At 41.2% G+C, this 144,179-nt stretch overlaps 5 protein-coding genes and 1 non-coding gene across 7 annotated transcripts; 1 reads left to right on the forward strand and 5 right to left on the reverse strand.

Annotated features, from left to right (window-relative positions):
- Positions 1–21,246: 21,246 nt before the first annotated feature.
- LOC111597545 (myeloblastin-like) lies at positions 21,247–22,952 on the reverse strand. 2 transcript variants are annotated; one of them, XM_023312336.2, is made up of 2 exons: positions 21,926–22,952; positions 21,247–21,868 (listed from the first exon to the last, which is right to left on the reverse strand). In XM_023312336.2, exons 1-2 carry the CDS (start codon positions 22,162–22,164, stop codon positions 21,256–21,258), a joined length of 852 nt encoding a protein of 283 aa, XP_023168104.2. In that variant the 5' UTR covers positions 22,165–22,952; the 3' UTR covers positions 21,247–21,255. The 2 variants fall into 2 exon arrangements, with proteins under 2 accessions (XP_023168104.2, XP_023168103.2); XM_023312335.2 differs by having other exon boundaries at positions 21,247–21,871; positions 21,926–22,949.
- A 12,662-nt stretch (positions 22,953–35,614) lies between these two features.
- Positions 35,615–37,112, reverse strand: LOC111597571. The gene is made up of 3 exons (XM_030225951.1): positions 37,042–37,112; positions 36,468–36,635; positions 35,615–36,013 (listed from the first exon to the last, which is right to left on the reverse strand). The coding sequence occupies exons 1-3, from the start codon at positions 37,110–37,112 to the stop codon at positions 35,704–35,706; spliced, it is 549 nt and encodes a 182-aa protein (XP_030081811.1). The 3' UTR covers positions 35,615–35,703.
- A 17,962-nt stretch (positions 37,113–55,074) lies between these two features.
- LOC111597548 (diphosphoinositol polyphosphate phosphohydrolase 1) lies at positions 55,075–57,403 on the forward strand. The gene is made up of 4 exons (XM_023312344.2): positions 55,075–56,175; positions 56,484–56,582; positions 56,704–56,859; positions 56,920–57,403. Exons 2-4 carry the CDS (start codon positions 56,484–56,486, stop codon positions 57,205–57,207), a joined length of 543 nt encoding a protein of 180 aa, XP_023168112.1. The 5' UTR covers positions 55,075–56,175; the 3' UTR covers positions 57,208–57,403.
- Positions 57,404–58,443: 1,040 nt separating this feature from the next.
- LOC111597547 (divergent protein kinase domain 1C) lies at positions 58,444–60,325 on the reverse strand. Its single transcript, XM_023312343.2, has 5 exons — positions 59,907–60,325; positions 59,699–59,851; positions 59,494–59,631; positions 59,232–59,440; positions 58,444–59,171 (listed from the first exon to the last, which is right to left on the reverse strand). The coding sequence occupies exons 1-5, from the start codon at positions 60,054–60,056 to the stop codon at positions 58,583–58,585; spliced, it is 1,239 nt and encodes a 412-aa protein (XP_023168111.1). The 5' UTR covers positions 60,057–60,325; the 3' UTR covers positions 58,444–58,582.
- Positions 60,326–62,779: 2,454 nt separating this feature from the next.
- On the reverse strand, positions 62,780–98,521 carry LOC111597605 (glucose transporter type 1). The gene is given in 17 exon segments (XM_023312406.2): positions 62,780–66,388; positions 67,273–67,530; positions 69,340–69,443; positions 71,411–71,550; positions 71,608–71,811; positions 73,700–73,822; positions 73,890–74,167; positions 74,228–74,506; positions 74,570–74,694; positions 74,768–75,024; positions 75,746–75,913; positions 76,005–76,170; positions 82,009–82,171; positions 82,240–82,359; positions 83,692–83,850; positions 88,761–89,289; positions 98,343–98,521. Coding segments are annotated over 16 exon segments (5,163 nt in total). The 5' UTR covers positions 88,771–89,289; positions 98,343–98,521; the 3' UTR covers positions 62,780–63,779.
- A 42,097-nt stretch (positions 98,522–140,618) lies between these two features.
- On the reverse strand, positions 140,619–140,733 carry LOC111597632. The gene has a single exon (XR_002751340.2). It is a non-coding gene; the product is annotated as a U5 spliceosomal RNA (small nuclear RNA).
- Positions 140,734–144,179: the final 3,446 nt, after the last annotated feature.

Raw genomic sequence — 144,179 nt, forward strand, 5'->3', positions numbered from 1 at the left:
GTTGGCTGAGGGCTGCCTCTTTTGTATAGATATCTGCAGTTCGCATCTATTTATGTAAAACAAGCTGAAAAATGCTTGGCACTTTGGCTCGTGTGTTGTTCGTTATGTTTTATTTCGTATTATTTTGATGGTAGTGTTTCGACTTTTTCAGATTTATAGCGCCAAAACATTTGAAAATCAATTAGGCGGCTGGCGGTCTACGCCTCAATGGACGACACCTGCTGATAAATAAGTGACAAAATGAAAAAAGAAATAAGTTTACCGTGAAAGAGCCCAGAAAAATGTTAAAAGGCTGATCAAAAGCCCAGCTCATTGGCGGTTGCTATGTCTATCAGAAAGATAAATTTGCATTGTTAGCGGACAGCGGCAGCCTACTAGGAGGTGGAAGCCCAATGAAAAATGCTTAAATTATGTTCATATTTTGTTAATGCATTGCAGCTGCTCTTTTCTCATATTGCTTACTTTTACAACTTCAGATTTTTGTTCTGTTCTATTGAACATTCACTTAAAGCATCTCTCTCTGAACCTTTCACTTGTGCTGCGTCTCATATTAAAATTACTTTCTACTTTTTGTGCTCGTGTGTGATTTTTTGAGTTTTAGCAGCCCTTCTAGTCACGCCTCTGCAACGATTATTGGTATATATAGTATAGTATGTTACGCTCTTTTGGGGCTATCTCGTTGTGCATATCAAATTTCATTCATTTCGACCCGTTAGCCGAATTTCTGGCTGCTTATGTATAACGATCGTGAAATGCGCGCCTGGGAAGTCGCGAGTATTTAAATAGAAATTAATTAATGATCAGAGAAATGCTGACACTCCTCCCGCATAATGAGCCACAAATATGTCTACATCTCAGATAGGCCTATATCGAGGCTCAAAGCTATATACACATATTTAAATCGTGTGTTTCTTTTCATTTTGTATTTACGACAGCAGGTAAGCTGCGAGTTTATGGCTGTGTTCCCAGGCTTGTTTTAGAGGCTTTTGTTAATAATATTAAATTAAATTAAAATATGTGTATATATATTTTTTTGTTGTATTCAGCCTTGTGACTACCGTTAGGGCTAAATGAATTTTCAGACACATCGAAAACCAAGATACGGCGACTGGCCAAAAACCAATCAAACCGTGATGAACAATTTATATGCTTTTATGCAAATTCGCCCATATAGTTTACGTGTGTGTATATTCGTGTGCCTTCTTCGTCTTTAGAAATTGTAATTTATTAAATAAAATAAATGTTTATGAGCTTTTAATAAAACGCGCCACAATAAAATACTTAAAGTTTATATAAGCTGTCTAACAGTCCCAAACGTAGCCGCTTGCCAGACATTTTGGCAACAACTCGGGCTCGGCTTGGCTCGGGGACTCACGTTGACACGATCCGTATCCAATTCCACAGATATTTTTAGCACAGCTCTCACTGTGAAGGAAGTGCTTTAAGTTGGCCAAAGGCAAAAGCCGGCGGAAATTCACTGTCAGTCGATCAAGTCGCTGTTGCTGCTGCTGTTGGAGTTGCAAGCCGAATTGCACTTGCCACGCAATTCTATAGGCGACACTGGACCACGTTGGTTCGACGTTGTCAGGTGTCAGCAACAATGCGACGATTCCATCGAAGATGCGACGTTGCTTTGGCATGCAAATGCCCAAATAGGCGTGTGTGTGTATGTGAGTGTGTGTGTGAGTGTGTGACGATCTCTCAATCTTCCAATACCAATACCAATTCCATTCCCTGTCCCAATCCCAATCGCACTCGCAATCGCAATATGCCAATCTGATGGCCTTGATACCGACGCCTAATTAAAATAATAAGCCTACTCAGATCACAATTCAATTCAAGTTGTTCTTGCGTCATACATTCACATTGCTCGCTCTCTTGGCATTTGTCTGTTGCAAAGTAAGAGAACGAAATAGAGAGAGAGGGAGGGAGCTATGAAGAGCGAGAAAAATATGCAAGCATAAGTTGCAACAACTTTCGCAGCCGATTTCACTATTTACGTGGTCGCGCCTCATATTCGACCTGCCACATTAATTATGAAAAATTATGTACGAGCGCTGGCCTGGTTGGGGGATGTGTGTGCCAGCCAAGTTAATTACAAGTTGCGCCCACTATAAACGCCACACGGCTGCGAGAGAAGGGTGAGCACCAGTAAGATCGAACCCAATCAAGCAACGCACAATGGACTTTTCATTTTTGCCCGCGACAAAACGTTGCTACATTGTGTGACAGGCTTGGAGATACCCTGTACTAACCATAATATTCTTTTGACATATGACCCTGTAACCTGTATTGACAGCTTCATGCTACCCTAATCCAACTATGGAATTTTTGAATTAAAATAAAAATGTAATACGCGTCTTACATACCCCATTACAGCCTACAGATTGCAGGGCATGACGCATTTTGTTGTCTGAGTCAAGCAGCGTCTCCGATTAACTTACAAATTGCGATTAGCGGGACACCAAGGTAGCAGCAGATGAGTCCGATTCCCACTCCGACGCCAACTGCGTCACGGATGGTACATGAGACCCTGTTGGGGACCTTGGAGCCGCCGTCTCACAGCATTGGCACAATTAAAAGCGCGTTCTACGCATTCATTTTTCATAATTTAACACGCTGCCCCCGCAACGATGGGGCAACAAAGGGTTAAACATAAAGAGTATTGAGCGTGTAGAGCAGACTCATTAGATTTTCCATATCTAATTATGTTTGAAATATTTGATTAATTATAGGCGGCTTGATTGATTGAGCGCGTTGGACAAAACACCTTGCAGCCACAGGCTCTGAAGTGGCCCAGAGCCACCGAGCCACTGAGCCGTTGGACCGTTGAGCCGCTGAGCCGCTGAGCCATTGAGAATGCTGGGTCTCCCGCCTGGCAATGAAAAATGCAATGGCAAACAGAATACAATAACAACAATAACAACGGCAACAACAACAATGGTTGCATGTGTTGTTGGCGGCATTGTGTTGTTGTCAGTCCGAGACGCCACAGCTTGCGGTGGCAGCAACTGTTGCTGCTGCCGCCTGGAAGTTGCTGCATGTCAAAGTTGTGTTGTTGCTATTGTTGATGTTATTGTTGCTGTTTCCATTGCTGTTGCCGTTGCCGTTGCCGTTGCTGCTGCGCAGCTGTTTGATTGATTGCCAATTGAATATTTGTGCCTTGCGTGATGTACGCTGTGCTGTCTAACAAAAGCTTCGCATGTCTTTGAGACATGGTCAAGTCCATTGATAAAAAGTAGGAGAAAGAAGATTTAAAATGAAAACCAAAGCCATATGTTTTCGGCTAATCAATGCTGGACAGATTTGCACCGCTAAATGCAACAATTTCCTGCCAGCAGTAGCAGCAGCAGCAGCAGCAGCAGCAGCAGTAGAAGCAGCAAATTCGTTTGACAGTTTTGCATTGCCGCCGCACACACATAAATAAATAAATAAATACGCAAAATGTGTAGCGCCTGACAGGCGGGGCACTAAATTTATGGCGGCACAAGGACACAGACGTCACACAGCGGAAGAACCAGCCAGCCAGACCATGGGGATGAGGAAAAAAGCATTGCTGACATGTTAAACGACTGTAGCTAAACGGAAAGAGAGAGACCAACAGAGCGGGCGAGACTGATAGAGATTAAGGGGAGCGAGAGAGACAGGGAAATAGAGAGCAAGAGAGGGAAGTATGGCAAATCGAAGGCATTCGATTTAGCCAAAAGATACGAATTAATTAAGCAGCATGCAGCAGATACGCTAACTTAATCCATTCGCGCTATAAATCAAATTGCCAGGCAGCAAGTGCTGTTTTGGTTGCTCTTGCTGGGCTGCCAGGAAGGTGGTTGGTTGGCCAATTGCAATTGGGGCTCAAAGGTGCCGGCCACAATTTGCCCAACGCCCGAACCACTTGAAATGTTGCTGGTGTGGCGAGGTCTTGTTTGGTTTAGGAATCGCATAAGAAATCCATTAATTATCAACGAGCTGGATAAATACACATATTATTTAGAGCAGCGGACGAACATGTTGCGGCTCCATCATCATCATCATCATCATCATCATCCTCATCCTCATCATTACATCGTCGTCGTCATCGTCATTATCATTACAACATGACCCACTCTTAGGATGGTCTACGCAACATCACAGTGTCAGTCAGCTGGCAACATGTTGCTGCCGCAGCAGTCTTTGGTGTCTGGCAGCAACACTTAGCGTTTGTTTATCGCACCAGCACGAAATGCTGTTGCCAGGCGCTGTTACTGACGCTGCTGTTGCTGTTGCTGTTGCTGTTGCACAGCCGCCGCCCACTTTGTCAGACCGAAAACCGTTAGTTTTGCCACCGCCGCCACGCATGTTGGCCACTTCACGCGTTATTTACAGTTGGTCGGGTGTGCGCGGGAGTTGCAGCCGTTAGATGCCTATTGCAGCAGCTGCTGCTGCTGCTGCTGATGCTGATGCTGCCGCAGTTGCATGTTGTCGCTGTTCTCCATCACATGAATCACGACGCACTCGCCTGGCAGCCAACAACATTGAAATTGAGGCAATTTGTTTGCTGTTGTCGCGCATCCTGCGGGTAATTAAAAAAGGCGCAAGAACAGCAACAGCAACGCAACGGCAGCAACAGCAGCGAGAGCAGCAAGATCAACTACGAAGCCATAGACATGACATGGCCAATGGCTGTGGCAAAAACTGGTCACTGCAGTGGCAATTTGTGGCAATTACATGCGGAGCCATTTACATTTAGATTGAAGGGTATTTATCTTAGCCAAGTTGCACGTTGCACGTTGCACGGTGCACGTTTACCAGTGGCACGTCAAAAAAACACAAGTTGTGCCGAACTTAGCAAACATTATCAAAATGTTGGACTGCTCAGCTGTGGTTGTGACGCCCGTTAATGAAGTGCAGCTCACTTTTTCGAAATGTTACAAAATGCTAACAAGTTGTTATTATAAATCGACATGGAAATTAGTTTACACTTGAAGCCGCTTGCCGTTTGATTTATTGCCGCCTGTCGCCTGACTGCCAGCTGTCTACTACCAACCCAGCCGAGCCGACGCAAGCACCGGCGAAGACAACGACAACGACAACGACACCGATACTAACGCTCAAGCTCCGACACCCGACACCCGACACCAGTTAAAGCTGGCGCTGGGTAGACGCCGCGTGGATCCTAGGCGAGCGTCGCTCTGGTTCGGTCCGCTCGGGCGCCCCATAGGTCGCGCTGCCTGTCCGCCCAATGCCGCTACAAATAATTCATTGCGGTCGCGGCAGACACACTCCAAAATAAATTAAAACCTAATAACAAATAAGTCGTCGAGTGGTTTCTTGCTTGTGGCTTGTGCCTGGTTTCAATTTCAAGTCGCCTCGCCTACGCATAGGCAGCTCTTTTTTAATGGATAAGAACCAAACAAAAGAACATAATGATTAACATATTGAACTGCTGAAACAAAGCAAAAACTGACTTCATATTAACAACCTAATGAAACATAATCAGGTAATAAAACAATTGACTGCAGCAGTTTAAGATGCGATGCGTGTTGTGCTTGACAACTTTAAATAAAAGGAAAGAATTTCTTTAAGCTACAGTTGCTCTGAATGGCAATTGAGCGGAATAACCTACCTGCAGCTCAAATTTGTTGCCATTTGCACTTCGGGCAGCAACAGCGCTTTTAAGCTGTCAATTTTCGGCCACTCTGCGTCTGTTAAATGCCTGCTTAACTGCCACGCCCATCGCCAGCTGTCTGTAAATATGCGCTTAATTACATGTCATTACACAGAACAATGCAATGCAACGGCAACGGCAACAGCAATGGTAACGAGGCAGCGGCAACAACAATAGCAATAACAACCTCATAAGTAATAAAGCACGCCATGCAACCGCAGACCGGAATTGGCATCCGATTCCGACTTTTCACAAGTCGCAGAATCGACTGCGCCCCGCACTCCGGTTATGTCACACTTAGCGCTCAAACTATGAATCAATTTACGGGCGAGCATTGGGCGTTTATCAAACATAATGAGGAAACAACTTTTTGACTTATCAACTGGCGCTGGACAACGTATGCTAGGTGCTAGGTGGTGGAGCTGCTGCCTACCTGACAGTAACGCCTGCTGGCGAACCAAAAGTGTTGGTTAAAGTGTCAGAAATTTTCATTATCGCACACACACACACAAACACACACAGAAACAGCGCGAAAAATGTCGTGCGGCATGCAATGCAAAGGCACTGCAAGAGAAGGAGCTGAACGAGGTGACAGAGAGGGAGCTGTTACGCCCGTGTCTGCATCGTTTATGCGAAAAAAGCAATGAGATATGCAATACAAAATTAAAATAAAACAAAATAAAACTTATCAAAAAAATAAAAGAGTTATATGCAGTGCAGCAGAATGAGAGTATTGGATTTGAGGTAGGCTGGTCTGTCTGCCCCGTAACAGCAACAGCCACAGCAACAGGCTTCGTTGCCTGGCTGATATTATTAAAAAACTGTCAAAAACGCCTGCGCGAAGGCGCCGAGATGCAAACTGAGACTGTGACTGTGACCGAGACAGAGACAGCGGCTGTGCGTGCTGGACTCGCTCCATGCTGCTGCTGCTGCTGCTGGTGCTGTTGTTGTTGTTGTTGTGCTCTGTATCTGAGGCACATTTATCATTTTCATTTCAATTTTGGCGCATTATTCTTGCAACTAAACATCGCCAGAGCCAACTGAAAATGTGTGGGCGGACAAGTGTCTGATTGGCGCAGGGCCTCATAGCGTATGAGCAACGCGCGAGTTCCCCTGTCAGTCTCGGTCGGGGTCTACAGCATCTCGTTCTCTTATAGGCATGTTACGCGCCTCAGCTCGCTCACTCGGTTCACGTTACTGTTGCTCTGGTTGTTGTTGTCGCTATTGCTGTTGTGGCGTGTCATAAAACAGTTTGAAAGCACATAAAACTGTCAAAGTCAGTTTGCTCGTGCTTAGAATTTCTATGCAGGAAGTGCAACGGGCACAATAACTGGCTGGGGAAAGGCCAATTGAAAGATGGACGGAAATGTTGCAAGCCATGTTAAGATTTGGACACGTAGAACATTGATTTCATACGATGCCACAAAGTGTTAGGAAAAAGACTCAAAAGCTCTAATTACATCATATCCGAGAGAAAAAACTCTGACGTTATTTTCACTTTTTTACATAAATATTAAAATTTTCTCTTCGCTTCCTATGATTGTTCAATTCTTAACTTAAAGTTGGTGCAAGCTGAGATCGAGCAAGCAGAAGGCAATGTTCGGCACCTACAAGAAGCTGGGTGTTGTGTCTAGGCATGCTGCTGACTGCCAAGAAATTGCAGTGCCAGCAATGCCGGCAACTAAAGTCAGTCAAAATTATGCAATTTATGCGCTTTACGTGGTAGAGCAGCAACGCTTCTTGGCAAGCATAGGGACATGGGGTTAACCAAAAAACACACTTGGCGCCAGCTCTTTCGCCTGCTGCGTGCTCCCATGAACTGCTGCGGCTGTCGTTGTTGCGGCTGTTGTTGCTGCCTGCCTCATTTTTGGCAACACAAATTTGCTAGCCACGTAGACGACTAGCGCTGCAATGCGGTGCTTTTGTTGCTTGTGTCAAAAGTTTGGGGTCCGCTTATTGTTTGATCGTCGTGTCTCGGCTCGGTAATCAAACAGCTACGGATGCAGTTGCTGCTGCACCAGCAATAATTGCTCTGAAATTGGCTAAAGTGTGCGCGCTAACAAAATGTATTAGATTTCGCACAGATAGTGCAGAGCGCTGAAGCGTAAAATGTGCGCCTATCAAGCAAATTGTATCAGCAACACGTTTAGGCTGCTGCTGCTGCTGCTGCTGTTGCAGCACCAGCAGCAACATTGACCCACGCGATGGCAACATCATCTAATGCCAGGCGAAAACACTTTGTCTGAAATTCAATGCCAGCGGGCGCTTTGCCATTTCGCACCTCTTTGACTTGCAGCTACCTATAAGCGAAATACTTGTTGTTGTTGTTGGTATTGCTGAAGTTGCTGGTGGTGGTGGTGCTGCTGCTGTTGTTGTTGCACAAGCAGCTGGTATCAGCCTAAGGCACGCGCGTGCCCCCACAAAAGTGGGGATTTACGATGGCTGGAATAATCAGCGCAAGCGAATCGCAGACAGGCCAACAACTGTGGTAATAAAATGCTTCCGGAGCACCAGCAGCAACAATCACTGCAACAACAGCAACAACAATAACAACAACTGATGTTGCTGGTTGCTGACGTTAAAGTGATGCATGAAGATTATCATATGATATGTTCTAAAACGCGTAGTGGACATTTAGCCACACTACAAGCCCAATATTTTGGCTGTCAAGTTGCAGCTGTTTGGTGCTGTGGTTGCTGCTGCTGCTGCAATGACTGGCAACAGCATTCGTTGTTGTCGTTTATCAACGGGTGTTGATCGCGTTCGCATTCGAGTTCGCATCGCGCTCCATTTGATGACGGCTCTCAAAATGAGCTTACATGCACCACATTATCTTAATGTGACTGCAAATGAATGAATGAATGAATGAATGTGGCTGGGGCACACACAATCATTGCTGCTGGTTGCACTTTCCAAAGACACAGACTTGGGCAATGCGCATACGCCGTGTATGCACATGCACATGCAAATTAGTCATGATGTCGGTGTGGTCGGTCTCTGTGTACTGGCAGGCCATAATCTGCCTTTTGGCAGCTGGCAATTTGCTTAGCACCCGCAATAAAGATAAAGCGTTTATTGTCTTGTAACATTTAATCATTGATGCCAGCCAGCTGCGGCGTATCCACTAATCGCAACTCGATTCAATAGCAAATTGTGCACTTGTTGCACAAATGAGTCATCAATTTTTGGCACCCAATTTGGGCAGACAGAGCATAAAGTTTCTGTTCAAAAGTCACCCACAAGTGGGAGAGCAGGCACTGATGGGCAGAGTCGGGCAGAGGGATTGGAGCCAACTGGACGACGGGAGTGCATTGCTGATCAGATAAGAGCGTCGGCAATCAGCAGCGTCATAATTTTTCCAGCGATAAATGAGTTGCGATAAGCAACGAGTAAAGAGACAGATAGAGACAGGGAGCGAAAGAGAAATGGGTACGCGAGGGCCTTGGAGGGAGAGTGGGAAGTGGAGATAAGGGATCGGGGCGTATGGATTCGCAGTCTGCGCTTGAAAGCTGCCTGAGCGTTGTAATTAAATGTCGTCAATTAATCAAATGTCACAATAAAAATAACAGAGTATAAAATCCTGAAATTAATATGCGTTAAAATGAAATGGCCTCAACAGCAACAACAGCAGTCAGAGCCGTCACAGCAGCAACATGAGGAGCTGCAACAGCAATTGCTGACCACAGGAGCAGCAGCAACGTCGGCAACAACATTCTTGGAACACAAAATCGTGGGAGCAATTATAATTATTTTTAATACACATACTCGTATATAAACACTGAGACGCATGTGGCATATGGCATGACCTGCTGCTGATCCTGCTGCCCAGTACCAGACCAAAGTCTCTGGGTGCGTGCGTCGTATTTTATGGCTTGTCCTCCAACGATGTCGACGACGATTGTGTGGCATCTGTGATTTTTATCGTTGCAGCGCATATAATAACAATAATTCTTAAAGTGGGGGAAGGTCAGCGCACAATGTCAACATGCAAAGAACACAAGAACAGCAGCTGAGACTCCAGGGAGGCAGAGACCCGGTCACTGGCTGAGCCTGCAGCCGCGCCAGCAGCGGGCAGACTGCGGCAAGGAATCGAGCGCTTAAACTCAACAGCAACATTAATTTGCAGCTACAGCAGCAGCAGCACAATTTGCATAAGGGCCTTGCGATGGCACCATGCTAACATTACGTGACTCACGAGAATCACGCGAATACGGCCTTGGCGCAACTGGAATTCAATTTGATAAGAATTCTATTTTTTATTGTGATTTTATATATATATATATATATATATATATATATAGAAAGACGATCATGGAGATGTGGGTTATTGCATTATGTTTTCTTTTTGTTGCTCGATGGAGAAGACTTATCTTAATATCATATTTTAACATAGTAAAATTGAATGCTTCAAAACGGTTTTTAAATTTTTCGTAGTACTATTTCTTTGGAGAGCCATTTGCTTAAAGTTTTACCACGAAATAATTAAATTCTAACTCAACTCTGAACATTCATTGCCTGTGGTAATTTATCTAGTGCTTAAAAATAATATATTACTCACGTGACCATCTCAAGAGGTATGGCTCAGGTTGGTCGTCGCATGGCTTTGGGCTCTGCCCAAGTTGTAAAATGATATCATAATATGCGCCATCAACGGTTGCAAAATTTATAACTTATTCCGAAGCCCAAGCAGTGTGAGAAAGAGACAACGAGAGTGTAGCCAAGGAGTGATAGAGAGAAGCGTAGAGTTTAACGCAAGTGAAGCGTCGGCGGCGCCACTTTGGGATCATTCCAACGAATGAGACTGCGACTGTAATTCTGACTGTGCCATATCGAGAGACCCCCTACAGTAGTGCCAATGAGCTGTTAATGTGTGTGCGGCAAGGATTTCATTTCATTTGTCAGATTCTCTGGCTGCTGCTGCCTGCCTGCGTGCCCAAGAGGCCAGCCAAAAGAATTGATGCGCCTTAAATTTGCCTTAATATTGTGGGTGATTGCATTTTGATTGTGGCTCTGCAGCAGACAACATATACCGAGGCTAGCCAAAAGATGTGGGTAGCAGGATGCACATGTTGTCCACTACTTGCTGCCCGTTGGCAGCCCAAGGCGCTTGCTTGGCTCGGTGCTTGTGTCAACAGCATGTCAGAATGGGACAGCCGCTAGACAGTAGGCGACATTGCCTACGCTGTCGCTGTTGCTCCAACAGCTTCTCCTACTGCAGCTCCTACTGCTCTCGACTCTTTAGTATACCCATTAGCTATCTAACAATAGGAGTATATTAGTTGTGTAAGTGCATGTTATATCATTATTATCTGCATGTACCAACATATGTGTTAGTTCAGCTATATATATATATTTTGTAGGCATCAACTTTAGATCGACAAGAATGGACCATATAACATACATAAAAAATGTTTCACTTTAATATGTAAGTTATAATAAAAATGTATAGGTTATCTCGTAGTCGTGTACGCCCTATTGAAGCAGACTTGCCTGTTATGATTTTGTGTTCTTTGCCAGCTTATCAAGCTGCATTATTGGCTGTCCCCCAGATTGCACTTGAACTTGACTTGAGTTGCTGTGGGCAGTTGTTGTTACGCTTGTCTGGACTGTGTGGGGCGTTGCCGATAGTCAGCAGCAAAAACTTCAGTAGCAGCTTGGCTAGGCATATGCCCAGTTATTGTTGTTGTTGTAGTTGTAGTAATACTTATGTACTTGTTATTGCGGCTATTAATTTATGGGGCTGCCATTTATCACATTTAGTTGATAAATCGATTAATTTATATTTAAAAGAAAAACATAATTTTTTAAAAAAGTATTACGTGATATATCTTTTACGAGATATATATTTTTAAATTATTTAACTATTTTATTTTTTACAAATTGTTGTGAGTCGATCAGATAGCATAAAATAAGCAGTTCGGCCTGCCAGTTAATATGCTCTTTCTAGCTTATAATTCACTTTGTAATCTTCTCATTTTTTATTCAAATAACGGTTATGAATGTTTGTGCACATCTTAGTTCTGGATGTTTTTGCTGAGCTATGTTAATGCTAATGTCCATGCGACAAAGTTACTTCTGCCATGTCCATGATAATGATTTAGTGGAATTTTTATGGCAAATTTATTTGCGCTGCGCACACAGAGAGCGAAAGACACGAGAAAGATATTTTAATTGATTTTTCAGCAAAAGTGTGGGAAGACAGCGGCCCCCCGCCCAGCCCATGGCAAAGAGTCAGCGAAAGAAAGTAACCCAGAGTCGAATGATATATCGATTTGTGCGCTGTTATTAAATGCTTTTGCGCAGGAGAACATCGCCAACCTGAAGTAGCAGCCATATCAATTTCTGGTTAGCATCGACTCACGGATCGCTTGGATCTCTTTGGCCCGGGTCGCAACGCATAATTAATGCGAAAGCCAACGCACTTGAGCGGCTGTGGCGCATGCGTAAGGCAACCGAAGAGGTGCAGCAGCAGCAGAAGCAGCTTCAGTCAGAAGCAGCAACTGGAAACAGCTCCCCACGCAACTGCCTGCCCCTTCTACCCTGCTGATCTCTCGGGCGAATTCCGGAATTTTTAATAATTGCACTTGTTGCGCCAAAAAAAATAAATAAATTAGTAAAAACAAAAAAAAAATAAACAACAAAAAGAAGTCGCAAGAAAGCAGCACCAAACGAACAGTGGAAGCCGGCTGTAGTCGAAGAAGAGTCCCCTAGTACCTGTACCAATCCAAGTGTAAGTCCAGCAAGGCGACGATGAAGACGACAACGACAATGTCGACGCAGCGAAGATGACGCGGCAAGGCTGCAGGTGCAACGAACGCATGGGGCAACTGCAACGAGCAACGGCAACTGAGATGGGCAGCCGTTGCGTCTGCGTGGTCATGCCACTATTTCCTTCGCCCGGCTCCAGCCCCTGACACCCTGTCTTAAGCCCAGTGAACGCCTCTGTGGCTGCTCCGTCAGCCGCTCCTCCACCGCCGCCGCCGCCGCCGCTGCCTGCTCGTTGGCGAGATAAATTATGTCGCTAATGCAAAGTGCTCCGCTTTATGCAGGCAGGCAGCCAGTCGCGCAGGGAAGCAGCCACAGAGGCGGCGGTGGATGAGGAAGACGATCCAGACGCAGTGCGTTTGGCTTTTATCTCGCTTATTGCTTGGCATTTGCCGTGTTGAAGTCGTCGTCTTGGACTGCGACTGGCTTTGGATCTGGGAGTAGGCGTAGGCCATATTAGCGGTACAACTTGCACAAAAAACAAACCCGCTGATAAAGCGACATCGTTAGGTTGGCGCTGTCTGCATTCGCTAATTACTGGACCCAGCACAGGCGTGGGAAAATGGGGAAAATTGCAATGCAAATGACCACTTCTGTCACAAAGTCAGAGAATACGAGAAAGACTGAGGCGCGGACAGATTGATACAAGGTAAGAATATCATATAATAGTATAAGTACAGCTTTTGGGCCCAAACTTTTAGAAGCATATTGAATTTGCAAAGCTCTTCTAAATTATCTTCTTAAGACTTCAATCACAAATATTTATAATGAGCGAGGCAAGCATAACTAAACCTTTTCTGTTCTCACACTTTGACTTGCATTTCTTTGATAAGAATTTAAAGAATTAAATGTAATTTTGGTCAGGTCTACCTGTGCCTCGTCATTTAGCTAGAGTCACGTTTTTCCTTTGGCTTTGAGCAAATTTTAATTAAAAATATTTATTCAAAATGAAAAACACTAGCAAACATGTGACTCGTGTGTCTTGTCGCTTGCCTGTTGCCTGTTGGCTGTGCCTGTTGTTTCTTGTTTACTTTCGCCGTTGGCGACGAATTCAGTGCTCGGGAAATTTGCTCAAATTAGCAACAACAAGTGCAGCAGCAGCAACAACAACAACTAATAAAAACTCAGAAATGAGAAAAGCCAAACAAAACATTTTGCGAGACAGCAGCAGCAGCAGCAGCAACAGCAACAAATGACAAGAAATAAAAATGAGAGCACGCTTTTTGGCTTTTTGGCTTTTGGGCCGTGCAGCTGTTACAAAATCTTTGCTGCTGGTGGCAGCCATTTTCTATTGCCATTTAGGTGAGATGTTGTTGCTGCTGCTGCCGCTGCTGCTGCTGTTGTTGTCACCATGTTGCCCCACATGAGCAACAAAAGACGACAAGAAATTAATTTCATGCACACAAACAAAAAGATAGCGACAAAAAATTCACAATTCAACGAGACATGGAAAATATTTGCGCGTTTCTTTAAATTTGAATACATTGTCTCTGGGCATTGTGATATTGTTACAGAATTTGTAACCCACTTAAGTGGCTCGAACTTAAAATAATTAGTCTACACGAAGAACTACTTGCTTTGTCTGTTTGAACGTGAGAGATTGGTTATGATAATGCTTAGGGCATTTCAATTTGAGAATACCAATGATAGATGACTTCCGCTATATAACTTGGCTTTTAACAATAGCCATAAATTAAAGTCATTTAGTTATATAGGATATCAGCTAGTCAGTACTGGCACCGAAAGATGATGGCATATTCCTTTTTTCTTTCACTGCTATATATTTTGCATTTAGTGGGGGTTGCTCCACAGGCTTTGGGGTTGCAACGTGTATCGTCGTCTTTTCCACAAATTAGTTTACTTTTTGTACTACCAACTGACGCTAATTAGAACGCGCCACCGTCGCTACCGTCTCATGAATCGCCACCCGTCGGATTTTTCGCCACTTATTATATCATTTTTGTGGCGTATGCTTTTGGCAAGCCGAAAGCAGACGGCATTTTGCGATTTTGTCACAGTAATTGGACATATTAATCTCTGTTCACATGCAACTCTTGCAGTTGCCGCCAGACAGCCGCAAACCGGGCGGCGTCGGCGGCCCCCAACAGTTGTCGCCTGTCCGCAGTCCACTGTTTGCCGTCCGCTGCCGAGGCGTATATGCGGATGCCCAGACTGCCAATTTTTTATCGCCTTGTGCGATACAAATGCTGCAAATCTACATAAGCGCAATGAGAATACGGTGGCAACATCTTTGGGTGAATCGGCTTTGGGCGAATTTGTACTTAATATACGTAAAATGTATTAAATAATTGAAAATGCTATAGAATACTAATCAAATAGCATTTAAGAATACACACCAGAACATCAAGTTCACATTTTGTATTTTGTGGAATATCTTTGGTGCTGCAACAGAGTGTTGCGTTGCTCAATCTAGTCACTGCAATGATTTGTAGTTGGGTTTTCTCTGCTCGCATGCCCACATAAATTATGAACAAATTTTGAAAGCGATTGACTCCGCGCGGAGTCGGAGTCGGAGTTGGAATCGCTGGCAATGCACATGAATCGCGATGACTTGTGGACTCGATGCAATTTTCAAAACGAATTGCTAATGAAAATGTCATTTGAAATTGCGGCACGTACGCGGCCAGCAAAATGGGCAATTTGTTGCTCGTGCCGCGAGTGCAGCAGCGGCTGTGGTGGCTGGCTTAGATCTAAGATTTGTGGCGGTGCAGGCTAGTGACAAAGGCCGATGTCGAGGCTACCCGCTCAATGCCCTAAAAGGAGGCTTATCAGCGCCACTGGAATCCCGCCCTACCCCGCCTATGCATCCCATGCTCCCATGCCCCACTGCTGCCACGTCGGTCGCGTCTCGTTAACTGCCAAACGTTTGGCCATTATCGCATTTGCATTCGCCGAGATGGCAAACAAAGTGTAAAATTATTTAATGCATGTGCTAAAGCTTGTCGAAAGGTGGAGATGCAACATAGGACTGCGGGGCAGCTCGAGTAGGTGGACTTCTGCTGCTTCTGCTCCTGGCTGGGCTGGCAATTGATGCGCGCGCAGCGATATCATTTGGCATTTTTGTAGGTGTTGCTGATTGCTGCACGTAGCTGCTGCCGCTGCCACAGCCGCCGCCGGCCCCTTCCTGCTGCATCAATGTCTGCACTTGAAGCTGAAGTTGAGGCAGCTGAAGCTGCAGCAGATGCGCTGTTGCGAGGCTTTTCTCAAATTCAATTTAGCTGGTGTTGTTGTTGCTTGTAATTTTGTTGCTGCAACAGATGCAATCAGCAGTTGAGTCAAAGGCAAAGCTATCGATATCAGTTGATGTTGCTGTTGCTGTTGATGTTGCTGTTGCCGTTGCCGTTGCTGCTGCAACGAGGCACGGACAGAGCCGAGTTAAAGGCAATCGTGCAACACGGCATGTTGCAGCTTGTTTTTGCTTGATTGCCGCTAAAATTAAGTTGGCTATTGGTCGCAGTTCAACTCCAGCTCCAGCTCCAGCTCCAGCTCCAGCTCCACCAGCAACTCCAAATGATAAATCACTTAATTGCACACCGAGCGCATAAAATGGAAATTGAGCGTGGTCAAGACATGACAAGGGGTTGATCTTGTTGCTGTTGTACCTCTTGTTGTTGTTATTGCTGTTGCTGTTGTGGAGTGATTGGACTGAGGGATGACCGCCCGCATATCATCATAAACTCTAATGATCGCTGCCCACACATAGTACAAGAGAATCGCAGAAATCAAAGCCGCTATCGAAATCAATGCCTGACAAATTGACACAATTGCCGCATGAGTCAATTGAAAAAGTTTCACACCATCATCATGCTGTTGATGATGACGTTGCTGCTGCTGCTGCTGCTGTAGCTGTTGACTGTTTGCCACTTTATTTTATTGTTTCCCCAAAGGCAATGCAGCAACAGCGCAGAGAAGAGCAGCTCGCAAGTGAAATAAATCGCCAACTGGCAGCCACAATTCTAACAGCCAGCGTCACGCAATAGGCAAAAGCTGCTCTTCGCTCTCACCCCTCACACACCCACCGACAACGGCAACGACAGCAACGATAACGACAGCAACATCAATTAAACGAACAGCAGCAAAGCCGCCTCGTATTCTATGCGGGTGTAAGTTGTCGCCTTTATCGTTTTTGTTTTGTCATTGATTTCATTTCAATTTGATTGCAAATTGAAATCAATTGTTCTTCTCGATACCCTTTGCTTTTATTTTGAATTTGTTTTGCTTAAATTTGGTGACTTTAATTGATTGTACATTGATTGCGCATAATTTGTGACAGTCGTTTGCCTGACTTCATTCTTCAAAGACACAAATTCAAAATGAAATCGAAACTCAATCTGTTTTCTGTATTTTTATCTGAATCTCTGTCATGAATGTATTCATATATTAGGTAAGTGTGTTGGTGGCTTCTCTCTAGTCTCACACGGCGATTGGCTATGTTTAACTTTGAAATGTTTCACTGATTGCCAGTTAAGTCCGTAACTAATTTACTGTCTTTGCACCTGCTCGGCCAGTCAACTAATAAGCCTTATTAATAAGCAATTAAATATCGGATCCGACAGTCGAACAATCGGCCCACGCAAATGAACCAAAGCGAAACTCTAAATTGATACAGAGTGAATAGCCGGCGAAAGAGAAAGAGATGCCATGGAGACGACAACGAAGAGGATGGCGACTCAATTTAGCCAACTGAATGACTGATTAAAACGCAAGAGAAAGACAAGGGCAAAGAATTGCGGATGTGAGACAACGAAGTCTCAATACACTTCAGTCAGCAGTTTTGTTAAAATGATAATTTGAATACAATTAAAACAAATAATATTAGACATATTAAAGTATTTGTTTCATTGAAATCATTTGAGAACACACTTAGTAAAAGTTGAACATTATAAAGCTAATAGCTCGCTCTCTCAGATCTTTAATTTAAAAACATAACTATTGGATGTCATGCCAAGATTGATTACAAATGCATTAAAGTGTGCTCAATGAGGCACGTGTAATACTCTTGTTAGCTCGTTAAGAGCCACAACTCGATCGGCACTTGCAAAAAGCGACATACGCAAATTAGCATTTCCCTTGTATCAGCAGCAGCAGTCGCCAGCAGAGACAGCACCAACAACTGCAGTGGCATCGACGGCAACAGCGACGGCAACAGCGACAGAAACAGCAACAGAAACAGGCCCAATTCCAGAGTCGTCCGACTCATCATTAAAATGTGTCCGCTCGCCCAAAAACTTGATAGCGACATTGCCTGTCGTCGTCCTCCGCTGTGTGCGTCGACGTTGTCGTCAATGTCGCCACAAAGGAGCCGCCGCCGAGCAGAAAAATGCGAACAGGCTGCATACTCCCACCGTAGGAAGCAGACGTAGACTGAAGACTAAAGACTGAAGACTAAACAGAGTGCGCAGACTGAGCAAACTCTTCAGAATCTGCACCTGTCCTTTGCGCTTGTGTACTGGGCACGTCATTTAAATTACATTAAATTGTTGCGCTGACCATGAAAGCGCTGCAAATAAATTCGTTAAAATAACTGCGTCAAAAACGCAGCCTCACAGCCGCAGAGCCACAGAGCCGCAGAGCCACAGATTTGCTGCGGCCAAAGTGGAACAGTGAACGGGGCAACAATCCCCGCCAGCAGCAACAGCAGCAGTAGTAACAGCAGCAATTTATGCGACCAAGACAGTAACTGTTGCTGTAGCTGCTGCTGCTGCTGCTGCCGCCGGGCATTTGATTTGCAACACAAACAATGACAACGGCAACAAATTTCATGAATGAAAGATTGTGCGGCTGCTGGACAGGAAGTAAGCTGCATAACGGACGCGGAGGTGGAAAGGATGTGGTTGCAGTTGCTGCCGTTGTTGATTGTCTGTCGATAGGCGCGTTGTTTTGTCAGTGGGTTGCGCAAAAATGTTGCTCAATCAGCATGTATTATGCAGCTGATACTGAGCATTCTCCAACAACGAGGGTGGCTCCTGCAGTTGCGCACACCGCACTCAGCAAATGGCCACAAATTGCAGAGGCGATCGCCAATTACGTGCGCGCAACTTGACATTGAGGATGCGCCATATATGGCAAAGGCTGCCCATTTATATTGTAATTATGCTGCAGTTGGCGTTAATTTCATTGCCGCGTACGCACCTGCAAACAGTAGCTGCCAAAAGTTGCTGGACCGGACCACATGTTCCTGCCGTGCAAAGACTGCTAACCCGACAACCCTTTAGTCTGTCGCGAATCATTTTAATTCAATTTACAACTCGACTGAAATGTTCGGCCAGCTTCAATTGCTTTGAGGGTGCCAACTGGCATGGAATTTGCGAATGTGTTGTTGCTGTGGCTGCAGCTAAGGATGCGCTTGCTGTTGCTGTTGGTGTTGGTGTTGGTGTTGGTGCTGATGCGGCTGGCTTTATTTTGGCACTGCTAAATTAAGATTCCATTAGCTGCCAACTCAGGCATCTTAGAAATGTATCTGAGAGGCAGCGATAAATCTCGCAAGTGTCAAATGCTGCAACAGTCGCCTCCGTTGCCGCCGTCGCCGCCAGCAACATGCTCGCTAAGTGCCGCAACAATTCTCAATTCTCTAACAGCAGACGAGCAATTGAAACGTGTCGTAGACAATAAATTCCAAACTACAATAAATTATTGCTATAAATATTTCGCCAAAGGTTTTTTTCCTCTTAATCTGAGGCCAAAGTTTCAAGGCGTTCCTGCAGCATCCAAAGGCAACCAAGGCAACTTCTTTTCCTTTATTCCTTTTCGACAAGTGACAGCCCAAAGTGACAGAGACTGCCAAGACAGGACCAAAATTGAATTAGGAATTGAGAAAAAGTAAAGTGCAATTGTTGCCAGTTCATAGTGTTCCAGGGACAATGCCAATAAATCGCTCACACTTATGACAACAAGCAGATATAGCAAGATAGGGAGATAGCAGCGACGCAACACGGCGTAACTGGCAGCAACTGGGCACAAGGAGTTGGTCAAAAGCGTAAACCAATCCTTATAGAGTCAGCAAAATAAATCATCGCAGCCGCACAATGATGAAATTATTATTTATGCAGAGTCGTTGGAACTGCGTGTGCTCCAGTTAAAGTCAAATTCACTTTTTTATACACTAACCGAAGAAGAGCTCATTGAAAAACGATTTGCATTTGTAACCATATATCATTAAGCTATATTGCAGACTAGTTGGCTCACTGAGTGAGGAATGACTTAAAAAAAAACGAAAAGAAAGAGCTAAAAATGGGAATTAAAGCTGATAATTTGAGGGGCTTCTTTCAAAAGGTACCTAATTGACATTGTTTGATTGGATAAGTGTGTAATATATATTCAAAAAAGACAGAATTGGTCTAATTATAGTTGAAGTAATTGAGCGAGTTTTGCTTGTTTTGTCACTATTCATATTTTTAAAGATCTACAAATATTAATTTGAAAAAATTAAAGTAATTAAGAACTTTGCTTTGAGTTGAAAAAATTGTTTAAATATAGACAAACTGAAGTAAAGGGTATTCAGTAACTCGTTGGCTCCGTCGAATTGTCTCAACAGGCGAACTTCAATTGCGACCTGTGGCAACCACTTGTTGCCGTGGCTGCCTTTGTCGCCATGAACTTATTGCATGCAACATTTACCGTATTAATAAATTATGAGTATTTATGTGCTGTCAGAAGTCGTGACGGCAGAGCGACACACAAAGTGATAAAATTAGCACAAAAATCTGTGCGTTTCGCAGTGCTTGGCGTTTCGGCTATTCGGGACAGCCTCGTAAATAATGTATATGCGTGTGAGCTTATTGAATGTCTTCATAAGCGGGCGGGCAACAATTGGAAATTTATGCCCGCGTCTTATATGGGCAACGGGTTGGACTCGGAGCCAACGACAGACGTCCTCTCATAACTGTAACTGTAACTGGTGCTGCCAGACTGTGGCGAGCAATAGGAACAGGTGCAGGCAGCTGGGACCGTCACTCAAGCAACATGTCCTGTAACAGCAACACTAGCTAGCTACAACAACAATTACTACAGCAACAACTTGTCGCTTGACACTTGGCGCATTTGACACTCAACGCGCGCATTCACTTTAAATCTAAATTTACTGATATCTGCGTACAAAATAGTATCAACAGCGGCGACAGCAACAACAACAGCAATAACAACTGCTACAAGCCACAAACAACAACAGCAACAAGTCGGCCAGCATCGAGAAACGAACGACCTTAGAGGTAATAAACATAAATAACGCCATTGAAAGCGACGCAGGCGCAGCTGAGATCAGTCCAAGACTAAGTCTAAGATTGCAATGGACTTGGAGACGTGGACGGCATCGACAAGGGGCAGGCAGAGACGTAGACACTGCGAGAGGGGGACTAGTCCGGCCCGGCTAGGCCCGGCCAGCTTGTTACTTGTTACTTTGTTGGCCAAGAGACTTCGTCGCGATCGCGACTTGGAGCTGGGGCTCGGCTTGGCTGTTGTCTATGGGCGGGCGTCACAAGAGCCGTCGAAGGTCAACAGATTGTCGGCCTGGTGTCTATTGGTGTCTCTCGATGGCAGCCGCTGCTTAAATTGCTTACAGTGCTTACAGTCGTTGCAGTGGCTGGCTTTGGTGGGAGCAGCCGTGCAGCTGACGGGCGCACTTTTCGCCGGGCAGGCGTAGCCGTGATAATTGTTTCTTGTCCATTTGGCTGTTTTGATTGCAACTAATGAACCCTAATGAATAGGCAGCAGTCGAAAGCAATAGAATCTGTGAATGGGTTAATAACAAGGCTGATTGAATCTTAAAATTGGTTTAATGAAATTATTGAAAACGTATTCAAGCCACAGGAAATGTCCTTAAAGTCAATTCAAATAATTCTTAAGCTAAGCCACACTAAAAGTGGAAGAGCTTTCTCGGCTCCTGAAAAGGCGCCCTGTATCCAGTCATAGTGCGAGGCAATGGAAACAAATATAGCAGGATAACGATTGCTGCACATGACATCTCGGGTGTAAACGCCTGTCAGGTGACTGCCACAGAAGAGCGGCCCACCTGGATCGCCCCCACAAACACCCTGCGAGGAATCGGGCAAGCCTGTGGCGCACAACAGCTGCTTCCTATAGATGCCGGGATACAAGCTGTGGCAAAACTTTTGGGGCTGCAGCTGCATAGCCAGTGACACCAATACCTCCGCAAAGGATTCATTAATCTGCGCTCGACCCCAGCCAAGTCTAATGCACCTTAACTGCGCATAAGACTGACGAGTGGCAAGTCTCGCGATGCCCAAGTTGAATGTGAGATTGAGTTCAAGTGTATCTTGGTCCTGAAGCCGCAGCAGAGCCAAATCGGTATTAAACTTGATGCCCGATTCACGCTCACCTGGGTACACCGACTGGATGTGCAGGAGACGTGAGTGTTCTGTGGGCTTTCGTCGATTAGGTGCTCCAGCGATGATCACTAGCTCGTCGGGACGCATCAGGCGCCTTCTGCAATAGCTAAAATATTTAACTAACCTTCAATATATAATTAAGTGCACTTACTTTCTATCAAAAATGCAATGCGAGGCAGTGAGCACATAGATGGGAGCCACGATTGTGCCCACGCAGAGGTGATTGGTGCCAAAGTATTGCGATTTGGGCATCTTCGTCTGTATCGACACTACATATTTGGCATAAGGATGGTTCTTGGGCTGAGCACTGTCATCTTGGTCATATGGCAAGTAGTAGGTGGACAAACCAACTGCTATAAACGAGCAGATAAACACAAACTGAAGATGCATTACACTGTAAACTGTGTTGCTGCAAAGCCTTGATCACTGCTGCCAAGCCTACTTGGACTGTCTGCCAAGCAAACCCAGTCGCTTTCAGTCTGACGAAATGTCAACAAAGGCAACAAGTCTATCGTCCCAGATAGTTGACTGACTGGCTGGATGACTGCCTGACACCCACATGGCTGGGCAATAAGCACACAATTTGCATAAGCTGCTCAAGCAGACAGCAGACAGCAGACAGCAAGCAGCCAAGAGCCAACTGCAAGCAACAAGTAAGCCAGGTCATGGCAGCCCGCAGCGGTTGCGGGAGTCAGAGTCAGGCAACATCTTCAGTCTGCCACACTTTTGCAGCAGAGCACACGGACGCACAGAGGGGCAGAGGAAGATCAGATGAGTGCAGCCTGCTACACGACAAGTGTATACACTTACAATACACTTACGCCTGTTATTAGTTGGTTATTAATAAATTGTTTTACTAACAGAACCACGCCGATTTTGACATCCCAAGTTCACTTCCATTAAATTAAATTTTTTATAAAAACTAATGTCATTTTGTTCAGCACAAATAAAAACGAGCTTATGCTTTATTTTAAAGATTCGAAGTTTTCTGCACTCGCAAGAGTCCTCTATGATATAGTGCATGTAAAATGAAATTAGCAGATTCTTGGCAAATGCATTACGAACCGAGCATATGTTGAATAATCAGAAAACAAAGAGAAAATGGAAAATAGTGTAAAGTGAAAGAATTACCTGTACTTTGGGGGTTCAGCTCAGCGCACAAGACATAATAAAAATGTCTTTTATGGCACTTAAGTGTTTTGTGTGCGGATTGTGGGTAGCATTCAGCTTGGCTGTTGGATGCTGGAACTGAAGCAGCTGGAGCTGCTGTTGCTCTTAGCTAGGCTAGCCCATTCGCCTTCCCAGTTGCTGGCCACGATTTATGCGACTTTGGCCAAAGTAAATTGAGCATAAAAAAGACCCAACTTTGCGCTGCATTTGATGATGAAGTGCTCAAAATAATGCGAGCCACGAAAATTTACTAAGTGCAAGCGGTGAATTTATTAGACAAAACTTTGCTGTTTACGAGCTGTTGCTGCACGCTTATCAAGCCGCATCAACTGGCTAACTTATGGCCCCAGATGGGTAACAGGTGCAGCCTCCGTCTACTCTTAGATCTCGGTTTGGACTTGAGTTTGGGTTCGGTCAGCTCGGTAGCCGCAGCCTGCGGTCAAACAAACTTTTTAAGTTCAAATCACGAAGGAAAGGTGCGCTCCCACGATGCTGGTGCAAATTACACACATGTACCGATATACATATATATTCATATACATACATATACATATGCATGTATGTATGTATTTGCTTACACAAGAGTTGTGAGAGGCAGCGGCAACTGGCAACTGGCAAATGGCAACGGGCAACGGGCAACATTCAAATCCCATCAGCCACGCATGCAATCATCATGATCATTATGAGCGGAAATGCAGGAAAAGTAGGAGGTTTTTAACAGCCACCGAACGACCAGCCACCAGCGACCAGCGACCACCGACCGACTGAGAGACCGACGCTTTTTTGTCTCTGGCAAGTTGGCATCCTGTTCCAATCGCATTCGCACCGTTCATTCTCTTGGCGGCGGCATTGCCACCATGGGCATAAAAAGGCGCACAAAACTTTGTGGCATGCAAAAAGTGGCGACGCCGCCAACGCCGCAGCAGCAGCTGAAGGCAGGGGAGCGCAGCAGCGGCATTTTATGTCGCCAGCAACAACAGCAAATGACTTTAATTGCATTTCTCGGCGCACTTTTTGCCTCACAACCAAAGCCGCAGCCTCAACTTCTGTCGCCGGCGCAGTCACTGTTGCTAACGCCGTCGCCGTCTCAGTTAGCTAGAACAGACAATGCGGCGGCGTTGCAGCATTAACTAAAATTAGCGACGAGGCGGCAAAGCTACTCTTTGTTGCTGTTCTGTGCCACAATCTTGATATAAATAATAATTAAATTAGATGCATTAGATGCTGATGCCGCAACACCTCGCGCTCAGTAGCTGCCACTGCAGCCGCAACGCCCGAAGAGATCAGCGTTGCAGATTGTTCTAAGCAAACAAAAGCCAAACGCAAGCCAACACTTAGAGCCCCGATGGGGACGGCAGGCGGCAAGGACGCGAACCAGGTAAGTGCACGCTCAATTAATTAATGGTAACCATGAAAGAGCCCGAAAAGACTTTACCTATGCCGCTCGCTGAGACGTCGAGAGCAACAGCAGCAGGGACTGCGACCGCGACTGCGACTGAGACTGCGACTGAGAGATCGCTATCGAAAGTACATTTTACATGCGTGTAGTTAACATACAAAGCGACCGTTCACACGGCCAAGCAGCCAGTCAGGCAGTCAGACAGTCAGGCAGTCCAGCAACCAGTTGAATGGTCCAACAATCCCCAATTCCAATCGAATCGAATCTCAATCTCGCCTGCACATGCGCAACTTTTTGGCAATTGGTTGTAGCAATGCCTTTCCATTTTTCGTATACCCTTATCAGACTCATGTGCATACCGACTTTCATCTAATGCTTGAGACTCCACTTTCAGATGAAAGATTTATTAATCAACTACTGTTTAAGCGGAAGAAAATAGCTGATAGTTCTATTCAAAGTATTTCGTTTATTCTAATATATAAATATAAATATATATAAATATATAATATAAATAAATATATAATATATATATATTATATTATATATAATATATAACATAAATAAATATAGGTAAACTTGTTAAATCAACAATATTCAATATTACAATCTGGAGTATACCAAATTACTAGAATGACTTTTATACTTGAAGCAAACTATAAATCGATAAATGAATGTGAAAATTCATATACTAAAATACTATAAAATGATAAAAATATCAAAATATTTTCAATGTTTTCGGTTTTTATTTTTTTGCCAATAAAAATGAGCTTTTTAGATACAGATAATACTATTATAGACAAAGCTAATATTAACTTGGTATACCAAACTCCCAGAGTGTGCATTTGAGAGTCGACTTGCCCATACCAACATTTTCTGTAGCCATTTTAGTAAACACCTTTCGCCAAGTTGGGGGGCTTCTGCTGTTGCCGTGGCTGTTGTTGTCGGTGTGAGAATTTGCTTAATGAATTTCTTCAGCTTTATCGCTTAATTTGTGTGCCTAATGAAGTTGGCTATTGGTGGCTGTCAAGAGGGCAGCACAGATTACACATACGTCGTGAGGCCCAAGCAAATTGCGCACTAGACTTTCAGGCCTCAGCGTGCCACAATATTTGCACTGATCCCCATGCAAATCCGCATGGCTCAGCACAGTCAAGCTGGCCATGTAAATAAAATGAAATGCCATGCGACGCTCTTAAATATATTTTGGTAATTTTTTCATCCTTCTGTTCTACTCTCTCTCCTCTACATAATTATGGCCGGAACAAACTGAGTTGGAGAGTTTGGCGAAGCCGTCGCGTCATCGCGTGTTGCACTGCACACAAAAAAAAAATAAAATAAATAAAAAAGGCGGAAAATTAAATTTTTATTTATGTGCTGCCACATTTTTTATGCCGCTGTCGTTCTTTGTACTCAACTAGACTAATTTTTGTGAAATTTTTTTATTTTCTCTCTGTTTTCCGAATTCCTTCTTTTTTTGCCTTGCCTGCCTCGTGTGCTAATATATTTGGCGCTAGTCGCAGGGGCGGCAATTTGCGCAAAGTGGATAATGTGCATTATGGTAGTTAAATATGTCATAAAACACTTCATTGTAGGGTTTCGACCCGAAGGCTCTGCTGAAAGCTGTTGACTCCCAACTGTTGTTTGCCAAAACGAATACGAATACGAAAACTGTCAGTTACTGAGTGACAGAGCTTGGCAAAATGCTATGGTAATTACGGACTTGTGCTGAGCTATGGGATAGGTGCGCTGCATTTCATTAGAAAACTGACATTTTTTCTTAAATAGTCATGCGATGGCTATCAAGTTTCAGAAAGCTCGTAAAAGGCATGAAATAATGGAAACAGCTGAAAATCTTCCTTCACAGCCTTAGCTCAGCTGTGCATACGTTAGCTAAAACTAAAAATTAATCAGATATATGATTAAGTAAAATAACAAAATATTTATATTTTAGAAATATACATATCTTATCTGAGTATTTCAGATACTAACTATAGATTTCAGTGGAAAGTCAAGAACCATTTTTCACGATATAAAAAGCGTATTGAAGCTAGGGACTACAAACTTAGATCAATATTTACGGTATTTAAGCTACACTTTAAAGCCGAAGCCAAATTATCGATTATTATCGATAATAAGAAATGGGACGTATTATCGAAAAAAAAAACAGATAAGCTTGAACTTTGTATGATACACATGAGTTTATCAAATTTCATGTATCTAGCAGACGTACAGACTGAAAGACAGAGATGACTCAATCGACTCAGCTCGTCCTACGGATAAAAAATTTATATTCTTTATGGTGTCTGTCACGCCTCCTTCTGTCCGTTATATGCGTTTTTACAAAACCATTCTTCCGTGAATTCCCATTGTAAATGGATATATAATATATATCTACTCACATCAAAAAATATTGTATCTTATTCAATTTAATAACTAGAAAATCAAAATATTGTAATCGACTGACTGCTAACTTCCTCTATTCATTTGCAAAAATATTTTTTTACTCAACTTTGGGATCGTGGCAAATCGCATATTAATATCTATCATTTACTACTACTACTACTTAGATTCGCCGTTTCAAAATGACCTCCTGAGGACGTGGCTCTTAAAGGTAAGTCTCGAAATTTTTCAAGTATTTCTTCACATATACGCTATTCATTATATGGATGATGAGAAAATCAGAAAATGATGATTTTTAAACTGGGCACAAGTATTCTGTAGTCGGTTACTTACTATTGCTTATGGAAATTTAAACTCTGCGAACTTAATTGACTTCAAATAAACTTATTTGCATCACATTAACCCAACCTGCCAAACAGAACCACTGAATAATAGAAACTATCTATCGCTCAGAGTTGTCAGTTGCATGCACATATCATATGGCATGCATCTGTTGAGTGGTGCCCAGGGCCTGGGTCTGCCAATAAAGTCAATAAAACAAATCTGCAATTGATTATTTTTACATAAAAATTGTCCAATATTCCATATAGATCGGCATGCCGTTACAGTGACACGACCTTGAGGCATAATAAAAATATGTAATGCAATGCAATTACAATCAAAACCGCACGACCCACACACAGCATTGCCCAGACTGCGACTGTGGCCACCATGGCAGCTGTGGTCGTGGTCAGGTCTTGAATGCGAGCCGAGGCTCTGTGCTCCGACTCGGTCTGTACGCATGCGCCGCGTGAGCTCCGTCGATAAATCGAAATTGTTTGCACTGCCAAAAAGCGAATAATTGCACGAGGTGGGCTGAGCAGATAAACCGAGCAGCCCGCTGGCCGCGATCTGGCAGCGAGTTATGGAATTATGTGTCAAACAACGAGAGTTAATGGCGCGGTCCGGTTCGGTGGAGAGCAGAACGGAACGGAGTGGTGCAGGGTGTTAGAGTCTGGTCCAGAGCCCTAATGGAAATTGCTGGCATCTGCTGCCGAGCAGAATGGCCTCGTTGGCCTGTGATTTTGCGCACATTGAATGTGTTTTTAATTACGAGACTGAGTGGATGCCAAAGCGGAGGCATTGCCGAATGCCAGCGCACACGCCGCACTCATAGATAACAATTTAGCGGCAATTTAGGCACGTCCAATGGTCACTAACCAGCAAGCGAGCCAGCCAACAAACCAACAAACCAGCAAACCTACAAACCACTGACCACTGACCAGCATACAGCATCAGTATCTACATCCACATCCACATGAGCGGCACCCGCGTCGCTGCCATTGCATTTGCTACTGTGCTAAAAGTTTAGCATGCGGAAAATTAACATGCGGCTGCAGCGGCTGCTGCTGCCACTCAGCAAGCTCGGATCTGTGTATATCTCAGTGTCTATGTGTGTTTCCTGGTTGGCAGATTTCCCTGGTGAGAAAAGCCACGGGCAGCTAGCGATGTCGTCGTAGTCGTGGCCGTGGCAGATTGAGCGTGTGACCAAAGTCAAGTGCAGTGAAAAGTAATTAACTTGAATTGGTGAGGCCGACAGAGAGATGCATAGAGAACTGTGCGAGCACAGTGGGTGCCAGTTGCTTGGCACCACATAGGCCCACAGCTACAGCCACAGCTAGAGCCGCAGCCAAGCGATAAGCTACGCAGCTTAACCTAAAACCTTTCATTAAGACAACAGTTCGAAAGCAACTTTCGAATTATTGAAATTAAATGATTTTTATTATTACAACTTGTGACTGTGTTGCATGTGTGTGGCTGGGAATCGAGTTTGAAACCAAATCAATTCGATTGGCAGCACATTAAAATATTTGATTTGATGTGGCAATCGACCGACCACCGACCATCGACCACCGACCACCAGGCGAGCCGACCAGCTACCTGAGCCGACCGACTACCAGGAACAAAACCTAGCAATTTGTCAGATTGAAACATAAAAATTTGTTACACTTTATGCTTGGTTAGCAAACGACTCCAACAGTCAGATTCGAATGAGCAGTCCTATCTATTTATACATAGAGCAAAAGTTTTTACTTGGAAATCTACCCAATATCATGCAATGTGACAGGCTACAGGGAAGTCGCCGCCCAGACACATTCGCGGGCAGCTGGCTGAGAGGGGCAGAGTCGCTGCAAAACTCCCCCACAAACACAACATCTGCAAAATTGGACTTGGACCAATGCGGCGATGAGGGCGACAAACTAGCGACAACAACCACGTCGTCTGCTCCTTTTATGCGACATCTGCTTAGTGTGATTTGGGAAAATGCATATCATGCCCATTACATTGGCAATTGCAGGCGCGTATGCGCGAATTCAGATTCTCAGATTCTGGTAGACAGTCTGAAAAGCAAACCAAATAGTTTTGCCCGTTCACGAATATGCGATTTGCACTGAAGTTCAACAGACTTACAGATCACTGATCTTATCTGCACTTATAGCAACAAAAAAGGGCGCTCGAAAAGTTTGTGAAATGCATTGAATATACAATTTAAGATAATATTTATTTCCTTGGAATTATTTTTAATAAGCCAACATATAATTCTTTAGCAAATATTAATTTCAAAAAGTATGTGATAGAGTTCAAAGCAACCAATTAAATTTTTTTTATGATGATGATATTATATATTTATGATGAGACAAAAAGCAAAGCAATTCGAATTAGAACTAACAATTTAGTTCGACCCATTCGGTTAGTTTTACTTTAATTTGCTTCGCTTTTTTCTTAACTTGTGACAACGTAATTCAAGTTCAGTTTACACTTTGCCATTTATGCCGAGCAACCCTCGTCACTTAGCTCTCGCTCGCTGTTTTGGTATTGCAAAATATGTTGTGGTAGGCGCGGGTGCAGTGCAGCCGCATCCTTCATGATATAGTATGTATGTGCATATATAAGATCTGCAGACAATCTGTGGAACAATGTGATAAATCTTATAGCGTTGACTACGACTGCGGCATGCCCCCTCTGGGTGGGAGTGCTTGGTGCAAGTGCAGAGTCTGACTGGCGGACAGCGCGACGGGCTGGCTGGCAGATAGTCAGACAGACGAAGGCCTGGAAAGGCGAAGACGGGCCCGCGAGGCTCGAGGCTCGGTCAGGCGTTGGTCTGGTCGCCACACCAACGCATCAACAACAGAAACAGCAACAGCAACAGCAACAGCAACTTGTACATCATTTTCAATGCTAAACAACATGGCAAGAGCATGGCAATGGCCTGCAACGACAACACCAACAACAACAGACACAACATTGCTCATATGGCTTGCAGATTTATTTTGCAGGCGTCGACTTCGACGTCGACGCAAAATAGTTGAGCGCAGCGCAAATTACAAATTCAAATTTAATTAAGTAAAAAATTAAAGAAAAACAAAGATGCAGACGCGTCTGCGTTGTAGTTTGTCAGTCAGTTGGCGATGGTGATGGAGCGAGGGCTGGTGAGGGGAACTCAGCGACTGTCAATGTGACAGGCGACAAGCATCGCAACATGGAGTCAGCAACGGAACCCGGAGCCACAGTCGAATCCAAAGCTGTGGCCGGAGCACTGATCCCAGCCAGTGGCATGCAAATCGATCCCATCGACAGCGGGCACTTCAATCGGCTGTCGCCTTGACGCAGCTAAAAATGTTTCAATTAAATAAAAATAAAATATGCCGCACCGATACATTGGTGTCTACTCGACTTACAGCTCGCCTTTTACGGCATCGTGTGGTGGCAAGCGATGTGCGCCAAGTGAAGGGGTTTCACTGGATAATTGCATGCAACGTGGAGTTGCCTTAACTTTAATAAGCTATGCATTTGCCACCACCACCACAACAGCCATATGAATAGCAATTTCTGCAGGTGGCCCCACTTTCCTTCCCTTTACTTTACTTCCGCCCCATCACTTTACTGCTCTCCGCCGCTTGACTGTGGCTATTGCGTGTCCATTTGTTTTGGGTATTAATTTGCAGCGTTGGCAAATTGGCTGGGTAAGCATTTTATTTTATAATCACTGTGATCAGAACCCGATGGCGCACTGCACTGGGCAGCAGCACTGTAGAGGGGCACGCGCTGTAATAGCACACAAGCTACACCAAGGTCTACCTGCATAATATATCAAAATTGTTGACATGTTTACTAATCTAATACTTACTGCTGACATATCGAAATCGAAATAAATTCCACCCTTGGAAGATAAGAACTTAGAGAAATATTTAACATTAACTTGCTTAATGTAAAACCAAAGTTAAGAATTTAAGAATTTTAATAACGTTAAGTACAAATCGCGCTGTTAACGAATTATTGTTAATAACTACACATTGATATTTTACTTTTAATACTTCCAAAATTTAATTAATTCTTTATAGTTTTCCATCCAAATTTGTTTTTTTTTACTTTTAAAATGCTACAATAGGAAATATTGATATTTAAATCAATATAATATACAAGTAAGTCTAAGTATTCATCATATTTTTTATCATTCATTGTTAATACCATGATTGATAGTTTTTTTATTGAAAGTGAAATAATCTCTAGAGACTCTATTGAAGACGGTGGGTTAGGTCGTCAATCAGAATACATAGATGCATAATGAAGTCTGCGATGCATTCCTCATGCCTGAACTAAAGTTTCACACAAAAGCAGGGAAAAGCGCTCAGCACGTTTCTACCTTAAATCAGTCATTCAATTGTGCCACAATCTTTGAGTGCATTTTTCCAAAATAGCCCTGAATTGTTCACGAAATGAATGTTCCATTAGAATAATTTAATATATTTAATTTCAGGCATGTTAACCAACATCTATCAGAATCTATCACTCACGATAATCTGTTTCAAATGAATTTGGATTCATTGATTGTTTAGTAATTTAGAAATAAGGAAAATACAAATTTGTAGCAAACACACGTTTGATATTCCAGGCCCTAGGTTGGTTCGTTTCCATTTGCCATCCATCAAAGCCAAATAGTATTTTGCATAAAGTTGCCAAGTTGTAGCGTTGCGTTGCGTTGCAGCCTGCAGGGCTTATTCGGCATTGGAGTCGCATTTGCAACGGTACTTTGCGGCTATAAAACGTTTAGCCAGTCGTCAATCTGGCTCCGGCTGATGTGTCAACATTGCGGCGAATGCAGCTGCAACCTGTTGTCAGCTGCAGACAGGCTGTGGCACAGCCAACTAATTATGAATCAAATAGGCGAGCGTCTGCAGAATTGTCGCCGATGTAGCATTAATAATGCAATATTTAAGCATTGAGTTTATTGGCGGCACCTACATGAAATCATCATTAAATGTTGCAGCCAGTGTTGTGGTTGCCTCGCCGCAGAACTCGTTTGCCGCAATTTGTGGCATTAGCAGATGCCGCAGACATGTTAGCTCCTACACAGCTTACGACCCATATCAGCCTCTGCCAGGCCAATTGATGTGACTTCCGCTCTGTCTAAGCTCGAAGGCCTCTAAGTTAAAAGCCACAGCTATAACACACAACCCATAGCCGAATGCCCACAGTTCACAGTCCACAGTTCAGGAAGTGGCCAAGACACTGGCCCGGACACAGACGGACCAAGACTTTTCAATATAAATCAATTGCGATATTTGCCTCAGCGCATACGAAAGTAGCAGCAAACGGAACTGGGCGCAAGGCATACGTCAATATGGCAAAGGACATGCGAATTGGCAAAAGAGAATCTCAAGACATTTCAAATTTAAAATGTGATTTCGACAAACACACACACAGTACACAGTGGCATATAAGCAACTGGAGCCACACACATATGCCAAGTCAAATTGAAAGGATAATTCGCCCGCAAACACCCTCCTGGGTATGCAGCTCGCCCTGAGACTCAGCGCGACCGCCTTACGCCCTTCGACTGCTGATGGCATGCTAACACGCCTTTGAATTTGCCAATTGCTGTTGGCGCACGTACAAAACACTTAAATTTGCACAGCGGCAGCCAAGACACAGTCAGACCCGGGCCAACTGCATACGTACCGACAGACAAGCATATATATGGAGCACATATACAAACAAACATTGCTACATATGTATAGATGTAGTCCGCAGCCGGCCGGGAGCCGCAGTCATACCCAGAGGCACTAGGATGCCAGCGAGGCAGCGAGCACGTTTAAGAAATAGAATTTTTAAGCAAGTGCGTTCGAGTCAGTCAGCCAGCCAGGACCAAGTCCGAGTCCGTATTCCATGTATGCGCATTCTTTAAACTTTCTTTCTTCTTTGTTTCCTTTGCATTCTCCACTCCATGGGATCACGTAAGCAAATTCAGTCAGTTTGCAGCTCGTTGACTTATGATTTATATAATAGTTTGAAAGATTTATATAAAAGTTTGCTAGAAAAATAATAATATATAATAAAATATATTTATATTTTAATCACCTAAGAATAAGTAGACATGTTTTCTTTTATTTTTTAAAGGTCTAATTCAAATGTTAGTGTTCGGGCAAACCTGAAGTCAATTTTTCTGTAATTTACAAATCTGATTTAATATTGGCTTTCAGCTAATACAAATTTGCGATTCGGAATTAAAAATGTTTCAGTGTAAAAGCAGCTAATATAGGTACAAGGGCAGAGTATCGACTAGTCACCTACAATTCTGAACTGCTGTAGTCTCCTTAGACACATTTCCATGTGCACTTGAGCGTCTCACAGCTTTACAGCTAATGAATTGCGCCCGGTTCAATATGATTTCTTGCACGATTTGTTTGTTAAAAGTCAATTAGTTGATAAAACAGCTAAAAGCAGCTGCGAGGCAGCAGTAGCTTCTTAGTCAGTTGGTCCGTTTCGCTGCCAGGAATAGCCCACACACAAATGTAGCGTTGGTGGTTGTGGCGGCGGCTGCTGGCTGCTGGCTGCTGGCTGTCTGCTGCCAGTGCCCCTGGTACTGGCTCAGGCAATGCCACTGCCACTGCATAATAAATTCGCTAACCACGTAATGCTGCAGCTGCAGTGCAGGGATTTGGTATACATTTTTTATGCGCTGCCCGCCCGCTTGCAAGTGCCGGAGACACTGGCAAAAGTTTAAGAAAAGTCAACAGTTAACAATGCGGCTTCAACGTGTCGCCCGTGCCGATGTAGATGTGGATGCGGATGCGGATGCGGATGAAACCACAGCAGCAGTAGCAGAAATAGCAGCAGCAGCAGCAGTAGCCGCAGCAGGGCTAAAGTTCGTGCGCTCTAATGGCATATTGCGGGCAAGTGCTAAAGCGAGTCGACGACGCTCCGGGAATATAACCAGTATGTGAGTGTGTCTTCAAGTGTTTCGGGCTATGGGCTCTGGGCACATAGTTTGGCTTTGGCTGCTGGTTGAGTTTGTCTTTAAAATGGCCAAAACTTGCTGCTAATTGGATTTGTCAACTCAATAAAAACTGAATTAAATGCGTTTTGATGGTGTGACTTAATGTTCGCTCTGGGTTCCTTGACCAGCCACCAGTCACTAGTCACCCGTCGCCAGTCATTGGCCACGAGCTCACAAAAAATAAAACTTGGCAGGCAGCATGCATAGACAAGTAAGCGGCCGCAGCCAGTTGCAGGATGAAAGGTATTTTGTTTTGTCCTAAAACTTTTGCATATTAAAATGTCATAAAAAGCAATGTGCAAAGCTATTTCCTCTGCCAATTGCATATAAATTCTGAACTGAAAACAAAACAAGCATTTGCAGCTGTTTTATGCTTGCATAACAAACACTTCGCTCGCTAAGGCAACGCGGCGTATGTATAATTTTGGCAGCCATCGTAAGAGATAAAATGTCATTAAGCCAGAATGCAGCACGCACAAACAGTCCAGATCGACCGAAGCTGGAGCCCAGGCTGTTCAGCTGCCCACACAGTGGTCAGTGTTTGGCTTTGGCGTTGGCTTTGGCGTTGGCTTTAGCTTGGGCCCGTTGCGTGACTGTGACGGTGACTGCGATTCCGATTTCGATGACGCCTTCACATGCCGCAACAGCAGGATGCGAAGTGGAGCCTCCCGTTGGCCAGATTACGCGCACGATATGCTAATTTACATGCGGTGCCAGAGTCCAAAAGAAGTCTTGTTGTGGGCGATCGATGGCCATGCGAGCCAGTCAACGGCACGGGCAGCGGCACTGGCACTGGCACTGAGGCCTCGAGCTCAGAGGCTTGCGGCACGGCCTACGGTGCACCCTGATCGATATCTGGCATCTGGAAAAAAAGTGGTAAGTACAAGTAATCGAGTTGTAATAAATTTAAAGTGTGGAGCACCCACAAAAATACGCCAAGGCAAACTTGTTGCACGCATATTGACACACGCACAGAAGCACGACCAGATGGTGAGAGCCGAGGTATCGAGTGTGGCTGCAGCGGGCAGGGGAATCGCGATAGAAAGTCCTAGCCAAGCTGTTGATTTTCAGCAAACATTTCACCTGCTTGGCTGTTTGGGCCGCTGCCGCCGGCTGTTGAAAGTTCGACCCGAGGGGCTATTCGCTAAGTATTTTCACGTTGCGGTTGTGACCACTTAAAATCAACTGCCTGTAGTTGTTGCCAAAGCAGTTGCATGCAACAAGCGTCAATCACCCGCACAAAGCCAACCCGTTCGCTTCACTGCCATGGAAAATTGTTGATTTGCCGCTTGATTGCGTGCACAGAGTACAGTTGGGGTGCTCCGAAAGCAGCCTGCAGTCAGGCTGCATAGTCAAAGCCATCAACTCTTTATAGATGCATTGTGAAGTGCAAAGCCTAAAACACCGACAAGCATCAGGAAATAGCATTGAACATGTTGGTCAAATGAACAACCACAGCAAAAACAATTTATACTTAATTTCAATTCAAAAAGTGAACAACGCAAGAATATATGAAAGGGCCACTTCAATGGCCTCACTGCAATTACATATATTCTTTTTTGAGTGTGACAATTTATTGTTTATCCATATTTTAAATTTATTAATTTCTTTCAATTATAAAATATGTAAGTCGATAACTCGGTTAGCCAGTTACTGCCTTCAAAGCGCTTGGACTTAGCCCAAGTGGTGGTATTCCTTGACCTTGTGTCGACACGAAAGTGTACTTGGCCACATAGCCATTGGGACCTGCTTCGTAGGTAACGGTCAGAATTCCGGACGGCGATGCATACTGTTGTATGAGCTGACCCTTCACTATCAGCTCTCCAGGTTTGACCAGTTCCACGGATTCCTCACGCACAGCGCCACTTTCATTGATTCTATATGTGAAATGTTGTAATGACCATAGAAAAAAGTAAGAAAGCTCTAGTCGGAGTGTCCTATCATCGGTTTTTAATATATCCCATTATTTTTGAAGAGTATTTTTAGAGTATTAAAAAAAAAACAAATAAAAGCCGACATTACGACACAAAGATTTGAGCCTACTTTGCCTACACAACGCATATCAACTCTACCAACACCGATACTTCGTAATTAATAAAAAAAAATAAGTAAAATAGCTCAAGTTAGGGTGCCCGACTAAGAAATACCGTGATCCCAGTCTGATCTGCGATTTTTATTTATAAAAATTTATACTTAATTTCAATTCAAAAAGTGAACTGCTCAAGAATCTATGAAATGGCCATTCCAATGGTCTCACTTTAATTACATATTATTATATTATTTATTTATTTATTTATTTTTCTTCCAGATTTGAAATTATTTAATTTCTTTAAATTATAAAAAGTATGTAGCTAAGTCGTTTAGCCAGCTACTGACTTCAAAAAGCGTACATTTACGTAAGCAAACCTCCTCAACTCGAAAGTATACTTGTAACTATTGGGACCTGCTTCGTAGGTAACGATCAGCAATCCAGAAGGCACTTCAAAAGATTCTATACGCCGACTCTTCACTATCACCTCTTTAGGTTCGTCCTCTTCCACGAATTCTTCACTCTTGGCCTCAATTTTATTGTTTCTAAATTTGAAGGATTTTAATTAGTATAGATAAAACGAGATTAGGCACTGCTTTGGCGCTCGAACGACTACTTAACACTCGTAAACCGTTTATAAATAAGTACTACATATACGAGTATTATACACTGAAATATATGTGTATTCCCAGTTGCATGTGTCAAGCGCCAATAGTGTTCAGTTAATATGCATCCATATTTTTTGACTCAACCTTGCTTGACTCAATTTGTCAGGCCCTCAATATGCTATATATTTTAAGTCAAGCGTTATTTATTCGAGTTTTTAGCTCGACTTCGTTCATATAGACAGGTGCACAGACGGATGGACAGAAAGGTGACAACACCACACACTTCTTACTATGTGAACAACTATAAAAAATATATAAAACAAATTTTTAAAAATTATTCTACCTGAGAGTATAATTGTTATTAAGCGGCTCCAGCTGATCGTTGTCCTGAAGATTTGGTACTATTCCTGCCATTGCCGAGTTGGCAATTAAAACAAAAAGCAACTATATAGAAGAGAAAAGGTGAGATTATAAATTTCGAGAGAAAATAGAAACATACCAAGGCAATCAAATTAGCAGACATACGGTCGTCGATCTTCTTTCGTCTGAGTCTAGCAGCTAACTAAATAATCACCTTGTGGCGAATCATCTCCAAGTCCCATCACGTAGTCGCTACACTCAAATTATATTAGGCTAAAACGAGTTTTACTTTTTGACGGTTGTTAAAAGCAATATAAATATATCGCGGCCTTAAGCTTGAAATTGTGTGAAGACTACGTCACCCACACATGTCGCAATAAATTAATAATTATTGCCTAACATTGGATGATTGAAGCTATTCGCCAAAAAGTCTTCTCTAATTGAGCAATATATATAATAATCCCCCAATTGGAATTTAGATGCATGTTGTTGGATCAGATCTAAATATGTTTTGAAATTTAAAAATTGTATTTCAATTTGATTTTGTTTACTTCTAGTTTATTTCGAAAGCAATTTAAAAGAGAGAATTCTTTCCCCAATTGATGAAGTCACATGAGCTTGTAGCCGATTTGACGAACATGATCATTCTTTTCTACATCTTGAGATCCATCTGAGGTGCTAAAAATAACAGACATTTCCTATGTCAAAAAAATTATTTGACTGCGAGTGTATTAAATATTAAAATATCAAATTTTAAGGCAGGCCTAATTAGAAAAATGAATTCGAGGAAACCAAAACGTAACTATTCATCTCATTTGCTAATATCTCTGCTAAATGTAAGTCAATAAGCCAATAAGATCTTTGACCCCAAGTAAATATATCATTATTAAAAGGCTTAAGAAATATTTAACGCTCAACGTTATGTTTGGCAGCTTACTTTTATTAATAAAAACGAAATGAAGTTAAAAAAGAGAAAAACTATAAATTCTTAGTTAAATGTAGAGCACGAGCTGCATACTGCTTACTCGTTGGTAAAAGGTAAAAAAAAGGTAAAAGGTAAGGCCACTTTTGCTGTCCATTAAATGAGCAAAATGGCCAAAACGTATTTAATAAACAGTCTTCCAAGCGAACGCTTTTATGACACACATTTTAGGGCCGGAAGTGTGCCCCGCGGCGTAAGCTAACTACCACCTGGGAGATTGCACACCACTCTGGGAACGGAAACTGCCTTTTTCTTTGACTTTGGCCACAATATAAAACTGGCAATTACTTGTACCTCGAAACTGAGATATTGCTTATTAACTGCTCGGCTTTTGTTTTGATAGACAGCGTCCTTAGACAGGCAGACTAGCTTACAGGCGATTCACAATAAAGCATAAAATTATTTTATTGAGTTCCATTTTCAGGTGCCGTGGTCATGTACACAGATTAGCTATTTCGACGATACACGACCCACAGGTTCACCCTCATTTCTTGCTATAAGCTAGATCTCTCTCACTTCTTCCACTTCATGCATAATCAACTCTTCCATCATAATCGGTATTTCTGGATTCAAATAAATTAAGATCAAGTAAACTAACACAATCTTGTAGCTATTATTAAGAAGGAATTTTAGATGACTGCGCAGTGGTTTGTGAAGCGCAAGAATTTTTTAATTTGAAGTTCTACAAATTGTGGTCATGGCGACGAAATAATCAAGTTTGAAATTACGTTTTTATAGTCTTCACTATGTTTAAGAGTTGGTGAAACTAGCAGAAGATTGTTCTGAGAGAACAATTTTTTTACCCTGTGCTCGCAGCATAATAAAGAGATCAAGCCTTGGTTTAACTGCAGTTAACTGTAGCCAAAATTCTGTTTCACTATTTCACGACTACTGTCTATAGCTGCATAGCAAAAGTAAAATTAAATTGGACACTTAAATAGAATTATGAAAGATGCTTTATGAATTCAGTTTTATCGACCTTGTACATTGAAGCCCTCCAATTAATTTATTGTAATCAGATACACAATCATACAATCATATTCAGTATTTTATATATTTCTCTTTATAGATTTTCGGTTGTGGCGACACAAATTGGTATCCAGTTTCAGGGCAATTCATAAAAAACAAAAAGTCTGCCAAGCGGGCTGGAGTAGTCTACCTCTTTATAATTGCTGACCAAATCCACATTTCACAACAGATTCATCAGAATGTTTCATTCCACAAAATATTCCATATGCTATTTGTGAAAGTTCAGTGTCAAACACACAATGCAATATTGAATTTACGATGAGAAGAATTAAAAGTCTGTAAGCAAAGGAAATGGCATATGTCATTCCGTTTCCTTTAATTTACAGCTCATATTTATTGAATATATTGACTGAACACATTAAAGGAATTAGGGGTACGAGTGTGGCTTGGTAGACGGACTCGTGGTAGACGGACCCGTGGTAGACGAAATTTTATTTATTCTTGATATTCTTGATCAGGACCACTTGAAATCGAATATATAGATATTCTAAATATACATTCTTGTTCACCCTACGCGGTACAAGCTTGCCAATCAGCTTTTCTTTAATTTTTATCAAAATCAATAATTTGATCTATATTTTCAAACCTATCAAAAGGAGGTAATTACAAGTGTCTGTAGAATCTGGGTCTAGAAAAAATGTGTAATTATTCATTTCCCATACGAACGCCCACAGTACTGCCAAAGCACAGTCGTTTCCTAGCCGGACATTCCCGACAATAAAAAGGAAAAAATGTAAAGAAGTCTTACTATTTGGCCATGTCGACAAAGTAAGCGTCCAAATCTATAAATATTACATTTCGATTTTTTTAAGAGTTTTCACTTAAGCCATATGATAAATTAATTAGTCTTAATTAAATTGGAAGTATCAGAATTATACCTTTGTTTATAGATCTCAACTGCATATGGTGTCGAGCCTCAGGAAGTCCTCTCATTCCCAAATTTTCAGTAATTGCATGCATAAGAAAGAAACTCGAAGCTCCGGCGTCCGCATAAATACTTTGACAGACCCCTTACCATTCACATCTAGAGATTAACTGTCGAGCCATGCACGCATCGCCGCTAGCTTAGCGTCTGGCTGGCAACAGCCGTTGCCCTGAGCACCCACTAGCAATTGCAGACGAACTAGAGATGAACCCGAGGCAGTCGCTGCGACCGTAGTTGATGATGCCAGCTGACCTTAATCACAAATTTGCATGCGCATTGGGGCCTCGAGTCGACAGACAGACGGAAATACAGTTGGAGTTGGAGTCGGAGTCGGAGTTGCAGCTGCAACAGGTGCAGCCATTGCAGTCGTTGCAGTTGTTATAGAGTTTGTCTGGGCATTGAAAATTCTTGCTACACCCACATGCGAGACACGACCTTAGCAGCTCATTGATTTCAATGGCCTTATGCCTGCAATTTAAATGCATAGCTAGCTATAAATTAATGCCAGACAATTGCATATTTGCTAAGGTCGTTCAAAAGAGGGAAACAGAGACACAAACTGAGACTGAGGCAGAGGCAGGGGGAGAAACCCGTTGTTGCTGCCCCAATGCCTGGGAACGGGCAACACCCGCAATTGATTTTGTTCTTTTTTTTTAATTTTTTGGGTGATTTTGTTATGACTTGCAGCTGCAGTACACAGCAGCTTGATTTATGTGACAAAAGCTGCAATGAAGGCCGTAGCTCATATGGCAAAAAATTGTCAGCAGAGCGAGCCATAAAAGCCGAGCGCCGAGATACGAGCCCGATACCAGGCACTAATCAACACGTATTGATCATATGCAAGTGGTCAGCAGTCACCAGACTCGAGAGTCCATGGAACAACTCTCTATTAATTAAACGGCAGCAGCAGCAAAAACTTAGCTGCCGTTTTGGTCAGTACACGTTCACCCAACTACAAATTGCTGTTGCCACTTTAGTGCGCCAGCGACTGATTCTTAGGCCGGCTCCATGCGACCAATATGCTTATCGTGGCGGCGTAATCGCCAATTGCCAGCACCGAGGGCAATGAAAATGGACTGTGATGCCATTCCACGGACAGAAGGACGTAATAGGACCGGGTGCCGATGAGATACATTCTACAAGGCATAATTTATACACAGCTCTTTTCCCTTAAGCTGCTCATAAATGTGGCAGTTTTCCTTAGAACAGTAGAAGTCAATATGGTCTGTAACACGTATAAGCCATTGCGGTAAGCAGGCAGGCTCTTGGCTTACAATTGGTTTGTTTTGAAGCAGCTCGTACATGGAATATTTTTAACAAAATGGAGCTTGCAACAGATGTAATCTGCTATAAACAATTCCCTACTAATGATCTTCAGGGCGAGGATTTCACAGTTGATTGCGAATGAAAATAAATATATAAAAAAGTGAGCCATTTCAGTCATGGATAGTTATTAGAAAAGTATAAGGATTCATTCCCTTATTGGATCAGATTCCGAATATAATTTTAAAAAGTAAATGAAATGCATTTAAATTTGCAAGCTGTGTAGTTCATTAACCTAGAATCTACTATATTTGATCTATGACAAAACTGAAGCAACGTGATCACTTAACAATTTTGTTGCTGCAATTTATTGGAGCTGGCTTTGGTTTGGCCATTCGCAAATCAATTTGAAACAAACTTGTGGTCCATTAACGACAAATGACATTCAAAAAGCTATGAATTTTATGCGCAGTCTATCGCAGCTTGAATGGCAATATGCGGGTGCTTTTCGCTAGGCCAGTTAACAGCCAACAGCCAACAGCTAACAGACTACAGGCAGCAGGGAACAGCTAAGAGCTGAGAGCAGAGCCGGCCAAGCTGGTTTCCGTCTGATGTCTCCGTTGCCGACCTGCCCCAAGGCGCAGTGCGGTGTAATTAATGCAGCAGCAGCTGCGCTTTGCTCGGCCCCTGCGCCAACGTCGGGCGTCTCTCGGTGCACCTCGGTTATCTGACGCTCGCATATTAAAATCTTTATAGTCTTTTGCGGTTTGTCTTTGAGTGTTTTTTTTTTTGTATTTTTTGGCATCTATTCGATTTAGAAAATGTCGCATTGGCTGCGTGAGTGTGGGAAACTACGAACTGGTGCCCTGCAGCCAGCAGCTAGCAGCCTTCAGCAGGCGGCTGGGTGTGCATGGGCGATACCAATCACAAGCGCCCGCCTGGCGCTGCCAAATGGAGCACAGCAGCCGCGCAGACGATTGGAATCGGCAGATGACAGCGTTGGTGGCTTCCTCCTACAAGTTTCGCCGTTTGGCTCTTTGACAGCAATTTTATTTAATTTCTGCACTGATGCTACACAAATGATAAGAGCCCTGTGCTTAGCTAAAATTGCATTTCATTTGTGCCCCGAAAGTGTATATAGGCAGCTCGAAAGCATGCAAATGGCCAGCGCGCGCTCCTCAAGCGCTTTGCCACCTGCCCTGGTGATCAGCGTCAACATGATGCGAGCGCAAGTGGCTGCCGTGTGACCCATAAAACAACGAACCAAAAAACAGAGCAAGCAACGAAGTTCTGATACGCTTCAACTGTCTGAAACATTCTAATTGAACAAGTGGAGACTGAAGAAACAAAGTTCAGTCATTAACAGCCATTAAGAGTACACTTACGAACCGATCTACATACATATTTGTGATAGAGACTTAAATGATGCCTAGCATCTTTGTAGTATAAAAAGTATTTATAACAATAAACCATGTGAAAAAACTGTTATATATGCATATAACACGTATTATATGAACTGGTATATATAATAGATATGATCCATAATTGTACAAGGTGAGCTGTAAATATAGATTAATATTTTAAATATATAGCTACATTAATATATTAAGCTATGTATATATGAAGTTGTTTTCCTTTGAGCCAAGTCACTATACCCGCAGCAGTATGTGACGTGTCGAGAGTCTCTGACCCAAAACAAGAGCGTCCAATTTGTGTGGCTTGTCGTAAAGTTTTTGCGAGGCAGTAGCTGCTGCAACGGCAGACGTTCATTTGGTTTTTATGAGGCAGAAAGCTTGGATGCAAACACAGCATCCGTCATCCACCTAGTCGTTTGTCTCCTCGACTTGATTAGAAGCAACCAGCAACCAGGTGGCAAGCGATGCTTGCCTCGCCCATCTTTTTGTGGCATGTCCTGTTGATTTACGCGTGTGCTTATTGCATTTTTGCTACATGTGCACGCCCAACAACCAACAACCAACACCCACCACCCACCACCCACCACAGACCATAGGACCACCTGGCTGAGACAAATCGTCTGGCATTTTGTAGTTTGTCAAAATGTTTAACCCGTTAATTGTGCGATCAATCGCTGCATTAGACGCTGCCAGGTAACACTAAATCAACAATTGGCAACGCCGGCGCACTTGCAGCAAGACGCTGCATGCTGTATCGCTGGCTGGCGGATTCCAATTTGTTTGCCACATGGGCAATTACGCAAGCAGCCCGCCAGCTGCCCACAAAATCAATGCCCGCTCGCTGAGCAAGAAGACCAAAGGGGGCAGCTAAACAATAAATAATGAGGCGAATCAGCGCCACGTAACAATCGAAGGGGCGAGACGCAACCCGATGCATCAGCGCCCATCAGATGCAGCTGTCCCCGCAGTTCAGCCTTGATCGTGCCGCTCAGCTTTTGTCAATGTACAAGAGAAAGAGAGCGGGACAACGAGAGAGAGAGATAGAGACAGAGTAGCGATTGCCATCGGCAGACGTTGATTGCACCTGATATATATCAATATGAAGCGGTGCCAGGTTGTAAAAATCGAGTCAACGGCTACTTCAGCTGTTAGCACCTGCAATCGAAAAGACGTCCGCTCATCATCGTCTGTATTAAGCAGTAAAATGCGTAACGATGCAAATGTATAGCACATCGACACGGAAATACCCTTTAAAACTCAATCAAGAGCGAGACAGGGGCTGCGAAAAAAAATTTGCTTCATTCATTGAATGAGAAGAGAGAGTGAAGCTGCAGTTGAAGTTAAACATGCAAATATAAATAAAGAAAATTGTATTAAATTATTTTAAAAATTTTTTACAATTAGTGAAAAATAATAAAAAATATGAATTTTAATAGAAATTTCAATTAAGTTTAATTAACGCTTACTTTGTTAGTGCGTGAGCTAAACGAAAAGTTTACCCGCAGCCTCGCTGGAGCCTCGTCCTAAAAACTTCATTAACATTATAATAAATATATTTAGAGCAGTTCACAAAAGGTTCAAATTAAATTCGGATCGGTTCCCAATCAGATTAGCAGCTGTATGGCTTATGATGCTGATGATACAAATAACAACGCGCTGGATTTCGCCTGAGATCATCTTTAATGGAGCCTCAGCCAGCGGAGCTTGTGCTGTGGTCTGTCAGAGGTAATTGATTACGCGCTCCCTTTGCTACCGAAAAACCGGAAAGCCGAGACTCACATTTGGCCCCAGCTCTGATGCAGATCATTCCCAGACGTAATACCGACCCGGCTTGGTTCGGTTCAGTTCGGCTCGGCCCACAAAGCGTGTGAAGCCGGCACGAAGCCTTGACAGCTGACCGATGCTTGGGAATCCAATGTGGCACCTGAGCTACGCATTGATTGAGACCTGGCAGAAAACTCTGTTGCAAGCGTGCAGCGTGGAGTGCATTGCGCATACGCCGCGTGCATCAATTTTCCATAGACATCGACAGACGTGAACGACGTCGTCAACAACTGCTGCAACGCGATACGAAACAATTTTTAATAATTGACAATTAAACTAACAATAATTGACAATAAATATTAAAGTGGCGCTGCAATTAATGGCGCGTTTTAGCCATATAAGTCGGGTCTCGTCGAGGCTTAGCGGCTCAACGTCAAACGGAGATCGCCTGACAGTGTGAGAGCGGCTAAAAAAGAGAGCAGCGACTTAATGTAACTCAATTAGTTGAGCACCAGGGCCGATAAATCAATCACTAAAACAGCGCCCATAATCAGAGCAACAAACACTGAAAAGATATCGGGCAACCCGCGGCTTGGCACCTGGCTGAGTGGGATCCCGGCCTCGACTTGGTCCCGAAGCGAGTTTGGTTGATGATTTGCGTGCCGCGTTGCCATTTCTCAGCACATCGACCAACGCAGGCCACTTCCGGCGCAACGCGACTCCAGCTCCGTCTGGGACGCTCTGTTTGGCTTAATTGAAACATTTTGCGTAAGCGGTCAGACGAGGTGGGAGGACGCTGCTATGATGCGACAGCGCTTTACTTTGCTTGACTCAAGTGGCGCGCTGCGCCCACGCAGCATTTTGTTGGACTCACTCAACATTGGCAAATCGCGACCAGCCACAGTCTTGGCCAGGGCTGCATCTCCATTTGGACTGCGGCTAGTCACAAATTGAAAGCTACAAGCGGAAGGTACACGATTTATGTGGGCCGACGAGCAACAGCATTAAACGAAAGTGCCCCTTCATGCAGATCCAGGGCATAGGCCTTGGATGTGGAAGCTGCCGCTGAGGACGCTGGGTGCTGGATGCTGGATGTGTGGTGCAGATTTTCAAATGCCGCTCGTTCGGCGCTGGCCACAGTTAATCCAGGCCCATCCAGCGACATGGCCATGAACGCCGTCGCCAGTTTATGGCATTTTAATGGTCACTTAATTTTGTTTATGTTTAATGGGCGCGCCTGTGGCAGCTGCCCGTGGCTCCGATTGTACCAGCAGTTGGAGCTGTATGGTATATTGATTGCCGATTAACGTACCAGGTAGCCAAATACATGGAGACGACGCCATTGTTCGCAAATTACGCATATAATTTCCAGATGTGGCAGCTTTTGTTAAATATTTGAGCAAAACTCGCAATTTTAATAAGCTCTCTCTCCCCAATGCCAACTTTCCCACAACAGGCAGGCAGGCAGGCAGGCAGGCAGGCAACTTGGCGGCTATCTATGCTGAATTAACAAAATCATAAAGCAAATAGTATATGATCGCATACTATAGCTTACTCGGGCCCAGCGAAAAGCTCCAGCCCAAGCTCTAATGATGATGAGCGCATCGCTTTTTGCAAGCAAATTGCAGGAGCGTTATTTCCTTTGTCGGCTCACACCTCAATCTCCAATTGTATATAGCTGCAAGTCTTATCCACACCGCAGCTCAAGCTCCAGCCCATGCTCTGACTCAAACTCTAAGCTCGGACCATGTGTTGCTTTGTGCCTCAACTGCTGCAGTCGTAATGATTTATGAATGGCAATTTCAGCGATATTTTATTGCATTTTAATTAGTGTAATATCAATTTGGTTTCAGGACAGCAAAGAACCGCACTTTATAAATCCGGAAGACATTGTAGAACAAGATAGAAAGATGGGAAAAGGCAGCGAGTGGGAGTGAGAGAGAGAGTGGGAGAGAGTGAGATGGAGACAGAGAGTGGGAGAGCTACGCCTCGGAGGAGTTTCTCAGGTATAAAATTTGCTTTAACAACCACAGTGCTTTAGGTCGCACCATGCTCCAATCTTCTAATTCTCAGCGAGTGACACACCCACGCCCACGCTCAAGCCCGCAAAGACAAGTAACGACGCGTGTCGTCGCAACGCCCACACGTTCTTCATAAATCTTCCAATTTAATAACTCTTTAAATGCTTGTAAATATGCAAGCACAATAATGTGCCACATATTTTTTGAATGTCGCACGCCGCATTCGGCGGGCTCCTCCACAAAAATTAACTGGAAAATTCGTACGAAATCGCTCAGAAACACTGCCAAGCGAGCCAAGTCTCGAAAATCATGTGCACTTTGGAGAGGAGTGAAAACAGACCCAGAATTATATCGAATTTTTTCTCTGATCAGACATTTTATGAAATATTATAAAAGTGTTTATAAAAGTATATATAAAATACTTTGTATTGAGCTCTAATAAATATCTTTGTAGAAGGCTGCCTGCTGCATGCAGTTGTAACTTCAGCTGTAGTGAACAACTTGGAGTTTGTATAGTCCGCAGTGAGTCAGAGCTTCGTTAATGATCCAAGCTTGATATCGTTTTAATTGTTTTGTCATTTAACAAACATTCTAAAACGTGATCACATTTCAGCATTGTCATAAGCTGCTGCGATTCCCACTTAATCCGTATGTGGAGTCGTATTCCGTGTTCAGCTAACAAACCGCATATCGTGCAACAAAGTAAATGATGCAAGGCATAAAGAAAGAAACTGAAAGCTGAAAACTGAAAACTGAAACCCATACAAAGCCATCTTTCTTCTGCTGGCAAAACGATGACAAATTGCATGAAATAATATAAATTTTCAGTTAAGACAGTAAAACTGTCTGGGCTGGAGGCCTCGAGTGCGGCAGCTTCAAGCATCAAGCAGCAAGCTGCACGCTAGCTGCTAGCTGCAAGCGTCATGTCAGGGTCTGCTGTGGCAGACTCTGTGGCAAGTAAACTGTTGTTTTTCACGACGACGCTTGTCACATTGTCCACCCACAAGAGCAGACGACAGAGCTGACTAGACCGGAGGCCTGGACCGCGGACAGACTTGGCCAGACAGCAAGCAGTTGCTCTGATCTCATGGCAGTCAAAAAATTTGCATAATTTGCTGTTAAGGATTGTTTCTCTGCCCGTCTAGGATCACCCACGCCTGCCTCAATGGTGACTGGCAGTTGCCAGTTGCCAGTTGCCAGTTGCCAGTTGCCAAACGCCCGTTGAATAAACTCGCTGAACGCAGTCAGTTATGAGTGCATCCAAGTCAATTACCAACACCCGCATGGCGTGGCATGCCGCCGCTACCCACATGCTGGCAATAGAGTAATCTGTGCATATTGGTAAACCCCTTTATGATTGCGATGCTGTTGTTGCATAAACAATGACAACAAATTGATCGTTGCAACTGAGCAGTTGAGCAGCTCATTAGCGCGTTCGTTAAACCCGGGCGCAGTTGCCACTTGCCACTTGCCTCATGCCGCCTGCCACAGGCGATCAATAATTTTCGAGATTTTCATTTAATTTGTTTGAATTAGCGCAGACGACGCGTCGCTGGCGCAATTTTCCCACTGCCCGCTGCCACTTAATAAATCTTTGTAAATTTATCGTTATCGCCTAATAAAATGTCACTGCAGATGTCAGAGACATGTGATAAATTGAAAGCGCCCAGCGTTTGAAAATAGCAAGCAATTAAGAGCAACAGCAGAAGCTATGGCTGCCGCCGTGGCAGCCACTGACCAAGCCACAGACAACACCTTCAACTTCAACTGCAATTTTATGTGGCACAGCCAACAGAACGAGGCCATATCAAAGCATCTCTCAGTCAGCGGCAACGGCGGCAGAATCGTCTGATTGCAGCAACATGCTCGAAATTACTTTTCTGTGTAACTGTGGCACACACACACACACACACACACACTGGCACACACAACGCACAAAACGAAACAAAACGAACAACAATATCAACACAAAGGAGTTAGATGCAGTTAAAAGTTCGAATTTATAACACTCTTCTCAAAGTATATTAAAAAGAGAGTTAAGCATTGGGCTTATGAAGACAGTAAGTTTGCTCTAATATGGAGTTTCCCGGAAAATCTCCTTGTAGCTGCTAAGCTTGCAAGGAAGCTAGATTGTTGACAGTAGTGCTGCAAGAGTAGCTGAGTTTTGTAGTCCATTGTAATGCACGAATGATAATTATGCAGCAAAGGGTCTCCACGGATGACTTCAAAAGAGTATAACAAATCAGGCATATCCATACCTTTGCAATGTATCGTATGCCGTATAACGTATAGCAGATAACAAAGTCTTGAACTTGCAACATTTTCACACACTCTTCACGGGGGCAGGCAGCAGGCAGCAGGCGGCAGCAGCGATAAGCGGGAATTAAATAATTTTACACTCTGCGCGATTATCGGCAGCGATTGCGATGGCAATACGGATACAGTTCGTGTATGCTAACGAGCAGGCAGCTATAATTGGCCCAGGCCAGGCACAGCACAGCACAGCACAGCACAGACACAGATACAGATACAGATACATTCGCAGATTCAGATACTGATACAAATACATTGGCAGACAGAGGCTGCTCGCGGCAGTCAGTCTGTGAGCTACATTCTCTCCGGCCAAGGCAAAAATGGCCACGCGCTTGGCCGGGAGTCAAGTAATTGACAAACAATTACCTTTAACGCAGCATTGTTCCGTCTCTGGAGCAGCTCTCTTTGATCCTCGGCGTTCGGCGTTCGGCGTTCGGCGTTTTGGCTTTCAAGTTTGGTGCGCAGCGGCAAACACCTCAATTCTCAATTTTGGTAGCCAGCGCGAACTGCTTTGCCTATGCCGAGGCAATTGTCTGGAGCAGCTGCTGTTACTGTTGCTGTTGCTGCTGCACCCCCAACACCTGCACACAAAGAGATGGAATAGCGGACCCAGAGCGCAGCCCAGGCCCAGGCCCAGGCCCAAGCCCAAGCCCAAGCCTTATCCAAAGCCCCGACCCATACCCATACCCATACCCATACCTATACCTATACCATAATAATAAATATTTCATGAAGCTGTCAGCAACAAATAATCTAAAACTGCAGCGCGCTGACCAAAGGCACAAAGGAGCCGCCACCGCCGCCTCTTGGAGAATTTGTTAGCTTCAGCTTCGGCTTTAACTGCACAATGGCTGCCGGTGCCTTCGCTGTCGACCTGGCAAGCGTCTTCTTGTGGGTGTTAACAGTCACCACTGGGCGAGGAATGCGGAAAGCCTAAAGAGTTACCAGTTGACTGCATTTATTAAACATAAATTCATGGCCATATTGACATTGCGCTTGCCTCCCAAAATCAATTCAAATACATGCATCCAAGCCAGTTTCGGGGCAGCTGGAGCTGGGGCTGGAGCTGGATCTGGAGCTGGAGCTGGCATAAATGGAGCAGCATACACCTGCCAATGCATTGACATAAACCATAAACCGGTCGCAGTCACTGCTGCTGCTGCTGCTGCTGCTGCTTACGCACTTGCAACGAGATCAGCATGGGATGCTGCGCAGATACTGCGTAACCTGTTGCAATCATTTGATGCGTCAAACATGCGCTCAAACGCCTTGCCGCGCCCTCCACTCGGACCGAGCAGAAAATTTTTATTATTATTATGACCATTTTAGCTACCAAGCATGCGTAAAGCATACGGCCAAGTGGGCCGAGAGGCAGTCAACCCACGACCACGTCACGACCAGCCGGCGCAGCGAATCCAGCAGCATCAGCAGCGGCAGCGGCAGCAGCAGCAGCATTGGCATCAACAGCCGGCCAATAAATTGTGACGCTAATGTAAAGTGTGGCAAGCCATTAGCAGCGGGACGAGCTGGCAGAGCTGGCAGAGGTGCCAGACCAGAGGCAGAGGCGGCAGGCAGCGCGTCGCACACTCAGCAGCCGCGGGTTATTGAACCTACCCCACGGCGACAGCTGACGAGGAACCTGCGGCACCTCCAAGTGGGCGTAGCCAGTGCCCACATTCACCACTGCTCCATAAATTGAAGGGCGCCTCATTACAAACCAGCCTAGCTACAGACTAGCTGCCAGCCTGATTTAACTACAATAAATTATTTGTGATATAGCTATAAATATATGCTCAACTTAATTTTCTTTTTCAGGTTGTATTGCTGAAGACTTCTTTTACATTACTTCTTTTAATAAACATGACAGATTGCCCTGATAGTCATATACTGACTGGCTGCTGATGCCTAATGCTGCAGACAATTGCAATAATTTAAGCCTTGAGCTGAATTATGTTCTAAATATAATTAGATTAGTGAAAAAGTTTACTCTACACTTGCTAAGTTTGGCTGGGAAAGAAGCTACTCCAGTGACTTGAAGCTGAGTTGAGGGAAACGTCAATAGAAGAGCGGACACCTGACAACAACTATGCAAACTACTAAAACTATTTCTGAATATCAGAAAATACTCGGAATAAGATTGACAATGTTACAAGAAAAAGCAAACTGAATTCATACCCACTGCTAGAAGCGCAATACAATTAGCGTATTTTAAGAAGATTCCACTTTGAACTATTTCATATTGATGCAGAATTCAAAAGTGTTGCAGGACTCCAAGAATAGTAAATTTTCAAACTTGAGTCTGTGGAACCTGTGGAGATATACATTTAATGCAATTTGCAATGTGAATAACTCATCTTATAAAGGAAAAGGAAAATGACTGAAGATAGGAAAAGATTTCGCATTGGGCGCTAAGTATTAAAAAATCTAATTTCTAACTATTATCGATAAGCGCTCATGGCCAGAACAGTTGACAGCAGGCAGCCGTAGGGTTTTGCTGTGTTGTACGCCTTTTGGCATTTTTATGACGTCCGCTGACAGATTTCACTTCCAGCGGAAAACGGAAGCAGCTAGTTTGACTGGCTGCAGCGAGAGCTGGCCAACCAGCAACTGCAAGATGACTTCCTCGACGACGCATTTTTTGTAGGCGCTGTCTCTGGTTTGCATTTAATAGATTAATTAGAGGCAAGGCGAACGCCGCCCAATGATTAAGCAAAAGTTGTTGCCGCCGCTGACTTCCGTCAATCAACTGGCAAGGAAATGGCGCAGGGGGCAGGGGCAGGTGCGGGAGTTGGCAGCAGGTGGAGGCGACACTTGCCAGCGACACAATATGCTGTGCTGCGCTGTGCTGTTACGTCCAAGTTAAAGTTTATAAACCGACCAAAAGCAACGCAGAACTCAATTCAAACGCCTGCTGCGACTGCGACTGCGGCTGCGGCTGCGGCTGCTGTCCAATTTTTTTGTGCCGCCTTTTGTCAACTGGCACTGCAAGGTGCCCCGGACGATGGCGACACACAAAAACAACAATAAGACACACTGAAAGAAAAAAGAAACAAAACTGCCAACCGCAGGCACTTGATGCCAAGCGACGGCGGCGCTGGTGGAGCTGCTAGCCAGGGCCAGGTCCCGACGCCGACAGAACGTGGTTAGCAAATTTATTATGTAAACGGAAATACGGCATATCCTTGCTCAGTGGCGATGGCAGTGGCAAAGGCAAACGCAAAGGCAAAGGCAAAGGCAAAGGCAAAAGCGACGGCGTCGCAGCAATAGAAATAGTTTTGCGGCTGTCGAGGCAAAAAGGGCAAAAGAGGATTGAGAACCGGGAGCAGAACCAGGAGCTGAAGCTGGAGCTGGACCGAAGGAACTGCCGGAGCTCGTAAATCGCATAAATTGTATAATTCTGTTCATTGTTGTAGTTGCTGTTGTTGCTTGTTGCTTGTTGCTGTTGTCTGTTTTGCGAATTTGTTGCCAAATTGCAATCGTAGGTGAGCCTTTGTTTGGGGGCACTCAGAAGGAGAAAGCCAAAATGAAACAATATGTTGCCCAGCCAGCATGGCCGAGCATGCGAACCGCCAGCCGCCAGCCGCCAGCCGCCAACCGCCAACTCTCCGAGCCGCGTTCTATTGAGCATTTTGAGCACGTGCGCAGCAACTGCTGTGGCTGCTGATGACAGCGATAGCAAATTAATGACAGGATCAACACCTGCGACAGGACTGCAGTCAGCAGCTTTGAATTGGTTTTGAATGAGACCAGACTGATTGAATTTCGACTGCCACTCAATTAGCAGTAAGTGTCGCAATGCCGTACAACATGTCGTATACGTAACGCCAGAGCGCACATTGAGCGAATTTTGAGAGGGATCCAGATGTAAGAAGATATCGGAGTAGCAACTAGAACTACAATTTTATACTTTTCAGTAGAATATTCTATGAATGAATCATTTTAATAGCCGCTCTTTAATGAAAAGGGTCTGATGAATGAAAAAGTATCAAGTCAGCTTATGAATTTCCAATCAGAAGATTAGATTTGGTTACTTTATTACCAAACTAATATATCTTTGAAACTATAGAAAGCAACACCAATTAATAAATATGTGTGTATATATAAAAACAGAGGGTCAATGCAGATCTGTGCAATAGCTTAGGTGATATTGATGTTCTCATACTCTAGCTGTGTATCGGAGTGAAGGAGGTACGGGTCATTGCATAACTTCTGACATATATAAAATATATATGTATGTATAGCACAACAATTTATAATAATTGGTTTAGCATTTGAATTCCTCAGGTTTTCCAATACTAAGAAAGATGTTTGCAATTAGGCCAGGGATCTCATAGAACACACATCAACTAAATTAAATTTAAGAATCTGGAACTAGCAGAGTATTAAGATAGATGATATATCTGAGGAGGCACTCTAGTTGAAAGGTGCAAAATCCTCTTAGAAGTTTCACTCGCAAGAACGATAAACAGTTTGTTAATCAGTCAATCGTTCAGGTAGTTCTTGAGTCTTTGAATTAAGCAACTTTGTGAGCTCAAAATAATATTTGAAGTCGAATATTTTGTAATTATTGATAAGCGCTGCTAGCAAATGCCCATTGCCAGTTCAGCAACAAGGCAGCTCCAGTAAATTGAAAATTTTTGCACTTGATTGTGGTCGCCGGACGCATCAAATAGAAAAAGTTTGCGCGCCAAAAGGACGCCTATTGTAAATTACGACTTTGAAGTGATGTGCAACAAAGCGTGCCGCACGCTGAGGCAGAGAGCCAGACAGACTAAAAAAGCCAGAAAAAAGTTACTATTTGCAATTTATTGATCGGCGCTGAATTAATTCGTATGCTAAAAGCGAAAGAGCAAAATTAAGAATTCGATGTCAAAATTTAAACGCAATCAAAAGCCAAAGAGCGAGAAAAACGCGTGTTAAACAGTTTAACACTTCTGCATGAGCACGTTGAGCCAAACACCCAAGAAAGAAATGAAGCTCATAATTCATGGGCAGCACAGAGGAAGAGAGAGAGAGAGTAGATCTGAAAATGTCTAAGAAAGCCAAAAGGAAATGGCAATGCATTAAGAAATAAGCAATTTGCTTTGCAAGAGCAGCAAAAAGCGGCAGAGCAACAGACACAGGACGCAGCACGGAGGACACAAGACCAGAACCAGGACGCAGGACACGGGACACGGGCCACGCAGCCAATGTGTCGCGACTGTAATGCAAAGCCAAAGCTGGCAGTAAATGCTAAAGGCTAGCCAAGGACACGGGGCCCCTCCCAGCAACCCACCCACCGAGCGGCCCGCCCTCCCAGATGGGGCCTTCAGTTATCCTACGCTAAGTAGTTGCATTAAAAGCTTACAGCCGAAAAACCAAAACCAAGAGCTCAGCAACTGCAACAAATGCAAAGCAAATTCTCCAGGCGCCCAGCCCATAAAATTTGCCACGCCCTTTTTTTTGACTTTGCCATTTGGTTTTTGGCAGGCGCTCAAGTAACGTCTTGCATTGCGGCAGTAAATCATTTCTTAGCCTTTTCAGCCAGTTGACGACCTTAAAGCTGATATTAATTCCATATAAATGGCCGCTGTAAGCGATTCGATAAATATCGATACCTGTTGTATGAGGATTATTGAAACTGCTAATTTTGTATGTGAATAGGTGGAAAATAAAGTCGTTTACATATCTGTTTCAATATTAATATGTCTATCGATATATATCGATAAATTGTTAAATATGATAATCATAATAACAGGGAATATATTACTGTACATCATTGATAATCGAACTGATAAATACAGACTGATAAAATCGTTGATATATAGAAAATGCAGCTTTCGACTCACTTAGAATATCTTGCTTATTTCTTATCGCGTTCACCAAGTAGATTTTTTTCGATTTCGATAGCTGCCTATCGATAAGTATCGCTGACTAGCTGAGGGCATTGGGTATCACTTGAAATAATAACAGAATATTCCATCTTCAGATTCACTAAGGTAAGTAGAATTTATTAACATTGTCAATAGAGTCAACTATTTTGACAATATAAATTGTTATAAATTATTATAATATGTAACCAATGGCTTATGGGATATTTAATGGCTACAGTCTATTTATTGAAGAGATCTCCGTGAAAAATTGGGTTTCTATATAATTTGATTATTTTACATTCAAACTAAACCAAAATAGCATTTTTAAATTTCACAATTATTGCCCCATCTACCGGTTGAACTACCGCCATCTGTTGTTTCCTGCATGTAAAGTATTCAGTGCTGCCAACCATTGAATATAGCGTTGCCAACTGCTGCATGGGGCTGCCAACTGCTACAATTTGTGGTTGTTTCGTTTTATTAAGAGAGGTAACACTGTTTTTTGCATCCTCCTCTTTGTCGAGCTGTTCGCCGATGCAACATTCGTGAAATTGTTAAAATTGTGAACTTCTAGCAGTTGCTAACAGCTACAAATCGTAACAGTGCAAATAGAAAACGGTGCTCAAGGCGTGACACGTGTGTTTGTCTGCCGAACGCGGCTATTCATCACAATTTCGGGGCGTGTTTGGAGCGAGAAAATGGAAAACGCATGTTTCGTGCTCAGATAAGGCCCAGCTGTGCGTCGGTCTCGCTCAAATTCAACAAATTGCGAAAAGTTTCCGGCTAGGCTTACAATTGAGCAACACAGCAACTGCGACTATCCAAATATCAGCTGAAAGCAGGACAAAGGCAGTGACAGCAACGACAACAACAGCAACAACAAAAGCAACAACAACCCAACTCGAACACAAATACAATCCCAATTCGAACGCAAGCACCAACTAAAATACACACACTCAACAAAAAAAAAAAACAAAAAAACAACAACAACAACATGCACCCACTGCAAAGTAGTTAAATAATTCTGCCCTGTCTGCGCTTTATTTCCTCTTCATTCTTGTACTCGTTTTAATTTCAACAAGTTTTCTGTTCTCGCTTTCCCCACATCTCTTTTAAACCATCCGACGCGCAGTTCTTTTTTCGTTACTACACAACAACAACTACAGCAACATACAAAACTCACACAGACACACACACCTACACAGTGACACGTACAGCTATCATACGAACGAATCGGGCATACAACAGTTTATTTGCTGTGACGCAGCAGCCAACAAAAAGCACCTGCAAAAACGGCACGAGACCAGCGACCGGCTCCCGGTGCAGCTGTCATAGCGAAAAAAGCAACAACAGAAACACACATACACAAACACACTTGTTGCAAACGCAGCAAAAGGAAGAGACGGAGAGTGAGCGAACAAGGGAGCGAGCGAGCTACAGAGAGATCAAAACAGAGAGAGAGAGAGAGATAGAAAAGGGACGTCAAGGCGGCTGTCTCTTCATTAAGTGCCTAAGCAGTCGGCTATCAGTCGCCGCACATATAAAACGCAAAGGTAAGCAGCCAGATGTTTGCGAATGTGTTTCAATCATCATTCATGACACGGCTAATTCATAAACGGCAAACGGTACCCAGCACACGCACACACGACGTACATAAATAAATCGTTGATAAGCCGGCGCTGCAGTTACCGGCGGACTCTAAAGCGAATGTCTGATAAGACGGAATCACGATTCTCATGTGCGCGCACATTCAAATTAAACGCGACAGTAATAAAATGATAAGATATAGTGAATTATAACCCCAATCGTTACGAGTATTCGCTGATTTGTCGACTTTCTAATCGTATCTTTGTACTTTCAGATGGTCAAGGAAAAGCCCAACTCGACACGCATCTATGATAAGGATGGTTTTAGACGGCGAGCTGCCTGCATTTGTGTGCGAGCCGATAACGAAGCGGAGGTAAGTTTTGATATTTTAGTTCGATTCCCACAATAAGATTTCATTACTCCTCAAAAAGTCTTGAAAATCAATCAGACATTAAATTTCGTATAGCATAATAGAAGCTTTAAATGTATTACAGGTTCTGCTGGTGACCTCTTCGCGCCGTCCAGAACTGTGGATTGTGCCAGGCGGCGGTGTCGAGCCAGAAGAAGAGCCCTCGGTCACCGCCGTCCGTGAGGTGTTGGAGGAGGCAGGCGTTGTTGGCAGCTTGGGACGTTGTTTGGGTGTCTTTGAGGTATCGAGGAATTAAATAATTAGTTTCATTTAGCAAATATATATTTATGATATTTTATAGAATAACGACCATATGCATCGTACCGAGGTATTCGTAATGAACGTGACTCAAGAACTCGATGAATGGGAGGATTCACGTAGCATTGGACGCAAGCGCCAATGGTTTACTATTGATGATGCTCTGTCACAGCTGGCACTGCACAAGCCCACCCAGCAGCATTATTTGATGCAGCTGCAGCACTCGAAGACGTTGGAGAATGCCCACACGCCGGGTCGTGTAGTGAATGCTACCCACCCGCCCATATTGGCTAATTCAGCATCCGCAGCAGCGTCGCCAACAACGGCATAAAGACACATGCAGGAAGAATAAGCACATACATACGCATGCACACATACACACAGAGACACACAAAGCGACACACACCATAAACACATATACACACATTATTTGCACTTCCACATTTTGACATTTTAAAAATTTACAATTAGACAGGCAGTTCATATTTTCGGTACGTTTAAATCATCTACCCAATACCCGCTCCCCATTACAATTGACTAAGAAGTCCGCATCCTTTTCGAGTTTAATTTAAGTCGACCGCTACACTTATGTTTTTAGAAATTATATTGAGAGAAAAATGTATGTACTTTAAATAAGAAATTGCATAAAAAAGAGAACAAACAAAAACTCAATTAACAAATGAATAAAATCTACAACAAAAATGTAATAATTTTTGAGCGCTAGGGCACTTTTTGCAAAACGAACTATGTGTACTAACAACAAATTACGATATCTATTAGATTTTTCTACTCTTTTATAATTTACTTAAAAACATCTTGATTATTGTAATAAACAATTGGAAATGGCTTTAACGAAGCGCTAAAAATTATTTATTATGCTAAGCGCCCAAAATCATATAACAAATATAAATTATAACACAAATTAAAAGCGAAAACAAAAAAGAAAAGGAAAACACGAAACTATTTCGTTCGATATCTGCCACAATTTAACAATTGAACAACCTCTGTATAAACTTCTGTTACAGGTAGAATCCTTAGAAAACTAAAATAATTGACTAAAGTTGCCTATGCAAAAGAGTATAAAAACGCAAACAAATAATATAAAACAATCTATGCCGGAAAAATAAAAAGTTAACTTATTGTAAAAAAAAGAAGATATTAGTTGATCCAGTAAAAATTAAGAGGGATAACTAATTAAAATACATTTTAAAAATAAGGCATATGCACGCTGTACTTTTCAAAAATACAAGGCAAAATAAACAAATAATAAATACATATAAAAATTTAAAATTTGAAATGTCATTGTGATAAAACCTAATCAACACTTTTATGTAGCTCTTTTTGGAATACACTTTTGAGCACTTTCAAAGAACGAAATTTTAATTCAAGTATGAAAAGCCCACGAGGGCAATTGATTTTCAATGTGAACTCGAAATAAGTTGCAGAAAAAACAAGATTCATCGGCAAGCTTAACAATAGAGAAACAAATTGTTTCAACTTAACAATAATTTATGACAATTTAAAACGAAAATAAAAAACACAAAACCAAAACAACTGAGTTGTGTTATCATGTGTTAAAAAATCTTTTATTTATGTTATTCTACGTCTGTTAATTAATTAAAACTATTTTCTGTAAAAATGCTACCAATTGTTGAGCAAGTCATCAGGAGGAGTTACCAATTCTATTGCATGTGCATCCTGCCCTTCTAAGCGCCTCCTTGCTGCCTATGCCGTGAGCTCTGACTCTCCACCTCAGAGTCCGAGCCGGAAGCCGTGATTACTGCCTGCAGCAGTTGCTTTAACTCATTGTAAAGCCTGAGAGCCAGCTGGAGACTCGGCGCCTGGCGACGTTCTGGCACCTGATGCTCCTTCGGCGGCTGCACGCACATCTTCACAAGCTTCTGCAGCGAACGCGGCAAGCGTATACCACTCAGAAGACCTGGCTGAAAGGTTCCGCTACCCAAGAGGACATGCTCGCAGAATATTTGAAAGTTGTTGTTCTGCTGGATATGTGTACAGGCCTGACGCTCTGCGTCGCACAATCCACGACACGAGTGAAAACTACAGTCAAGATTGGTATGGCATTTAACGCCATTTGATATACGTTTGTCCAGATAACTCTCGACATAGACATGCTCCGCGCTTTGGTACTTGAGACGTCTGTCAGGTGTGAGTCCAAAGCGATTCACCTGCATCTTGCACATTCGCAGCGGCTCAGGTTTCATCTCTTCCAGCCGAAATATGTACTCCATGATGCTGAGAGCATGCTTTAGGCGCTGCTGTCGATTGGACGAGCTGTCAGGCACACATAAAAGGTTTAGCCAGATACGAATCAAATGTTTCCCATTTACTCACAGATACTGAATGATGCTGGGATTGGCTTGCACGATCTCCAAGCCCTCTGTGGCATAGTAAGGGCCACAGGAGCCCAGCACAGCCGGAAACACGGAGTCCTCGTCAAAAAGTTTGCCCATCATATAATTGTTGTCCTTAAACAATCGCCAAAAGCTTACCATTTGCTGTGCGTTATTATCGGCAATCTCCTGGTTGACCAGGGCACGTATCTATAAATGAACAAAGTTAACTGTGAACTCGTATGAGAACTTTGGAAGCTTACCATATTATCATCTAATGTCACATTGTAGGCAAGTATGATATGCAGCTTGACTATCTCATGGAATTCCTCGATTTTGGGATAAATGGCCTCGCCCTTGCTGTTCGTCCAACTCAAGTCGTCGTCGTTGTGCTTCGCCAGCTAGTTACCGGCATTGCAGTGGTATTGTAGTCATGACAACTGAAAAGCTAATATCAAACTGACCTACCTTCACGGCGAGCATGTCGCCATTCTTTTCAGCAGTAAACAAAATCGTTTTCATATCATTCAGCGGGCATTGAAAGTTGTCGAATGCCGTCTGGCTGCTGCACAGTTCCTCGCAGAGTGATCCACTAAACTCGTGATGCTCATACTTCTGGCACTATCATTCAATTATAACAGATATACGGCAAACGTATAAATTACATTTTTCTTACCATGTGCGTGAGGCTCCTGTGCGACATCAGTTTAAAGCAGAAGGATAAATTGAGGAAGGCATAGCTGAAGACGCCAACCGCCAACAGGACCGCTATAAGAACCGTTCGCTGCATTCCTAGGCGAATTTTGCGACGCAAGGCAGTCAACATATTTTATTGTAGATTAAATTTTCATCTTCGCCTCAGCTTTTTTCCCTTGACATGCCCACTTGAGGTACATACACCAGTCGCAGTCAGGAACTGTCATCCACGAACATTTTGACGTGATTTGCACATGCGCGCTGCCAATCGCACCCTCATGGCAAAAATATTGGAGTATATTATGGGAGTGGCGATAATTTAAGAATATTGAAATCGATAGCGATATAAGTTTATGAATTGTATTTATTTGGCCTTACATGCGCATCCTTAATTTCGAATTGAAGTTGAATTCTCTGATTCATATTACCTATTTGACGTTAAGACTTATTGACATAGTCTATATGAATATCTAGATATCCTTGACCCAGGAAAAGCTCTATTTATTATTTATTAAAAGCCGCACAACCTATGAATGCCAATGTATTTCACATCATCAACAATTTTTGAAGTTGCGCTCAATGTGCATAAAATGAGTTAATGGCCGATTCCTCATTTGCAGACCCAGAGTTAGCTACCATGTGATCCAGAGGTCTTTTCTGAACTCATTTTGTCGCCATTTAAGTCCGACTCATGTATTATTAACGCTACATGTTCCCGTCTATACCCTTAAGTGAAAGGCGTTGTTATTTGAAATTATTACTTAACGTATAATTCTTTATTTATACTCTTTGCTAAATTGAGCAATTATTTACTTAATTCATCAATTTAATTTCAATAAGTTTTTTTTCTTGCATTTAATTGGTATTAGAGTTTTTATTATTTTTTTGTTTCTTCTTTTGTTTTGGTTTTTAAATTTGTAATTTTTGGTTTTGCTAAAAATAATGTAAATTCATAATTACATACCTAGTTCAAGTTTATTATTGTATATCATTATATCATTAATTATTATTTTCCATTGCCCTTTTTTTTAACTAACGCAAACTCATATTTGTCTAATATTTTGTGTGCGCATGTGTGTGTGTGTGTGTGAGAGAAAGTGTAAGTGTGGCTATGTATAGTTGTGCCTAATTATTCACCTTTATAAGTATTTATCATGTATTTATATACTTAAGATAACTGTCCTGGTATGGTAATACATCATTTTAAATAGTTATGTACACAACTATATATTGTTATGACAAATGCTAGAACATATTGAATTAACTGTATCTATCGTCTATGATCCACCTTGAAATCATATTACAAATATAAAAAACTTGTAAGAAAAATACAAATTAAACCACCTTGAACTGGGAATCCTTTTGACCTCTTCGACCATCTCGTCTATGGGCCAATCGTAAGGGTATAAGTTTTCAGCTATATTCTGCAAACGGCTCTCACATTTTATTTTAATTTTATGTCTTCTGTCTAATCGCTTCTGTTAGTTTGGTTTTGTCCTTTGTGTTTTTGTTTAAATATTTTCTCTTTTATTTTTGTTGTGTTTTGCAATCAACTTTGTGTATGATTATCATAAATTGTTTTCTCTTTTGTTTTGTTTTGTTTCTGTTTTAAATTAATTTTGTTTTAGTTTTTCTTTTTGTTTACGCGAACTTCACGGTGTTTAATTTTTGTATTCAGTGAACATTAAAATTGTATGCTTCATTAATTGGTTTCTGTTATTGTTGTTATGAACTAATTTTCGTTAAATTGCATAGTTAATTCATTGCGTGTGAATATTTAGTTGTATGGGCGTTAATTAACTAAGTTGGGTTTCCAATTGTATTTATGTACATTTGCATTAGAATAATGCACACAACATTTGACTAGTTCGGCTCAAGTGATATGCATCCAAGATACTCCCCCGATCGACAGTATCTCGGCTGTTTATCCATTCAAACTCACAACCAGTTAACATCGTTTCGCAATCGAGTTAGCGCATGCTCTCTTTTTGGCTTTTATATATTTTTAATTTTCTATTTCATTTTAAATTTATGCAATGTTAACATTTTTCCTTTTGATATTGCTACAAAATCGCTGCCGCGTGGCTTTTTGTTTTGTTGTTTTTGTTTTTAAGAATTTGTTTTAACTCATTTATTGTTGTTTTACTTAGTTCTTTAAAATAATGTAAAAAATCTGCAAGTCGCATGCTCCTCGTTATTTAATGTGCCATTAAAAAATGTCTATGATTTTCTCTATATGTATTCATTCTTATATTTACAACAGTTATTGTTTTATCATCTCCTTGTTCGTATGATTTCCTCCTTATATACTCTCATCTTCGATCTATTTTGTGGTTGTTTGTTTGTTGTTTTTACTTTTATAAAACCTTTTTGGCAGTGCATTTATATTTATTATTCCGGGTTACCTATTTTTAATGATTACAGCTAATAACTACAAATTATATGATTTAGTTTGTAATTTATTAGTAAATTAATTTAATGATTAACTAACAGCAAATATTTACAGTTCTTCGTCATTTGTTTACCATTAATTTTTCATTTATTTATTTATATATTTATTTTTGTCACGCAAGGTACGTTCGATTTAATAATTTATTCAAATTATATGTGTGTGTAATAATTATATGTAAATTGTTTATATTTAAACAAATTCAAACTATAATATTTCTATCAAATACAATTGGAAGACAGTTGTTGGGATCCATGCAATCAATAAATTTGCAAAAACAAGAAAAAAACGACAAAATGTAGGGAAAACCGAAATAAATCTTAATTTAATTTGAAAATAAATTTCGTAATTTTAAGATAGAATAAAGTGTTTAATTTTCCTTTGAGCAAAACGGCATATTGCTTATACATAAATTGCAAGCATTCCCTGAAAAAACTTGTGTAATTCCATACCAACCACAAAAATTCGCATATCAAATTGTAAATAATTCCAAAAAAAAGAACAACAACAAAAATCACTTTCCTATATGCAATATCTAAGATTAACTTACTGATTTAGTGGAATGCTCAATAGCTTTGCATTTGTATGTGTCTGCTACAGTTGTTTTGCTTGCATATGTTAATAATTTTGTAGTAGTTAAATAGTTAATATTTTGTTGTTATTCTTACTGCATTTGCTGAAACTCTAAATCTCGTAGCGCTCCGTCGATCACTTAACTCTAATAAATAATTATTTAAAGATGTTTAATTCTTCTCATTTCATTTTGTTTTTGTTTTAAAACTATACTTTGGTAGTTGTGCATTATTATTTCCATTTGCTTCTGATTTTTTGTTTTCATTTTGTTTTTGTTATCTTTAAGTTAAATATGCAAATTCAAAACCTGTTCTTAATATTTAAGTTGAATATACAAATTTTCATCCTTATCATGTATACGCACTGTTAGCTTAGGTATTTTTAAAATAGTCGTTGTTGTGGTTGTTCTTCTTGTTATTTGGTAGCTGGCTGCCGTATTTGAATGACTTAATATGCTTTAGTGTGTATGTATGTGTGTGTGTGTGTGTGTCTGTCTGTCTGTATATCGCACAATACAATTTAGCTTACCACAAATAAACATTAATTTTAATCTTCTTTATCATTTGGCAGTGTACAAATTTAAGTTATTTATTAATTTCGCGCTTTTTGTGTGTGTCTACGAAAAATGTTTAATTATTGCTTTTTGAAAAGTGTGAGCTGAAAATGCAATTGAATGGTCCATCCACAGCTAATCCTCATCCAAGCTTTGCGAGCGTCGCGGCTGCATCGCTTGCGACTTCGAGACGACCACATACTTTCGGCCAAAGTAGGGCGAATCTAGAGATGGGAATAGTAAGGCTAATCAGCAGAAGTCTGGCTCACGATCTCGGCTCACTTCTTGCGCAGGAAGTCTGTGTATTTGCGTGCACGCTTGCGCACCTTCTTGAGGGCGTTGCCCAGCCGGAACTGGTCCTCGGCCAGGCCGTGGGTGCCATAGAGATGCGTGCTGTTGTTGGTGCTGGTGCTGTGATGGGCATGGGCATGGGCGTGGCTGTGCATATGTGGGTGCAAGTGATGCGCATGCGTGTACTGGCCATGATAATGCGGCTGATGCTGATCAAAGTGGGCGTGGTGCATGTAACCATCGCCGGCAGGATTGACTGAAACCGATGCCGGTGACCCAGGCGACATTGGCTGCGATAGCAAATTTTGCTCCGAGGCGTTATCAAAGGAGTCAAAGTGCAATGACGACGAGTGCTCGCTGGTCGTAGAGCCGCCGCCATCCAAATGAATGCCAGCAAACTCCTTGGGCAGCTCATCAATGGCCAGCGGCTTTTCGAAGTGTGAATTGCCAGACATGTTGGAATAATCATAGCTGGGATACGTGTAGGGCAGGTATCCGGCGTGATGTGCTTCAGAGCTAACCGACGCCTCGCCATCTCGTTCGCCCACCCGATTATTGATGAACTTCACCTCGTTAGCATTTCGTTCCTGGCCGTTGTTGCTGCCAAACACAATGTTGATGTTGTTGCTGCTGCTCGACAGATTAATGTTGCTGGGGGACAATGGCTCAGGCGGGCCCTGGGCTCCACTTGTGTTCTGATTCAGATTCGTTTCCTTGCTGGAGCTGGCTTGATAGCTGCGTTCATAGCGCTGGAAACATTCGCCAGCATCGCTGGAAGCAGTGTTTGTGGTGTTGGTGTTGTTGTTAGTGTTGTTGTTGCCCTGCTGAAAGTTGTTCTTGTACTGAAACTCAAGCGCATTGCTAGGCTGAAATGGATAGTTCTTGGAATTGTTGAGCACATCGCCAACCATCGGATTGCCCTTAGACAGATACTGATGTATGTCCTCGCTGGTTATTTGCAGATCCTGATCTAGATAGGTGTTACATTGTATGTAGTTGTTGCAACAGTTGTTGTACGCCTCGCCCTCCTGATCCTGATGAAACAATATCGTTGTAGACTCCTCGAACTCGCAGTGATAGCTGCTGCCGCGTCGCTTGCGTGCTGCTGCCGAGGTACTGGGTCTCTCATCGTATAGAGTGTTCTTCCAGTTGTTGGTCTCCGTGTTGCTGGTCATCTTGCGACATGGCTTCATTTCCGGCTGGGGCACATGCCAGGCTTCCATCTTATCCTCCGCGGTTGCCTCCACTGCCTCAGCAGTACCACCAACGGCGCCCTCCAGCTCTAATTCTGTAGGCGATTTACCATCGGCTAGAAAACTCCAGCGTATGGGCGATGGCGAGCATGCGTACTCGGGCAGCTCATTGCTCAGCGCGCCCTTCGAACTGTGTCGCTCCAATGTAGAGCTGTGGGAGGGCGTTACCGTTGCCAGACGCTGCTCGAGATGGTTGCTCTCGTCGGCAATTTGCTTGGCTCGATCGAATATAGAAGTCAGCGAGCCGAGTTGACTGTTTGGACGACTGGCATTCAGGCCACGCAAGGATATCGATGTGTAGCTGGGTTGACGTGCTTGCAGTCGGTGCTGCTTGCGCATGGCGGCCGATGCGGACTTTATGGAGTTGTTGCGGCTCAAGGAAGAACGCGAGCCGTACAGACTAGTGGAGTCCGTTTGGTAGCAATAGTCAGAGCTGGTGCAGCAGGAGCTGGGACGACGCGATGATGTGCCATACAGATCTTCTGCAAAGTACTGGGCCAGCTCCGTACGGGATGAACTGCAGCAGGATTTACGCACCATTATCTCCTGCACCTCACGGTCGGCACAGACTGCATCCTGGCAAGCGTTGATCGAATTGCAGGACACATCCGTGACCGAGCGATGACGTCGACTGCTGCACACATGTCGCGAAGTGCTCTGCCCGCCCCCGGAGGACGAGTGATGTGTGTGGGCGCCTGGCAAGCTGCTGCTGCCGCTGCCTCCTACAGCAGCGACGCTGTGCTGCCGACGTCGGCGGCGATGATGATGGTGCGAGTGTGATTGTGACTGCTTCTGACTGTGGCTCTGACCCTGACCCTGACCCTGACTTTGACCCAGATGGGAGTGATGACTGTGCGGGGATGTGTGGCGACTATGATGCGGACTGTGACTGTGGCTGTGTTTGCGCTGCGATGGCTGCTGTGTTTGATGGCAATGTGAGATCACGGCAACTGCCTCCTGTGGCTGGGGCGGTTCATGCTTGTGCTGGGTGTTGTTCGATGTTAGCGGCGGCGTTTGATCACATACGAAATCTTTCTCATAGCTACAATGCACGTAATCGTGTGAAGTGTAACAGGATTGATGTTGATGCTGATGCTGGGGCTGTGTTGCGACTGCAGCGGCTGAGTTTACGGCGGAGGAGGAGGATTGATGCTGCTGCTGTTGCTCCTCCTCAGCGCGACTCGTTGAATGTACACTGGCAGTTTCAGGAGGTGAGCCGTTCCTCAGTCAAGGCCCGCTGTTCTGGCAGGCAGGTGCTTGCTGACGAAGGTGATGGGGCGCAGAGGCAGCGCTCCGGCCCTGGTGTGTACTTCGGCCGCCGTCTAAAAATCGCTCGGATGCAGCTACAAGAAGCGCAAAGGTGCCAAAAAAAAGTAAAATAAAAATCGAAAGAAATTTTGCAATTAATAGAGCTACCAATAAAACTTTATTTAATTTCGATTTATTTTTCTTATTTATTTTAGCTAGTTCATTAGTTTTCTGGCTGGATTTAGTTGTATTAGGTTTTAAGACTAACAGTGCATGCAAAAAGTACATGCCAATAATACACATGCTTTTAGGTATTTCAATTTATAATTTGTAAATGGATTACGATTCGCGCGAATGTCATGCAGCTAAAAACGTAATTAGCAAATGAATGACTTATGTTAATGAAATGAAATATGATTTGTAGAAGCGTTATTTTCCGAACAATTTTTAATCAAAAAATTCTGATAATCGCCATGAATTCAATAATTCTCAGTTTTTTTTTAAATACTTTCAGACGCATTATTGGCACCCTTTATGTAGTAGAGTGGAGTCTTAAAGTGCTTTCTTTTAGATGTTGTTTACTTAGCCAATTCAATCTTATTGCTGATAGTTTAGGTAGGTCCCAAGTTCACGTTCACTTGCGTACTATAATAAAAAACAAAACAAACAAATAAAAATGATATATATATTTAAAGCAGTTGATCAACCATGGTTCTCAACATTAATTCGAACCATCTGCAGTTTGTTGCAGCTTAGCCTAGAAAGTTAGTGATACGAGCAGATATTATTTAGATAACTGACGAGCTGGGTGCGATTGTGTTTAAAGTCTTGTCCAAGCGGCACGCGCGGCATTGGCATTGGCATTTTCATGTAAATGCTTTGTGGCTGGTGGCCCAATAGCTGGTGTCTTATAAATTGGTTAATTGGGGGTCTGTGAATGTGGTTTGGAGGCTCTTATGAGTAGTTGCTGTTAACCTACATGACATTCTTCCATGCGCCGAGTGCCTGCGAAAGCTATCATCTCGCCCATAGTCAGACTCATTGTAGTAGCATTTGCGATTAGGAACTGGCGTTTGTATATTTGTACCGTAGTTTGTATAGCAAGCTGTGGAGCCGGCTCCACCGACACCGCCGCTCGTATAACTCGTCGACGTTGGACCCAAGAGATTGGTGCTATCACTTAACGGATATGGACCCATGCCTTCAACCGTTAACGAGAACGAAGTCGTACCAAAGACTTTAGTATATATTTTGCAAGAAATTCATGTTTGGGTGGTTTGATTTTGTTTCTCATGCATTTTTCAGATTCAGTCGCCAATAGATCAGTGACGTTTCCCAATCGGTAACATACAGAAGATTGATATTATTTTATAATATGAGTGTTGGAAGGTTTGTTGTTGTTGTAGTTGTGTTAAAATCCAGTTGATAATTTAATTGGTTTCCAATACATTAATCGATTCGTTGATTTTGAATGTTTTTGATTTGGTTGTAATTTAAGCAGCAGAATTCAAATATTCCCAGATTAGTATGAATGTGTTAAAAACGAAAAATATGGCATAGTTAAATTATATCGATTTTTCAAATACGTAGGTATTCTAATAGGTGAAAATTTGAAAGCCAAAATTTAACAGCTAAAAGAAAATATTAGAACAAGCATGCAAAAAAAGATGAGCTAAAAGCATTTATAAAATTTGTGAATGGATTTAGCTGTAATTAGCCGGCGTTGCTCGGCGCTAACCCGCTACTGGTCTCAAGCTATGCTTTAAGACCCAATAGATGACATTTCTGTATATTTTAATTGATCTTAGTTTTTAGAACACAGAGAAAGAGTAAAACGTAAACCTCTAAGCTCGATTCGTAGAGACTTAATCCATTTTAACAGCTTGTTCTCCAAAAGCTAAAGATGTTCGTTAGTTAGCCAAGTTAGTTGGCCTAGGTGGACTTGAAAGTGTTCAGCTTCAAAATGTTTGCATAGTTTCTCCCACTTTTACTAACAATATTCATGTATGAGTGTGTATATCTACCGGTGAAATACTTTTCTTATAGTCGTTGGGCTTTAATTTATCAAATTGGGAAGTGCAATATATTGCTAGCTCTATCTCAATGGCTAATGCAAACGAAAATTATTCTATAAAGTGTTAAATCCCAGCACTTTGGCAGCGCCATGACCAACATCAGTTAGTCAGTCAGTCATGATAAATAATTTAATATATATATATAACTCTAATGTATATAAGAACTACAATTGCAACCAATGCTAAAATACATTTTGGGTATAATAATTTTATAGGAATAAATATTATAGAACTATGAATGAATATCATGCAATGTTGCATGCTTAAGAGGTAGACACATAAAAATGGCTTGACATGTGTGGATCTGAGTAAAAATAATTTTCGAATTGAACTAAAAATACAAATTCAAAGAGAAATGTTTGCTAATTAAGTATTAAAAGTATGTGTTTATGCGTAATTTAGTGTATCCTTTTTTAAAGTTTCACCATGTCGCTGCTTGTGTGTGTTTTTTTATACAAACGTTACGTATACGCAATGTTGAAAACTAATATTGCGGTACGTTGAATATGTAGGTATTTATATGTATTATAAGAGTATATACATGTATATATGGTTATATATATATATATATATATATATATATATATATATATATATATATATATATATATATATATATATATATATATAAATGTATATATGAGTGGGTTAGTGTACATTTTACAAGTATAAGTTAAAAGTTAGTTTATATTTTGTGTTAGGCCAAGCTAAACATCTATATTCTGTTTACCTAGAGGTCATTATGTTGGATGTGTGTATTTGTGTTTGTTGGACAACATTGATACGTAAATATTGTGTTTGTTTTGTTTTCTTTGGTGTGTTTTAGGTTGATTTTTTACTTTTTTTTGTATTTTTTTTTTTTTATTTTTATTTGATTGAACGAGCAATTTGCACAACAAATAATAGTTTGAAATTAAGAACGTAAGTTGGAATTTTGCTTGCAGTTTGTAATTCGTTTTTAAAATTCTTACGTGAGTCATGTTGGGTCTTCTCCTCAGATACCATCAATGCGGCATGCTCGATGCCAGAATTCATACTTTGTGGCTCCAAGCTATTTGTGCAGTTTAGCATACTCCTGAAATTCGCACACTCTACGATTATGTTTTAAGTGTAAACGTATTTAAAATTTAATTTTTGCAAACTAATGACAGCAATTACGAGACATTGGACATAATACGCGTACGCCTACAGAGAGGAGTAGGTAGGGCGATCAAAATCGGGACCTTGTGTTGTCTACACCTGTCTGTATGTGTGTATTTGAGTTACCCTCAGCTGAAAGTACTTAGAGCATATCTTTGAACTGGCTTGGAAGTTATTAGGCGCGGTTACTACATGAAAACCAAATAAAAACAACAAATCAAATCAATTAAATTAAACAATATTTATTTAGATAAACAATAGAAAAACAAAATAAGAACTTAAAAATAGAACGTATCAAATAAATTAAAAGTAAGCACGACTAATCGCAAGAGCTGTCAAAAACAAACTTTTCCGTTCAGTTCCACTTCGAAACTCGAGCGAAATTGAGAAAAATGTGATTTCCGACTGTTGAGATTGCGACTGTTTCCTTGTGCACACATTGAAATGCCAATTAAATTTGCAAGGACATTGCAACTGGGCATGAGCATGGGCATGGGCGTGGGCGTGGGCATGGATGTGGGCGTGGGCGTGTGCGGGGTACAACAGCTGCCCTACATTACTGCACTTTGGCTCGCGCTGCATTGGAGTCACGTTGCGATATCTCAATGTCCGCTGTGGAGCTACTGTTGCCATTGCCGTTGACACTCTCCCCACTAAATGGACAAGCAACATAATCAAAATGTGTTGTTAAATTATATGTGTGTGTGTGTGTCTGTGTGTTTTTGTTTCGTCATTTGTTGTTGTGCTTTGTTATTAACACTGAAAATTTGTGGTGCTTCAAACTAACCAATTTATTAAGAATGAACAATGAGCAATCAGGACAAAGACTCGGAGTGGGATTGTTTAGATGTGAGGGCGCTGCATGAATTAGAAATTGAATTGACTTATATATATATATATATATATACATATATATATAGATATATAAACAAATATTTTTAGGGTGGTGGTGACATGAGAGAAATAGATAGAGAGTTACAAAACGGTTGATAATGAAACATGGCATTTAAATAGAAGGGTATACAGAGTATTTAAATTCGTATTAAATATTTGAGTAGTTTTTATATTTAAATTGCTAAATATGAACTTGTATTGATTAATTAGTTTGAGAGCTGTAGCCAGCTATTAATTGATTGTAGTAGTTTTTATTTTTATTGTAGTTTGTAATTTGTAATTTGTAACAAAAGTAACGAGTAGAACAGGCAAAGTTAAGCAGACATGCCGAAAAAGTATGAAACTTTGAGCGCAAGTTTTCATAGAATTTCATTATTTTTTGTTATTGTTTTTTTTTTTTTTTTGTTTTAATTAGTTAAAATGTACAATAAAGTTGCTTTAGAGTGAACTAATAAAGTACAGCAAACGAGCTACGTTTAAATAGAGCGAAACGCTTCAGATTGTAGTTTTGTTTAAGCTTTGATCTGGAGTTTATTTTTTTTGTCAGTTTCTCTTAAATTCATGCAACTTACCCGTACAGTCTACTATCTCGAAATGTCATTCAGTTTTGGGCATACATAGAATGGACATGGTTGGTATTATTTTCAATACAGTCGTTAAAACACAATGTGTTACAAAATAAACAAGATATAAATTTCAAAATTTAACAACTTAGGCGCATAGCTGGCGGGCTATACAATCCAAAGAAACATCACAATGAGATACAAGTTATATGCACACCGCATAATAAACTTCCAAGTACATAAATGAAAGAAAGATACAGCTTTTGCGCTGCATTTCGTTACACTTAGGAAAAGTTTTTGGTTAGATTTGAGGAAATATGGTTGAGCTGCTCTGGGGAATTATATGCATCTATTCTGTTTATGTTTGTTTATATATTCAGAACTAGTTATCAAATCGCAGTGAGCTGTGTGCAAAGTCTATGATGGAATGGAAGCTGCTACGTACCTGCCGTTATTATGACGGAAGAGTGCCAAGATTTCCTCAAAGGTTTTGTTTTTGGTCTCAGGAACCTTCTTGTAGGTGAATATCCAAAATATGGCTAAGAAAACGCTAAATGGCAAGAATGTGTAGTTCTCCAGTGAGTTCTGTACAAATGAAGAAATATTTAGAGTTATTTCCTTGATTACTGTTAATTGACGCACCTTCATTCTGGGGAATCCAATGCCGACCACAAAGTTGGCCATCCAATTGACCAGCACGGCAATGGCCATGGCGCTGGGCCGTGGTCCTTGGGAGAAGAGCTCCGCCGTTATCATCCAGGGTATGGAGCCGGGTCCCACGGCAAAGAACACAACAAAGCCCAATGTAGCGACCACAGATAGGTAGGACATCCAGTCGATCATTTCCTGCACATAACCAAAAAACTCCTATACAAAATGCATAGTACTTGCGTTCTCGATGATTTGTAGGCTTTTTGTTTGTCATATGTATATATATAATGGAGTATATATATACATATATAGTTTTATATTTAACGAACTGTTCGTTGATAACAAACCAAAACAAATCAAGGAATAGAGTCATCCATTTGAATAATGTAAATTAATTAAGTTAATCCCTCTACCATTATATGAATCTGAACGCTTATATGCATGAGTTGGGCTTAGAGTTCATTGGAATATATACTTAGTTAAGATACTTTAAAAGTAGTTGCTATCTTGGTTCTCAAAGAGTTGAATCGTTCTCATCGCATCACAAACTGTCACTTGAGTTTTTATACTTTTGCTGTAACACCTTTGGAGAACGCTTAAAGTACAAGTAGTGGAAAATACTAGTATGTATATCTTAAATAAATAATATTGTATAGATTAAGATTTAATTCAAGTCTATTTAAATAAATTAAGCGGCGTGTTGACACATTTGACAGTGTGACAGTGTGAGGTTTGTGTGTTGAAAGTGGCCTTTGAAGCGTTTGTCAGCGCGTGTTCTGCTCTAGAATCAACTTAGCGACAGCTTTGTACATTTTCCAACACTGGCTTGCGGTTGGCTGTGTTGTGAACTGTTTGCATTTTGGTGCCCGGAAAAACTGTTTTGCAAATCGTGTGAATTGTCTTTGCAGTTGAAACTGTGTCTGCTTTTCTTTTTCAATTTCAAAATAATAATAGAAATTAATTTAAAATAAGTTGGTGTCTGTGAGTGGGGACAAAAGCCTGCCAAGTCGAGAATAGCTTTTAAATAAGGGGCGAGACAATTGCCTAAATGAGCTGTTCAACTGAACTCGTTCAGTTAGAGCTAAGCCTTTCATAGGATAACTCTAATTGCTGGTTACGGCCCTTCCACATGCTGGACTCAGTCAAATACTATAACAAATCAACAGCTCATTTAGGCAACAACTTAACCTAGGCATGAAACAATACAGAAACTACGCAAAGGAAAACTATTTTTGAGTAAGGTAAGCAACAAAGTTCAGTTTAGGTGCAAGACAAGCAACACGCAGGTTTTAGATTAGATTAAATTATTTTAAAATATATATTAAGAATGCATTATAAATACTAAATATGTACAAGCAGCCTTAAAGCTTAAACTAGCTCTGTTTCACAGGATAAAACACTATTAAAATGCAACAAAATTAAATCGCTTTAAAGGTGTCTGTTGGGTGCTTTGCATTCTTGATTTGTGTGCTACATTGAAAACATATTTTAAAATATATTAATACAAAATTAATAATTGCAGTGGCTTAGCGGTAGCCCATAAATAACATAATATAATAATAATAATAAATATATATTCACTAATTTAAAAGTATTTCTACAAAGTGTATTGTAGTAAATGCAATGCGATGGTATGGGTTATGGCAAATTGATGGCTGGCAGAGGCGCAGCTATAAATTCAACTTGTTATAAATTCAAATATACATATCTCACATCAATAATTTATAGATATACGCGCGGGACAACTGTCATGCCCGCCCTTTTCGCTTTTTTTTTTTGTTTTTTTTTTTCGGTTTTACTCTAGGGTGGTTGGGAAAGGGGGTCTACACAACTTCATGCATAAAATATCTATGTCAATATTCAAATATTTATAAAAACGCACGTATATGTATAGAATGTGTAGCATTAGTTGTAAAATATTTAGACAGCGTCTTTAAATCATTATCAAAATCAAATGCAATATGCAATGTATGTTAACATTAAGAATAAAATACTTTACAACTACGGGCAAATAATTGCCACATTTTAAAATACCAAATTCTAGATAGTAGTTATGCAGAATAATGGTAACCCTTGTACTTGCCTTAATCAAAAAGGAAATCGTTATGAATATCGAGAAGATGAACATGCCGCCCAGCCCATACAAGTGCAATGTACGGCGACCAGTGCGATCCATTAGCGGTATAGACACCAAAGTCATTACAACCTGTATTATAAATGAGGATGCGTATTAATTTGCAAAGTGTTAGTTAGATTAACTGCTGCTTTGTTACCATAATGGCGCCGATGCCTATCGTGGCAAACTTGGCGATTTCCTCGGTCAGTCCAGAGCTCATGAAGAGCGATGTGGAGTAGTAGAAAACGGCATTGATGCCGCTAAACTGTTGGCTCAGTTGCATCACAATGCCAATGATCAACGGCGGACGCAACGTAGACGAGCAAATTAGCTCCATGGTCGATATATGGCTCTCGGCCTGTTGAGCGCGCTCCTCGGCACGCATCTCCTCAATGTCCTCATCCACGGAACCGGAGGCGCGAAGACGACGCAGTGCTGCAAAATGAATGAGTTAATTTACTTGGTTCCTCTTTAATCCAAGCTGTGAGATGTTACCTTTACGCGCCTCCTCCTCCCATTGTTTGGTTATGAGCAAGTATCTTGGGGATTCGGGACAAACTGGCAGTAATATTAATTGCAATATTGCTGGACATATGGCCAGACCCAGCAGAATGGGCCAGCCATCATTAGTGCCTAAGATTTGTTCAATGCCCAGCACCTGGGATAATAGTAAACCTACAGTCACAGCCAATTGATTAACAGTACCTAAACCACCGCGTAGATTCAGTGGTGCTATTTCAGAGATGTACATTGGCACCAATGATGTATTGAGACCTGGAGCGAAACAGATATGATATATTATATAAGGAAGTCTACATCCAATTAGGCGTCACTTACCGCAATTAACACCTATTATAAATCGGCCAAGGAATAACATTTCATAGGAATGACTAACTTTGGTAAAACCCATCAAACAGGCGCCCGATATACCAAGCACATTGTTCAACAATAGACCGCCTTTTCTGTAAGTACACAAAATGTAAATCAAAGTATTAATTGAAGCTTGAAGCGTGATTGAAGTTTTTGGCCACAAACCTGCCAAACCGATTGGCCATCCAACCACCACTGAAACCACCGAGCATGCCACCAATAGCAAATATGGAGACAGCTACCGAGTAGAGCTGTTGTATGAACTCCTCGCTAATGTCCTCGCCATAGCGATCCTTGTACACGTCCTTCATAAAGTTCTCAATATTTTTTTCGGGCGCATTGATGACTCCAGTGTTGTAGCCAAATTGCAACATGCCCAGCACCGCCGAGAAAATAGAGTAGGTGAGGAAGAAGGTGAGACCCTGTAATAGGTTATGCAAAAACAGATCAACAATTAGCAAAGCACGATTTCATAAACCAAAGGACGGGATCTGGGATGATTGGTTGGGCATGTGCGGGTTTTCTCAAACGCTTTGCAAACAAGTGTGCATTAGAAATCAAATATTACATCATATTTTTGAGATGAGGCCAATTGCTACTTGTTTTCAATACAAAACAAAATATTCAGATTAGGTCGAAAATGGTGTAAGTTTGCTTATCCAGCAAACAGGATTTCCGTGAATTCATAAAAATTAATTAAAATAATTTTCAAATAAAAAACGAATAAATGAGTTTTGGTTTATATTTTTCGAAAATTTATTAAAAACGAAAGAATGTACAAAATATAATAGAATTAAAATTAACTATGTTAAATGTGTGAATTTGAAAGCCGTCTGTGTATGTGGGGTATTCGAAAGTTGCGCTCATGTATATTCATATATATGTGATCAAATTACTTGGGCTTCATTTATATATATAAACATATAATATTTATAATGAATATATATATGTACATGTATATATATAAATGAATGCCAAGAAATTTGATCAGCAGCACAACCTTTCTGTGTCGTATTGTTCGATGTTTGTGTTTGTTTTGTTTTGCATTGTCTTAGGTGTTTGGTTTTGGTTCGGTTGTGGCTTGGTTTGGTTTGGTTTGGTTTGGTGTACATGAATAGAAATGAAATTCAAGTATTTAATTACACAACATGGCAAATAATTTAAGCTACAAACTTGTTCTAAAAGTCTTAGCTTCCGTCTGTGCGTGTGCTCCTCCAGTCTGTCCACATATTCGCGCAGCTCCTCAATTTCTTCCTTCACCTGCTGCACGGTGTCCAGTTCGTGTTTGATTGCCACCATGTCACGTTTGACCTATACACACATACACATACGCGCGCACACATAATAGCACATTGAATTAAAGACAATTGAATTTGGTGTTAATCTAGTATGCTCTACTTACCTCCGATACCTCACTTTGGCAGCTCTCCACGGACTTGGTCAGCTCTTGCAGCTGTGTGCGGATTTCGCACAAGGCGACTGTCGTCTCCAGGTGTCGATCGCCTCGCTGCAGCTCATCGAGTTTCGCTGATAGATTCATGCTCATCACGCTAACTTGCTTTTGCAAACTGCTCCACGGCGTTGCAGGCCCCATTGCAGTTGCAATTACGTTTGCCCCATCAAAAAATGGCCGTTGCACACGTGAGTATGTGTGTACGCGAGTGTGTGGCGTGGTGGGCGTGCCCGTGGCCAAGTGCGGGTCATATGCGTGCAGCGCATACAATTCAATTGACGGCGTTGCGTGACGTCACGTGCCGACGCCAAGTCACGCAAAGTGCCCCAAGACGTTACGTTGTTGTTGTTCATTTGTACATTCGTCGCAGTTGTTGTTTTTGTTGTTGTAGAAGTTGTGTTTGTTACAGTTAAAGAAAATATCAAGCAAAAATGCACTTTAGTTGTACGATAGCTGGCGAATGCCTTTCTGGCTTTTATTATGCTACAGACTACGTAGTTATTTAGTGTATCAACGTAATTTATTTTGTGGCGCAAGTCAAGCAAACGAAGGCACAGAACGAAATTATTTATGACCGCTTGCATTAAAATTTACCGAGCTATGCAATTATTGAGGAATGAAGCAACATAAATTTTATGGCTTTGGGCTGCAACTAAAACTTAAAATACAAAATACAAAACAGAAACACAGAAAGCAGAAACAAAATACAGGCAACAAAACCAGGCAGAGCTCTAAGTAAACGAAAGGATTTGTGTGTTGTTGCGGTTCCAGAGCGACAGGGACAGAGACAGAGACTGCGACTGCGACAGCGGCAGCAACTGAGAGTAAAGGAGCAACAACAACACCAATTTAAAAGCCAAGCCACCAAGTACATAAAAAGTAAGTTAAAGTAAATTGTTGGCATTTTTCGTTTAGGGTAAAGCAAGAATTATGCAGTAAAAGTCTCAAAATTAAAAGGAAAAACGATCTGCGTGCAACCCTGAGTCCAATATGCTCTTGCTTATATAAAGCTGAGCTGACTGGAAACTAAGTCGAGCTAGAAGACAACGGAATTAAACTATAAAATAGCCTTGAGAGCTGCATAAGCTTGAGATACTGTAAATAAGACCTAAAGTATTCGTTTAGCTGATATTCCTTTAACCGAAAGACTTAACATAATTTAAAATCTGTTTTTTGCCTCTATTTAAAATTGATTTGTATTCGATCGATGTCTTTAAAATTACAATAGGCAATGTTTGCAATTTATGCACAATCGGATCTTCAAAAGCAAGCTATAAATACTGCCGTTGTTGTGTTAACCACTGTTAGTGTTAGTGTATACCAAGTGAAGTAATCACTTCTGTTTTCCGGCTTAGATTCGACTTTTAGTCTTTACGGAATGCATAAAATTTACATTTTCATCAACATGCAGCGACATCCAAACAAATAAACGCCCACACTATCCATGTGTTTGTGTGTCGGTGTTTGTCTGTTTGCATTTGCCTTGCCGGAGCTGGGGCTAGCCAAAAAGCATTCTATGTACATAGTACGTATCTCTGACTGAAAGTGAGAAGTGATTTTTGTTGGTTGTGCAAACAAAACGCGCGAGTGGCGCCCAAAATCAAACAGTAACAACAAACAAAACAGGACATAGTGTGGCAAAAGTTATAGGCGACAGTTGCACACGCTCCATAGAGAAATATTGGTAAGGGGCAGGGCGATGATAACTGACGCACACAATGCGCATACCACACGTAGGCTGCACGACCAGCCACAGCCATTTCCCCCGGCCAGTCTTCTGCAAAGCCATGCACTTGAGTTGGCTGCGCATTATGTTAATGCGCCTATGCGACAGGCAGCAGGCGGCAGGCGGCAGGCGGCATGCAGCAGGCAGCAGGCGAGAGTTATTCGCAACATGTTGTCATTTCGTTGTTGTTGTTATAGTTGTTGCTACTCTTGTTATTGTTGTTGCTGTCGTTGTTATTATTGTTATTGTTTTGCATTTCGCGGACATTGTTGTGCCGAGCATAAAAGGATTATTTTATGCATACATCAGCAAACGAGCTGCAGCGCAACGAGCAGCACAGCCAGACCAGAACCAGAACCAGAACGAGCGGCATCCTGTGTAAGTTATTGTTCTCCATGAAAACAATTGTGGCTTGTGCAAATGTATTGGCATGCATATCTTTATCCTATATCACTATGGCTATGCCCGAATCTCTATAGGAATCTGTATGCGTATCACGCATACGTATATTTATACACATATGTATCCTTCCCTGTGTGTGTGCTACTGTTTGTGTGTGTGTGCCTGTCAGATGCAAGAATTTTCGGTTTTGTGTAACGGATTTGTATACGTGAGCATTTAATAAAATTTGTGCCAATTTCTGCTCCTCCTGCTGCTGATGCTGGTGCAGCTACTGCTGCTGCTGCTGCTGCTGTTACCTTTTGTATTCATTTAAGGTGCTCGCGAATTTATACGTGAGCCTGACGTTTGCAAAATATTTTCCTTTGTGGAGAATGCAATGTATAAAATGGTATTATACATTTCGATAAGCTATTCGAGCGGAAGGAGTGTCACTTAATATCGACTACCTAGGCAACAGTAATTGAATAGGGGATTAACAAGACAGCCCCAGTCATTGGCAACTAATCAAAGTTGAGTTGAAGCTTTAAAGGAAAAACAAAATACTAGCAATAAATTATCAGGAATTATAATACATATTTGTACACATTAAAGTTGTTAAAACCAATTGGCATATGGGACATTCACCAAATGTACGCAATTTGATATTATATTTTTAATTATTGTATTTTTTTTGCGGCATTCTGTTTGCAATTAGTAAAATATTTTGTTTTATTTCATTTGGGTTCACGTTGAATTTGTTGCATTTTAGATTTGATTAATTTTTTACTTTTTGAATTCTTTCTTTTTGTCGTTCTCTGTTTTGTATAATTTGCATGAATTAACATTTGTTTGTAGATATCAAATTCGATTTATATTTTATGCTAAAATGAGACAACGCATGATATAGAAAACATAATGCACCAATTTGTATGGCAGTCGCAATGGAGTGATATGGATATGTCAACAAATGGAAACAGATTCATAGTTGATTGGACGAGCTTTTCGATTTGTTGCAGCTTTAATTGTAAATATATCGTTTACATATATTTATCTATTTTTTTCGTTTTATGTTTTTTTTGGTGAGAGAACCATTCCGCCAATTAGTTAAACAGTTTGATAAAAAAAAGCAAATAATATAATTAAATTAACAGAATTCTAGTGAACTGATAATCAAGCTAAACGAAATATTACGCAAATATTGAGTGAATTTTAAAGAGCGATTTGAATAAGGAGATGAGCTTTAAGCTTATGCAGCTAAATCATGTCCGATGAGGGGCCGGGAGGTTGAAGAGGTTAGGACAGTTGAATGATAATTATGGCTTTGTTGGCATGCAAAGTTGGGGTCGATTGCTGAATGAGTAGGGCTGAGTGTCCAGTATTGATTAACTGCCTGATTGGACGAGAATGTTGTAGCTCTTGACGATTTAAGTGTGCGAGTATGCATGTGTATGTGTATGTGCGTGTGTGTGTGTGTGTGTGCATTTAAGTGTGTACAGTGACTTAATGGCACTCGAACACTTTTCGGCATGTCATAAAGAACATAACACATACACATTCATACACACATACACACACACAAATACACGCATCACACAATAAGAGCAACAGAGGCTTCAGTTCACAGATTGTTGTGGCTGCTCTCAAGTGCCCTACAATACGCATCAAGTGTCTAGGGCCAGTGTGCCACCAAGCCACAGTGTCAACCGCATCACATACATTTGACAATTGAAAAATGCGATTGGCTGCAGCGGCGATAATTACATTATAACAACTAAATTAAATTTAGGCATACTAATTGAAATTTAATTGTCTGACATGCAAAATTTCGTGAGCAGGAGTTTTGTATTTGGGTTTCTCGCTAAATATTTGAAATAATTAACAAATCAATTGAATGGTCTATGAAGTGCCATATGGGAGTGCATAGATTAATATTACAAAAGGTCGAGCAGAAAATAAATAGCTGCTACTTAGAAGGGTAGAAATGTAGTTGGTATATAATGTATAGTTATGTATAGATAGTAGTAGTAGTATAGTTATAGATAAATAGTTATTTATTTATTTATATAAGTTTTGTGATTGTAGTAGTATGGAAATGGAAGTTGCATACTCATTGAGTGGCGTAAATACCAAACCACTTTGGGTGTGGCTTCTGTAATTTGTTGTTGTTGTTGATGTTGTAATAGTTGCAGTTGTTGTTGTTGTTGTGGGGGAAAGTAGATGACAAGAACACAATTGAAATGTATTGAAATGGAAATGTTCGGTTAAACAGTTATGTGCCATGATTCTCAATGACAGCTATCGATATTAAATAATAAATTGTGAATCGGAATTTCGTTAAAACACTTTGAGTTCGAATAATATAATTTTTGGTGCTTGCATTAAGTAAAACTCGATTGCATTTAATAGAACTGCATAAAATAATACTTTCTCTCCAATGATATTGTATGAAGAAATTAATTATTGCATTAATTTGCATTATAAAATCAATCTGTTACACAGCGCACATCAAAACAACAAAGCAGCAAAACGATTGAAGCGAATTAAACATTTTTAATTAAACATATACAAATTTAAACTCCTAGCCATTTACAGCACATACGCACACACATACACACAGTCACACACTCAATAATAATTACAGAGAACAGTAAGATGGCAAAATAAGAGCATTTACGAAATAAATTTGCATTAATTTAAAATATTTGCACTGTGCAAAATAAACATATACAAAAAAAAAAACATAAAAACAAGAAACAAAAAAGAAAATGGAATACATGGCGTATGCGTAATGTTCGCGTTGTTAATTATGACTATGCTTTGTTATTATTATGAAAATTAATTTTAATAGTTTGGAATGCTTTGTATATGTACCTGGGTGGCATTGTGCCCATCATTTTGTTGGCTTTTATTTTGTGTTCACACTCCGGCGTTTATTTAACAATTTATAATCTTCCTCTTTCTCTCTCTTTCTTTTGATTTTTTTTTTGGTTTTTTTTAGTTATGCATCAAAAAACGTTTGGCTTAATTAATATTTTTTCATGTTTGCTTTGTTTGCTTTGCTGTGGAATTTTTTGTTAACCCGAGCTTTGGTGAATGTCGCATGTGCTTGCAGTTGTTATTAATATTGTTTAATATTTGGGGCTTTTTTGTTGTTTACACTTTTTTATGGGAGGTTGTGCAACAAAAACAACACAACACAGAGGCCCTCAATGAATAATTGACATTTTAAGGACACGCGCTGGACACTTAAATGAACATAATTTGCGCTAATCTGTGTGGGGGGAAAGTAGTTAGAATAGTTAAATATTTGCACATATATATGACCGAAAATCCAAACATCGAATAAATATTGTTTGTATTAAAATAAAAAATAAAAGGGAAATAGTTCGAAATCGACATCGAAATCGAAATCTGTGAAAATTACTTTATTTGTGCATTCAATTAAAGGACAAAACACAACAAACTGGCAATAATTCCGCGTGTTCGCTGATTTATAAATAAAACATTGGCTTTAATACACGAGTAGCCAAATACATAAATTAAATCGAAATGATTATTTGTGCATGCCATTAAATGTATAAACTAAAAACTGGCATATTCTTTATGGGTAACAAACTAAATATGCATATTGCTAAATAATTGTTGTTTATTTGTCTAGCTAAATGCCAATACTTTGCGGCGAACAATTTGCGGCATGCAAATTAAATGACGCATAATGAAGCGACACGCTAAAAAAGTGTAGCTGCGGCGGTTGCAAAGTACCACGCCACGTTCATTCTGTGTTCATTTCATTTGCATGAGCGGGCAAATGTAGTTGCCTGGTTGATTGGCTGTCATTCTACATACTCGAGCAGCAATTGGCGCAGTGTTGCCTCATCCTCGCCATGACATCTCAATCTTGACTCGCGGTCACGATCATCACGGCCGGAGTGGCGCTGGCGTTTGGGGGCGTAGCTGAAGGAATGACGATAGAAACGGCCGTTGTTTATATTTTCACCTCGATAGGCGTCTGTGAGTGACATTTAGAAATGTTCAATGAATTTAGAAGTGGAACAGTTAGACATATTGCATACGCACCTTCGGGTCGCAAGCGCACTGGCGGCGAGGTCAGCTTAAGTTGTGTTGACGTTGTTGTGGGCGGAGTCTTACGTCGACCACCAAAAACATAATCGTAAGAATCTTCGCTCAAATTGGACACTGAACAAGGCATACACGACAAGAAGAATAACGAGCAGGCTCATAAGGATTTATGTTGAAACAAAACCACTTAATGATTACGCTTAACACAGATTTAAGAAACCAACAGAAATAAAAACCAAATCACTCAAAAAATATATCTTAAATAGAGCAACGGCAGTGAGCAAAGAGTTTGCAGAAACATATTAAAAGCATTTAAAAAAGAATATAAATAAAAATACTATATAAGTATATATATATACATATATATATATAAATATATAGAAGTAAGCTCTTAATCCTACTTGGTTTTGTTCTTGTTCTTGTTGCAGTTGCACTTTTATACTCACTCTACAAATGAACGCATAAAAGCATATTATTCAATATAAATAGTAAATTGTTTGTCAAGATTTGTAGTTTTGTCCGGGTTATAAAAATAGAAAAGAGAGCACAAGATTGTTAGAATTTGTTAGCATTTCTGATTGTTTATTTTGTTTTGTTTTTTATTATTTATTTGACAGTTATGGGACAGCACTAAGGTAAGTGAAGTGGAAAGAGTAACGGCTGGCAAACGTTCAAAATATGTTTACAAAGCAGCTGCAAATTACATTTGATGTATGTATGTGTTTATTTGTTTGTCTAATGAACATTTTTCAAAATAACAACTTAAAGAAAAACACATAGCATCATCAAAACAGAGCACAGCTACTTGAAAAAGTTTTTAGTTTATTTTTTATTTTTTTTTTTTTCTATGGAATGTTTTTTATGTAGTCAAAAAGTTGAAAATACAAAGAGCAAGCACAGATAGAGGGCGTAGAAAGGCGACATTTAATTAATGGACGACTGTTGGTAGTTTTTTTTATGGAATTTGATTGATTGATTGATTGCCTGAGTGGGTGCGGCTGGCGCAGCTGAAAAATGCTAAACAAAGTTAACAAAAATGTGTGTAACTGTAACGCGCTGTGACATGTTTGGTATGTCTGTGAGTGTGTGCGTGTGTGTGTGTGTCTATGTGTATGGGTATATAGAAGTGTGTGTGCCAAAACGTGTAGTCTCGTATGCTATGGCAGGTATTTCTGTGATGGACTCGAAATCAAATTAAAAAGAGTCCAAAATGCAACGGCAATTATGCTAGCAAAAAATCAAAAGTTCAATCTACACATCAATTCAAGTGGCAATAAAATACTCGAACAAATCAAATATATTTTCGTGTTTATAAAAATATGCAGAGAAATAAAAACTATAGGTCAAATTTAAAATGAAGAGAAATAACAAAAAATGCGAGCAATCAACAACAAACAACGGACAATCAAAGAGAGTAGATCAATTATAGGAGATTGGTTATTTGTGCACCTGGAAATACGCTCAATGGCTGAAGCACTTGAGTGGAACGCAACGGCGGTGGTAACGGTGGCAGCTGTCCAAACGGATCTTGATCGTTTGAAATGGAAGACGTTGGCGGCGAGATCATCGATATGTCACCACAGGTCGCCATTTCATTACTGTGGCCAGCTGCAAGAGAGTTCAAAGAGGTTAAAGCGTTACACGACATGCATTTCAATATTTGAGACCACGAAAAGAAAATCAGAAATACACCCAACCACACACACGCACAACAAAAGGCTCCGCAAAGCGCCAAAGGTAACATTAAAATGCGGCGCCATATTTCGCACATACATAAATTGTATGGCAAGTCCAAGAGCCAGTGGCAGCTGCACGGTACGCATGCATGAATGCATAGGTAAAGCTTTTAGCCAGAAAACGCCTGGGTGAGCAAATACACCTACACACACACACACACCTATTTATTTGGCAATGGATTGTGAGACGTGGGCGCCGTAAAGTAGGCAGCCGTATATGTGGCTCCATCTTAGTTTTGGCTTACTTCCAGGACAGGTTTGGGATCTGCATCTCGGCTTGGGTCGGCTGGGTCTGGGTCTGGGTCTGAGACTGCAGAACGCTGCGTGCTTTTGCATAAAATAGATTTCATTTTGATTCGCTTGAGCAGCAACAGAAGAGAAACTGTAGAAATGAAAAAAAAACATCCATGTCTCAACTGGAATGCTCTAGCAAATAGCATTTTCCATACTCTTCCTTTAACAGCTGAGCATAGTTTTGAAAACTCAAGCTGGTCAGATATAGAACATATTTAGAAGAAAGCTATATATATATATATATATATATATATATATATATATATATATATATATATATATATATATATATATTTATATATAACTTACTAATATGAATAAATTTCATATTCAATAAATCATTTTGAACTAAAAACAAGACTTTCGTTAGATAAAGATATATATATAGCTCATATATAAAGCTATATATATAGCTCATAAATAAAGCTATATATAGCTCATATATCTTTATCTAACTAAAGTTCTGTTTTTTGCTCAAAACCACAATTTATTTTTTTCATATTATTATTTTTCATATTAGTAAGTTATCAACTTAGAATCGAATCAGAATCATAATCAGGATTTATATATGTGCAAATCTGGTTCACGAATCAAACCTTAACATAGGGATTTAGTGCCCACTGAGAACTTTGTAAAACAATGAAATGCGTGAATTATAATTGAGATGTGTTATCAAGATATCAAAACGAGGCCCAGCTCTCGCATACTCCTCAATAGAGTACAGCACCACATGAGTTGTAGGTGGGCTTAAAAAATGCCTCGCTAGCTGCGATAAATGTGCCCGTAGCCAGCTTCACTTTGTGGTTTGCTGTGGATTCCGCAGGCCAACACTTGAGCCTGCATACACAGACTCGCACACACTCACACTGTAGAGGCACTAACAACAAGGACAGCAACAACAACAGCAACACGTGCAGCTATCCGTACGGTATTTTGAATTTTTATTATTTGCAATTTGCGTTAATGTTGTGGAAAAAAGCATGTGGCTGTTATGGCTGCTGGCTTTAGCTATAAGCATCATATGTCTGCGTGCGTGTGTGTGTGTATGTTTTTCTATGGCATATTGAATGGCCATTTGTGCCACAGTCACACACACACACATGAGCACAGTCGCACACTAATGACCTTTTCATGGCCGCCTGTCGATGAATGTAAGAAATGTGGGCAAATTATGGAAGGATCAGGCGTGTATATCCCTTGCCAGTTGTCGTTATTGACAAAATGATTTGTAAACATTTTGCGCGTCATTAGCTGCAGTCAATGCCAATGGCTGAAAAGTCCGCAGTGGCATTTAAGCATTTTCGCATTTAACAGATTAAAATCATGCATGCATCAACATTTCTTCAATAGCTCCACTCCGTGCTCTGGCATTGTGCGTGGCTATAGTTGGAAGCTGGCTTGTGGCAGGATGCTGCCACCTGGTTAAGTTCTTTGCTGACCATGCAGTGGCTTCCGGCTTCAATCGCATGAATGCAGCCAGACCAGACCATCTAGGCCAAATAGAAGTCAACTCTCCGACCGAGTCACTGTCATCTCGGATGTGAAGAGTTGCCTCAATCTCCACATGTGGTATGCAAATATTTGCATAAATTTGTGCTGAGGTTAAGTTTTTTGTTTATTTTGCTTCAGCAGCAGCGCAGCTGCTGCTACTGCTGCAGCAACTTGACGACAGACATTCAATGGTCTGGGTTATGCCTCAGTCTGCCCAGTTGCATCCATTCGCATGCCTGACTGGACTCCCTACTTCTAATCACTATCCAATCCCCCTGCCACCCACAAATATATGTCATCTTACATACTGGCTAGCTGACATAGAAAAATAGTTGTGGAAAATGGAAGCCAGCGTTTTGACTGCATGCCAAGGCCTCCGCTGAGGAAGCAGCTTCAAATCTGACGATGCTGATGACGCAAGTAGCACGCCCGAGCTCTTCTCTTTGTGTGTGTGTCTGCATCGAGCAGTAAGTCATTTATGTGCGAGTGTATGTATCTGACTTAGAGGCTTGGCCATTGACAAAAGTGCTCTGCTTGCGCCCTTTGGCCGGGCAGCCATGAAAGGGGCCTCAGCGGCAACTGCTGCACCCCTCGTGGGCTCTCTGCTCACATTTAATAATTGAATATTATGCAATCAATGTGTCCGAGTGCCTGTGATGACTTGGGCGCATAGTTTATTGCATACTTTCGGGCATTACACTCTGCTTATTTGTATTATTTATATTGGGTCAACCCGATTTTATGCTTTCAATATATATGAATCGGTAAAGTAACGCAATTTTGCAACGGAGTCAGCTTTTAATAACATAACCCCTTAGTTTTTAACTGACAAGCAACTGCTCGTTATCTCTCAGTAAAATGTATTCGCCTCGAGCATTGAAACTAAACTTCAACTTTTTTCAATTCACATTTCATATTCAAGCTTTCATCACGCTGTCAGATATAGAATGCTAGCCCGTTCTACAAATTAACATGAATAAGTTTTTAACTTTCTCACAAGCCATTACTTAACTTCTGCAGTTTCTGACAGTTCATTTTATTAGCTTAATTTTTGATTTGTCTAAAAACTTGAGCAATGCACTCACACAATTCTCTAGTTCGCGCTTGTTTTCTCTCTCACCCTTGCACTATCTCTGGCCGGGGCGTTATTTCTCTCGCTGGCAGTCTCCAATCAAATTAGCAAGTAAAATTGAAAACTGATTTATTCATGAGCGCAACTAACCATTTTTTGAGATAAGAATAATTTAAAATTCAATTAACTAACGCCACACTCTAGCTCGCGCTCTGCTCACTCACACACACCCACCCACACACACACTCGTACACACTTCAACAGCTAGTTACAATGGAAAGTTGAGCTTCTGGGCTTTAGGAGTTGGTTATAGTTTATAGTTTGTATTGTCCTGGGACTGAGTTTGCATTTGTATTTTATTCTGAGTTGAATATTCACTTGTAAAAGTTGTGTTTCAGTAATCAATTGCAAGAAATCGCACAGCGCACGGTGCTTTTGCCTTGAGCGCTTGTCAAGTAAACATGGTTGATTAAGTGAAACAAAAGCCGCACATAGACAACTGCACAATCGCCTCCGTACATCCGCACACCTGTGCACCTGCACATCTGCTTACCTGTGCACCAGTGCATCTGCACAGAATGCAACCACAGCTCTATTAGTTATTGTGTATCATCTTTTTGTTGCTGTTGTTGTCAGTGTGTTCATTAATAGGCTTTTGTATTTGTTAACCACAAAAATGATTGCCGCTCAAATGCACTTGAATGCGTCACTGCTGCTACGGCCGTATTGCCAGCAAAACCGCAAAATCCTATATTATTGCGTTGGCTTAAGCCAGAAAGCGCGTGTTGTATAAATTTAATACAGTTTGCTTTTGCAGTTGAACTCGTTGGCTAGCGCAAACATCAATTGCAAGTGGGTGCCAGAAAAACGATCCAAGAGGAGTCATGCAGTGTAAGCACGTGTCTGTGGGTGACACTTGACAATCAGCATCAAAACAGATGGAAACACACACAGAGAGAGTAGCTAGACGGACAGCCAGGCACTGAAGATGGCTCGGCTCGACTGCTTGGTGCTGGCAAAAGTGAATTGGTTTTCGACATCGACGCCGTCAGTGTCATCGTATTGGGTCTGCAGATGGCGCTGGATCTGGATCTGTTCTAGCAGGCAATTTCTTGTTGTTATTCTGTCCTCTCGGTTCGTGCCACGTATTGGAAGTGCGGACAGCTGTTAATACATACCCAAACACACTCGCGCACATACATAAATGCATTTGGCACTGCAGTCCTCTTGCTTGTTTTCGTTTCTTTTGGGCAAAGCTTACACGTATTATCAGTGCTGTTTATTTGTCCACATACGTCTATATATGTATACGAATTTTAAAAATCACATTCATTAAGTTGAAGCACATGCGGCGTATGATTAATATTATGCTCTCGCCAGAACGTGGTTAACGTTGCAGTTGCAGTTGCACTTGCAGTTGCAGCTGCAGCTGCAATCGTTGCCACCAGTCGCACGCTCCTTTCAAAAAAATACGCTGAAAATATCGCTTTAACGCTTCATCTGGCAATTTAGCCAGAGTGAGCGGACATTTTGCACATTATTAAAATTGCTTGAGTGCCCGTCACCGAGTGCCAGCAATATTGACAGAGTGTTTAATGCGAAATGTGTATATCACTCATACGACACGTTTAACGATAAAAAAGCAACAGCAACTCACAGTATAACTTGGAGCAGCTTGGTTACGGCCATAATCACATCGTATAAGGTAAAATATGAAACATGAGCAACTTTCACAATATTCCACAGATCAAAACAGAAACAGTTTTGAGTTGGAATTTAACAATCAAGCCAGCATGTGTATCTAGACAATACTGATTATGTTGAATTCATAAGACTGATAGAGGTATATATTATAACTCTTGATTTTTGTTGGAATCTTTAGAACTTTGGATTTATTTTATTTAACTAGAGTCAACTGTACTTACCGTTATACATAGGAAAGCCATTTCGTTGCCAGTCCGGGGCCAAAGCAGTGAATTATCATGCGATGCTGCTGCTGCAGATGATGATAATGATGTTGATGAAGACGATGCCGAAGAAGCAGCTAAAGCAGCGGGCGTGTGGTGTAAAGGTTGAGGAAATTTTCAGGCTCAGTTGCTCTAATGCTCCTTTGTGCCAGTCGAATCCAATTTTAGCTGCATGAGCTGCTCGCAGATCGCATAAACTGCACACAAACACTCGCACACGCACTCACACACACACACACACTCTGGTACAGAGACGGACACGGACACACTCACGCGCACGCACACAACCACACGCTTGCACACACGAACACGCAGTCAGAGAGCGCTGCACACTTTCGGGCGCCGCAACTGAAAGCGCCTGCTGCTGCCTTAGCACACGCCTTTCTCACTTGGCAAATGATAAAAACTGGCAACGCACTGCTAGAAAATATGCATTTTTAATGCCATAAATTAGTTTTGCCGTTTGTCGTTGCTGTGCACCAGAAAGCTGCAACGAGAGTAAGAGAGAAAGATAAGCAGTTAGTGAGAGTCGGAATGTATGCTCGTAAAAAGAACTCAAGCCCAGTTGAGTGTCTAAAGCTGTTTAACGTAATACATAAAAACTAAGTGAAATGCGCTCACTATAAATGCGTTTTTAAATTACAAAAAAAAAGAAAAAAAATAGAGTCCCTGCAGCTAAAGGCTTACGTAATTTATAAACTAATAGCCAGCTTCCATTAGCCAGACAACAGCAGTAGCAGCAGCAGCAGCTGACTGGGGCAGCTGCCAGTAGGTGCGCAGCAAGTTATATTCATTACAACTAATTTCATATGCGGCATTTCGCAATAACTAATTGAAATTCAGTTTTTGTTGAAATCCCTAATTCAGAGTTGGCTGTTGGGATAGTAAAGCTGCCGTGGTTTGTTGCTTCCAAAGAATGATTTTTATGCCCAGCTGCATTCAAATAGCAGATCAAATGTTGTAATAGCGTGTGCAACACTGTCGACTATGCTGTACTGGTTTAATTAAGGAACATCCAAGTGTTCAAGTTAATATTAAAATAAATATTATATTAAGATTTAGCATCTGCATTTGCTGTTACCAACAAAACTTGTCAATTTTCTCAGAGCTGCTCATTTGAAATGCAGCTCGAATTTTCATTCTAATGCAATTTGGCAATGTAACTCCCAAGTCAAATCATAAAAATTGCATAAAAAACTATTTCGACTTGCTGAAAATAACAGAAAACAGAACGTCGCCGACTTTGGCCGGAACTTGGTGTTAGAGACTGAAAACTGCAAAATACCGCTTAAAAATTCATGAGTGTGAAAAGCTGCAACGAGTGCGCCGCTGAACAGCAAAAGGAATGGGGTTGCATGTAGGTGGCGCTGGTACAGCTACAAAGAAAGTCGGAAAAGTTTCAGCAACATTCGGAAGCAAAACAAAAATCATAACTGGCGAGTCCTGGGAATCGAAGCTGACTCAGTGTGTGGTTGTTCCACTGGCTGCAGCTGACTGAATGCATGTGTATTGAAACAAAATGTCAGGACCTGGCGCACAGCAGCTCGCGACCAAAAAGCATATACGTAAAATGTCACAGAATCAGAGCTGAGAGCTGCTCATATGCATAGGCTATGGTATGAATAAGTAACCTCAAACCTGCCTCAGCTGCAACAATGTAGACGGCAGGCGACAAATAAATAGGGGGTGAAAGATTGAAAGGGGGAAGATCATGAGAGAAAAACAGACAGAGACAAAGAGAGTGAGAGGGAGAGAGAGAGTCACTCTCTGCCTGTGATGTGGCCTGTGCAGACTTTTGCTTTTCATTCATACGAAATTACCTGCGGCCAAGAGGCGTAATGCCAGTTGGACTGCAAAATCCACTTAGGAAGTTGATACAATCAGTTGCTCTGACGAGCTGACTGGCCTGCACTACCGCCCATGTCTGCATGTGGATGGATTCATTAAAACGAATTGCTCTGAGTTTTACGGCCAGACTCTGGCCTGCCTCTGGCCAGGCCCAACCAGGCCAAATAGTCCGAGTAGAGCTCACCAGGGTATTGCTACGACTACTATATATGTCTGTATATGTCTATATATGCAGTTTTTGGCTTTTGTTTTGGGGACTCATTGACGTGCGGCTCCGCATACGAGTGCTGCATTTACCACAGAATGGGCTGGATGCTGCTTGCAGCGGCAACGGTTACGCCAACTGCAACTGCGACTGCGACTGCGACTGCGACTGCAACTACGATTGTGGCAATGGCTGTGGTTGCCTCTGGTGCCTTGGTTTTGTTTGCGCCGCAAAGTATGCAACGGCTGCTGGTTTTGTGCACGGAAGCCAACAAATGAATTAGCCTCCGCTTGTTACCATTGCCTATCTCTCCGCTCGTCTGCCCATCTGTCTTTATGTTTTGCTTATTTGCCTGTTTGTTGGCTAGCTGTTAGGGCTGTGTGTGTGCGGCTTGAATTCGGCTAAATCTACTTTGCTGTGCCAACAACAAGTCGAAAACGCATTAAAACTGTAAATTAAGTGGAGCATTGTGCAGATTGCTTTCAGTCTAACGCAAAACCCCAATCCATTCCCAGTGTCCTCATTGATTAGCCACACGACTGCACTCAAAGTCCGCCTAATTAGAGAAGACTGTCCCACGTCGGGCGTCAACTGCAACTGCAACGAGGACTGCTAACCGCAGACTTCTTTTGTTCGACAGCCTCATTCCGGTCTCTCAGTGTGCTGTTAATTATTTATATTTTACATTTAATACGCAGCTTAAGCAGAAACCTCAACCACATGCACACACACACACACCCACACCCACACACACAGGCACTGACTCTTAAACAGCTAAGTATTCATATACATTCATTTTTATATTCATATGGTGGCCATATTTGAAGCTTTGAGCTTTGAGTCGTTCTAGTTGTTTGAAGTGGGCGCCCGGGCAACACTTCCGCATCAGCGTTGAGCGATTTGGGCGTTGAACGTGTGTAGAAAATGGCATATAGCATACATCCCGAGCACACCCAAACACACACAGATACAAGCAGGCATTGAGAGACTTACATGCATATTGTGCTTACGCCTACATTTGCACAAACAAACAAGCCCCAAAGAGTCTCGTTCAAAGTAGAGCGAACTAAACTCAACTCTCACACCAACCCTAACTCCAACTCCAACTGCGACTCCGAATCCAGGCAGTGCTATAGCTCAGGGTCTTCATGTCCATGTAACATGTTAATGAACTGCGCCAACTGTGTTTGCACAGAACTTAGTGTAATGTAATCCAAGAGCAACCAGGCAAGCTGGCAAGCAGACGGGATGATGGGGCAGAAATCAGTGGACTGAAGGTAGGGCGCAGGAGGCAGTTTGTAGTCAGTCAGGCAGCCATTACGAACACTCATACGCATGCACACATGCACACACACACGTATGTACACCTCAACGCCCCAATGTGTCGAATGTTACGCCAAGGAGTAACTTTGACATTTAGCATTCAAGGCTTATGAGTGCCACAAACACTGAGCGTGGAGTCTGGGGATCTGAACAGAGAACAGGACAAGAGGAGGCTGGCATGAAGGCCGCAGCAACCTGGGCAATTGCCTTATGGTTATTTTCATAGCCCTGGCCTGGCCACAAACTGCGAGCCAAGTGTGACATATGCTGCAGCAAAAAACCAGCAAAACTAAAAAAATTAAAAAAAAACCAACAGGCGACAACCTGCAAACAGTTTGGATTTTGACTTGGTAGTGATATCCTCGCTTGTAGGCTGTCATTAGAGATGCCAGCGTGTGCGTCACCTAACTTAGCCATTGGGAAATAAGACATGGTTACACACACAGCAAATAGTATGTATGTTTTTATTTAGCTTATGTTCTCTTAGAAATATATTACTATATTTAAAATATAAAATGAAACTATGAAATACGTTTAAAAACAAACAAGTAAAGAAACTCTAGACGGAGTTGCCAGTCTAGCTGTCTTATCTGGGTATTTTAATATTTTAGCTTGTATTTAGTATAAACAATAAAAAGCTTTAGTCGAGTTACCCGATTAGCAGATACACTGAAGCCCGACTAAGAGATACCCTGATCGCAGTATTAATAAAAAGTTTTCTGTTTACTCATTTGCATCAAAGTTAAATACAAATTCCATGACGTGCAGCAGCAGCTTTTCTGTTAGCCACATATAAATTAGTGAAATGGTCTTAATAGACACAGATGACAAAAATTATTTAATGTGTGAATTTGAAGTCATTTTTGTTTGAAGTGATATTTTAATTCTTATGAACATGATTATTAGAATGAAGCTGTCTATTTATACATAATAATCATGTTGATACGGAAGTACGTTGTTACATAAATAAAAGTAGGAATGGGTAAAAAATAATCGGATTTGAATCTGCCTTCGTTTATCAACGACTCATTTTCCAAGCACTGCTTTAACATATTCGTATAATTACAAAATGAAATCAATTGAGAGGAAAGAGTATTTTCCGATTTGAAAAAATATGCAAATGTTTATGAAATAGGCAAAATGAAATATTTTGCATTGCTCGTTATTCAATCCCCTCTTCCAAATTCAAATACAAATTACACATTCTGTGGCGCATCTTGTCGATGGTCACTTTTGTTGCAATTGCTGAAAATGTCAGCCTGAAAAGTGTTCTGTTAAGCCATTGGCAGGCAGTGTTTGGCAGTCTTCGGTAACTAGAAACCAGTCACAAGAGTCGAGCATGCAAATCAACTGACAGCTTGACGTCATAATTATTCATATTGTTAGCCAAAAGACGATAAGAAGAGGTTGCAGAAGACACAGCCGTGCTGCACAGCTGGCTATGGGTGGTGCAGGGCGACGAGGCTAGCATTGACAAGTGCAGGCCACTTCCAGCAGTGTCATATTAATTTAGTCAAGTGGCCACTTAAATTTTACCACGACAACTATAACACGACGAACAAAAACAAAAACGACGATGACGTTGATGGCTGAAGTAGCAGCAGCCGGTAGACGTGAAAAAGACAGTCGCCTCTAGTCTCTGTTTGTGTGATTTGCATAACTGCATGGATATTAGTTGGCTAAAATGTCAGCGACTTTTGTCAGCCGCAGCCACAGCCAGAGCCATAGCCACAGCCACGGCCATAGTCATAATCACAATCACAGTCGCTGTCAAAGTCAAAGAAACAAAGCGACGCCAAATTGCCTAGAGGAGGCGCAGAGTGGGTTTCCGTAACCACCGAACCACTATAATCCAACCACGGGCGGCTCTAATGATTACAAATTGCCAGCGGCATTTTAATAACCGCGCGACCGCAAAACAATAAATAAAAATCACACAATAAACAAAGCGCGCACAAAGGCTGTGAAATGAAAAAGCGCCAGGATAAGGCTGGCAAATCGTCTAAACGCGGCTTAAATGCATTGCCGCGATTAATATTAATTTCATGCAGTGCAGCGCTCGGTTGGAGGCCGTCCAACTTGCCATGCTGCATATGCAATACAGTCGACAAGGCAGCACCCGGCGCTTGCCACTGATGAAGACGAAGTTGACGTTCTGGCGGCAGCTGCTCCTGCTGTTGCTGCTGCTGCCACATGCACCAGCCGCCAAGATGATGACAATGACAATGGCGCACATCATGCGCATCATTAGCCAGCGCCAGCGCCAACTACAACGACAGCGACAGAGACAAGTTTCAGGCATCAGGTTGCTTACCCTCCTGGAGCTGTTAGGGGCACAAGCGTCACTCATTCTAACAATAATGCTTGGCTGAGTGCTGCATGCTTCATGATGAATGTTGCATCAACTCTGATACTGCAACAATTTCAGTCACAGATTCAATTTTGCGCCTCATTCGCAGCTGAGAAAGCAATCGCATTGACACTTAGTTATGTATTTTATGACACAATCCATTTCCATTTCCATTTTCATTTCCATTTCCATTTCTAGTTTTCATATCCACATAAAGTCATAATCAGGAGCTCGCATGCTAATTGGTAACTACGAACTGTAAGACTGAGGGAAGCCAAAATAAATTATAAGCACGGTGCAGCAAAAAGCTGATACAACTCGGCAACATTACTAATTTGCGGCATTTCGACTGAAATACTAACAACAATAATTAAAAGCACTGAAATACGTACTCTCACACACACACACATGCGCACGGCTTTTTGGGAAATTTTCTCATTTTCACATTTGCATATTCATATTAATTTGAATTTTCATTAGTCGCTGTTGCTACCTTTTGATGGGAAACTATCAAGTTCATGGGTATAATTAACAACGCCAACCCAAAACACCCTTCAACTAGGCGCCCTTCGCTCTCCTGCAACCAATCCACCAGCAATTTACATTTTTATACATGTGGCCCAAAAATAGATATTTAATTTGACTTTTAGCGGATGACGCGTGCTCCCTTGCTCTTGCCTCCTTCTCAAGGGATTTAGTTACACTGCGGCTTAAACTTTTCATCCCAGGCAGACAGGCTTTGCAGGTAAATGTATATGATGATTAGCTATAAATTAGGAGCCTGGTTAATGTGGTGCTGGTTTTGGTAATGTATGGGCTTGCGAGCTGGGTTACGTTGATTGACGAGAATGGTTACTGATGTGTCTCAAATTGCGTGACAAGTGGAAAAGTATTCAAATGCAAATTTTCGAAATGTGTCGCAACAAACCACATAAACATAAACAGCTTCAATGAATTAGATTTAAATTGAATTAATTATCTTTCAATTGCTTGATTTAATATTCTGTATTCCAGTTCATTTAAAGGTAATAATAAATTCTAAAATATTTTTGATAGTATTTTTATTGTAGGAAGTACACTATATTATATCAAAATAATATAAAATATTTAATAGCAATGATTGCCATTAAGCAGTAACTATTTTAGTTCAATTACTGAAATGCGCCAAAGCCTTGGATGTTCAACTGTTGACTGCCTATACCGCTCTTCGTACCTAATTGCTTTACAATTCAATGAGACTAAATTTTTTATTGAAGAATAGAATTGTCGTCTCTTATAGTTGTGTTTGCGATTAGATTGCAAGCAACATTAATTTAAAGCTACATACACTTTTAGGCTTTATTGTCTTATTTTCATTCGTCTTTATTTGCTTAGTAAGCGATTTATAAATGCTAAGATGGAACAGCTAAGAACTTTCCTAACCTTAGTTTATTTATATATATATTTACATTATTTAAAAGAAAGAGTATATGGCTTAGAGTCGTTTAGCTGCAAGTAAAGTTGCACTTAAACGACATCAAGATTTTTTAATTATTGAAAAAGATGCTGAGTATTGTAATCACCTTCCAACTTGGATTGCACAATATTTATTTATATAAATAAGCTTAAAATATATATGTGTTGGCTTGCGTGCGTTTCGATAGTTTAAGCTACTGAACACGTTGAGCAATATAATTTTGGAATATATAACAATCTTCGAAATACGTCTTTCAGTTTCAATTTCTTTTAGACTTTCAGAATACAAATTTATTAAATAAGATTTGTAGTGTCTGCCACACAGAAGAATCTAGTACAGCTTTAACTAAGAAACGCCATTCATCCGTACGAAAGAGGAACAGACTAAGCCCCATCCAGATGCCTAATGTAGAGCCGGAATAACGTCTTTCGAACACAGCAATCGCGTTCAGTAACAACAGATTGTAAGTGGATTATGAGGATAGCTTAAACCCCAACCCAAAGAAAAAACTTTAGATAAAACGTCTTGCATTCCGTTACAATCAAGTTGTCGATTACAGTTCAAGACGCTAAATTGTCATTGTTTATACCGATAGCCAAGACTTAAGCTCTCATAATAAAATATTTCTTCAGTAAAGCAATCATTTTTACCGTTGCTTTCCAATTACGTCATTTGTTGTGGGTGTTGTGACTGTCTTTCTTTTTGTACTAATTATTTTCATACTTGTACTAATTGCTTTCATCTTGTTAATATTGAAACTTGAGACTTCACATTTGGATTATATACTCGTTGTTATGCTCATCTTATAAGGTGCAGACTTTTCCCTTATTCGCTGACTATGTACGAAAAAGCCGGGGAATACCACCAAAAACGAAATCATTCCAAATATTTGAGAATTGCAGTTTGGAATAGATAACCTACTTAAAGCGGATTTAGCTGCACCACAACTGCGCTGTTCTTAGTTGTTTCGTTATATATTTGTGTAATTCGGAAATCGTCCTTTCAGTTACCACTACTAAGGGTATGAAGTTAAAAAGAGGCCTTCTCCACGTTCATTAAATATAAAAGATAGTGAAGGAAGCTTTTATTATACATTTTAGTTTTTGTTCAATGTTAAAGGAATTCCAAAAGTTATTTATATATTTCCTTCTAGCTTTAGCTTTTCACTTGTATTTTACATCAATCATGTGCTCAGAATAATACACTCACGATTTGAAGTTTATCTGAGGCCAATTAAGAAGCGTTTATTTATTTCTGTCTACATATATATAGAATTGTGTTTTTTCTTCTTATTCATTTTCACGTGCTTCTCAGTCAAATATTTAGAGCTTGCCATAAAAAGTCATTTAATAAAGGCAAGTGAACAATGGTACAGTTGAAGGCATTACGATTGCTTCGTAATAGATTTACGTATGAATTTTATGGAATGTGTTTAGTCGCGTGGAAGTGCTATAAAAATCATAAACAGCAAATTGGCAGTAACACCAAATGCAGCAAATATTGCAAATAGATGAAAAACATTCAATAAATACAGCAAAAATAAGTAAAAGGGAAAATATACAGCCAACAAAAAATATAGCAACACCAACAACAACTACAGCAGATGTTAATAAATAACAATATAATCACAATAAATAAATTGAGAGTCGTGTAAAAATATATAATATATGTGTATATGTGGGTATAAAAACTGGAAAATGTTTATTGAATGGTAAGCAGCATCATTTGTATTGTTATTGCTGCTTGATTCCATGCATGTTTATATATATATATACACGTTCATATATATTTAAAAATTTATGTATATACTTTTTGCATCTTGTTTTTGCATTTCGGCGAACGTTTTAATTGAGTTGAGGTTGTTGCTGCTGTTGCTTGTCACACGTGCGTGCGCTGTATGTGTATTTTATTTTGTTTAAAATTAATTTTAAATCGAATTGTTTTTAAGCGACAAGCAGTGCAAACTGCGCTGAAAGCCGTCAAACGTATCGCATCGGCGAAAACTTGTTGCAATTTTCGCTTTATTGCTTTATCATGTCATGTATTCTGATGTTGCGCTCTGGTCTTGGGACATGTACCTAGCCAATGAAGGGGGTGAGGCGAACAGCAGGCTAGGTAAAGCAAGAGCAGGAGAGCAGCGGCAGCGAGAGAATGAAAGCGAATGAAACAAGATTAATGTTATCGAAATATTAAGTCCAACCTTGCATGCATTTATATTTATTTTTGTTTTTTTTTTTTTTAACAAAAGCAAACAAAATGATGACGATACAGAAACCAGTGTGGCAATTTGGATTGATTTAAATGGGTGCGTTGAACGCGACTGCGAGTGCGGAACGGCTTCGAGGCAATCGCACGTACTTAATTATAGTTTATAGCACACTCGAGACCCAAATTTGGGGCTGTAAAGGTTTTTAAACACGTTGATAACAAGAAAAATAAAACGATCCACAATCAGCGACTTTTATAGAGCCAACTCACAGCTCTGTTTTGCTATTTTTCGACGGAGCCACGTAACGCAACGCGCGACAGCAGTGAAGTTCACGATCAGACTGTGGCGGCGGCGGCCTTATCGATGCGACAGACGCTGAACGTGAGCGTGGCAGATCAGTCACAAAAGAGAGCACGCGACTCGCTGTGAGAGAAAAAGAAGAAAGAGAAAGAGCGACAAAAGCACAAGTGAATGCTGGGCACACGATAGCGTGGCTAGTGCATTGCTGACTAAAACAAAGTAGAAGAAACCTGCTAGACCGGAGCCGACTGTGTTGTTGTAGTGGGAATAGGTACGAAAGTGAAGAAACAAAACAGAAACGGCGGTAAGCGTTAGTGAACCAAGGGGGAATACGAATACCAAATGAAATTTATAGTAATTCATTATGAGTCCGCAATCATTTAAAATGTTACTCGCACAAAAAAGCACAATAAGTGACAAAATTCAAAAAATGAATAATAGTTAAGCAAACATATATATATATATATATATTAAAAATAATTATTTGCCTATGCCGTGTGCCCATGAGCATGTGACAGTGAACGTTTTTTGTAAGCTGTAAGGGCAACAACTTGAATCTATCGCAATGCCTCAGTTTTATTGAGAAAACCTGTTTAAACAGCATTTCCCAGAAGTTTCTATAAATAAATAAATTCAAATTAAAGTTATCGAGTGAGCTGTCTAAATTGTTTGTTTTGTCATGCTGATATGTTTACGAATGTCTGTTGATGCGTTGCTTTTCTTTGCCACAGATTGTGAGAATTTCTATAAATGTCACTTTCTAACAAGAACGGGTCTATAAGAATTCTTTGATATTCTATCTGAATCTAAAATTTTACATAAAGAATACGAAGCGAGTCAGGCAGCTTTTGGCTTTGACAGTACTAAATAGTCGAAGTTTGAGGTGTTGAATGGCTCTATTGGACACTGAGTTTATATTTGTAGTGGACGAGGGCTGATAAACAAGCTACTTAATGTAATCCCATTTATATATTCAGATACAAACATTTAGCCACAATTAGAGGGCCGTAACGGAAGTGGCCTGGCGTGCAACTTGTTATCCGACACGACAGCTGCAACAACAATTAACAGCAGTGGCAGCATTGACAGGAGCAACTGCTATAGGTGGATGAGCGGATTGTTGAGACGGCTTAGTGCCTGTTGAGTATGTTGCGGCAATTAGTTGAGTGATTCGAGTGGCCAGTGCATTGGCGGAGGTGGCTCATTGATAAGCGACGTTTATGGATTGCATCGAATAAGTAATTAGGTGTGGCTACGAATTGTTGTAGTTGCTTCTGCTGTTGCTAATGTTTGGATACCACAGATGGGAATTTGCATTGGCAGCTGACTTTGAATAGCTTTTACTCCAGCGCTCATTAATCTTGCTTCGAAATGGAGGCAGGCAAAGCTCAAGCTCAACAGATTTGTTGGCGCGTGCAGCGCCTTTAAGTATGCAGCAAATGCTGCGATTTACCCCACTTTGCATACGTGTGCGATTATATATATGTGTGTGTTTGTGCGTGCGTGTGTGTAAGTGTGAGCCTTTGCAATTATTTATGTTGTTCATTTGTTTAACGGCAGAAGGCAGGCAGCTTCAACAAAAGCGAGCAATAAAAGCGACGTCGCCGTTGGTGACGTGAGCAAGGACGACAAGGACGTGGATGTAGATGTAGATGTGGATATGGACGTGGCCAGAAGGAACGATATCATTTACATGCCATGCAGGCGCACAGGCCACAGATACAATGACGCCCACATGGCCGCATGCTACTATGGCCAACAGGACACAAGGCTCGCCACCCGCACCCAGAGCGAGTCCTTCCATGGCCAAACATGAGATGTAAAGTTTAACACATAAACTCAAGACAATTTGTGCGCGTATGTGTAAGGAATAAGGCAAAAGGCAAATAATTTACAAGTTTTGAAAAGAAAAGCCAGTCAGCCCGAGCGAAACAGAGAGAGAGCGAGAGAGAGAGAGAGTGAAAGAGAGCCCGAAACTGAGTAAATGAGAAAACGAAAGAACGAGAGGAAAATTGTGCAAATATAAAGAGCGGTCCCTGTTCTTTGTCTTCTCCGGCCGTTGTTGGAGCAGGCCGCTGCCTGCATAGCGTTGCCTGCCAAGTGTATTAAACAACACCGCATACACGCACAGTCGCACACACACACACACACACGTATACGCGCAATGGCATGCTCACGCACACAGCTTTAAATGTATAACAGCAAAGTGTAAAAATAAATAATTTAAAGTGTGTGTAAGGACACGCTCCAAACGGTCGCAGTCGCCGCCATAAAGCGCCAAAGGAGTCGACAGCGAAGGCGGCGTAAATAGTACAACTCGCATTCACACACGCACACACATGAACGTCCTTATAGCCATTGCCAGAGTGTGTCTGTGTGAGTGCGTAATATGTTTTACATTTTTTTCTGCGTTCAGTAAACTTTTGCGCTCAATACCGCAGAAGCAGCAGCAGCAGCAGCAGCACCAGCAGTAACAATAGCAACAACAACAACAAATGGCAGATGCAGGTTGCCCTTTGAAAGTGTTTCCCGCAATGCAAAGAACAACAACAACAACAACAACAACCACCACAAGAGCAATAACAACATCGAAGGGCCAGTGAGAGGAAAAGGCAAAACTTATTATTATGTTGTCGGTAAAGAAAGGAGCTAAGAAAGAATATTCCACATCTGCACCGAAGCTTCAATGTCCCTTAGCAGAGCATTGAAAAAAGCAAATGTTATATGGTCAATAGATATCAGTTATATTATGATTTTTCTGAGAATCTATATTAGCATGGGATGAATCAATTAGGATTTCCTCATTTAATACCTAATAAATACAGTACTCTGTCAACTTAATTATTAAGATGAAGTTAAAATACTAAGATTCAGATATATTAAAATGGATTTCCAAATAAACATCAAAGTTTTTGACCTAATTTTCAATTATTTACACTTTTTCCCCATTCGATATGTATTTATGCTATAGATAGAGTATCGGAACACACAAATGTGAAAAGAAAAAATAGGAAATGTTGAATATCTCACTGGTCGTGGAGAGTGGTGCGTATATGGCATGAGAATCGGCTCTTGGTATCTTAGGAATTTGCATATCTAGCACAAAGTAAAATGCCAGGGAAAGTGAAAATTGTTGCAAAGCAAAGAAACTGAAATTGGAATAACTTAAAAAATGAGAAATGGTACGTCAAACTTATTTAAGACTCTATGCCAGAGCGTGTCACTCGCTCATATTTACATAAGAAGTATTTGTCTTTAAGTACATCAAGTTAGATAAAGCAGCGAATAAAAGTGATTGAATATATTAAGAAGTTTCCATTGTTATCCTTACAAAATGAAATGGTCTATAATTTGTAGAAATGTATGTCTTTGCAGTTGGCTACTAAAATATCAACTGAAATATTCCACAGCTTGCACTTTAAATACAGTTGATGGTAATATTCAACGTCTCTTATTGTTTGATTTAAAAATTGCTCAACTTGCATTTCGAAAGAAGCTTAAACTATCAGGATGACTATTTATTACTTAGCCAGCACGCCTTTCATTCTCACAGTCAATCTTCTTTTTACTTTATTTTAATTCACAGCTCTGACTTTTCCGCCCTGTTCGCGCCTCCAGCTGTGTCCACAAACTGATGTCATAATTCATATAAAAGAAAATGCTTCGACAATCTTTGTGCGTTTTCTTCTTTTCTTTTTTCCTTTTTCCTCTTTCCTCTTTTCTCTTTGCTCTCTCCTCTTTCCACTTTCCACTTGGCCACACAAAAAGGTGCGGAAAGTGCAGCGCATTTTTCATCATTTTCCAATCTTCCATTTACTGTTTATCAATATGGTGGCCATCATCAATTCACATCTCTCCCACCGCAACTATGCCATTAAGAGCTGAGTTTCTGCTCTTTTTCGATATTGACAACATCATAAATGTTATTTTTTATATTATTGTATGTATTATTATTTTTATTTATTTATTGTATTGTTTTTGCTGTGTGCAAATATTTATTTAATTATTGCGTCGCACAAAAGAAAAGCGACAGAAATATGCAGTGAAATATCTTGCCGCTGGCCAAAGACCACAAAGGCAACAACAAAAGGGAATGCAAATAATAACAATAAGTTACTTAATTAAATTTTTTACATACCACTGAGTGCTGCCGCAGAAGGCTCAGGACACGTCAGGGCCGGTTTCTCCCACCTTGAACATCTCTCTCTCCCTCTCTTCTCTTTCTGTCACGCTTTGTCTCGAGGTAATTATTATTGAATTGTCTGCGTATAATTTCAATTATGAAAACCAAATAGTTCAATTATATTGGCGTCCTTCGATTTTCATTAATTGTTGAATGAAAAAAGGCGACAGACAATTCAGCTCGATTCATAAGGAACTTAATTATAAAGGGATTTGACGAAGGCGTTGTAATTAAGCACGCAAAAATGAAATTAATATATCATTTTAATGCTGTAATGCTTACACACACAGATAATAGCGAGGCGAAACTGAAGCCTGCATAAAATAGAAATGCAAACTAATCAAATCAAATTTCAATTATTGCGCTGGCCAACTGGAGTATGGCGAGGGCGGTCGCGGGGCGCGGCTAGCTGGCAACCAGCAGCGGCCCGTGTGGTAGGACCCGTGCACAAATGCAGTATGTCCCGGTTGTCCCGACCGTCACGATTGCCCCTCGATGGCAGTACATTGCCATTTCGCTTGATTACATGCATTTTATATGCGCCGGACCGAAAGTAGGCTACACTTTTCAATCACAATCAAATTTTATGCCTCGCATACAGGTGTGCATGGGCACATGTATGTGTATGTGTGTGTGAGGCCATGCACTATATGCGATTCGCCCGTAGAAGCTCACAATCAGATTCATTTACATTTCCGCCGCCCAACAACAGCAGCAATAACAACTCGAAACTTCATTTTCATTGTTTTGAAGGTTTAGCTGGCAGTAAGTGTATTTCGAAATGGAATTTTAGGTGGCTTTACTATTAAATTGAAAGCCGAAACATTGTAAATCGAACGGAACAGGTTTCACGTACTTTATAATGCGATTTACCGAAATTCAGCTTACATTTTCAGCATAAAAGTTTTGGCAAAAATACTCCATACTTTTTTAAACATTCTTATCTTATTTGATCATAGCACTATCCGTAGCAACGCAAATGATGTTGTATGTATTCAAATTTAGATTCATAAGCGCGTTTTGCAACCAAATCGACAGTTTGCTAACCCTCACAGACGTTTCTGATCTGACATTGAATTGCTTCTGCTGTCGAGGTACATGTGATTTTTGTGTGTAGAACACCTCGCATTCGTAACATACTAAGCAACTATTTCTGTGGACCTGCGCTGCGGTTGCTGTCGCTTGAGCAACATTATGAAGCAGCGATGAGCGGCAAGCGACTCATTCTAATTTACATAACAGCCAAGCAACTGAGTTTGTGGTTGTGTGTATGTGTGTGTGTCAATTCAGTCAATTCAGCGTTAAGAACCTTTAAATGTAAGAAGCCAGTCGGGAAGGCAGACAGGCTGGGCTGGGCTGGGCTGGTAAGAAGTCATTCAGCCGACTGCCACAAGCAACTACAATAAAAACTAAATTAGCAGCCAGCACCCTACAGCACACATACACACACACACACACACACACACACACACAGAAGCTGACTTAGCAGCCATTTCACTTGTTATTCGCTTGAGTTTTATTTCGTCGGTGGCATATAATTTACATTTTACTTCGGTTCATGAGGTGCCATAATCATAAATTGACAAGTTGAAATTTGCACATGACTGTAGCACGCTGCCTTCAACCGGCAGCTGTATCTGCATTTTTAATGCATTTTCCGTCAGCCAGCCAGCCAGCTAGTCAGCCAGCCTTACGAGCTGTCCATTAAAGTGTAAAGTGTTTCAGCTGCTGCTTGCAAATTTTGACATGTTTTTAAGCAACGCTGTGCTGTTGTTTTCTACTGGTGGGTTCTGCTGACTATAGCTGCAGGAACAAGAACCCAAATTGACGCGGCTTGTTTACATGATTGCCAAAATATATGCAGCATAAGGAAGTTTATCAGAATCGTGGCAAGGCAAGTTGATCGAAAAATTTGCGAGTGTTTTTGCATTTTCGTTGCAAGTTTCGGTTTCCGGCAGCAAAGTTCATTGAATGGCATGCACTTCATTCGAACGAAACTTTGGCACAATTAGCACGGCTGGCATATAAGCAAGTCGAACTGTATGCGCCATGACCCCATCGTATTTTGTTTAACCAGAGCAGCAGTACGACCATCTGCTAATGAACCAAAACGTTGAATGTGTCCTGCTCCGCAATAATAATGCAAATATTTAAGCAAGTGCCAAGCCAAACAGGACAAAAAGAGATTCACAAAAGCAACAGCAACAACAGCAGCAACATCAGCAGCAATTGGGCACAGTGGCTGAAGCAGAGGCTTAAATAAAAACCACAAAACACAAACAGTGTACGCTGTAAATGCGACTGTATACGTGGCTCTGTGTGTACGACAGTATTTGTGTGAAAATTAACACGCAATTGCAGGCTGGACAAAAGTGAGAGCACAAAAATCGAAATAAAAAGGAAAACGAGTTAAGTTGCCAAAAGCTTTAAGCTGAAAATCAAACAGACAGAAACACGCGAAACGATCGATGAAAGCCCGAATCCTTGCGATAACGGAAACCGGCAGCTGTTTAGAATCAAAATTGGAATGAGCCCTAGTATTAGCTAAACTGGACTCATCACATCTCGTCTCGTCTCGTCTCGTCTCGACTTGACTTGGCTTGCCTTGGTTTGACTTGCCTTGGCTGAAACGAATTGACTTGGCTTGGGTTTTGTCATTGGCTGGCACACTTTAAAGCATTAGTTGGACATTTTTATGGCCATGGTATTAGTCGCTTAAGACGTTGAAGCCAAAAGGATAACAACAACACGCTGCACGGGCAGTAGGACGGCCGACGGTCGACGGTCGACGCAGACGGCAGACGGCAGACGGCAGACGACAGACGGCAACGGGCATATAAAAGCAAAGAGGCTAAGTGACAACTAAACTTAATGGCACTTCAACAGCAACATGGGAAGCAATGGACGCACAAGAGCACAGCCAGACCGGAGCAAACCAGACAGGGCAATAACAACAACAACGAGAACACGCTGAGCTGGCTATATCTTCAGCTGTAGGTGCGGTGCAAAACTCAACGGACATTAGCCTCATTGAATTGAATGACAAAACAAACGACGAGCGGAAAGGCAGGGCAATGGCGAAGGCGAACGGCAAAGACGATGACAACGACAACCACAACAACAACAATAACGAAAGACGACAATGTTGTGGATAAGGATAAGCAGTGCGCCAACAACAGCAAAAGCCTTGTACAACAACAAGCTGAGGACCCTGACCAATGCGGAACAGCAACAGAGACGAAAATTTTGTATCTAGACAGCATTAAGATAAAGCTAGCAAATGCATACATAAACAACGTACTTTGAAACTTTACTGCACGAACTTCCAATACACTTACAAGCTGACGCGTGCATGCTTGCACAGGCCCTCTAGCAATTTCATGTTGCGTATACGTAACGTTGTTCTGGATAAATCGAATTTTGATTGTTTAACCTCTTGTTAAAGTGGCTGGTTGATACCTGTACATTCGTAAATATATCGGAGCACTTTAACTTGTTTGAATTGTTAATTTTTAAATATATATATTTTTTTTATGTATAGTCAGTTAACATTGCCAAATATCTATTGATATACATTCTGCTTTAACTGTCTACGGCTAGTTGAAGTATTCAATTCTTAATGTAGTCGCATAACCATTTGCATAATCATGAACACTTTGTGCTGGCAAACGCAGTGGCAAAGCTGATGAGGCCAACGGCAACCAGTGCAAGGAAACGGCAACAGCCACGAGACGCTCGAGAAAGAGATGGACCTAGGTTGACCCAAAATAATGGACACCAATCTTCGCTTTACAGCCCCCAGCCGCTCACCCTGCCCTCAAATGGCCACACAAATGTGTGAAAATAGTGGACAATATGTGTGGCAATGCGCGTTCCTGTCTCCCATTTGAATGTGCGCGTGTGTGTACGTGTGCATGAGTGTGTGGGCTGTGTGTATTGGTGGCTTTGTGAAGGTGCTGTTAACGCCATTTTTTCGTTGGCCTCGATGCTATTTTGCTGTCCATTGTTGTTGTACAATTTCCGCATCCGGCGCGTAAATGCTACCGTTGGCCCAAGCAGCGCGTATTGGTTTATGCATGAGGATTGTGCCACGCCTCGTACGCCTCGCACGCCTCGAACACTTCATTTGTCAGACGCTGTGACTTAACGGGAGAGATCCCGGCTTGCATTTAAATGAAATGCCAAGCGATTTGAGGCTACAGCCACGAAACTAAAGAACTAAAGAGCTGAAGAACAGAACTCTTTCAAAATGCACTTACCAAAACTGCATCAATTATTCAACAGCCCATGGCCGGGCCTGGCCTGGTCAGGGATTGAGCCAAGTCGCCAAGTCGCAACGAGTTGAGCAGTTGAGCGCTTCGAGCTTGATGCATGCCTGCAATGTACACAAAAGCCAGAAGAGGGGGGTTAGCAGGGCAGAGATATGCGGCATAAATATTAAATGCAAAATAGCGAAAAGCTGAGAAATCTGCAGCCAGCAGCTGCTGCAGTTGCTGCAGTTGCGGCTTTAGCTGCACAAAACAAAAAGTGAAAAAGGATACAAAGGATTCCGGAGCGCGAATTCTTAAAGTAAGTAAATTCACAAAAATATGAACTTTTTTTTTTAAATAAATCAAATAAAATATGCGCGCGCGTTCGCGCTGAAAGCTGAGGCCAAGAAAAACGAATAACAACAACAGTCGGAAGAAAAGAGCGTGGTTAGGAGTAGGCGGAGCGTAGTTTAAAGTCCTTTGTGACCTGGTTTTTGGTCATAACAATATTGCCAACCGAAGCGTGGTGCAGTGCACACAATTACCGTGCCAACATTTACTAGGCGATAGCGAATGGTGTGGGCGTGGCATTGTGCGAATGACGTCATTTTTGCACTCGCACATGCACAACTACCATTACGACCACGACGACGACCACGACGACGATGACGCCGACGAGGACGACGAGGACAACAACAACGTGACCTGGCGACGGTCACTTGCTCAAAGGTTTAAGGCCCGGCCATCGCATACTTTCATGCGCTGCCTATGGCTGACAAATAGAAGACTCTATTTGCACAATATCTGTATATATGCCCGTAACAAGGTTAATCAGCTGGCTGTCTGCTCATTTTAATTGGCTCTGAGCTGGCGCCTTAATTGAGTTGTAAAAATGCGAAACTATTTTGCGAACAACGAAATTTAATGCCCAAGCGCTTGACGAGCTTTAAACTTAAGAGCTGCCACCTCGTAAATTGTAAAATGGAATAGAAGATGAGGCGCTCCGTGTTAAGTGGGTGGCATAAGCACAGCTGCAAAAAACTGTGCAGAGTATTCAAAGGAATCTTTAAAGAAGCTCCGACAAGTTAAAAAGACGTTTGGAAAAAAGCTGTTAGTTTGATTTATTTGGGAAAGAAGAAGAACTTTCTATAAAATTTACTACGAGCTCGTCAATCAAACATATTTGATACTAATTCGGTAAATATCTTAATGCAGACGAATTAATAATCTTGAAGCCGACTCAATTTCCAGGCTTATACAATTTTTGGTGAAATGGCTTCACTCATATACCAAAAATGAGATATTTAAAAATGAAAATTAAGCCTAGATTCCCGCAAAACAGATGCTAATTTTATTCAAATCTCATAAATTCTTAGTAAACTTTCAAACCTTTTTACATAAACAAGAGCAGCTGTTGCAGTATATTGCAAAATTATTTTAAAAGCCGTATACGAAAAGATTTGCTGAGCTGTTTCTTTGCAAGAAAATTATTAAATCGATTTCTTTACATTTGAGGTGCTTGCTACATTAAGTTAAGTCAGCCTTTGTTTAGGTGGCTTGATAAAATAACAAATCCTTTCAATATTCCCAGCTAGCTTTTCACACCGCTTGCTCTGAGTGTATCGCGTTTTTATTTAACTCTTTTATAAAGTGTAGAGCAACAGAAATTAGAGAAGCAGATGCCAGCAGCAAAAAAATAAATAAACAGGCAAACGTGTCGGTAGTGAGTCGGGGCAGGTCGTGGGGCAGGTTGGCTGGGATAGTTCAGAGTTCAGGCTGTTTGGGTCGCATCACGATAACGCTTTGTAAATACTTTTGCTGCACTTTGGCTGTTGTTGGTTTTTAGTTTTTGTATTTTTTGTCGTTTCCTTTAGCTTGGCATGGCAAATTTTTATCTCCATTTGCGCGTTGCGCTTTTTTCGGAGCTTAACTGGGGAAAAATCACGACCTGGAAAAACAGGACGAAAGCAGGACGGACGCTGTACTGCTGGCTGCTGCGCTTTTGTTTTTCGGCGTTAGGAAACGGCAAAAAGGATATTATTAAGCGTGGATGTCAACGTTATCGCCCCAGAGTTGGACAAAAGCGAGCGCTAAGTGCATAGCGGCAGGACAGCAAATCGGACTGAGAGTGGAGCCCTGCAGAGAGGGGCGCGAGGCGAAAGCTGAGTGTGAACGGCGTGAAGAATTCTGGTGGTGTTTGGAAAGCTCTTTGCCAAATTAAATATTAAAACCATGTGCACTTATGCAACTTTAATGCAATTTTAGCCAAATAAACGAGCCACCATTTTTGCCGACATCAAATAAGAGAATTACGCGAGCATACACCACGTATACTTAATTTTTGTGTATTTTGTGTGTGTTTGTATGTGTATTCGGCATCTCAAGTTCGACTGCGTCTGTGGTTTTGTGCGCATATAAAAAAGGATTAATACACTTAAAAGGCACCGGCACAGGCACTGGTATTGGCTCAGGCGCAGGCCCAGGCACAGGCAGGCGAACGGAGAGTTCTCAATTACATGGCCACGCTAAGCGCACATTTACGTGAAAGCCAAATGAAGCCGCACCAGCAGCAACAGCAAAACAAGCAAAATTACAACAATAACAAGAAGAGCAGAAGAGGAAGCAAGCTGGCTGGCCAATAAAGCGAAACCGCCTTAATTTAGAGGCAGGCCAAGTTTATGTCGCGCAATGGGCATGAAAAATTCAGCAGCAGCAACGCTGACAACGTTGACAAGCCCCGTGCAGGAAGGCGGTTGTGGCCCAAGTAACGGGCTGACGAGGAAGGTAGCAGTAGGAGTTGGTGCTGCTCAGTACAAATGCCAAAATGTCACAGGCGGTGCTGTGTGTCGTTGTTGCCGTTGCAACTTGAATCACATCCTTCCCTTACAACCAAACATGTGATTTTCGGTCAGACGGCACACAGGTGCACATCTGTGCATGTATTTCTTCCATACATATATATATATATATATATTTGTATATATATATATATATATGCATATGCATTGGTTAGCCTCCTGCATTTTGCTGTTGTCTTGGCATTTTACGTGTGCCTCTTTATGTTTGCTACAGTTGCACTCTTGTTGCAGCTCTACTTGTTTCTGTTGTCGCGTTGTTCCGCTGAAACAATGTCGCGCTTCTCGCTGTTGCCCCAAACCGCCGTTAGCTTCGCCCCTTTAGCCGTTTTTGCTACATACTACACAAAACTACATTTTACTGCATGACAATTTATTGAGTTCCTTTTTTGGGTGTCTCCTCCTCTCCGGTTGTGTCTCTTGCCCATCCAACTGCTCATTTGCCGCCTCGTGTTGGTTTTGGTTCTGGTTTATGGCACGGCGAATCGGATGGGAGAACTTCGTCCTCACTTTGTTCGTAGGTTCGCTTTGCTGGTTGTAAATTTTTATTGTTCGGCTTGCGCTATGGTAAAAATGCTGCAGCAGATAGTATGTATTTTATTTGCCATGCAAACAGCTAGTGCAAAGGGCTCTGGCAGTTGCTTCATTAGTGCTGGAGATGCCCCAACTAACCTGTCGAACAGTTAGCTTAAGAAAACTCATAAAAAGTTGTCGGTAACAAGCGAAAAATAATTTTAAGCCCAATGAAGCAGCACAGCTTTCTATTTATGGCAATCACTTGTTTATTCCAGTTCGTTTCATTAAATAGCTTGCAATGTATAAGGAGCATAATGCGATTGAGGGGCTTTCCAGGTATATTGAACAGATTTGTCATGGTAAAAAACTCAGGAGACTTAACTGAAGTGCAATTCCCTGTCAACTCTATGTGAACTCTTCACTGATATACAGATGTCTTCTAGCTAAACCCACAAACAACAAAAATCTATCTATCTATGAAATATGCTCTGTAGACATATTCAATATTTCTAAAAACAGACAAAATTATATATAGAAAACAATAGTGAGCCAGGTTCGCTTCCATAAGTTTGTTTGCCCTAAATAGAGAGAGACCCAGTAAGAAAAGCTTTAAGCTTGAATTTGCCTTTAATGTCATTGACTAGCCGTTGCGTATCTATTCAAGAGTAGAAAAGAGTGTATCCCTTAATTAAGTTTATAAAATATATCTAGCTTTTGGGAAATGTTGGGATACAATGTGTCGTTGTTACTAAAACTTGCTTTTATTATTCTAGCAAATATTTTTATTACATATGTGTATATATTTTCAATGAGACCTCGGTTTCATTAGAGCATTTGTTGTTCATCGCATACTTACAAATATTTTTATTGCGACAGCCTTTTTGTTTTTATTTAAATTTTTCTGTTTTGTATATTTTGTTTTTTATTGTTTGTTGTTGTTTTATATGCAAAATTTAGTAAATAGCGCAGTTGCTTTTACTTGCTTTAGTTTTATGCTTGTACGCTTTTATTTGTAGCTGCCGCTGTTGGTTTTTACTGCTACAGTGTGTGTCTCTGTGGCCTGCTACACACATACACTCACTCACTCGCAGCCCACGCACACATTACATGAATACACACATGGCACTTCATGCGATTTATTTACATTTTTCGTATGTTTTCATTGCATTGCCGCAGTTTGAACGCAAATATTACAAACATAAACACAGCACTCACATACAACCTCACACATACGGCCAATCTGCTTAGCACGTGAAACTTACTTGAGATCCTGATTGTGTGTGGAAGTCCTGACATATTTATGATGCGGCCACAACTCAACTGCGACTAAACTTCATTCATAACTCTGGTGCAGAAAAGGCAATCAAAGCCACAAAAATTGTACATGGCTTGACACCTGCAGCACACACACACACACGCACACACATAAATTTATATACACATATATGCGCACACACACATATGCAAATTGGGCCATGGCTGTCAGCTGTGGCCGCATAAAAAATGCAAACTGCACCACCCCAGCTGCCTAGCAGCAGCAGCTTACCCCCAGTTAACCGAACAGTGGCGCAGCTGACCAGGCGCTGACCAGGCACACATTAAATATGACCACCATGGCCGCCGTCTGTCGTCTGTCGTCTGTCGTCTGTCAGGTCTGACTTTATATCCGGGCGGGGCACAGCTGTGTGAATTTACACACATTGCAATTTGCAGTTGACGCTTCTGCTGCTGCTGCTGCTGCTGCCGTTGTACCTGCTGCTGTTGCTACTGCTACTGCGACTGCTGTTGTAGCTACGGTCATTTGGTGGTTAGCCGCCTTGCGCAGGCACATCTTCGATTTCGTAGACTCCAGTTGCCCTTGAGTGTTGTCTCTGGACTATTAAAACAATAAAATGCTGCATAAAGCAAACTTTTGCCCATGCCCATGCCCATGTTGGTCCGGTGTTCTGTGTCGTGGCAGATTGCCTGGCCACAGCAACAAAACCAACAAGTGTTGTTGCTGCTGCGGTGAGAGGGCTGCTGCTGCTGCTGCTGCTACACCTGGATGCACTTGCGGACAACATGTGGTATGCGTTATATTTTATATGGCGTTTGCCCTTAATATTTATGAAAAGTGTTGCCCACTTTTCGGCACTGGCCACGACGCTGCGGCATTGCTTTTGCCTCATTTCGTGGCCACGGGCGTGAGAAATATGTGCGTGTGTGTGTGTGTTAGCTTAAGTGTTGCTATTGGCTCGCTCAACTAATTTGAAATTAATGAAATTCCTTGAATAATTGAATTTGAATCGTTGGCATCTGTGCAATTAGTCGCTGCTATCAAAATGCACACACACACAAACACACCCATAGAGCTATAATAAGCAGCAACGTTAACAGCGCACCTCATTATATGTCATGTGATCTCATTATAGCCAGAGCCAGGCTTGGCCGCCTGGCAAATACCTAAATATATGTATTCTGTACAGCCATAACCTTAATATGTGCATGGGTCCTATATACATATATGTGTGGCCTGTGTGCGTGTGTGTGTGTGTGTGCGATTATGCCATGTAGATTTACAGTGGCGTTATTTAGTGCATGACAGTTAAATGAGTTGTGGCTTGCAGCTGTAGCTGGATTTAAGCGCATTTAATCAAATAAGTAGGTAGGCTTTAGGCTGCATAGCAATCAAAGTGTAAGCGCCCGTCCGCACTAAATTTAAATTGCACTTACTTTAATAATTACAGCGATTTGATAGTGTGTGTGCAAAACGTTGCCGTTAATGCTTGGCAAAACATTTCTGCTTGGCAAAGATAAGAGCAAACCACTTGCAGCAGGGCGCAAATTAATTGCATTGCGTTGCTGCTCTACTCTCTGACATTGTCTGCATTAAAGCTAATAACGAAAGGTATTCCTTAAGTGTGCTCATAATCCATGGCACATATGTATTGCCCTATCAAATTGCTTTCATATTGCGAATTCTTACAACAACTTGTCACTGGCACGAGCTGGATCGTATTCATTCGCATTGAAAGCAGTTACCCTCATTGCGTGGCAACTTTTGCTGCGATTAGGGTCCCTTATTATGCATTTCCATGGACGAGCTAGCCCTCGGCACATAGCACAATGGATGGTTTACCGAGCCCTAGGCACATATAAAAGCTCGCGCGAGGAGCACAGTTGTGCATATTGCGTATACGCCCTGCTATCTGACACAGCAATCAACATTTCTCATATTTAAAACTGGAAATGCCACACATAGACACAGGCCACGCTCGCAGTCACATGCGACTCATAGAGACCTTAAATCGACTTCATTTGCTCATTAGTTAGATAGCCCTGCGTGTCGCTTTGCTGTCGTTGCGGGGAAGCTGCATAACAACATTTCTAATAGGGTTTTCCGTAGTAATATCGCCTCCATCAGCTCCATCGCCAGGTAGGCAGCATCAGCGGCAGCTGCAACGCGTAATTGTTTCCTTGTTAGTTGCATTTGCGGCACGTTCACCTGACCTGCCACAGTGCCGCAGATGCAGCCGCAGCGACACGTTAAATGCATTTATGAATGGCCTGCGATACTCGCCCATCGTCAATTGTAATTACTTGCAAGTACTCGCAGTCAGCGTGGCAGTTGCAGTCGCAGTCCCAGTTGCAGTCGCAGGCCCAGTCTGACTGTGTGGCTGCGTGGTTGCCTTTGGGCTTCCGAGCATGTCCCAGCATTCATTTACCAGCCATGAGGACGAACATTAACGTTGCAAATTGTCCGCTTTGTTGCGGCTTCCAGCCGCCGAGCACAACTCAGCTGCTCCCATAATGTTTCACGTTACGCATACGCCGCATTGACACTAAGCTCACCATGGACTAGTACAGCTAGCTATTAATTTAGTGCCTTGATTCGGAGCTCTAATTGCATTTTATTTGGATGGTGCAATTGTTTTTGTAACTGTTGTTGCTGTAGCTGTTGTCGTTATTTTGGTTTAATTGGTTTTTGTGTGTTTTTAGCGCTGAATCTATTGGCCTTAATTAAAATGCAACTGTGCGTATACGCGATGTAACAAAAAGTCACTGAACACACACACACATGCTCATATATACTGGTGCATAGACACAAACCAGCAAAGTCAAAGGGAAGGGCACGATATTAAAAGAATACAAAAAAAAGACAATCGAAAATATTTGTCCTGCACCTGAGCTGCACTTTTATGACATTGTCACTGGGCACTGAGATAAAATAGCTGCAAAATGTTGACAGTCGACGTGGCAGCAGTGGGCAAGCATTTATTGACAGCAGAATGGCATGATTGCTGCTGACCCGAAAAAAAACACAGATAGCTGATAAAAAAAGAGCTGAAAGCAGTGCGAAAAGGGTAACGAGGCTGCCTGTCGGCACTTCAAATTCAACAAAACTCACAAAAAAGTACAAAAATAGAAGGAAAAAACAATAAACGTTGGTCAACTGCCTTCGTTTTGCTTTTATAATTTACATTGTTTGCGGTGGCAGCGCCGCCGGCTATCCAGTCAAGTGGAAAGAGTAACAATATTTGAAAAGTCGAGGCTGGTTTACACTTGAAATGCCAGCTATTGGTTGAGAGCTTCACACGCATGAGCAGGCAAGAGGCCACTATGAATGTGTCCAAAACTGTTTCATAAGAATAACTGCCTAATCAACTATGAAAGTCTGTTGGAAATTTTTGTTTCTGGATTATGTTTCTGTTAATGAAAAAACCTTCCTTTTTTCCAATTAGTTTTTACTATTTAAATAAACTTATCAGCTTAAATATATCATGTGCCAGCTCAGTTATATATCCTATTAGCAAAATTAATACTGTGTTTAGCATTATTTTCTGTGTGATTAATTTACTATTATTTTAATAATTAACTAAAAGCATAAATTTCCTTTTACTAAGTTATATAAATGAATTTGTATTTCTATTTATGTTTCAGAATGAGTATAGTTTGGTTATTAGTTAGTAAACTTCGCCCAATTTCGTCAGTAATATTTTAATGTTTAATTTAAGATGTTACAACTTTATATATCTCAAGCCAAAAGCTTAAGGAACTAGAGAACAACTTACAGATAAAATTATTGCAGTAATTTCAATGTAGAGCAGATACTATTATCTGCTAAGCATTCCATTAGGTACACCTATTATAGGCCTCTACAATCTAAATGACAAAATGTATATGCTCTTTGACACAGTATAGCCGTAAATCAACTGGCAACTGGCGAATGCTACTTTCCCACTGTCCATGTCCGCTGATTGCACTGACAACTGCAAGGACGCGTCGGGAGCGGCGGGCGGGTTAGTTTGAAGTGATTGATGGTTCATAGGCATGTCAATTGCTTGACCGTTTGTTGTATGCACTCCGGGCTGGCTTAACCGCCTGCAACCAGCCCCGCTGTTATTGCAATTTATACATATTAGAGCCACTTTTGTGCTGCCATTTTGCTGTGAAGCGGCAAAAAAATATAAATCGTGCGCGCACGATGTTCAATTTGATGCGACACCTGACCAAGCAGCAGCAGCGACAACAACAACAACAACGGTCTCAAAACAACATGAACAACATCAGCTGGCAACTGGAAAATGTTTTACATGCTGTCTACTGTTTATTTGCGTTGCAAATTAAAATCCAACACATGTTGTTTAATTTGAAATAATAAAAATATATGCGCTAGAGTTTTTCTTTTTCAGTTGTAAATACGGCTCGAAAACTTAACTGAATCGTGGCCTGCCTTATATGACAATGTTATGAAGTTAACCAGCATGAAAAATCATGCGACAGCAGATTGCAAAATATTTGTCAGCTGGCAATGCAAAATATTTCGTCATATTTCATCTGTGCACCGCAAAATTCAGCTTTTGAAATTGGAAAGCTCTTAACTGTTTAATTTTCCAGCAAAAGTTGATTTAATTGACTTAACTATTTAACTCGATTTAATAAAGATATATTTATGTTAATATAAAAATTTAATAATTTTCTAATTATAATAATAATTTTGTTGGAACCATTTTCATTTTAAGCTCAATATAAAAGGTCAACTAGTAATTATGGAAAACTAGTAATTATGGTCACATAAAGCAAACACCATACTTCACAGCCTAAATAATTATTATTAAACTTGTAAGCTTTAAAGTTATTATCTGCAGTTTAGTTGTTTGCCGATATGCAATGGAGGAGTGTAAACTTTAACTGCAGGAAAATATGTGGCTTCCAAGCCATGACTCTGAGGCTTTCGCTCAGAAAAAGAAAGAAAGAAATACTGAGTGCACTCCATATACACTATGAGCGTTCCTTTGGATGTCATGCAATATCTAATGCAACACTTTCGCAGTTACTACTTAGCGATTCTGACTCTGAATGTGTCTGGTAAACTCCATAAGCTGTAGTATATATATTATGTATTTTAATGCACAAACACACATATCTATGGCTCATGCAGATTCCAAGGATAATTTATATACATATAATAAATAGGTCTAGGTATGTCTGTATATATGAGCCCATCGCTTACATACTAATTAAATATTTTATGTGTTTCAATTATATATTTAAATTAGCATCCATTGACATCAAATCATAGACACCGAAGTGCTAGCCGCGTAGTTGGCTCAAGTTGGGGCACAATCTAGAAGTTTATTCTAAGGTAGTGTGACATTAATTAGTGAAGCAATCTCACTTGTTTGCTGCTCGGTAAATTTAGAAAGATCTGACAGTATTCAAGATAGTTGAGCCAAGATATGCTGCTGTATATTAGCAAAGTTTCGCCTATAATCATTATCTGTATCGAAAAAAACCACAAACCGCAGACAAACTTTTCACATATGACGCCAAGTTTTCTTTTTGCGTTGCCTTTTCTTTCGCATTTTCCTTGCTCTGTGAGTTTGGCTACTTAACTGCAGCTGCAGCTGCAGCTGCAACTGAAAACTGCCAAGCAACAAACAAACGTGACGAGTGCAGAAAAAGCCAAATGATGAAATTGAAATAAGGAAAAAATACACACGAGCACATACTCTGATACTCATACACACACACCCACACAACACACACTCATACACTCAGAAAAGGCAAAATAAAATGGCAGTCGAGGCTGGCAAAAAAGGAAAATTTCTAATGAAGTTTTCAACTCGGATACGAAGAGCACAAAAGTAAATTGATTGCAATTGGAATCAGTAGCAGAAACTCGTAACGTCAATCAAATTGGATTCACACAGACGCCGCTAGATGCTCTACACATGCAGAGTGTAGGGTGTATGGGCGTGGCAACAGACACGCACGCCAAGCCGAAAGGAGCGCACAGTCATCTCAAAGGCAGCAAAAGGCATATATCATCACAAATGAAACTTTGTTAATAGGTGTGAGTACGTGTGTATGTGAGTGTGTGATGATGTGTGTGTGTATGTCGGTGTATCTGTGGGAGCAATGCAATAAAACTTGAATGAGCTCAACTCAAGTAAAATTGCTTTCTGGCTGATATCTGAGAGCTGCAACTGCTGCTGATTAAAAACATCAATAAAAATCGACTGCACAGCACAATTGAAGTTGAATGCAAACGTTTGTTGAATGCCAAATGAGTGCATCTAATGTGAATTGAAATGCAATACGTTATCTAATGAATTGTGAAGCTTCAAAACATGTGCGAGGCCCACAGGTAGATGCCGAGGAACGAAATGCGTACGCATCGTAAAAATAATCAACGTTGGCAAATTCTCTATGCGCTTTGTAATTCTAAGTCTCAAGCACATACTTCGTCGATGCATCGTGCCACGACAAAAACATAACCCAGCAAACGGATCAGCAAGTGAAGTGGCAGGGAGACGAATATCGACCAACACAGTTTTGGTCATTTCCAGATAGTTGAAAGGTATTCTACATAAAGAGAACACCGACAAGAGCAATTGAAAGCCAAAATGAATCCCTCTTAATGCTCATATCAATAGGATAACCACATAAGTAATACAGGATTGAAATGCACTTTGCGAACTATAAAATGGCAACAGATATGTACGTACAGGTGCTTGAGCACATAAATCGATTCAAGTTATAATCGTGATTAATCTCGGACGAGCAAGTAGATGGACATATATATCTTTATTAATTTAGTTGTTCACCTCCTGGAAGATTATATTTTCTGTATTACATTTTCTTTATTTTTGTCTATCATAAAACACACAACCATTTTTCACTCTTTATATATATCATAATAGGTACAATGAATAATGGCAAAGTAGATGTAATATATGTTACTCAACCCAACCATCAGCAGCGAATGATATTTTCAAATATCGCAGCAAAGATGCAACTCGTCACACCTTCAGTTTGATAATGTCATGGATGTGTTAAAATTTTAACACTTGCCAAAAAGCAAAGCTGAGCAGCGAAAACCCAAGCTAAGAGATGCCACACGATGACGTTTGCATTAAAACAAATGTCAGTCGGTGGCGTTGGCGGAGCTTATCACTCACCAGTCCAGAGTAGGGGCATTAAAAAGTGCAGCATGCTTTCAGGCGCAACTAAAACTACCAGCAATAGCGACAGCAACAGCGACAGAGACGTCAACGTCGACTGCGACTGTGACTGCGACGTCGAGGTCAGCGTCAGGCTGGTGCTGCTCATTTGGCGTCGACTGCAACATTTGTCAACATGCCAAGCGTTTAAGGCTGCCGCACGTGTCTCTTCCTTGCTGGCACTCACTATACTTGTGTATGTGTGTGTGTGTGATTGTGCGCGCTGCACGCTTGACCTGGCGCTGTTTTAACTGTGGTTAACATATTTTTCAAGCGCTTTTGCGGCTAGCAGTGAGCAGCGGCAACAACTTCATTCTTGCTTTTGTGTGGTTTTTATGGCTGCGGTTTGCCAGCTGCAGTTTTTGTTTTGTGAAAAATAGTTGTTGTTGTTGTTGTAGCTGCAGTTGCCGTTTGCCACAAAACTAAAACCAGAAGCTGCGTGTTAATTTTACATTTTTACGCTTTCATGGCCGTCACTTGCGTGTGCCCCGCATCGGAATGTGCTCGTCTCGCTGCCCTCGCCACGCCATCGCTCGATCTCTCTCTTTCAGAACAAACCGTTTCAGCTCATTGTTTCGTTAAAATTTAAGCAGTTTAGCCATTTGATGTTGTAGTTTCTTGTTTTTCTTTTTGTTTTCTGTTTGCGATTTGCTTTGTTGCCAGTGTTAACCTTTATGGCCGCAACAGTTTAAGCTGATGGCTTTTTTATGACTGACTTTTCGCATGCTAAGCGCAGATTACGCATACGTCGTGTTGAACGCAGCCAACAGTAAACATCACACGCACCACACATAGACACACACACACAATCACAGCCGATCCCTTAATCCCGCAGCCGGTGGGAAATTTATAAACTCATACATTTTATGCTTCTGCCTTCTCTTGAAAGTGTAGTGCAGTTTTTTAATACCCTGTAATTGATTAAAGCAAGGCATAATTATATTCTTTTTAGATGTTTAGGGCTTATCTTTATTCTCAAACGACATTCAAACCAATTGAAATTAGAAACATGAGCTTGTCCTCTCCAATTTCCGTATGTTTGATGATGTTACTCAATGAAGTTCGCAATGGGTGAAGCAAATCTTATAGCCAATCACATTCACTAGAGCAATTCTTTTATATGCAATTTACTGCGCACAGCATGTGGCATGTGGCATGTGGCATGTTGGAGCGCAGAGCCAGGCACTTGGCATCTCTAGTGCTGCTACGGCTCTGCTGACTTTTTGGCCATTTAAAAGAGTTTGAGTGGCATAATCTGCCATTAATTTGAATTATAGCCGAGCCAATCATTTTAGCTTTGCCATTCAACTGTCATTGCAATTTAATTTATATACGCGTTTATTCTGCAAAAAGTTGTGCGATGGCCAAATGCACGAACCGATAATGCTGATAAACGATTTCGACGCCAAATTGGCCCTCGAAAATCGACAGATTTGAGCTGTGAGACCACCAGCTTAAGTTGCCAATATAATATAAAAATATATATGGAAAACGAATAAAAGCCTGAAAGAAGGAGACGTAATTTTAGCATTACCTGAATGCCTTTGCGAAGAAAAATAAAACTTAAAATAAATAAAACGAAAATATTTTATATTTGATATGCGGTATTTTCCGAATGTTTAATGCCAATAAAGTTTGTTAAAATTGCGAGTGGAAAATAATAAATAAAAAACTTAAGTATTAATTAGTAACATTGGTAAAAGGGCCACAAGTGAAGGTTCGAAAGCTCTTTCCTCTTTATAAACTTGCTATCATTTATCAATCTTTAATTGAATGGAAATTTATCGTTAATTATATAATTATTAAAGCCATAATCCTTTTATACTTATTCACAATAATAATAATTAAGAGTAGCAGAGGGAAATGAGCTTTAATCACATTGAAATCTTTTCAACAAATAAACAATAAAAGTATTTAGAAACTAGTTTATACCAATCTCATAAGTCTCATTTGTAAAAAGGTAAAAGTTTATATAACACTCAACTCTCACCATTGGGAACATTTTTTAATATTAAATTAAATTCAATCAAGTAGAAATAGTAAAAGTATAGAAATATCTTTGTCAAATTCTTTCCTTTTGCAGTTGACAAACCATTTAAAATGCCATCAAATGCAATTTTAATATTTTGGTTGCATTTTGTTCGTTGGCCTCTGTCAAAAGCTTCATTGGATGTCTGGGTCGCAGCTTTGGCAAAATGCTTTGATCGCCTTACAGTGCACGAACATTGCAAATCAAATGATTTCCGTGCTGGCCGACAACGCAAGAACAGCAACAACCATAACAACAACTTCAACAACAACATTGTCGAAAGCAAAGCAACGATGTGGCAGCGGAAGTGTTGCTGCTTGCCTTATAGCAATGGTTGCTGCCGTTGCAGCTGTTGTTGCTGTTGTTGCTGTTGTTGCTGTTATTGCAATGGCTGTTGCTATTGCTGTTGCCATGGCAAGAAGGAAAACTGTGTGCAATTTACCTTTCAGCTATTAAACGTCCGTGGTAAATGCACAAAGCAAAATCAAAGTGGCATGAAAGCGCAACGAAGACACTGAAAAACAAGCAAATGTGCAAAAAGAAGTGCATGGGCAATGGCTTAAACCTTTTGCAACACGTCTAATGCTATTAAAGAGTATTACACACTGCTAGATAAACACACACACCTAGCCAGACGACGAAAGGGCCAGACACAAAGTTGAACTACCAGAAATTAGAAAAAAATATTATTGTATGCATTGCATTGCATTGAGTGGTTACGATTCGCAAAGGTGTCGGCACTGTGTGTGAAAAGCAAATGCCATTGCTGGGTGCCAGGCTGCAGGGTTGGATTGGATTGAGATTCAATTTCTGTTTGTATAAACGGCTGCTGCTTCACCTGTCCAGCTATGCATGGAGTTTCAAGCACTGGAATGATCAGCAAGTATTTTGGCTGTTGGGAATGTGGACTCATGGGTGAACATTGCCATTTGTGAATGGAATTAAATTCAATGTGCACAGAGTATTAGGACAGTAATAGGATGTAATACGATGCCCTTTAACATTTATAAACAAAGTTTTCCAATCATAAATTCAATACGAAATGTTTTAAGTTATGTTTCGTTATCCAAACTGATTCTGCAAATAAAGCAATATTTCTTTAAAGAAAAGAACAAGTCAAGATATTTGTGATATATTTTTAGAAATTTATTAAGCCAGAGTAGACAGCAAAGTTTACGGATAAGAGAAGTGGGAGTGGCTGTCAAATATATATAGATATATATATAGATATAGGTATATCAAATCACCTACATTTAAACCGCTTACGAGATTATTCTGGGATATGTCGTTTTATAATCACATAAATTTCTCCCAGCTAGTGTGTCTGTGCAGCAATGCCTCTGTTGCACGATATGGAAAGGTATTTAAAATAAATAAATAAAACACAAAATCGAATAGCAAAACAATAAATGAAGATTAGATTCTTATAGCATTCTTTCGGCTTAGCTAAATTAAACTTTGAATAAAAATGAAAAATGAAACATGAAATTAATTCTTAGCTTATGCTGAGCTCAGCATAAATATGAAGCTGCACTATGCAGGGAGTGGCTGTGCTTATTAGCACGAATTGATTTTTCCTGTCAGCTATTCCGCTTATTTATTTTGCATTAGCACTTTTAATTAAACACTTGATAGAGGTGGCAACTGGCAGCAGCAACTGTCGAGCACCTGCCCGATTCGCTGCACTCGGCAATCATTGTAATTAAATCAATGAATGATTCATGTGAGTGCGCACTGTCTCCTTTCGCCGACTGCTGGTGGCGGCTGCTGCTGCTGCTGTTGCATTAATGCAAAATCCGTGTACTTAGCGCAAATGGAAAAACGCAGCAGGCGGCCGACACTTGGATTCAAGTGGATAAAAGTGGGCAGAAAAGTGGCAACTAAATCAGGCAAAGCAGCAACCGTTGCCAACAGCCCCAGCGCCAGCAGCTGCAGCAGAAGCAGAAGCAGAAGCTGAAGCAGTAACAGTAGTTCGTGCTAATTTTAGTGCCAATTAATTTGATAGCAAACACTTGCAGTCCATTGCCAATTGCAGGCTCCGTTGCAGTTGCAACTGACACCCGGCAACCGGCCACCTAGTTAGCAGCCCATCCAATTCGGACTTTAATTTTGTAAAAGGCTTTGAGCATTAACTATAGCGGCACCAAACATGCTGACAGCTGCCCTGCTCTTGTTATTGTTATCGTTGTTGCTGTTGTTGCTGTTGTCGCTGTCGACTGGGCCCAATGGCGCCTTTTGGCTGGCCAAGCTGCCCGCGTGTACGAAAATTAAAATAAATTCACCATGTTTATTGCATTTACGTTGGGTAATTGCTTATACAATTTAATATGAAATTAAAAGCCACTTTTTTTGCATTTAACATTTAAATAGGCTTTTAATTTAAATGAAACGGAAATGCTGAAGGCAACAATGCATGTGTGTGTAAGACTGTTTGCCTGGGTGTGCGTCTGCGTGTTCGTGTGTGCTCAGCGGTATAGCCCTTGGCATAATTAGCCCACGGACATAAATTTGCAGCGAGTCCAGTAAATGTTATTGTGGCAAAATTAATTAGACGTACAGTAAACACGAGGAATGGAATCAATTTATATTTATGGATAAGCCGTTAAGTTGACTGAAAACAAAGATGCAACCAGATATGATTACTCCAAACGAAACGTTTCTTTTTCCAGATTTATTCAAAGCAAAGGCAGACTTGAAGATAAAATGTAAGTAGCTTGTATAATGATATGGATAAAGAATGCATGTAAATCCACGCAAACCTATATCATGTATATCTCTAAAACTATATTCCAAATATTTTATTAGAAAATTATTTGAATTTTCTGTTTTTATTGCTCTATTAAACTGAACAGTTCTTTGGCTCAAGTTTAAAAGCGGAATTTGAATCTTTTTCTTGCTAAGATGTTGACTCATGTTGGAAATATTACTGTAACGCACCTAGTCGGCTTACAGTTAGCTTTAATTGTCTGAATTTATGTATTTATTAAATTATATAATTTCCCACTCGTACAGTTTGCGAGTTCCTGCAATGTGTATTATCTCCCAGCATCTGATTTGGTTTTTGTTGTTGCCAAATGGGTTTTCTAAGAGCTCAGCTTGCATACTATAATCAGATGCAGCAATTTCCTTTGGTTGCCCCTTGCTCCTTGCCACACACAACGAAACCATTATTTGCAAACTTTCATTTCACTGTAATTTCTTCAACACATTTCTCTAATCCTCACATTGCATTTCAAAACGATTTACGTGGCCAGGCAGCTGCGAATCTGTCAGTCAGTCAGTCAGTCTCTGACTCCGACTCCAACTCCAACTCCGACTCTATCTTGGGCTCTGCTTTCAAAGCGAAATCTGTATTCTCCCAGCTGTCATTTAAGTAGCGTCGCCTGCTCGTTAGCACACCTTCGCGACCGTCTCCAACTTCATTACAAAACCTTCTTCGTCTTGGTCACCGCAGTGAGCCAAGCCCAGGCAAGCATCTTCATCTACAGCTTGTCAACGCAGAGACACACCGTTGTCTACGTCTTTATCTATGTCGTTGGCTGTGTGCGTAAGAGTATTTGTATGGACGTGCATGTATCTGTGAGCTTCTTGATGTTGTGTGTAGCTGCTCCAGCTGCAGGAGCACCTGCAGTTGCAGTTGCTGCAGCGTGCATGTCTGTCATTTCTATAACTACTTCTGTTACTTACGAGTTAACTGCGTACCACCACCTCACCACACCACGCCTCTTCACAGCTTCAATATACGCAACTTTTGCTACCATTTACATTTGCACACCCTTTGCTCCGCCAAGCTCCCATTCGAGCCCTTCTCTGCAACACTTTTGCACAATTACATACATTTTTAAGTGCGTTCGTGCCTGCGACTCTGGCTTGGCTAACTGTCGTTATATTCATAACTACTTTAGGCCACACCCGCACAAACACACAGCCATACGTACACACACAGAGATACTGAAGGTGCACATACCAACATATAGAGTGAGCCTTTATTAAAGTTTTATCGCATTAAAAATTTCTTTGCCACTTGCAAACATTTTTCGTGCAAAAACACCAACAATAAGCGTGCCAAAAACTCAGCCGGGCAAGGACTAGAGATTGGGCCAGAGATTGGCGGGGCGCGTGGATTGGGGCTGAGACAATGATGTCGTCTCATGTACACCTGTTTCAAGTTGTTTTTATTGCTATTGTTGCCGTTGCTGTTGCTGTTGCTGTTGCTGTTGCTGCTGCTGCTGCAGTTGTCGCTGCTGTGCATATTTGAATACACTTTTCGTTGGCCGCTTAACTTAAATCTCCACGCCGATGTGCACCCTTCCTTTACCTGGCCCAATGCAAGTTTAAGTGGAGATTCTACCTTTCGCAACACTGTTGTTATTTTTGTTGTTTTGGACAGGTAATGACAGTTATGTCAATAAGTTTTTCAACTCACCGTAAGCAGTTTCAAAAGAACAAAAAAGTAAAAAACAAATAAAATAAGCAGGTGTATCAAGTGTATTCGACTCAAATATATTCTATGGATTACTACGAGACTAAAATGAATAATATTGAGTAATTGGCTAAGCCAAAGTAAGAGCAATCATTTTTAATATATTATTAAACTAGAAAAGTCCACAAGAGTTCATTCGGGTCAATTTAATGCTGTCCCATTATCTGCAAATATTAATTTTTTTATTACTATTATCAGGTTTTTTGAATTTTTAAAAATATTAAATTGGCACCAATATCTGAGGAATGTTCAATTATAGTTTTATATCCACGATTTTAAGATTATATTGCTGCTAGATTAGCGTATGCATACCTCCTTCGTAGCACTTATGCACTTTTATCCTTATAGAGTATTAAAAGTTGTTGCACTTAATGCTTAAAAGCTACCCCAGCAAATAAAAACTTTCATGATTTAAGCATAAAACTAACAAAAAAAATAAGAAGAGGAGAAAGAAGAAGAAGAAATATGTAGAATAAAACAATTTAATTTCTATATACGAGAGCATATAAATTATATGAAAAGAGGGCTTGGAGCTTTGTAAACTTGCACAGCATGCAGGCAATCCATTTATGTATGTAGTTGGCTGGCAACCCTGCGCAATTCATAAATTTTTAGCAGTAGGAGCTGGAGCTGGAGCAGGAGCAGTGGCAGTGGCAGTGGCAGCGGTAGCAGCAACGGCAATAAGGGACACATGAAAGGCGAACTGAAAAGTGGCAATTTTTTTCATCTTTTACCAAAACGGGCTCGTTTTTTTTTTATTTTTTTAAATATGCAAATTTTGTAGCCAACATTCATTAAATTCAGTTTGCCAGCTGCTTTCGTGATGGATCAACTTTTTCACTTATTTAAGTAGGAAATTTTTGTGCATTTTCAAATATTTGTGCAATACTTCAACTAGCCCATGGGCTGCTCCCCGGCTCTTTTGAACAGTTTGCCAGTCAGTCAGTCCATGATTCAGTGCATCAGTTTGCCCAGCAGTTTGACTGCGTCATTCAGGTGGGCTGCTTGATAAGAAGCAAACGAGCTTGTTTGTTGGCCCAACAATTTGCATCTGCTTTGCTGCCCTCTCGGACGGTCCCTTATCTGACCGGCATGCTCGTCTGCCACCTGCAGCTCACGGCAAAATTGCAATTTAAAGTGCACTTGGCTAACAATTTTCTAAAATATCCAGCCTATCTTTATATATGTATTGCACGAATAATGCTCAGTAAGTTTTGTGAATTTGGCCAACTCAAAGTATGGCTATTTTGGCCCAACGTTTGTTTTTGTTCTCATTGTTGTTGCTGTCCATTTTGTTGTAGTTGTTGTTGCCGTTGCCGTTGCTGTTGCTGTTGCTGTTGGCCTTCTTACACTCGCCCTTTTCATAAAAAATTCGTGTACAAAAAGCGCAACATTTATGCAATTAAAGCCAAATTAGCAATGAATGCAACTCGAGTGCTTTTGGCCCGAGTTACAAAAGTTGCCATCAAACTTTTGGCCTTTTGTAACGTTTTTGCTTTAGCTGCATGAACGAAAGCAACCCTCACAGTCACTATCCCCCTCTATTCCACTCCCACGCCCACTCCCTAACCGCCTGTTATGGCCAACTGTGCAGCTCACTGCCTCTTTTGGGTACATAGTTTGCAGTTAGAACTGCGCAGCTTCCAATTAATTTAATGCCTGCCAGTGTAATGAGCGTTTAAGCTTTTCAATGGCGTCATCGTTGCTTGTAGAAAGCGACAACAGCAGCTGCTATCGTTGTTGCTGTTGCTGCTCCTTCTGTTGATGTGGCTGCTGCTGTTGCTGTTGCTGAGTGTCATTTTATGACGCTCATAAGCAGGCAATTTCTTTTTTGTGCAATTTCACATTTATGAATTGAAATCTTTAAAGCCGGACCGAGCATAAAAAAAGCATCAGGCATTGCTGCAGCAACTATCATGGGATGTGAACAGTTGAGTAAAAGCTCAAGGCTGAGCGGGATTTTATTGCCTCACAGACAAGTCTGCTTATTTATTTATTTATTTATTTATTTATTTATTTACTTATTTATTTATTTATTTATTTATTTATTTATTTATTTATTTATTTATTTATTTATTTATTTATTTATTTATTTATTTATTTATTTAATTATTTATTGATTTATTTATTTATTTATTTATTTAATTATTTATTGATTTATTGATTTATTGATTTATTTATTTATTTATTTATTTATTTATTTATTTATTTATTTATTGATTTATTTATTTATTTATTTAATTAATTATTTTTTTATTTATTTACTTATTTATTTATTTATTTATTTATTTTTTTTTTTCTTTATTTCTTTATTTATTTATTTATTTATAGGATCGAATGATCCGGTTGCGGCTAAAATTGTTTAAGCTCTTAACAAATAGTGCTAGTTATCTTTAGACTAATTATTTCATTATATGCAAATTATGCTTATTTCAGCTTCACAAATATGTGCAACTCTTCTATCGGTTTAATGCGACCCCACAAGGTATATGCATTATTGATCCGCATCAACAGCGGATCGCGCCCTGTCAGTTTGACTATCTGTCCATCAGTCCTTCTATACGTCTCTTCGTATGTATGAACGCATCAAATCTTGAAAAGGTTTCTAGCTCTTCCCCTTAGTACGTACAGATTAAGGTTGCTTCAAGTAATTGATCCTTTCAGATATTAAGTCATAGCGCTAACTTCTTCAGAGCTACAGCAACCAGTTTCCTGCACAGCTTAAGCAATTTCTGTAACCTTCACAATTTGGTTATATGCTTTGAGTCTCACAAATTTAAACTTTTCATCTATTAATTAACTTTGAAGCTTTAGCATTTCATCTACAAATGTGAATACACATATTGAAATTCTTTCCGAACTCTATTACTAAACTCGCAATTGCATCTGAATTGTTAAACAACTGCATTAATTTTGTATTTGCCAAACAACGATTACTTGAATTGGTAAGGGTCTATTCAACTCTATTTCAACTCCTGCCGCAAATACGTTTTTATAATCTGGAGATTTGCTGATATTTGATATATTGAGATACTAAGCAAGAGTCTAATATTCAATCAGATTTATAATATTAAGCATGCCCTACAACAGCTTTACCTCATAGTAATTTGTAATTTCACTTGCATTTTCATACCGATATTATTATCTACATCATATTCTTCCATATTGCTGCCATCATCAGTCATTTATTGATTATTTACATTAGGGAAAATCTTCTATCTCACGCGCCCCATCTTCTGCTCAGCTAAGCTATCAATTTCGTATATCTCACAGAATGCTTTTGGCTTTACAGCTTTGCTGAAAGCTAAGTAAAACATTTTTCACCTCGTTTTACTCAGCGAACAGTTTGTCCCATCACGATAGTTGAAGTACCCCACACACACAGTGCACCTTTCTGCTTAGTCACGGGCTATATGTAAGTATTGCTTATCAGATTAAGCCTTCTGTTCTGATTCCCTTCAGCTGTTGATGGTGCTGGCGCTGCTGCTTTCAGTGTGGCTATCGTGTGGCTTGGTCTTTGAGCAGAGCTCTTCAAGCACTTAGCCTGCAATATAATCAGCAAAAGCGATTAAAGCACTTGGCTCATTGTTTATTATTACAATATTAGCTGAGCTTTTGTTGTTGGCTCGGAGGCCTCAGTTGGCGCTCTATCAACTTGACTTGATGGCTGTTTGGCTATGCTTGGCTTTGCCGCCATTGTTTGCACTGCTGGGTGGCCAAACATCAAAGGCTGCGACTCCTTCCTGGGTATGTGGTGCTGCAGTTGAAGGCACGCGCCAGCATTAAACAGCAGGCAGATCATTCATCAATAATTACATGCTGAAAGGCTAAAGGCGATGCCACAAAAATGTTCAAGCCCCTTTCCGCGCGCTCAACTAATTTATGCCAAAATGCTTGCCAGACTAATGACACTTTGCTGCGCAAGACGACAGCGAAGCGGGCGGCGCTGCACTGGGCCAGGCCGGGCGACGCCGGGCTTGGTAGTAGCTTCACGGGCATGGCACGCAAAAGTTTTTGGCATACCGTTAGTTTGTTGGTTCGCTGTTCAATGGTTGCCTGCGCTGTGGGTTGAAAGGTTGGTGAGTTGGTGGCTTCGTTGGTTGCCTGTCAGAGCAAGAAATGTAAAACTTGCGCTAAAAATGATAAATACGCTTAGACCTAATTAACTTGCGACTTTAATTAATTTTTAATGAAAAAGTTAATGAGCCGAAAACTAACTGGGCCACCAATCGATGTTCTTAAGACCAAACAACTAATTAGGCTATATTTGATTCAGCGTAAAAACTATCAAACATAAACCATCCAGAACTTTCAAAGTATTAAAAACTTAGTTTTATTGGCTAAATATATATGTGTTTTATAGGTTTAATCAATAAACTACTCAATATAGCCATGTGTATCTTGCAGTAAATCTAACTCCATTTTGGAGATAGACTGAGATTTTTATGTTCCTAAAATGTTGCGACTCAGCTTAGATATACTTTCAATCAGAATCAACTGAGTGGTTATTGTGATATGTATTGAGAAATGGAAATGGTTTGAAGCGTAAGTCTCAAGTCTTACAACGTATTCAGCGAGAGCTCGCGCACAGAAAAGAAGAGATTTCCGAATTGGTGCGCTAAACAATCTCCGCTTTATGACACATGTGTACGTCGCCTTGTCTGACATTCAATCAGCGCCAACTTACACCCACTGCGGCTGCCCGCCCATGCCATTGCCATTGGCCCATCTGCCGCGCTGCCCCGCCCACACAATGACAGCAGCTTTAATTGGATTTTCGCTGCTGCGGCCGCAACAGAAATATCAAAAAAAAAAAAAAATGAAGAAGAAGAAAAAACGAGAATTGCAATTTTCGACAGGCGGCTGTCGCTTGGTTTCATTTTACGTTACTTTACCCGTCTTTGGCCGAGCTTTAGCTGCCTTTTTGTCCAGTTTTTTTCTGGCTTTTCTTTGCAATTGGCGCTCAGCTTTTGGCGCTGTTATTTCTCCGTAACAAAGTTTACATTTCACACATTCATCACTTTTGGCAGCTGCAACTAATAGTGTGCAATGTCGGGCAAATGGTCGGCCCCGTTTAGCCGACAGCCCGGGTACCCGGGTACCCGGGTGCCCGCCCGCCAGCTCGCGAGCCAGTTTGACTGGCTGACGACCGCTGTGCAGCGGCAACATTGACTGTATCTGCTCCTTTTGGTTTACTATTCTGCCTTCCTCTTTTCGTTTTTTTTTAGTTTTTGGTCATGGGCTCACATTTTTATTGCACTTCTTAGCTGGGAATAGTTTGTGCCAAGTTGCACGAGTTGGCTTGCCAAGAACGGATTACGGATTGTCTGCGCGCAGAGTCTTATAAATCAATGCTTAAAGCTTAAAGCGGCTACTTTGGAGCATTGATGACCCTTCTTAGCGGGGCGTGGCATAATTTTTTCTTCCGACTGTTCACATTGTTTGTAATGCTTGCCGTGCCGCAAATGCCACGAAGAGGCAGCTCATAGCTTCATTCCGGCGCAACGTAACCCATTCAGAAGCCCTGACACTGCCCCCCGCTATCCCCACTCGTTCCCTGCCCTCGACCCGACACAATGATGAAGCTGTTGGCTGTTGGCTGTTGGCTGTTGGCTGTTGGCTTAACACTTTGTGTCTGTGACTCTTGCACGTTGACGTCATAAAGCATCACAATGTGAGTCGATACGTGCCTTCAATCCAGCCAAAGTCATTGATCATTGCGCTGCCTGATACTGATTTATGGAATTCACATCAATTTTGAATTTACGCTCGCAGCAATTCGCAGCTCGACTGGGAGTTGATAGTCTGTCTCCTGGCCTGTGACAGCATCTTGAGACGTTTCATAATTCATCTTAATTTTAATTTGCAAGTGATGGAGTGGCTGCCAGCAACCAGCCAGCGAACAACGAACAAGCCAGCCAGCCATTCAGACTGCTTGCTAGTTTCGCATTCAAGCATTCAGGCGGCTCTAAACTGCAGCTTCATTATCTTAATCTACTCCTTTTTAAGCGCAAACTTTGCTGCAGAACCGCACACAAATTTGCGCCCAATTGCACTTTGGTGCAGTTTAATCTGTAAAATTGCCGGCCAAGCCAGCAATTTTCACAAATTGCTTACATTACGTAAATGAAGAGACACAAGCCACCCGTCCGCTGCCCCATTCCCATCTGCATCCCCCATATCCATCTTCATTGCTATCTCCATTGTCATCGTTCCGCTTATGATGCGGCCACTACTGCTGCTGCTGTCCTTGCTCGCTGTCGTTTGTTGCCACTGCTGTCGCTTGTCGCTGTTGCCGTTGCCGTTGCTGTTGCTGTTGCTGTCGTATCTCACGCCGTCATCAAGGCGCTGCCACATTGCGTATACGCAACGTTTGACGCTTTTCAAGCGATTGTGTCTAATTGAGCGTACATTTAGCGCACGCACACTGTTTTTCAATATATAATTAATGTAGGACATTTTCTCATTGTACTGGCATTGCACTGCCAGCACGTTTCGGCTACAAACATTACAAAATTTTAATTAAAAAGCAAATATTAAATCAATGCCGCATCCAAATTAGTTTCTGTACAGTAGTTGTTAGTTGTTGTCGCACCCAGCAGACGCATAATTTATTTGCCACAGAAGGCCAACGACAAAGTCGCTTAATTACCAGCGCTGCCGACTTCGCTGCCAGCGTTGCATTAACCCATTAATTAAGGTGACGTCAAAGCCAACGCCAAAAGCGATAAAACCATAAAACGATAAAGCAACCAAAGCCAAAAGTCCCATTGAATGTGGGCTAAGCCAGAAGCAAGCCCATCGACAGAAGGCCACACAAAAATTTCAAATGCCACAACTCGCATATTTATGGCCATATCGGTGCACAGCAAAGCTGCACAACTGCAAGGAATGCTGCGAATTAGTTAACCAATCAACTGGCAATGAAGCCTTTCATTTCTATACGCAGACCATATGGTTACCCACTCTTCCGCTCTCTCTCTCTCCCTCGCTCTGGCATTGATACTAAAATATATTTTTAATCTATTTATGTCAACAAGTTTTTAAGCTCTTATGAATCCATAATTAAATATCCGAAAAATTATGTCAAGCCTTGTTAAATGACAACACAGCCAAATGCTTAACAAGTTCTCAAGTTGGCTTAGGTTAACATATTAAATAAATCGATTTATTAAGCTGAAAATAACAGAATTCTGGAAATATTTTCAAGTATTCAAAGCTAAATATAATATATTAATAAATGATATGAGCAATTCGATTAAATTATAATGCATAAATTAACAGCAAACACAGCAACTTCAAGTTATAGAGATTAAGTTAAGCCTAATAAAAGTAAAGAGTTTTCTATAGTTGCTAATAAATTGTACAATCCAATCACTTTCAGTAAACAAGCTTTTAGTTTCAGTTAAATAACATTTACATGAAGTTATTGGATAAGTTGAGGCATGGACAACGTTACATAATTAATTTGTTTTATTTCAGCTATTATTTTCTTGTTGAGAAGAAATTGATGGAAATTATTTTTAATAGTGACAAATTGATGAGCATTAGATTGATAAACTGCTGCCGTTGGTATATATGCTACGAGTTTATAAAATATACTTATCGATTTGTGACTAATCGCCGAGCTGTTCTTTTATGCACTCTGAATAGCCCAGACGTCGTTCCGTTAAGGACATTCATTTGTCTAACAAGCAAGTTGCTGAAGCCACAACGGGCTAAAGTTCCTGACCACTCGACGGCCCCGTTCAATGCCAAATGATATGAAATTAGTTTTAGCCTTGTGTTTAAAAATTAAATGAGCTCAAAATCAATGCAATCCTGTTTTAGCCATTTGTTAGCCGTTCTTGTTGCTGCTGTTATTGTTGTTGTTGTTGTTGTTGGTCTTCGACCGGTTTTCGATGGCATTTGGCGTATGTCAGCCCCAACTGGCAGTTCAATAATGAATAATAACGGGGCCGAGTTAAAAACTTTGCTCCTCCCGCCAACAACAAACCCCACTTGCTGTCTCTGGCGCTACACTTTCCGCGTTGCACGCTGTGCTGTCACAACAGCAGCAACAGCAATAAAAACAACAACAACAACAACAACAACAACAATGGAGCAGCAAAAACTTTGGCAATATATTTGCAACGCATTACGTGGCATGTCAAGCGTTTTATCGCGCGTATTTTTCAATTTTTGTGCAATGGGCGCCGCTGCACTTCAGCGGGGCATGCGTGGGGGACGCGGACTCTTTCACTGGCAATGACACGGCCATACCATAGCAATATGCTTGGCAGCAAAAATTAAAAAACAGCCAGTGCTCTGTGCGGCTCCCTTTCCTTCTTCTCCTAATGCTCGATCATGTGGTGCGCCTGGAAATATATTTCTTGGCTGCCCGCAAAGATAACATGAAGCAGGAGTGCGCAGCCTGGCCAGGTCCATATGCTAGTCGAGCGTGTGTGCATGTGTGTGTGTGTGACCAGCGGCGCAACCTCTTCAAATAGTTACTAAAAAAAGAAAGCTGGCAGAAGTGTAAGTACAGGGAGTTGGGGAGCCAGAAGGAAAGTAAGTGGGCGAGGGAGAAAGAATAGAAAGCAAGTGAGCGCACATTGAAACACATTTCCGATGGGGAAAGGGGCGCTCATATCCGCTTTTTGAGCGTTGAGCACAAACAGGAAACACATTATAGCAGCTGGTAGACAGACTTATGTGTAGCACTGTTGAAAAATTGTTACACACGCTGATGCTGTCACTGCCAGGCGTACTCCAGCGTCTCCTTCTACGTTTGCTGTTTGTTGATATTTTGCTGCGTGTTTGCTTTTGTTGTTTCACTGTTTTTTACATTTGGTAAATAAACTGCAATGTGAGTTATGTCAAGCACCAAGTACACACACACACACGGAGACACTCCCACACGGAGACACACATACACGCTCTTAGCTACACAGTTGCATAATGGCCGCCATGGCTCATCTATCAAATTACGCGAGCAGCAAAAAAGTGCAGCATACTTTGCCGGGCTGTAATGACGACGAGAGAAAAAGTGTTGCCTGCTTAACTGAGCAGCGGGAAAAAAGTGTTGCTTACTTATGCGCATTTGTCAATTCGAGATGTTGTCCAAAAAACAACTAAAAAGAGAATGAAAAGCAAAAAATTATGGCTCGCTTATGCGGGCAGCTCGTTTAACAGGCCAAACAAATGGAGCGAATGTGTGCATAGAGGTTGCTTGACAACTTAAGAACCATTAATATTAGCAGCTCAAATTGAAAGCTATGCACACAACATTAGAGACGCTGAACGTAGAGCTGTTTAAGTAACAGAATTATTAAAGTAAATTAAACAAATTCTCTATATTTCGAATTGGATTTAGCTGTGCGCTCTGTTCGAGTTGATATTAATATTTTGCTCAATACAGGAAAACAAAATTAGAAATCAATAACGAAACGAAGCCTACTTGCAAGAGGTCTAATCCCTGCCAGACCCCTAAGACGACTTAAACGGCAAGGCTTTGCCAAAACGATGGGAATGCTGTAGACTATCTCCTTTTAATTTCTCATAGTGTGACCGTGGTTTGGCTCCAATAAGGTACTAAATTTGATTGTACAGGTTCTAATAAAATACTAAAAAATAACGAAACTACAATGAAAATCAAATTTTTTTTGTTCATCCCATTTATAACTTCTAGTGGAACTCTGGCCCCTGCAAGCTGCAAATTAAAATAACCCTTGCCAGCAATTGCACAAGCCATTGTCGAGTTTAGTGGGCTAATTTTGCTCAACAGCTCAGTTTTTAATGCATTTTCAGCCCGCAATTCTACTATTCAAACATACGGACTTTGGTATTCATTTACTTGGCCAGTGCTGACGGCTAAATTTAGCACAAGGACCTTAGCAGAGAACAGGCCCAGCAAATTGCTCATTTATTTGCAACTGTCAATATCAATAACAAATTGGTTGTTGTTAGGCACCGCACAAACACACACACACGCAGGGCTTGGAAATGCGCCACACTATTAACATTTGTGTTTTTTCTGTCTTCCTTTTTTGGGAGGGATTGTGATTGGTTCGTCTTTTGGTAACTTTAGCCGGCCCAGCAAAACTGACAGGCAGTAATAAAATAAATGAGTCGCCATTCTTTTAAATTGAGTTTAATAAACGTCACACTTCATCGACAAAAGCACTAAGGCCTAACAAGCTGGGCCCCAAAAACCTGAAACCGTAACTGAAACTGTGCCACGCTTGGTTGACTGGTTGCCGGTCTCTGGTCACTGGCTGGCCATAGACCTCTATACAAATGAACTATGAAATGGCCGGGACAACATGCATATTTTGGCCAGCACACACACTCACACTCATACACACACACACACACACAATGGCCTGAGCACACTTATTTATTATTCCCCAAGCGTTTGACCAATGACTTACCCCAAAAGCTGGATAGTGGACCGCATTCAAATGATGTCTTATTTGGTTGCCTGCATTGTGGAATGAATAGCCATAGTTATATGAGGCCCCCGAATGAGCATTGTACACTTTACATATCTGAATATGTATCCTATATAGCCTGGCTGGCTCCCTTGTTATATTTATATGGCCTCAAAGTTGTGCAACAGCATCGCGAAATCGCTTCACATGAGATTGTAATTACGATAAACGGACAAGCGCCAAAGCCTTTAAAAATAAACATGAATCTATGGGTTGAGCGAGTTCGAAAAGAACGAGGAGTGAGTGGGGGGAAGGGTGTCAGCACGAACGACGCCTTGTTGGCCATAAACCGCCAAATGAGCCAAATAAATGTTATTTATATAGAAAAAATACATATAGAGCAGACGGCAAAAATTGCAAGTGCGCGAGTATTTTTTGCTTTTTTGCGACTCGTAGCGAGTTGTGTGCAAGCCAATTGCGATTTATTCATATAAAATTCATACGATATGAAATCATATAGGTAACTAAATATGGCACACATATATACAGACACACATACAGACAGAGTGGCAGACAGACAAAAGACAGGCGGACGCACACCCACACCCACGCCCACAGCCACACATACTGAACGTCAGACTGAGCCATTCAGCAATTGGATTTTGTGCCAGGGCGTTATGTAAACATTCGATATCGAAATCGCATCACAGTGCCAACTAAAGCAGGAGCAAGACCCACAAATGGCCAACGTGTCGGAGACGCAGACAGGCGCCATTATTGCGTACAAGCGAATGAGATATCTGATAAACAACTTAAAATAGCAGAATAAAGTTAGCTTCACTAAGAATTCAGCTACAACTTTTGCTCTGCTCTTATATTTAAAATACAAATTGAAGTCAAAAAAACTTTAATGTAATATAGAAGCAAACTTATTATTTATTTGTCTTATAACAAGGTCGCATATATTGCGAATATCAAACTAAAATTTTGTTTAAAAAAGTATTTTTGTTTTAATCGATCATTTATCGATTCCTACACGTTTACTGACCACAACAGAAAGACATGTCTAAAGCCAGTTTGCATTACACAAGACAGATGTACAACTTTAGAAATTAATAAGCCGTCGGGCAATTATCAGAGCCGTCGGAACGTCCCAATTTAAAAAAAATAAAATTTAAAAATATTTGAAAATATTTTAGATAAATATTATTAATAATAAAAGAGATATATACAGATTTCAAAATAATATACGTATATATATAAATAAATATATATATTTTATATATTGTATATTTTGTATTTTATTCTCTTATCAATAAAATTAAAAATGTCATTTTAGATAACAAATATAGATAAAATTCCAGACGACTTCAATTTGCATTTTGAATACCAAAATCGATCATTCAAAAATCATTGCAATTTATTTTGATGTCAATTCATGTGTTCACCTATTTTCATTGAACGAATGCTTCAATCATATAAAAAATTGTCTGCTTGGTTTATTTATGTTTTTATCTGTGCGACGAAAAGCCACATGAGGCAATCAAAAGAAAAATACATTGTTCTGTAATGCATTTACTTTTAAAGCATCTATAAAATAAATATATACAGTATTTTTAATTAAAATATTACATCTCCTGCGCAGCACGAAACGTATTTATTCTATTTGAAAATAAGATAAAATCTGTGACAAGTGCATTAAGTAATTGTTGGCAAAATGTGGAAATGTCGCTGCAAAGTGTCCGCCTTTAAGCACGCGACTGAGTTTCGCTTTAAAATAAATTGAAATGAAAGAGCAGCAAAAAAGGTATATCTCATAGGAAAATGGAATCAATCGTTGTTCATAGTAAAGCTGCGAGTGAAATGCCCCCCGGCAAGACAATACCAAATACGCTGCTCGATATGTGCGCTGCGTACAGAGCTCTGTGTACATGTGTGTATTGTTTGTGTCCGTGTGACTGTTAGTCGATGTGTGTGTGCGTGTGTGTGTGTGTGTGTGTGTGTATGTGGCATATGTAAGCAAATACAAACACACAGCAATACCTATGGCAAAATAAACGCGCACATAAATAAAAAAGACATTGTCAGAAAAACGCGATGTGCTCGAATGTTTATTTATGGGCCTCGTTCGCGTTCTCGATCTGCGGGGCCTGAAGTAATAGTCAAACACAAAAAAGGAAACGACAAACGAAAAATATATACGTATATTTATATATTTATATATTTATGTATAGAAGTCGGGGAGCAAACAAAAAGGCAAGGGCTTTTAGAGCACGCGCATTTTTAGTTGTTTGATTGCTAATTAAAATGGCAAATCAAAGCGGTTGCTCCAAGCGCCAATGTTGACAGTGTTCAATAGAGACAATGCGCCTACTCACACTCTCACAAGCAAGCACACATACAGCGCCATTAATAGAGCGTGAATTTTAGCGCACACCGGCAGGCGCGGCGGTGTGGGGCGTGGGGCAATGTGGTGTTCGCATTTGTAGCCCGCAATGTTTTGCCAATCAAACCCCAAAGTCATTTCATTATTGGCTTTGCGTAATCGACGTCAAAGCGTCCCGGGCAAAAGTCAACAAAGCGATGCGGCGGCAACACTGAGATGGGAAAGCCGAAGGAGAGTGGAGCTGAGGCTGCCCTGCAGTCAACGTCAAAACGTGCATGCAGTCAAGCGGATTGAGGCAAATATTTTCACATTGACACGGAAGGATCAGCAGTAGGCGAGAGGACGAAGAGTCGCAGAGTTGAGTTGAGTCGAATTGAGTCGAGATTGAAAGCCGACGCGACTTGACAATAAAGTCAAAAGTGTAAGTGACACAGTTCGTTAGGCGCCGCAGAGCATGCAAAACATACAAATAGAAATATATATATCTATGTATATCTAAACACACACACACATATACATAAATATATTTATAAACAAATACATGTATATCCTAAAATGGAGCCATAGATACGTTTGTTATGCAAGCTGGGCGTGGCCCAAAAAAAAAAAAAGGATTGCGAGCTGAACATTAATGAAGGCCGCAGTAAGTCGCATTGAACATACTCAGTTAGATTTAGTCAGTCAGTCAGTCAGTCAGTCAGTCAGTCCGTCAGTCAGTCAGTCGGTCGTCGGTCGAGCAGCGCACAGAATTCAATACTAGGCTGTTGGCAGATTTTGGAGTATGACAAATATTTTATGCGCACATCATAAAAGAGCCTCAAGACTGCAGCAGGCAGACACACGTACTCAGCAAAAGATACACAACAAATACACACACGCACACACACGCGCGCGCTCAGAGACAACAGATAGCAGATACAATCGCCAGCCGTGAGATACGAAAGAAAATTTGTGTGGCAGGACAACGCATAAAAAGCAACGCCAAGGCACTAAATAACAACAAGGAGTCAAAGCTTTGAAGTTGCAGCATGGCGACGTAGAAGCTGCTCCCAAAACGGAGCACACAAAACAACCCAAAAGCGAGAAGGAGTGACAGAGAAAGCAACACACAAAGAAAGCGAGGAATGCTAAACAACAAAAGGTCCACCAAAAAAGGAATAGCAAGGTGCAAATAATGCTGAAAGCGCCCCAAAATGTGCGCTACACATTTTTGGCAGCTGCCTAAGTACGTGATAGTGTGTGTGTGTGTGTGTGTCTTTGTGTGTATCTGCAGCTGTCGATGTATATTTGTGTTTGTATGTAGTATAAGCGTGTGTGTCTTGCCTGTTGACGTGAAAATTTGCACGTCTTTTGTTGTGCATGCGTGTAAATGTTTTGTGGATTTGATTTCGTTTCGCAAAATTGAAAAACTAAGCATTGAAAACACCAACAGCAAACAAGCCAAATGTTTTATTTGTCTACCACACACACACAGAGACACACACGCTGAGCACCCAATGCACTGTTTTTTCTGTGCCAAATTCGTTTTGACGGCGACCAGAGAAAAAAGAAAAGGGTTCTTCTTTATTTTACTTTGCGGCCTCTTTAGTTGTTGTTTTTATAACACAAATAACGAGAATCCCTCAATATATATCTCCTTTTCCAAGTATGCGTGTGTGTGTGTGTGTGGCTATGTGAATTTGAGGTCGGGTTGATTGCTAAAGTAAACGCACTCGGGGCAAGCCGCGACGAGCGAATGCCTTGAACTTTAGTTGCTTAACATTTTTGGCTTCATATTTTTCTTTTTATATATTTTTTATTTTTTTCTGGTTTTTTGCTTTTTCTGTTTTGCTTCTTTATTTTTCGGCATTCGGCACTTTCAATGCTGAGCTGGGTTAATTCTTTTGGGTTGAGCACTGATTTTTTGCTTATTTTTATTAATAGACTTTTTGTAAAATGCCAAACCATATTTTACTCAACAACCGTCCGACGGAGAGTGTGCACCAGAAATTATGCTACACTTCTCAATCTAAAGGGTTCGTGCGAGTGCCTGGGTGTGTGTGCCTGTGTGTCGGTGCGTCCAGCGGCTGTTTAGAAAGGATAAGTTGCTATGAAATTTCGTGTATGTTTAATCCGTAAATGGATATGTTGTTATGACGCCTACGCAACAACATAAGAAATAAATCGAACAAAAATTGAGTTTCGCTTATCTTTTTTGCTCTGAATAGCCAAACATTGTTATGGCCATTGGTGTAGAATGAACCTGGACAGTGTTTTTTTATAATTGTACCTTTGATTCAAAGTTTAGACGCGACCTATACAAATTTGTGTATAAATCGCAGAGTGAGCCAAATACTTTGATTACTTTCTTAATTAAAATTTTGCTACTCATGAAAGTAAGGGCTGGCAGCCAGTTGCTTGAACCAAAAAGTTCTTCTAACTGGTTAGGAATTAAAATATATATATATACTATACTACTGTATTATACTATACTGCATACTGTTAAATGAAATGTTAAATAAAATGATTTAGTATTATAAGAATATTGAAAATTGAAATTTGTGTTTAATTAATAAATTAATTTCATTAGAGAGCTCCTCTCCACGGAAACCTTTAGTAAGAGGCGAAATATTTATTCGACAAATGAAGAGAAATTGAATTGTGTTTTAAATATAATTTACATTATAACTATAAGCATAGCTTAAAGGATTCTGCAACAATTATGTTAATCGGAATAGTCAGATTGAAACTGTATAAGCCCTTCCATTAATTGAAGTTTTTTCTTTTAATATTTTAAGTGAAGTAAAAAATGAGGTAACTCCGGTAAGCCGCCCCTTGTAAGACCACTTTTTGCTAAACCAAATGTATAAAAATATTCATTAAATTTTGAAGCTAGTATTTTCAAGAATCATAAGACCTTTCTTCAGTCTTGGTTTGCTTTAAGATATTTATTAGTAATAACTGTCAAGTTTTAGCTTACCTTTTACCAAATCGACAGCTCCTTATATTGATGCTATATATATTGAATTTTGTTAGTCAACAAGTTATTTGATTTGTTAGTCTTTGATTTATGTTTTATTTTTGTTGTTAATTTCAACTAGTAAAAAGGCACAATTGCATGCTACGGCATACTACTTGGCAAAGTTATTAGTTTTACGATAGGTCTTTTATGTTTTGCCGCTGCTGCCTCTTTGCTGTTTAGTACTGTTATGATAATATTGCGATATTCGTTGTCTGAGCCGCGCACGCGAGCACTTTGCACGTTTAAACAATGGAATTTAGCACACGGCTGCCAATTATTGAAAACCTGCTAAAAAATTAAAGCGAAACGCAAACAATTTGTAGCACATTAGGTGGGTAGAGGGGAGCTGCTGCCATTTGTCCTCTTCCGGTTGCAGAAACTGCAAAACTGCTAAAGTGCATGACAGAAATGCCAATGCGAATGCCAAGCACAGAAACAAAGCCGAGCGACCAAATCAAAATGTATGAAATACTTTCATAAAATACAGGGATATATGCAAACACACACGCACACGTTTGTATGAATGTGAGAGTACAACCGCACATGTGGCATGCCTGCGTGTGTGTGTGTGTGTGTGTGTGTTTGCACTTGAAAAGCATTTAACGTTGCGAGAAGACAAAACGATTCGAGATAAATGCCAAAGGTTATGGTGTTAATGTCGCCTTTATTCAAAGCGGATATCGGACCAGAGCACCGAGAACAAAGGCGAGCAATGTAATAAAAAATAAATTAAATGGAAAATGCGAAAGGGAAAGGCGACAAACACCGAAGACGGACAGAAGCAGAGACTGAAGCGCGAATGTGTCACGGATTTCATTGCTCATTGAATACGCATTCATTTCATGGGCCCAGGACACTGAAAGGCACAAAACTGTGCGAAGGATCTGACAGGCATTCGGGGCAGCCGCATCGAGTCAGTCAGTCTGCGTACGTAAGCAGCAGAAGGACACACATTCACGCACGCACACACACCCAAACACACAGCGCACCAACACAGAGGCAAGTTAAAGGCGCTGCGAAAATCAGTGGGTAAAATAAGCCACAGAGCCACAGAGCCACAGAGAAAATCAAAACTACGCGCACACCAAAAAGGCGCTGCCTGCTACGGTTTGTGTGTCAGTGTGTCCTGTCATTTGCATGTGTATAGAAATGTGTGTGCCTGTGTCTGTGTGTGTGCTTTCGGTGTCTCTTTGTGTGTGTCTGTGCTTGCTGTATGGCTTTTCGCTTTCTTTTTGTTGTAATTGCCTTTTGGCAATTGCAATTTTCGCATTTTATTGAATTTTACACACAGACACAAACACATGAAAGCTTGTCTAACAGATGCGCACACACTAACACCAACGCACGTTCACAAACACACACAAACACACATACACACATGTGCTCCGACACAATAACAACATTTTTTTGTCATAATATTTTCATGTGCTCCGTTTTCGATTTACACGCGCTCACGTCTAAACTTATTGTTGTCTTTTGGCTCCATTCGTCTTTTGGCAAACCGACTCGGAATCCGTTAGCGTGTTGCTCTTATTATTGTTAAATATTTTGTGAATTTGTTTTAGATTTGCAACACATTTTCATACACAGACCCACAAACGCGCACAAACACAATGCCACAAACACGCACACACACACACACATATACATATACACACACACACACACTCACACTCATAGAGACACATACGTAGAGAGTGTGTTGGGAGACGCGTCCAAGCTGTGTTCTATGCTGGCTGAGTAGCTAGCCTCTGCCTTGCGGAACCGCCCTAAAACAGTCGGGAGAATAACTGAAAATGAAAATTTGTGAAAAATTTATCCAAAGCACGCAAACGCATGCCAGGCGAAAGTCAAAAGCAAAGCGCAAAGGCAGAAGCTTTCGAAATCTCAGAAAAGTACCGTTATTAAATTTCTTTATAGCCAACAACAAGTGAGAGTTGCACGCACACAGAGACACAGTCAGAGAGCGACTGAGAGCATAAAAGGACACGCAATCAATAAGTACGCAGACTTTCAAAGCTTTCGCCGAACGCCAGCGAGAGAGAGAGAGAGAGAGAGAGAGAGTGCAGCGAGAGAGCGAAAGCGCGCACAGCAGCCCCCCGCCAGGCGTCATCGACGGCGTCGTCCTCCGCTCTCCTGCCCCACTCTCCGCATTTACCACCCCCACACTCATCCCCATGCTAGCATCGTCGCCACAGGCAGCACATGCTGCCAGCACGTCATGTTTTTAGACTGGGCTTTTTAGACAATTATCAAGTTGGCAGCAGCGAATCGAAATGTAAACAACGCTCCAATGAATATGAATGCGCCGTTACTTTGCGAAGCTTCACATATCATTTTACCGTTTCAACGCGACTTAGCCAGCGGGCAACTTTTAAAACTGTTCTCAACTTTGCACTCGGTTTGATTTTATTTTGCTGCTTTGCGCTCAACACGTCTGACTTTCAGCGTCGCCACAACACGAATGTCAGGTGTGCGTGGATTCCGGCTCCATTTTGTCTGCTCCTTGGCTGCCACTGTCCGACGGCTTGCCCGAGCGTAGGTGCTCAAGGAGCGCGAGAGATTCAGAGAGTCTGAGAAAAAGTCCCGTTAACCGTTATTATTTTGACAAACAGCGCTGCCAACTCGTTGTCCCCAGAGTTGCTTGCTGGCAGCTGCCCGAAGCCATGCAGAGTTGCAAACGCCCAAAATGTACACTGCGCAAAAGCCGAACGAGCTTTCGCCAGCGAATGTAACGGCTTAGCCGGCATAAGGATAACGATGATGGTAATCATACAGGCTGCTCAAGTGTCCACTCATCGCTCAAGCCAATCAGCCTCATCAATCTCATCAACTCTTTGCATAGAGAACGAACATACTGCCACTTAGGGCTGAACAAAGCGCCTGCATGTCGCAAGGACTTCAAGTGCGACAAATGTTCAAATGTTCAGATGTTCAAGCAGCCTCTCAAGGTGGCCAAATTACCGCCGCAGGTCGAGTCCTAAACTCATAATTAGATATCACCGGTTAGCCATCAATAGCAGCTGCCGCGGGCACAGCCCGCAGAAAGTGTAGCACATCGCAGTGCCGCTATGCGGCCGATCGT

This window comes from Drosophila hydei, unplaced genomic scaffold, assembly GCF_003285905.1.
Source record: "Drosophila hydei strain 15085-1641.00,03,60 unplaced genomic scaffold, DhydRS2 tig00000001-arrow-pilon, whole genome shotgun sequence".
In the NCBI taxonomy this organism is placed as follows: Eukaryota; Metazoa; Arthropoda; class Insecta; order Diptera; family Drosophilidae; genus Drosophila; species Drosophila hydei.

What these genes read in the sequence shown, in the direction of transcription:
- LOC111597545 (XM_023312335.2), bottom strand. Translation starts at nt 22,164, where the DNA reads ATGCATCTTCAGTTTGTGTTTATCTGCTCGTTTATAGCAGTTGGTTTG. An exon ending in CATTGCATTTTTGATAGAAA is followed by an intron (nt 21,872 to 21,925) that starts GTAAGTGCACTT and finishes TAGCTATTGCAG; the next exon opens with AAGGCGCCTGATGCGTCCCG.
- LOC111597571 (XM_030225951.1), bottom strand. Translation starts at nt 37,112, where the DNA reads ATGGCAGGAATAGTACCAAATCTTCAGGACAACGATCAGCTGGAGCCG. An exon ending in AATAACAATTATACTCTCAG is followed by an intron (nt 36,636 to 37,041) that starts GTAGAATAATTT and finishes CTTCAAATTTAG; the next exon opens with AAACAATAAAATTGAGGCCA. An exon ending in TATACTTTCGAGTTGAGGAG is followed by an intron (nt 36,014 to 36,467) that starts GTTTGCTTACGT and finishes ATGGGATATATT; the next exon opens with AAAAACCGATGATAGGACAC.
- LOC111597548 (XM_023312344.2), top strand. Translation starts at nt 56,484, where the DNA reads ATGGTCAAGGAAAAGCCCAACTCGACACGCATCTATGATAAGGATGGT. An exon ending in GAGCCGATAACGAAGCGGAG is followed by an intron (nt 56,583 to 56,703) that starts GTAAGTTTTGAT and finishes AATGTATTACAG; the next exon opens with GTTCTGCTGGTGACCTCTTC. An exon ending in GTTGTTTGGGTGTCTTTGAG is followed by an intron (nt 56,860 to 56,919) that starts GTATCGAGGAAT and finishes GATATTTTATAG; the next exon opens with AATAACGACCATATGCATCG.
- LOC111597547 (XM_023312343.2), bottom strand. Translation starts at nt 60,056, where the DNA reads ATGTTGACTGCCTTGCGTCGCAAAATTCGCCTAGGAATGCAGCGAACG. An exon ending in GCGACATGCTCGCCGTGAAG is followed by an intron (nt 59,632 to 59,698) that starts GTAGGTCAGTTT and finishes GCCGGTAACTAG; the next exon opens with CTGGCGAAGCACAACGACGA. An exon ending in TGACATTAGATGATAATATG is followed by an intron (nt 59,441 to 59,493) that starts GTAAGCTTCCAA and finishes GTTCATTTATAG; the next exon opens with ATACGTGCCCTGGTCAACCA.